General features: G+C 32.2%; 3 protein-coding genes across 5 annotated transcripts; 1 reads left to right on the forward strand and 2 right to left on the reverse strand.

The window, feature by feature from the left end:
• The first annotated feature begins 50970 nt into the window (after positions 1-50970).
• On the forward strand, positions 50971-55361 carry LOC139528355 (uncharacterized). The gene is made up of 4 exons (XM_071324300.1): positions 50971-51095; positions 51899-52411; positions 54689-54860; positions 55211-55361. The coding sequence occupies exons 1-4, from the start codon at positions 51029-51031 to the stop codon at positions 55332-55334; spliced, it is 876 nt and encodes a 291-aa protein (XP_071180401.1). The 5' UTR covers positions 50971-51028; the 3' UTR covers positions 55335-55361.
• Positions 55362-71429: 16068 nt separating this feature from the next.
• Positions 71430-120337, reverse strand: LOC139528356 (PHD finger protein 12-like). Of its 2 annotated transcripts, none has more exons than XM_071324301.1 (15): positions 119898-120337; positions 103876-104057; positions 93774-93855; positions 92530-92755; positions 92049-92163; positions 91505-91637; positions 90791-90961; positions 89890-90033; positions 88528-89299; positions 87315-87437; positions 86392-86532; positions 78839-78934; positions 77952-78034; positions 77008-77235; positions 71430-75331 (listed from the first exon to the last, which is right to left on the reverse strand). In XM_071324301.1, exons 1-15 carry the CDS (start codon positions 119943-119945, stop codon positions 75107-75109), a joined length of 2769 nt encoding a protein of 922 aa, XP_071180402.1. In that variant the 5' UTR covers positions 119946-120337; the 3' UTR covers positions 71430-75106. The 2 variants fall into 2 exon arrangements, with proteins under 2 accessions (XP_071180402.1, XP_071180403.1); XM_071324302.1 differs by having other exon boundaries at positions 73954-75331; positions 88669-89299; positions 119898-120272.
• Positions 106263-110313, reverse strand: LOC139528354 (uncharacterized). 2 transcript variants are annotated; one of them, XM_071324299.1, is made up of 4 exons: positions 108046-110313; positions 107679-107739; positions 106694-106856; positions 106263-106337 (listed from the first exon to the last, which is right to left on the reverse strand). In XM_071324299.1, exons 1-4 carry the CDS (start codon positions 110217-110219, stop codon positions 106300-106302), a joined length of 2436 nt encoding a protein of 811 aa, XP_071180400.1. In that variant the 5' UTR covers positions 110220-110313; the 3' UTR covers positions 106263-106299. The 2 variants fall into 2 exon arrangements, 1 of the variants encoding a protein (XP_071180400.1); XR_011665574.1 differs by lacking the exon at positions 107679-107739.
• Positions 120338-144179: the final 23842 nt, after the last annotated feature.

Below are 144179 nucleotides of genomic sequence, written 5' to 3' on the forward strand. Positions count from 1 at the left end.
CGCACGTCTGTCGATTTTGCTTGCTACTATCTTCCCCTAATAAGAATTTGTTGAATTGTTTTGTTCAACATATCTGGAAATAAAGCAATGAACAAATGAGTATTTCCCATCCTCTGGTTCTCCTCTACGTTTTAGGTTTTTTAATCCTTTACCATGAATATGAACTGCTCTTGAGAAGGTTATTCCTCAAGGAAAGAAAGTGAACACTGCCAGGGTAGAATTGGAAAAGTTTCTTTCTTCGACACTTTATACCGATGATCATTTTTATAAAACATGTCCCTTTGTCTTAAACATGTTATCAAAATCGGAGGGAAATATGAAATAAGTATGAGAATTACAGTTTAGTGTTACATTGCGTTGGTATACGTAAAACGAAAATTATTCATATCGCAAAAAAAGACAAAAAATTTCTTCTTTAGATATAGAAAGTACAAAGCAAGTAAATGGATAGAGAAATATCAAAACAACGTATTTAAATCATAACCTGAGTAATATTTTCAAAAGTGGCCAAAATGTCATAAAGTAACTTACATTTTGCTTTTGATATGACAATATAAAAAAAAGTTATTGACCTTTAGCATAACCGCTAAGAATCTTTGTGGAAAGATTTTGGTAATTATTCTTCATCAATAGGGAGTAACAAATCCAGAAAGGGTCGTTTATTCAAAGAGCGCAAAGCGCCATCTAACTAACAAAACTTCTGACAATCCATGGGGAGAGTAAACATTATATTATGATTTAAGCAATATAGCAGAGTTTTCCTACTGTGTAGATCTTTTTTTATTTGAGATACAGTGTGACATTTTGATTTTTAGGTTTTCTTCATCTGACACGGGAACTATTTCGTTCTAACCTTCTATTACAATTTAATAAAATCTGAACCACTTGAGTCCTTCATAACAGGCTTGATTCAAAGGATATAATCAGAACAAAATTCAGACGTTAGGTTAGACGGCTCGATTTGTTTTTTAAATTTATCTTTCTTATCACTGTAAGACTATAAGGTTAAAATATTACACCTTAATATCAACAGACAGCTGGTAGTTAGTGACGACAAAAAATATCGCATTCATCCAAGGCAAGTGCTTTTGTTCCTGCTTGATATTACGTGGACACTTATACATGAAAAGTTATAACATAAAATTAAAGGCTTATCTACTCAAACACCACCATTAATTTGTATTCCTTCTACAGGACTATACGCTAAGTTGTAATTGTGTCGTCATTGCCATTATACTACTAGTATACCTTTGACTAAATAACTTAATATCATAAATTATTTCTAAAACAAAAATTACAATTTCCTCTAAAACTATTTACCCTGTATATAAAAAGGGAAGTGGTTTGATAGCCAATGATACACTTCACATGTAAGCAAATAAAGCCACCGTACGTCCTGGATCTATGAAAAACCTTATTTACCGTATAGTTGGTATAAAAAGGCCCAACATGAAAAATATGTAACAAGCCAATGGAGAAAATTAACAACCTAATTTATTATACAATCTATTTATTTTTTATGTTTCTGTTATGGTTTCGGTTGAATAATGTGTTATGGCTATCGTTATGTTGTACAAATAGTTTAAAAATTGACTTTCTATACCATCATTGTTATATTCCCGAATATGACTGTTATACCGAGTGTGAATTTGCATTGCTATACTTGTCTGCATTTTTGTAGATCCAACCTTCTTGTATTTCTTTTTGATATTTCTATTATGGTTTCGTTTGAACAATTTGTTCTGTCTTATCGTTTGTTGTCCAAATAATTTTTTGAATTGCCTTTCGATACCATCATTGTTATTTTCCCGAATATGACTGTTATACTGAGTGTAAATTTGCATTACTGTACTATTTGTCTCGGTATTTTGGTACATCTAACATTCAAGTATTTATTTTTTATATATCTGTTATGGTTTCGGTTTGATAATCTGTTATGTATTGTAGTTTGTAGTTCAAATAATTATAAATAGTAATTTTTTAACATCATTGTCATGAAAATTCTTTGGACAATTATTGTAAAAATAATTGTATAAGGTTGAAGATATCATGTTAGTTACGTAAGCGCGTGACTGTTTTTATATCCTGTGGTGTTTGTCATTGATGCAATATGTTCGTTGTTATTCTGCGGTTTGCATGTTGTGTCGACTATTATATTATTTTTTTGTGCGTTTCTCTGTGTTTATGTTCTTGCATGTGTTTGTGAATGTACTTCTGTCACGTAGTATTGTTATTTGTTCGATATTATTTAACATTATCAGAAAACGTGCGGTTTGGCTAGCCATCAAACCAGGTTCAATCAACAATTTGTTTCTTAATATATCCTGTAGCAAGTCAGAAATATGACAAATGTTCATGTTGTTCCTCTTGATTTCCTCTTACAGTTAATGTTGTTCCCTCGGTTTTAGTTTGTAGCCCGGATTTTTATTCTCTCAGTCGATTTATGACTGTTAAACACTGGTATACTACTATTGCCTTTTTTCGATAATTCAATTCCAGTTAGCATTACAATTAATCACGTATCTCATTCTCGGACACATTTCTGAAAGTGAATGAAACATAAAAAATAATCTTGAAAAACAAAGACACACACACACAAATATACAAAACGCAAAGGAACAGCGATTGTATTGACTCTAACGGCAAGTGGTATAGGTGAGATATTGAATTCCATGAAACTTGGTGATTTTTGTATTCATATTTTTTATCAGTAGGCGTTGATTTTAACGTTTCAACTGTCTTCCTCAAACAAATAACACTTAGACCAGTCAGTCTGTTAGAGACTGATGATAAACGGTTTGTTTCTCCATTGTGAAAAATTAAAACACAAATATAAATAGTTTAAATACTAACAATAACAGCAACAATTAAAAAACAGAAATCACAATCAAACTTTTTTTTCATAAGTATTTGGAATAATACAGTACGCAAGTCGAGGGATTATTCTTGTACCACCTAAAACTGCAATGTTCTTGTAAGGAATTCGACTGGGTTCGATGATTTTGTACCTTTATCCAGCCTGATTGTTCATCAATTGTCATTTAACTACCGTGCAATATGTACACCACTGGCGTACTAAATTATAATCCTGGTACCTTTGCTAACTTTTTGCCGCTTTTGTGAAGATAAAAGTTCAGTCAGCCATGGTCGATTCATAACAGTTTCTGTCTTCGATAATTTGTTACCAATCACAGCTACAATAATTCGCGTACTTTTGCCTCGGAAATATTTCAAAAAGTGACGGAACAAGAAAATTGATAAAAACAAAAATACAGCAATGTTTTCTCGTTAGAATATGGAAAAACGTAATAATCAAAATTAATCATAGGAAAAAACATGTAAAGAAATGCTGTACTCTTTACAGACAATTTCGACAAAGCATAAAAAGGGAAAATTAAAAAATAAGCATAATTTTGTATTGAGTTCATCGCCTAGTCGATTTGTTTTATCAAACGACTTACATTTTATTTATGCTATGACGATATGAAAAATGATTTTGTGAGAAAGTTATTGTCCTTTAACAATACCACTATATAGTATGAGTGGCAATATTTTGAACTAGCTAAGACTTTTAATTATTACACAGCTATATATACTATTAAACGAGAAGACCTCATTTTGTGTGTCGTTTCTCTTCCTTCCACGATAAATTAATCATCATGCCTCTGTGTTCTATAGGTAACATGCATAGTCGCATTTGTCATCCATTCTTATGATTGTTCAGATTGAGATATATTTGGAGAAAAACGACAAAAAAGGAGTCCGGATATTGATTCCGACATCAGACTGACTTTTGTTCATAGATAAGACTTCCGGTTTGAAACATCCACAAGCACAACCAATCGTATGATAGATAACAAAAATATAATTGAAATAAGTAAAACATGTGGAAACAAGAATGTGTCCGTAGTACACGGATGTCATATCGGCACTATATTTACTGAGTTTCGAGTTGATTGGACTTCAACTTCATCAAAAACTGCCTCGACCAAAAACTTTCACCTGAAGCGGGACAGACGGATGGACGAACAAACGAACGAACGAACAAACGATCGAACGAACGCACGGATGCACAGACTAGAAAACATAAAGCCCATAAATGGGGCATACAAATTTATTGTTGAAAGTGAAAGTAGTGATTTGGCAAAAATGAAAGTAGGGTAGAGATTAGAGGGAGGCAGGACCTTTTTCGGGACCTCGGGATTTGGGGATTGATCCTTACGGGATTGAGGGATATGAGTTTCTTTAAATTCTGCATCTCGGGTCTCATGTTTTTAAGCCCGGGATTTCGGGATCAGGACCCCTCCGACCACCGCTCAAATTAGCCTTAGTCGGTCTTAATCATTTATACAAGATTCATATCCTACCATTGGCATGTTAATAAGGCTCTCAAAAGAAAATGGATTGTCTTAGAAGCATATTGTATTAGACTAATAATGGTCTTTATATAAGTAGTTACATTTATTTCATGTTTGAAGCGGTGCAAATTTTAAATTTAATTTGACTTTTACCAAAAGATGCATTGTAGCAAAGGAGAAGAATAATTGTGGTCTGAGGCCAGAAACACGAAAATAATTGAATTTAACAGAAATGAAACAAATCTCCGACTTTGGAAAAAGGGAGAGGGCTTTTGATGTCTTTTATGAAATTCTCCATACATAATATCTTTTACCAAAAATTATCCTACAACAGTTCACAAGCTGTATATGCCCGCGATTTCGCAGGTGTGTTCTAGTAATGTTTTAAGTATCATAACAATTCAGGCGTGTTATGAAACAAATATGGACAAATTTACACAAAAATGTCAACAGACAATAAGTTAATTATGGACAGGAAGTATCGTCATTAGAAACCTGACTGATGGAATGGTTCATTGTTAGGCGCGTTATCCGCAAAAACTCTTTTAATATTAAGTTCAAGAGAAACCGATCCGATAAAATAGTGATAATGAAAACAAAAAGGAATAAAAGAGGATTGCCATATGGTGTTATGTCTTCTCATTTAATATTGAAAAACGATTCGAACACCAAACCATAGGCATTGTAGTTTAATCAGTATTTATTAATGAAAAATGACAAGATATATATTACAATGTTACATTAAGTTCAAATATGGGATTCGGAAACAAGTTTGGAAGAACTTTTATAAATCCGTCTCTATGATAGCATATTCCTCGATAGCAAACCTCTATGTATATTTCTAATGAATATATACCTCACTGGAACACGCCACTACACCGATGAATATTGAAAACAAAAAATAGGTGGCATTTGCAAATACATTTCATACAAATTAATCCATGAAGTATCTGTTTGGAGTCATTTATATTGAAATATCTTAGCGCAGCATATTCATTCTTTTTACCAGTGGAATTTGTTAACACATGTTTATGGAAGATTTGTTTCCTCAGAAGTATCCACAATTCCTTTGCAATTATTAACACGACTGGCGGCGCAAATAGAACATGTTCTTCTTACCAATCCCCAGCACTTGAGATCAAACCCGGTTTAGGATGGAGTTTGTTAATCTTCACGTTTCAATGCAGTGTTATAAAGACTATTGTTTGCACTTTCGTCAAATTGTGATGCCTGTCATGCATGGCTATATCGAATGAATTAGTTGTCTGCTTCAATGTTTGGTGTTAAGATATCTCAATTAATACATTATGCTTTCGCTTTTTCTACTAAACAGAGGATAATAGGGGTGTTCCTTACACAGATATTCGCACACACCAATAGTTTATGCAGAAAATGACCTTAATAGACTCTTTATGAGTTTTATTGTCATCATTGCAAACTGGTTGCCCCATACGATCAGTAAATGTTCAAAATAATTAACGACATGTTTTCAACATAGAGAAGAGTAAACAGGCTAAATGTAGTACAAAATTGAAGAGTATTAATAAACAAAATAACCCAAAGGTTATGCCAAACACAGATAAGGTAATGTCTGATACTAACATAGTCCAACTTTCAAGCAAGGACCGAAGCTCATGGTTTCGCTTAGCATGTGATGCATTTTTAATAGGAAACGCTTATCCTGTCAACACTGCTAGGCTTGTGTATTTTATAGTCTATGCGATGTCCTATTTTTCTTTATAAGCTTGATTAGTTTCTTGGTAAACCATAAATAAGATTTGAATATCGGTAAGATATTTTTGTTTTTTACTTTTTTCGAATGATGATTTTTTAATCGTTCCTGGGTTGTCTTATACATTATTTGTTATAGAACATGCTCTATTGAATGTTAGCCTATATTGCTATCTGCTAATTCTTTCAATCAAGAATACTTTTTTGAGTTGACAATTGTCTCATTGAATGCAAACTCCGTACAGTGATCGTTTCCGTTCTGGAACTGTTTTCCTTTACTCCATATGTGTAGAGTAGTATGCGGATCGGAGCTGGAACTGCCGTGGACTTTGCCTTGAATGCACATGTCGTCCGTAACCGCAAAACATGTGGTTGCTATTTAATTATCTTAAGAAAGAAATACGTCAAGCTCTACGTATGTGGCTTTGAGATTTGATTTGATTAACTTTAAAAAGGTTGCATCTCATCGAATACAATGAAAAGGAAAGAAGACACTAGGACAAATAGAACTTTTGATAACGATTATTTTCTTACGGAGAGACTTTTGATTTTAGGTAAACAAATAAGAAACTTGTGGCTTGATGTCTTAAACATTTTCAACCATTTACTTATATCTACTAATTGTGATTTCTGAGTTCATCCAACACCAAGGTATTGTTCATACAATAGCAGTTAATTTTTCATTTAGTATCTTTTATAAGGATTTGTCGAATTGTTGTTGTTGTTGTCAAAATGTAATGATGTACCGTTATGTGCGAATGAATATTTTCCTTCTTTCTGTTCTTCTCTGCGTAATATGGATTCGATGTTTAATTCTAACAATTTTGTTTACCGTACTTTAGGAGATCCCTTTAATAACTTTCGTTGTTTTCTCTTAAAATTGATGTGTTTCCCTCGGATTTAGTTTGTAATCAGGATTTTTTTTCTCTCAATCAATTTATGACAATCGAACAGCGGTATACTACTGTTGCCTTTTATTTATAAAATATAGTACAGTCTACAAGGGTCAATTCCGAAATTAATGTTTTTGACTCTTGATACCAAAGATAAGTTGTCTTGATGAGATTTAAAAACTGGAAGAAAATGATAAGTAAGCGCAAAACGTATAGTGTTTCCGTGGATTTACTTTATTATTAAAAATTGGTCTTAGAAAAAACCCGTCTTTCTCCATTGCTTGCCAAGTAAAACAAAGGGAGAATATGGATAAAAACTTTTTTTTAATTGAACACATATTCTTAGTGCGTTTTATGAAAAAAAGATATGAAAACATTTACACTTAAATGTCAACAGACACAAACTACCTCCCTTGGACATATGACCGATTCGAATTATGTATTTTGAAAAGCATTTTAAAAGTGGTGGTTTGACACAACATCAATTTAGAACATATATTGAGTCGGACGTTATATTTATTTACTTTTTAAGATAACCTAGATCAAAATAAACATTTTAAAAACTCCTCTTTGAAAGTTTTAATCCATAGGCACGAACTATCGTGAATTTAACTCTATCAATAGGAATACACAACTTCAAAGTACTGATTGAATCAGTCAAGGATTATTGTCAGACAAGAAGTAAAACGCGAGAAAGAATTGCCTATATGAGGTCATTGATATAGATCAGATTTAAAAACTGAATGGATCTATGAATGCATATGCTACATCAACATTTAAAAACCCGAATGCTAAATAACACGTGTTCTACAGCCATGACAAATATGTTGTTGTCCCCGCAAATAAATCACAAAACAACATTGTTATTGTGTGTGCTTCACATGACAAAAACTGCTCCATGAATGAATTCGGTATGGCAACTCACTTGGAAACATACCCCTTATGACACTGTTAAAAAGGAGTAAATATCCTTGAGAATGATATATCTGTTTCTTGTTCCTTTAGAATTGCAACCAAATATAAAAAAAAAAGTAGATCTCTTTTACTGTATTGGATACCTTAATTACATTTATTTTCTTTACAAACAACGGTATATTGTTGGAACTGACAGGTGCTTCACGAAACCTCCTTCCGAATTATTTGCATCACTTTCTTTGCAACTATAGCCTCAATCTGAGTTATTGTGAAACTACCTATTCTAGAGGTGGCATTAATCAGATGGGGATACTCTGCTGCTGGTATCCCATGAGTATGGAGACGTGCACGTGTTCTTTTATTGTTTTATTGAGGATCAGTACATTGTAATAGGTTTCCTACTTCCTTTCTTCTGTGATATATATCTCAACATTAACATGAGTACCAATAATTGATAGATAAGTATGTTTTGATGAAAAAGCTTTGATACGCAATATGCGCGTTTCGTTTACATCAGACTCGTGAGTGATGGTCGAAATAGCTGAAAGGCCAAAAAAAAAGGTAAAATTTTCAAAGTTAGGTGAAAGGTCATGATGTTGGCACCAATATCGAACAACCGGAACCTATATGATCGTAGAAAACAATGCTCAAATACTGCTAGAGAATGTTCGTTTGCTTATGAAAAAACAGGACTGAAATGTCAGATACATTTTTTAAAGGCGATAATCGACCAAGTAGCCAATCAGGTAAGGAGTGTTAAATCTAACGTCAGTACACTATTATAAAAATACCCACAATCATAAATTAATTTCATTCTGTAACTGAAACTCCTCTCAAATATATCTTTACATTATTTATCTGGACACTTGAGTGTAAGTTGAAGTGAGTATAAGAAATGTATTACTTTAACGATAAATATATTTTGCAATGGTTTGGCGTCAATAACATTTTATTTCATCCACTGAAGTTTAATTTTTTGTTATATTGGAATTATCTCATCGTGCTATGTAAAGCTCCATAGTTCGGTCTTTTATTATGTTCACTTTTAAATATCATGTGTTTTAAAAGTTATTTGAATAAAATCATTTAGAATGTAATGAAATCGATTGATAACTTAATTCGTTTCATGCTTTATATTTCTAAATGTTGTTATATTAATCTATCTAATATTGTCTTGCAGCCTCAACATGGCTTGTCATATAGTTAAGATTTTACTTATTTGCGTATGTGTCTATCATATGGTACCAGCACATCCATGTGGACAGAATCCAGTATTAATGGTCATCAAATTTTCAGCGAAAAAAGGTGATTATAGTGAATTTTGGAGATTTGCGTTTCTTTTCTGTATCAATGATAATCTAAAAATCTAATATCGAAATGGCTTTTATACTTATATCCATTATTTTTATCTTATTAATTTTTTTTTTTGTGACGTAGTATTTTCTTATTATGTTTTATTTTATATTTTAGGTACAACTTTATCTGCATTTCTTGGAAAACTGAAATGAAACCATTTCCAACGTTTTGGTTTTCTACAGAAACTTTTCAGGCGTTATGCTAATTGTCTGAACATGGTGGATACAGGATATTTTAGACGCTAAAATTATTAAGCACGCATTTTTAACGAGTATAAAGATAATCATGCAATTTAATGAAATTATTTTGTTACAAAAATCATGTTTGTGTTCAGTTTTTGCCATGCTGGTCCTCTACCAACACATTTACAGACATGTTTTGTATGGTACAGCTGACACAATTACAACGTTCGAGTAAACATGTGTAACAATGACAGAAACTAATTGCAGTTGCGAAAAGGGGTGTGTTAGGTGTGAAATTTTATCCATTTGAACATATACATTCACCAATAAGACGTCGTAAAGCGTCTTATTTTATTGCTAATTACGAATTTGGGCAGATTTTTTCGCAAAAGTGTCCTATTGCATAGCGAAGTACGAATGAGTTGCAGGGATGTTATACCAGATATATACTTTGAACAAGAGTTATATCTATAGTCTATTTTAGTTAGAAACAGAAGACAATATTGTGTTACAGTGTTGAAAGTATGGAATGCCGTAACTGCCTTAAAGTGTAGATATTAAATGTGGTTTGGCGCTTGGTCTTAGTGTCCTGTAATTTCTTCTTTCTGTAATGTGTAAGTTCGTTTATCTCCTGACACTGAATCATTGTGTTATGTCAACTTACTTATTTGTTTTGTAAAAATTCTATGCTATTCTTTGTTATTAGCAATATACGTTATATTATGTTGTTACTGCTGTATATTATGTAAATACCTCTAATATGTATGATAAATCTACCTTCTTTCACATATTCATATTATATTATACAATCTAAGTTAGGATAATGCGTTTAATTATTATATCAAAACTATCAAATTGTCATGTGTACATAAACATAAAATATTTATAAGTATGCTGTTTTCGGCTCTTTTTCGTTTCTTATTGGTCCCTTCATCTCCTTGTCTGTTCTTTTCTTCAAATCATTGGCTCGAAACAATCATGAACTCAAGAAATATCTGTTTATTAACAATTTATATTTCATTAGAAGGTATTATTTGGGTTTTTTTAGTTTTCGGTTTTTTCTTTGTTTTTGGATGTTTTATTTTTACTATTTCGCTTGTATAAAGTAACACATTCAAATTGTTCATCATTATTCATATACTTACGCGGTAACTATTCTTCATTTATAAAATGGGTCACTTGTTTTGTTACGTCAAATATATCAATGGGTTGCAATTTTGCCAAATGTCAATGTGTCAGTCATTTTCAATGAAAAGTCATTGATTCCTTTTCGTTTTTTTTGTGAATGTCACAGTCGTCATTCAAATCTAACAGACGTTATATAACTATCCATGTATACATATATTTTTACCTCTATCGCGTGTATTTTTAGTCTAAGAAGTTATCACCACGTCTTTAATGGCTATTTAGCTTCGACGCCTTAATTTCTGTCATTGTGGGATAAAAGATGTGAAAATAAAAAAATACCCACATCATATAGCATGATTATCTGGACAAAAGTATTCGTTAAAGATGTTGAATCTTTTCGGACGTTGCTTCTAAACATCTCCCGATCTCAAATCATTTTGAGCCATGGTGAATTAAGTTCACTTTTATTTCTATAATGAATCCAACAATTGAATGTTGTCATTTTTTTATCTACAAAATTTTGAGCAACCTGTGCTATTATTTCATAATATATAACAATTTATAGCGAAATACATCAACGTTTGATTGGATTTAAACGATTCAAGGTGAACAAAACCTCATATTTTACTCTGAGTATCATTTTGCTCTCTGAAATGATGAGACTTCATCGTGTGACGTTACGAGTAGTTAATGTACATAACGTTTAAGCCTGTTTTTTTTTAAAATAGCAATATTATCGTCATTGCGTGTTCAAAACTATTTCAGATGTAAGAAAAAATATGGAACAAAACTTGAACTTGTCATATGATAAAAAAAATAAGATGTTAATATCGTGTTTAGTTTAAAAGCGGATATAAAAAAAAGAATATACAGTAATATCAACGCTCTTCAACATTGTAATTTATTTTGCCTTTTAATCATTACTTTATGATAGCGTCCAGTGATCGGTCTTTTATAGACGAAACGCGCATCTGGCGTAAATAAAAAAAATTGCAATCCCCGTATCTATGATGAGTTTATTTACAACCACTTGGTCGATGTTCCCAATTATAAATTAACTGTTTACAAATCTTTGAATTTTTTTAAAACTAAGGATTTTCTACCTCAGGAATAGATGATATCAGCTGTATTTGGCAAAACCTTCAGGAATTTATGGTTCTCAATGATCTTCAACTTCGAACTTTATTTTGCCTTTTTAACATATTTTAATTTGAGCTTCACTGATGAGTCTTTTGAAGACGAAACGCGCGTCTTGCGCGAATATAAAATTTCAATACTAGTTTCTATGATGAATTTGTTCTATGTGAGTTATAAAAAGTAAAGGCAGTAAAATGAAACATTCATTTTTTATGGTTTAGGAAAATATAATTATTTGTTTCACCCTCAATAAGTTATACTTCCCATGGGCGATACCCTTGCGATACCCGAACTATTATTTTCATGGGTATAAATAATTTCATATTTCCTTCAAACACGGTAAATAACTGTTTATTCTTGTTGGCACATATCTTAAGAGGTGTTTGCACATAATGTCATAGTGATTAGCACGTAGTGTAGTTGGTATTTTCACATAATGTAATACGTGTTTGTTAATAACGTATCATTAGATAAACATGCCATCCTGAATGTTATAAGACCGTATTAATTATACTCTTATAAGATATACTATGACATATTATTATTTCACTTAATTTTTAATAAAAATCAATTTCGGACAAAGATCAATCTCATAAATTACCCAGGAGTTTTTAAGAGGCCTTTAACATTTTCTGAAGACCCTCTTTAACAGCGGACAAAGATGTTGTCAATTTCTTAATAGAATATTATTTTTTTTGTTGAAATTTTCATGTAAAAGATATTCTTGATTTCATGCGAGAAACGATCGTTTGATCTACTTTGCTATTGTTACCTCATGAGTCTAACAGGATCCCTGATCAGATAAATTTCGATACTCAAGCACTTTCTGAAACATGGACATTGTGCGGGTTAGAATTAATTTGCAAGTTTTAAGATTTCGATAAATATAATAAAGCTCGACTTTATCGACCAACAGCATGAAATACAGCTGTCGTATTCCTGACTTTCCGACTGTGATGGGACATTTTGACAATGACATTTTGTGATATTTTTAACTTTTAAGTATGTTTGTTTTGCTCATAAATAGTTGTCAATATAAAGGCATAGTTATCGACTATAGTACTAGTAAGAGGTTTATAAAGGTATCAAACCAGGTTTAATCAACCATTTTCTACATAGGGAAATGCCGGTACCGATTCAGTAAGATGACAGTGGTTTCCATTAGTTTGAAGTGTTTGAGCTTTAAATTTTGGCATTTGAAAAGGGACTTCCCTTTTAAATTTCCTTTGTATTTGTTTTCTTTAACTATTTACAAACAAATGTCCAGCAGCTAAGTCTAATATTTTGGGACAATTGATCACTGTATGGTAAAAGCATGAAACTTTGCACAGTGTTAGTTATGATGCGTATAAACATTTTTCGATATGGAGCCTTAAAAAAATTTCCACAATGGCCGACAATTTCATAATGGCCGCAAACAGTCATGAGGCAGAGTCTATAAAAACTGTATGATTGATCATTTGGATATAAAAGCACAAAACTTTACATATTGCTAGTTATAATGTTAATTAACCTTTTCCGAATATAGAACAATCAAAATGATTCCATAATGGCCGACAAATTCAAAAAATGGCCGCCAAAAATCAAAAGGTAGAGTCCCAAAAAATGTTAGAATTGATCACTTTCTGGTAAAAGCATGAAACTTTGCACAGTGCTACATGCAGTTATATATGATGCTTATAAACATTTTGGGATATGGAGCCAAAAAAAAACCCACAATAGCTACCAACTTCAAAATGGCCGCCAACAGTCATGAGGCAGAGTCCAAAAAATGGTGTAATTGATCATTTGAATATCAAGGCACAAACCTTTACATATTGCTAATTATGATGCTAATTAATCTTTTCTCAATATGGAACAATCAAAATAATACCATAATGGTCGACCAATTCAAAATTGCCGCCAAATGTAAATAGAAAGAGTCCAAAACATTGTTATAATTGATTACTTTATATAGTTCAGCTGACAATATTAAGAAGTTTCAAGAATAACGACTGATGCTTGAAGGCATTGGTGTGTGCCTTGAAAACTTAGATGAGGAATCTGGAATAGCACAGTCTTTCACTGACCACAAAGTGTGTTGGCAAAAATCTTGCAACTTAAAACTCAACAAGACAAAGTTGATTAGAGCAGAAAATTAAAACTCACATGAGAGAATAGATAATAAAACCACCACATCTTAAAAGAAAACTAAACATAGCTTTTCCGTTCAGTCCATAAATAACCCGTCTGTATGCGTCTTCTGTAATGAAAATGATCAAGAAGCCCTGCATGAGACCTCAACGTTTGGACAAGATACACGTGTGAGAGAATGAGCAGTAAATTGAATGATATGTTGTTACTAGAAAAGTAAAGCGCTGGTGATATAATTGCTCATGAAGAAACGTGCCACTCTAAATATTTAGTTTCCTGATATAATCGAGCATCTCTAATTGGAACGAAAATTGATATCGTCGAATATAAGAAGGAAAGGCAAATCCATGGAATTGCATTTTCAGAACTAGTCTCTTATATAAATGAAACAAGGCCATGCGATGAGACCATAAGTGTTTACAAATTGTCAGATCTATGTAAACTTTATATGGAAAGAATAACATGTCTAACTTTAGATGCTTCACTTCGAGTTAATAGTTCTCGACTTAAAGACAAAATGCATTGTATCTAATTTCCCTGACTTAGATGCTTACAAACAAGGCCGTGAAAACATTCTTGCTTTCAGAGATGACATTGGTCCTGCATTAAAGAGACGGTTCAATCAACCATTTTCTACATTTGAGAATGCCTGTGCCAAGTTAGGAATATGACAGTTGTTGTCCATTTGTTTGATGTGTTTTACTATTTGATTTTGCCGCTTGGTTAAGGACTTTCCGTTTTGAATTTTCCGTGAAGTTAAGTATTTTTGTTATTTTACTTCTTAGAAGACTTTGATAATGAGTTTGTCAACATATCATAAGCAGCTACGTTTGTTCGTAAAGATATATTTTCGTACTAAATTCGGAATTCAAAGGAACCTTTCCAAAGGAATGTCAGGAAGTTCCTGTACTCCAGTCATCACTTTCTTTGGTCAGTATGATTTAGTTTAGACCCAACATCCAGGATCGGTCATATTTTCAGTCTACATTACCAATAGCACAGCTTCTGATGTATGGTTGTACAAAGAAACTATTCAACCGTCACTTGAAAGATCATGAACCTCCAGATTGTGTTTATTTGGGAATCATGATCCACTGTAAGACTAGTAAACGTGATCTAGTAGATACTTTCTTCAAACTTTAACCATCTGTCTCCTACAACCGATTGCTAGAAATTTCTACCTCCATGGCCAATGAGGTATTGTTTGCACTGTCAATCTACTACAAAATGTATTTGCTTCATCTGCGTTAGACAAATAAAGGCAACAGTAGTATACCGCTGTTCAAAACTCATAAATCCATGGACAAAAAACAAAATCGGGATAACAAACTAAAACCGAGGGAAACGCATTAAATATAAGAGGAGAACAACGACATAACACTAAAATGTAACACATATAGACAAAATCCCACGAGAATAACAAATATAACATATATATATAACATCAAAACCAAATACATGAATTTGGGATAGACAAGTACCGTGACACGTCTTATCGCAATGTGAATTTACACTCAAAAATAAGAGAAAACAAACGACACAACGTTATAATGTAATACACACAGAAACGAACTATAATATAACAATGACCATATTCCTGACTTGGTACAGGGCATTTTTAAAGGAAAAAATGGTGGGTTGAACCTGGTTTTGTGGCATGCCAAACCTCGCACTTTTATGGCCATGTGAAATATAACATCAAAATGTTGACAACATTGACCACCATACAAGCAGTATATCATCAAAAGATTAATTCCATTGTACAGGTATATCTTTATTCAAACATATTTCAGAGGATGTTCAAGGAGTTGTTCAAACATTTAACTAATCTGAACCTATGTTGAAATGCCAGTCAAAGAGAGTTTCTCTTCTATCAGAGAGTCATTTAAATTCTCCACCAGCTGTACTAAGATCGAGCGAACTAGATATCCCATTATTTGAAGGAGAACTTTCAATCATATGTCTTCATTCACATCTGCATTGAAAGGAGAATTCAAATGGCTGAAACATGTTGCGGAAAATTCAAGTGTTAAAGCTTAAGTAGGTACAAATATTTCCTGGTCCACCTATCATGCTGCAGTACTACCGGATGGGAAAAAATAATCAGCAGTGTCTGCCCTTTAACTCTGTTTCATGAGCAAGCAAAATTTGTTGCAATAATGAAACATTCATTGAACATTTTTCGTAGCGCTCTTACAAAGCTAAATCTAAGCTAAACGCCAGTTGTTGCTTTTGACGAACCCCTTTTCACAGAAGCAAAACTGATACAATGGAACTGACCTCAGATGTATTGTGAGGAAAACTCTTTCATGATGTTCGGTGGCCTACACATAGAAATTGCTGCATTCAAAACTCTTGATAGTTGGCATAAAGATAGTGGATGGACCTTTTTTTAAGTACATGCACAGGTTACATCACCAGGTACAGCTGATTCATTCCTAAAAACTTCTCATGTTACAAAAACACTTTGTAACATGAGGAACACACCAGGTTATAGCTTGCACATTTTATCGTCTATTGTCAAACGCTTACTGCCAGTACAAAGATGTTTTTAGGGATGATGAGGTTATCTGAGAATATACAGAGTGGTGTTTAGAACAATCTAAATATCCTCCTCATTTTACATTCTGGTATATAACCCTCCAATTTGTATTGATATTTATACGGTCTATACGTGAGGCTAACTTTTTATTATAAATTGAAGCTCACTCAAAGATCACCACTTGATGCTTTGCCTTAGATCACACCAACTATTCACGATGGCTACCAATTCATCTGCGTGATATGCTTCATTTTACCTTAAATGAATCCAGAAACCTACTGAGCAATCCTTGGCGACAACTGTGTCATCAACAGGAAAATTGTGGATTTTCTAAGATCATTACCTTTAACTGTGAAAAATAAGAACTCGCCACAGACGCCATTTGAGTTGTATCGGCCAATTTGATTTCATAGTTAATGTCACGTTGAATAATAATATATGTTTGTATATACATGTTTGTATTGGAATAAATTATCCGTTACTTTTTAAATAATTACATACCATACTTCGACAAACATCAAATGTTGAACGGCATCATTTTGAACATTGCCGTCATTTTAAAAATATAATCTATGCACCCAGGTATTAATGTTACATTGTAGGTCTTTGTCGATATCAAACAATCAGTTTTACGGAACTTTCTATCACACAATGATGGTGTATACATACTTAAACTGTCAATCTCAGACATTTTGACGCACCATTTTGAATTTAGACGCCATTTTAATGATGTCTGTATTATAATGTTTAAAAAAATAAAAATTGATATATCTTAATTATATTTTCTTAAGTAAGTGACATCTTCTGGACTCATTAAAATAGGAAGACTTCCATCAAGTGAATGATGTTATACCGATGTTGGCCATCAAATAGAAAAATCTTTAGGTTCTCTGATTTTTACAAAAACGATGGACCCGGAAAAGGGATATTTTTGGCTTTTTGTTTCCATGGCAACGGGATTTTTTAACCAAAAAATAAAAAAAATCTTGTTTTTAGAAACTTTTAATGATTTTTAAATTAGAATTTATTATTGATGAATGGGCCAAAACTGTTTATACATGTTTTATTTAGTTTTATTTGGTTATAGTCACTCGCATACATTATAATTTCAGAAGAATTGAAATACAATTTTCCCTAAAAATCGTCCAAAATCGGAATTTTGAGCTTTTTACCTGAAAAACGGGACGTGCGATGTTCATATTTCTTTTTTCATTAAATGATTGGGTACTCCTCCCTGAACAAAATGATGTATCATATTAGTATAATTATCACTAAGAAAAAATCCAGGTTTTATGCAAACCTTACCTTAAGATTGCAACTTGCAAAACATACAGGTAGGTACAAAAAAAAGTAAAATCACAAAACGACAAAAACTTGTGAGGGAACTTTTTTTTTCATATTCTTGATAAATTGTCAATGTATTGATAAGACGATGCGAAATAGTTGACAATAAGACATGCATAAATACCATTTCAAAGGCCATAATCATTATTACATGCAAAAAAAAAGGGCCAAAAGGTTAGACTTACGTCAGCAAATTGTTATAAAAATGATGATCACAAATGTATGTCTCTCTGTGACTATATATATATATTACTTTTCATTATTTTTTTATCCACTTTTGTCGTGGTATCTTTCCATTTGTGGTTAGTATTATTAGTATTACAAAATTTCTATAGTTCGCTTAATATTATTTCTATGTACATATCTTCGAAAAACTCCATTTTATCTTGATTATCTCAGAATTATGAATTTTGAAATGTATTATTTACTGTGAGATGTTTTCAAAAACGATTGTGACTGATAGGAAAAGAAGAGAAACCGAACAAACTAGACCACGAAAACAGAATATAATAGCTATAATAGTAATCTGCAATAAATTAAAAATATATATATATCTTTTAAAAAAAATTCTGACGTCAGACACACAAAGAAATGAGGGTGTTTGTAGACAGATGTTTGTGTGTTCTGTTAAATGGTACCTGTTAAAATTGGTATATGATGATGACTGATGTACCCATATTTTGACTATTTTATTTATTGTGTCTGTTTAGTTAACGCATCAATGTAAATATAACTGAATTTGATGAGACTGTCATCAAAGTGACAGGGTTAGCGCTATAGAACCAGGTTTAAGCCACCAATTTCTACATATGAAAATGCCTGTACCAAGTCAGGAATATGACAGTTCTTGTCCATTCGTTTTTTATGCCTTTTGTTATTTGATTTAGCCATTTGATTATGGTCTTTCCGAATTGATTTTCCTCTAAGTTCAGTATTTTTGTGATTTTACTTTTTATACAAATCTACCATGTTTTAATTCAATATAACAAAACACATTTAAAACCCAATGAAGAACTTTGTGCTATACTCATTTAAACGAAAAAAAAATCACAAAAGTATTGAAATGCGAGGAAATTTCAAAAAGGAAAGTCTCGATTCAATTGGAAAATCAAAATCTCAAAACTCAAAACCAGGAAGAGAAATTGTTTAGTCGTGCTCTTCTATTATTGGCCTTAATCAATGCCATGGTGAATTGTGAACTTCATTTTAATTATTGAACACGTATTCGATGCATATTGGCCTAATAATAATGTCTGTAGGTCTATAGAGTATGCAAAAACTCAAAAGTCAAATCACAAAAAAACTCCGAAGAAAATTCCAAATTAGAAAGTCCCAAATCAAATGGCAAATTCAAAAGCTCAAACACATCAAACGAAAGGAGAACAACTGTCATGTTCCTAACTAAGTACAGGCATGTCATCAGTAAAAAAGGTGACAACTGAAGGAACCATGCAAAGTTCCTTATTTAAATAATTTTTATTGTTAGAGTTAAACATTTATTATGATGCGCCTGAAAAATGATTAAATTGTAAAAAAATAAACATAATTCAATTTGGTTCATGCACAATTTCTCTGCGTTGCTGTAGAAGTTGTATATCTATTCATTCAATTGTGTGTTGTAGATACTAAACATGACTTGTCATATACTAACGAGGGTACTAGTGTGCTTATGTGTATATCAGAGGATTCCAGCACCTCCATGTGGACAGAATCCAATAATTTCCGTTATCAAACTAACGGAAAAGACAGGTAAGGAAAGATATTTTAAAAGAGTTGATTTAATGTTTTCATTAATGATTATACATTAGTTAAAATATGAGCACCACGACGGGTGCCACATGTGTCGCAGAATCTGTTTACCCTACCGGAGCACCTGAGATCACCCCTAGTTTTTGGTGGGGTTCGTGTTGCTTATTCTTTAGTTTTCTATGTTGTGTCATGAGTACTATTGTTTGTCTGTTTGTCTTTGTCATTTTTAACCATGTCGTTGTCAGTTTATTTTCGTTGTATGAGTTTGACTGTCCTTCTGGTATCTTTCGTCCCTTTAACTACTAAAGGTCTATTAAATTCATTATCAAAATTTCAATAATAAATAGTAATTTTCTTATCTTATCTTATGCTAATTAAAAATGCACTAATTATTAACATTTTACTTCACTATTTCAACAGTTTAGAAGACAGTATGTAAAACATAATGAAAATGTGAAAGAGAAGGTTTTAATTCAAAACACAAATTGCATAAAAAGTATCAATTAAATGAATTAAAAAGTTGTGGTCTACTTAATGTCAGAAGGTTCTACAAAGTAAACAAACTCATATGGTAAGGCACATATGAATGCAACAGAGTGATGAGGACATGCCGGGCAAAATAAGACAATATGCTCCACAGAATTATAAACCTGCTTTTTTGAAATGTTTTACATTGTCATTTCGGGGCCTTTTATAGCTGGCTATGCGGTTTGGGCTTTGTTCATTGTTGAAGGCCGTACGGTGACCTATAGTTGTTAATTTCTGTTGTGTCTTTTTGGTCTCTTGTGGACAGTTGTCTCATTGGCAATCATACCACATCTTCTTTTTTATATCTGACATTTATGTTCTTGTAACTAGATGTTTTGTCTTCTATTTAAGGTAGAACTCTGCCTACATTTCTTCAAGAATTGCAGAATTATGAATAACAAAGCTATAACTATCTACAGAAAATGTTCAAGCGTTATGCTGATTGTCTTAACGCAGTCGATACAGGATATTTTACAGTCATACAATAAATCATATTGATTTTGAAAATTTAGTTTTATTATTGATGCGTTTGCCATGTTGACTGCCCCGTTAAGTAAGAATTCCGCTTCGAATAAAAGCATTTCACATAATGCATACTGCTTGTGCTAGTATTAATATGGTAAACCTAATACCATTGCAAAATACAAAAATAACAATAACAATATTTCAACAAGCGTACACAATGGCAGTTGCTTGTGAAAAACAAATTAGCATCTATTTAACGGCAAGGTTATTTGAACAAAGGGATTTCAAAACAAACGCTCCAATATATCTAACAACAGAACGAACGAGAAACAACGGTCATATTCTTGACTTGGTACAGATATTTTAGGATTTTACAGATATCTAAACCTCCCACATTATCGACAGCTGTTTATAGTTTCGTTATATTGACAAAACAGGGAAAAACCAGAAATAAGAGGTATCTTTATTTTTATAATAACAAACACAACAGAAATACAAAAACAACTGCCAAAAAAATTCAAATGCATATACAAAAAAATCTGAGCCAAAGTAGTTTCAACATTATTTACATGCATACAACCAACTTTACTTACAAATACATGCAAAGATACAAATAAATCTGACAACAACGCCAACAAAAAAGCGTTTTTAGGCTGAAAGTACAAAGATTATATTCCAAGGCAAATAAAAGAGAAGATGTAATGTAAATAAAAGGACAGCTGCGGCAGCACCTCGAATTTATCATTTTTGACACTGACAAAAGGTATAAGGTACTAAGTTGCAACTGCAAACTCAACATTTAAATCATCTGTCATAAATTATGACCCGCAGTAGTAAAATTCGAGGAGTAAGTTTGAAAATATGCTGTATATAAATATAAGCTGTATCAGTCGTATTTGTAATTTATAAATCAGGATGATATATAAAAAGGGCCCAGTCAGAAAAGTTTGAATTGTTAACTGAAAATAAAAACATCATCAATATACCTGTATATAAAAATGAATTATCTATCTTATTTTATAATTCTCGTTTTTCAAAAAGTGTATCTGAAGGAATTCCGAATAGTATCAAAGAAGGCGACCAGTTGGTTTCCATAGGAATGCCGACAACCTGTTGTTAAATTCGATGTCAAAATGAAACAAAAATGTAGTATCCACCCTCGCTTTCATTTTAAACAAAATATCTTGATTTGTATTCAAATTTATACATTGATATATGTTTTATTTGGAAGTTTTTTAAATCTTGGGGATAGTTGTCTCGTTTGGGATTCATACAAAATCTACTTAGTTTTATTTTGATTTAGGACCAGCTCCAGGTCTATTTACATTTTTACCGCGTATTAGAATGTGGCTTAATATATATATATCGTTTGTCTGCTCACTACCGAACGTGACATATTCCCGAATATTACTGTTATATGTATACCGAGTGTAAATGTGCATGGCTATACTACGTATCTTGATATTTTGTACATCCCAAATTCATGTATTTTTTGTTTGTTTCTGTTATGGTTTTGATTGAATAATGTGTTAGTCTAATAACGGTATTGTCCAAATAATTACAAAATTCACCGTTTCAGAATCTAATGCATCCTGGGTAATATTTTCAAAAGTGTACACCACAACGTCCTGATTGGTTAAAAATGTCATAAACAATGGAAATTTAACCAATGACGTGACGTTATTTTCATTTTGGGGTACGAACAATGAAATTACCCATGATTCTTTAGATTCTGAAACGGCTAATTGCCTTTCAATACCATCATTGTCATATTATCAAATATGACTGTTATATCGCGTTTAAATTTGCATTTCTATATATAACACGTGTCTCGGTATTTTGTAAATGCAACATTCATGTATTCATATTGAAATTTGTTATTTATCTTATGGCGGCGATTGGAAAATCAGTTATGTCTTATTGTTTGAAGTCCAAATCATTTTGAAATTGCCTTTCCATAACATAATTGTCATCAAAATGTTTTGGACGAGTATTGTGAAAATGATTGTAAAAAGTTGAGATTGCATGATTGTTCGAAAGCGCGTCACTGGTTTAATTAAATTGTGTGGTGTTTGTCGTTGATAAAATATGTTCGTTGTTGTTCTGCAGTTTACAAGTTGTGTCTACTGTTATATTATTTGTTTGTGGGTTTTTTCTGTGATGAATGTTCATGCGTGTGTTTGTGCTTTCTTTCAAGCAGTCAGGGATAATCTTTAACATTGTCATAAAGTGTGAGGTTTTGATGATCTATTGAACCATTCATAACAGGTGCTGTACCAAGTCTGAATTAATAAGTTGTTATCAAGCAGTTTGTGTTTCTATGTATGTGTTAGCGGAGGGGGGGTATATTTTGTTGTTGCGGGTTTTTTTTTGTTTTTTGTTTTAGTTTGATGTCTTTTCTTTTGTGTTCCTGTTGTTTTCCTCTTGAACTAGTAGTTGATGTGTTTCCTTCCGTTTTATTTGTAACCCAATCGAGTTATGACCTTTAAACACCGGTATATTATTGTTGCCTTTATTTACACTAAAGTTTTAAAAATTGTTCTTAAGTAATAAGAGTATCTGCTAATTAATGTATTTACGATATCGAATATATTTCAACTGCCGCTGTTCGCGTGTCTAATAAAACATATATGATTTGATATTATAGGTATATAAACTTATGTTTGTGCGGAAAGAAAGTATTGAAGTACATTTATGAAAAACAGTTCACTCTTAGATTGATTGATTGATTGTTGGTTGCTTAACGTCCAGTGGCAAATATTTCATGCATGTTCAGAACGAGAACAAGTTAACGATAAATACAACAGGTAGGTTTTGTAAAAATCCGAGATGATGGTCGGGGAAATGTAGACTACCACAGGAAAATGAGGGTATATTGGATAGGGACAGAAATTTTGCCTTGCAACAGGCCACCTATGGACCCCTCAAAGAGGCGTTGCAAGGGTTTTAAACGTGCAAAGAGCGTGGCACTCTCTCTCTATACACGAGGCATCGGATTTAACGTCCTCGTTCTTATCGGACGTGGCTGCAAACTTGATACATCCCGCACAACCATACGGACGCCCTTCTTTGACAAGCGTTTTACTGCCTTTGAAGCAACTCCGGCGGATTTGCTTAATTGGATATTTAAAATTGTAATTACAGCAAATTCCAACGAGTAGATTCTTTGGTTAGCTTCCTTGCTAGCTCAACCATGAAATCATTATTAGACCTTATAAGGTAAGGTACAACAATCATTTGGGTGGAGTTAATAGTTAAGCAGAGAACCAATCAGAACTAGTGACAGAATTAAATAGTGTAAAACTAGTTTTACAAGTCAGTTTAAAAATAAGTGTTCAATCTAAATTTTAAATTTAGTGATAATTATAAGCTAATTCACACGCATGTTGTAGGTGTGTTTAATTTGTCAATTTTATTTCAATCAATTACTCAGTTCATTTATAAATCCAGTTATGTGTATGTATAAGGTTAAGGATCCCTTCTGTAGCCTTTGAATTACGAATGTTTCAAACTGCAATAATATAAAAACAGCAAAGATAATGAATAATAGAGATGCGCCATTTTGTACATTTACAATGAGGAAACTTCGATCAAGCATTATTATTTGTAGTTTTATTGCATTTAAAAGTTAAACGGGATTTTGTGTCAAATAAACCAAGATTTTTATAGAAAATCCACAGATATTTTTGTTATAAAATTTTAAGCATAGATTACTCAGACACTTGATTTTCTATGATGTGCTAGCGTTTATTGTTTACAAAAAGTCCTAGACAACCGTTAATGTAAATGAAAAAAAATCGTCCGAAGTCACGAAATTCGAGCACACCCTAGAAGGTGTACTTGAATTGGTCCATAAATATATTTGTTTAAACCAATATCTAAATTTATAAACTTGTTTTAATGAAATCATTGCTAGTCTTGCTTGCAAAAAAATCCTCCATATATCAAGTACTAAATTGTCAACTATGAAAGTGCAAAGGAAATGCTGTGGATTTTCTATAAAATTTCCATTTGTTTAGCATTGAATCAACACAAGGGTACATCATCCTTGAACAAAACATAAACCGTAACTCCGCTTCTACTTTATTGTAATACATAGATTATTTTAATTCAATCAAAAACTATAAGAAATGAAATTTAATTGGCAAATTTGTTTAGGGAAACCTGTTTGTTTGAAACATACATATTATAAACAGGCCATTGATATGAGTGTTTTCATTGGATGATGAATTGGTGCTATGCTCCTCCCAATTTTGAGGTAATAATCATTTCATGGTTGAGCTAACAAGGAAGCTAACCAAAGAATCTACCTGTAGCTTCATACTCGTTGGAATCTGCTGTAACTTATTTTCGCTGATACTTATTTTCGCATTTAACATTTTCTATGCCAATTCGCAGTGATTTATTTTCGCTATTTTCTTATTTCTCATCCTTTTTGATACTGCAGAAAGTGAATTATAAAGACCACACTTGTCTTCATTGATCTCTGTAAAGTTCAATCTGAATCTACCATTGGATTTTGCAAATAATCAAAGTAACACAACAAAGAAATCTCCGTTTGATGAACAAATGAAGTGGACTACCAAGAAACTAATTTAAAAAAAAATTAATTGTCCACCAAAAATTGTAAAAAGCAAAAGAGAGAGTACCTTAAGAAAAATGCTATTATTTTCGAATGATCCTAGAATGATGAACCGAATGCAGTCTGTATGCTTATTAAATTCAGCCAGCTGGATACCAAAGATTGATGAACATGAAAGAGATGATTGTAGTGGTACTTTTTTCCAAAACCAACAAATAAACATGACAGTGTGTCTCAACAAATTAAATATAAGAAGATGTGGTATGATTGGCAATGAGACAACTCTCCATCCAAGTCACAATTTAGAAAAGTAAACCATTATAGGTCAAATTACGGTTTTCAACACAGAGCCTTAGCTCACACCGAACAGCAAGTTATAAAGAGCCCTCAAAATGACTATTTATATATATCATGTATTCATGCAACAATCCAATTATTTAATCAATTTGTTTAATAAATTATTTAGGCTTCTTAAAGGTGGTACAACATTTTTCATTCTTGTTTCCCTGATACACGTTGAACAATATAAATAATGGAGTTTTCCACTAAACCCATAGAAACAATCTGCCCGTAGAAAATAGTCTTCTTTATTGCAAACTCAGGGTTCTTTATTAGTTAGGAAATCCAATTTTAGAGAACTCATACATAGAGAATCGAAAACAATTTTATCCGATTTGTTTCCCTGATCTCCGTTAAAACAATAGATTTTTTTTTTAGATAGATAGATATCGTGAGCCTGTAGAAAATACTTTAGTACAAACTCAGGGTTATATTTTGTTTGGGAAAATTTTATTCTTTAGAACTAATACATACATATAGAATAGAATATAAAAAAATACAAACTCAATGAAACCGTCTTCATGCTTGAAAAATATGTATGGCATATAATGGGTATGTAATCTTCGGAAAAACAATTTTACAGAACTAATATCAGTATTAACAATGAAACTCGGTAAATGAATTCTTAGTGTGAGGCAAAATGCTTTAGTTTGTCTACATTAGCTAATGATCTCCGTGTTGGAATAAAATGTCAAGGCAACACCTTTCGAAAGGCCATGATCAACCAATGTCAAGGAAACTGTATAGTGAGTATTTCTACGTCAGAACATCAATAACAAAACCATGATGAAAAAGTTATTTCATTCTATATTGAAAGGAAAATCAAATACTGCATACGTTAACTGTTTTAAAGGAACTAGTATTGCAGGATTTTTCACGTCGCAGTGAGTATTATTTTGACAAACATATGTTTAACTGAACAGAAAAATAGTATTAATATTATAAATATGCAACGATTTCACTTTTTGAACGCATGTGCCTTAAAATGAAATTAATCAAATAATCAAATAGATTTGTTTAATAAATTATTTGATCTGTTTCCACGCAACACGACTCCAAGTTGACATAGTAGTTTTCATTTATTAATCTTTACGATTTTGTCTTTTAGATTCAGCATGTCTAGTCGTATAATGAGGATATTGGTTATTAGCATATGTCTATTTCATATGGTCGTGGCACATCCATGTGGGAAGAATCCAGTCTCTATTATCCTTAAACTATCAGCAAAAAGAGGTAAGGCTATTATTTTTGTAAATTTAAGTTTATTTATTTCATTGCAAATCATAAAGGCTCAACTAAGAGTTTAGAAAAATATATATCAAAACGACTAAATAGATTGTTCTCAGGGGAAACGTTAGTTTTAATTACTTTTAAAAAAAACTAAAATATTGCAAGAATTTAAACCTTTTAGTTTACTATAAAAGGGAATTGAAAAGGTTTGGTTTGCTTGACCTAAAATGGAAAGTAATTTAGGCAGACGAGGGATATAGTTAATCAGTTATATTTGCCAAAGTACACTGGCACAGAGTTTATGAGAAATGAGGGCATATTGCACAGGATAAGTCATTTTTCCGTAAGAAAACTACAATCTTCCTCTGGCAATCATTGTTCTTAACCTAATGTTATCTAATTTTTTTTTTACTTTGTTTTTTAGGTACACTTCCATCAGTCTTTCTTGATAAACTGAAACATGGCGATGTTCAAAGTTATAATTATCTGCAAAAAATATATAGTCGTTATGCTGATTGCCTTAACAGGGTAGATACAGGATATTTTAGACGCTAGAAATATCCAGACACATTTGTACGTGTTATTCTATTAATCGTATTGGCTATGCTCATTCTTTACTAAAGGAGGAATTATACATTCATAGAGTGGTAACCAATCGTTTAATGCAAACAGTCTGGAATTGGTAATTGATGCACGATACTGCTGATACAACTACAAAATACAAATATACAAGTTGACTAACAAGTACAAAAAATTAGCCTTATTAAGGTGGTACCCAACACTTTAGCTAAAATTAATTTGGGTCGTTTAATTTTCTTATAATTTTGACAAAGTATTTACTTTGACCCTTTTACAAAAATATAAAAAATTCAAAAAATTTGAACCAACCATTTTATCAGAAAAATTACACTGGTTATAAAGCAGTTTGACAAACACTAATTTTGATCATTGAGAAGCTTTATATTTCTTTAACTACACAACGTAATTAAAACGTTGAGCTGATTTTACGGAGTTATCTCCCTGTAGTGTTAGGTACCACCTTAAGGTTTGCAAACAAAAAATGTTGTGGAAAATGGTATGCATTTGTTTATATAAAAGCATTTGTCCTAGTATTTTGATCAGCAATTTTAAAAATAAGTTCTGATATATCAGTGCCTTATAATAAGATGTTTTATTAGAGAATATTTATCTTTCACTTTGTTTTTGAATTAGACTCAACTACTGTACAAATGTTGAGTTTCAACATGTTCATGGATTTACCTGTATGATTAGTATGTATATATTTATTTCTTATCAGATTTGTTTAGATTATTTTTATTTTTATGATATATTTCTATTTATAAATAATACATATGTATTTTGATTTTTTTTTCAAATAATTGCAACAACCGCGACATAGACTGATGTATACTTCAATTGTTAAATACACGGGCTAACTGGTTAACCATAAAAAATTTCGTACTTTTTCGATAAACAAACACATGTTTTGCTCAACAAAGCAGTTGAAACTACAAATTCACCCACCTTAGCACTAATATACCAAATCCACCAGCGTATGGGATAAACATTTCTGAACTCATTCGACATTCAAGATCTTACAGCTGCTACTCATACTTTAAAAATCGTAAGCAAAACATTTATTCACCAAAGTGATGTATTCACCAATGTGATGTCAAAGAATGTATTGTCCCTTTTTTTTTTTAAATGATTTAAAGATATCAAAACTTTGTTAACAAAATATTCCCTACCAATTTCACAAATATTTGTGAAAATAATGGTTATAAAGTATAGATTGTATGTACAGATGTACTGACGTTGTTAAACGCCTCAATTAAGTTTATGTGCTAAAGTTTACTTTTTATTTGTCAAAGTATATTTTTAAACTTTACTTTTTGTCAGTTGTTTGTTTTCTATTCGTTTTCGGTGACCGAGTGGTCTAAGTAGTTACTACTGTTATCACTGGCAAGTCAACACTGAGGTTGTGAGTTCGAACCCCGCTCGTGCGGGTGCACTTGACTCCAATCTTAATTGTCAGTTGGTGGTTTTCTCCGGGCACTCCGGCTTCGTCCACCAATATAAACTGACCGCCACGAAAAAGCCAAAATGCGTTGCTTAAAAGTAGCGTTAACACACCAAAAATCAAATGTAATAATTTTTAGACGTTTCACATTATGTATACATCCCACTATAGTGTTATTGTGATATGGACTCTATATTATTCTTGTATTTTCATTGTTGCTGATGTTCTTTGTCTAGAGTGTGTATTAGTCATTTCGTTTCATTGTTGATTGTTTTTCGAAAAAATGTTGACGTTTTAACATTGTTTCTTGTTGTTTTGCTCACACATTTTTGTCTAAATAGAATTAAAAAGGACTGTCATAAATATGCGAAATATAGCTAGCTATAAAACCAGGTCTAATCAACCATATTTAACAGAAAAAAATGTCTGTACCTAGGCAGGAATATGACAGTTGTTTTCCATTCGTTTGGTGTGTTTGAGCTTTTGTTAAATTACTTTCCATTTGAATTTTCATTCAAGTTTAGTATTTTTATCGTTTAACTTTTTTTTAAATGAATTGGATTGATACCCAGCTATTGTCAGTACACATATCGATTGTTCTTCCTCATCCAGGTTTTCCCTTCTTATTTCGAACATTTGAGATTTAAATGAACAAATATCACAACCAAAACTTATCTACACATTTCATCTTTCAGTGTATCATTTATACTCGAATTCGGTATATAGTCTTAAAAGTTTCATATTTTGAACGGAACGTAAGAACGGACGGATAAACAGACCAATAAATATAATATTCCCTCGCTATCATAAGTTGGTCATAAACAAAAATGATCATCTGCCTTTATAATAACAAAACTTTATCAAAAAATGCTAACAAGAAATACTGTCTTTGTATGTAACTCGTAATACTGCAAGTGTCATGTAAATGAGTAACATGAAAAAGGAATAAATTCCCACTCAGGTAATCCCACATACAAAGAAAATTCGTTTGAAAAAGATGAGATTTTGGGAAATCATAAGTCTTTCTTAACTTCAATGAACATTGCATTGCACAACAAATCGAAGGACTTGCCTTGTTTGTACTAGATATGTGAGCTTTACAAAATTCCATACAAACAGCGGTACATTACCGGTTTATCTGCATGTTCGACTAAATAGTTGTTCCTTAGTTTGACCAAAATTATGTCCGCAGTGAAAGAGGGTCTTTAGTAATACTGGGAAACTGTTTAACAGTGTTGTGGTATTAACCATATAAGGATTCTAAAAATATCTAATGAACTTCAAAATAATTTTAACTTTTTCAGAAATTTCTATCCTAACTTTTGATTTTTTTAAACCTGTAAACCATCATTCCCAGCGTGAAATTGAAAAATCATCTTAAAGAAATAGTCCACAATGCTTTTAAACATAAAAACGGTAGCATACGCACTAAATTTATTGCTTTGGGATTCCATACGGAACAAAATAGTAAACAAAAAGATGAAACATTGTACACAGAGGAACAAGTGATCAGTCCGCTGAAGTTTCTTATTAACAACACATTTGTTTAATTTGGATGTAGATTGTTTTAATAAATTGTCGTCATTTCTATAGAAACGAACTGTGTGGCAACCTTTTCTTAATTTATGACAAATGAGACGATTTTAATTTTGAAATTATCAATTTCCACAACCTTAGTAGCAATGTACCAATCTCAGCTGCATATGGAATATACATTTCCAAACTTATTCGGTATTCCTGAGCGTGCAGCTCCTACTCAAACTTTGTACAACGTCACTAGTGTCTTAGTAGAAAGTTGCTGACACAGAAGTATGTCAAAGAACGTCTCGTATTTTTCTAAAAAAGTATGTTTTTTTTCTCACAATCGATGTCAATAAAACGGAATTTGATGCGACTTGTTTTATACATCTTTGTGGAGTCGTGCTTCCCCTGTATTTAAATAAAACACAAACACATTGATAGGTTTTGGGTTCTTTATTTCATCAGAATTGATGTTACTAATCTGAGTGAAAAATGACCCTGAAATAATAACAAATATAGTTCTTATACAATTCAATAAGTAGTAATTATCAATTACTATAAAATCAATATACCTATATGCATACAAGAAAACTGTACATTTCCTTTGCTCTTTAAAATAATAGTTTTACAAGCCACACAAAACGATAGTACACCATTTCGAATTCTGTATTAAATGAGTACATGATATATTTCTTTGTATTTCGTGCATTGGGAAATATGCAACGACAGACTAAGTAAACAGCTAAATACATAGCTACGCTTGTAGTATCATACCAAAAATAGTAAGATTATCATAATAAGACGGAATTGTAAGTGCAAACTCTACGTTTTGCAACAGCTACGATGGTGGACTATTCGTCCCCGAGTGTATCATCAGCTCAGTAGTAATTAACAAACTTTACTAAAATTGTTCGTTTATAAATTTTGAAATTATTAAGAAACTAAGATTTCAACTTCTTCAGGCAAAGTTGGCTTTAGATGAATTTGGCTTTTTATTTTAGGTATTTTTGACATAAAGCTCTTCAACGGTTTCGGTACTTATACATCTTCGGATTTCAAATGTTTGTATTTGAGCGTTCCTGATAATGGTGAATCCAGAAAAGCGCAAGAAATTATTAAACTCATTCTTTTCAATTTTTTACACAAAGCAGAAAATACATTTAAGCAAAGCAACATAAAAGTAACATGAACCATACAGACTGTATACATATAAACATACCTCACATGTAATACAAAGGCCTTTGTTTCACCAACTGATTGGTTTGAATCAGTTTACATTCTGTTTCACTTATGTAATACCTAAAGACAAAATATAAAAATTATAGAAACCTTATTTATACCGCAATATTAGAATAATCAGAGTTATCTCTCCTTAAATCTGGTTAATCAAATATTTTAACTTGTATTAACTTTATAGAAGTATAAAATCTTAACTCTCACTCATACAAACTGTTAATTGTAAAAGTTGACAGTGAACCTACATTTACTGATGAACCAGCTGTAGATGAAATAGAACCAGCAACAGGATGCCTTCATTCCATTAGGGAACGCCCAGCCTGAGGGAACCAAGGGCTATAAATGGAGACAGCTACAGGAAGCGCTTCCGACCTTGGTGATGATTTTATTCCACAGGAGGATACACCTATAGAACAGGAAGAACAATCCCTGGAACCAGTCACTTCACCGGTACCAACAAGTTAACGATAAATACAACAGGTAGGTTTTGTAAAAATCCGAGATGATGGTCGGGGAAATGTAGACTGCCACAGGAAAATGAGGGTATATTGGATAGGGACAGAAATTTTGCCTTGCAACAGGCCACCTATGGACCCCTCAAAGAGGCGTTGCAAGGGTTTTAAACGTGCAAAGAGCGTGGCACTCTCTCTCTATACACGAGGCATCGGATTTAACGTCCTCGTTCTTATCGGACGTGGCTGCAAACTTGATACATCCCGCACAACCATACGGACACCCTTCTTTGACAAGCGTTTTACTGCCTTTGAAGCAACTCCGGCGAATTTGCTTAATTTGATATTTAAAATTGTAATTACAGCAAATTCCAACGAGTATGAAGCTATAGGTAGATTCTTTGGTTAGCTTCCTTGCTAGCTCAACCATGAAATCATTATTAGACCTTATAAGGTAAGGTACAACAATCATTTGGGTGGAGTTAATAGTTAAGCAGAGAACCAATCAGAACTAGTGACAGAATTAAATAGTGTAAAACTAGTTTTACAAGTCAGTTTAAAAATAAGTGTTCAATCTAAATTTTAAATTTAGTGATAATTATAAGCTAATTCACACGCATGTTGTAGGTGTGTTTGATTTGTAAATTTAATTTCAATCAATTACTCAGTTCATTTATAAATCCAGTTATGTGTATGTATAAGGTTAATGATCCCTTCTGTAACCTTTGAATTACGAATGTTTCAAACTGCAATAATATAAAAACAGCAAAGATAATGAATAATAGAAATGAGCCATTTTGTACATTTACAATGAGGAAACTTCGATCAAGCATTATTATTTGTAGTTTTATTGCATTTAAAAGTTAAACGGGATTTTGTGTCAAATAAACCAAGATTTTTATAGAAAATCCACAGATATTTTTGTTATAAAATTTTAAGCATAGATTACTCAGACACTTGATTTTCTATGATGTGCTAGCGTTTATTGTTTACAAAAAGTCCTAGACAACCGTTAATGTAAATGAAAAAAAATCGTCCGAAGTCACGAAATTCGAGCACACCCTAGAAGGTGTACTTGAATTGGTCCATAAATATTTTTGTTTAAACCAATATCTAAATTTATAAACTTGTTTTAATGAAATCATTGCTAGTCTTGCTTGCAAAAAAATCCTCCATATATCAAGTACTAAATTGTCAACTATGAAAGTGCAAAGGAAATGCTGTGGATTTTCTTTAAAATTTCCATTTGTTTAGCATTGAATCAACACAAGGGTACATCATCCTTGAACAAAACATGAACCGTAACTCCGCTTCTAATTTATTGTAATACATAGAATTTTTTAATTCAATCAAAAACTATAAGAAATGAAATTTAATTGGCAAAGTTGTTTAGGGAAACCTGTTTGTATGAAACATACATATTATAAACAGGCCATTGATATGAGTGTTTTCATTGGATGATGAATTTGTGCTATGCTCCTCTGAATTGTGAGGTAATAATCATTTCATGGTTGAGCTAACAAGGAAGCTAACCAAAGAATCTACCTGTAGCTTCATACTCGTTGGAATCTGCTGTAACTTATTTTCGCTGATACTTATTTTCGCATTTAACATTTTCTATGCCAATTCGCAGTGATTTATTTTCGCTATTTTCTTATTTCTCATCCTTTTTGATACTGCAGAAAGTGAAATATAAAGAGTACACTTGTATTCATTGATCTCTGTAAAGTTCAATCTGAATCTACCATGGATTTTGCAAATAATCAAAGTAACACAACAAAGAAATCTCCGTTTGATGAACAAATGAAGTGGACTACCAAGAAACAAATTTAAAAAAAAATTAATTGTCCACCAAAAATTGTAAAAAGCAAAAGAGAGAGTACCTTAAGAAAAATGCTATTATTTTCGAATGATCCTAGAATGATGAACCGAATGCAGTCTGTATGCTTATTAAATTCAGCCAGCTGGATACCAAAGATTGATGAACATGAAAGAGATGATTGTAGTGGTACTTTTTTCCAAAACCAACAAATAAACATAACAGTGTGTCTCAACAAATTAAATATAAGAAGATGTGGTATGATTGGCAATGAGACAACTCTCCATCCAAGTCACAATTTATAAAAGTAAACCATTATAGGTCAAATTACGGTTTTCAACACAGAGCCTTAGCTCACACCGAACAGCAAGTTATAAAGAGCCCTCAAAATGACTATTTATATATATCATGTATTCGTGCAACAATCCAATTATTTAATCAATTTGTTTAATAAATTATTTAGGCTTCTTAAAGGTGGTACAACATTTTTTATTCTTGTTTTCCTGATACACGTTGAACAATATAAATAATGGAGTTTTCCACTAAACTCATCGAAACAATCTGCCCGTAGAAAATAGTCTTCTTTATTGCAAACTCAGGGTTCTTTATTAGTTAGGAAATCCAATTTTAGAGAACTCATACATAGAGAATCGAAAACAGTTTTTCTGATTTGTTTCCCTGATCTCCGTAAAAACAATAGAAATATTTTTTTTTCGACTAAACAGATAGATATCGTGAGCCTGTAGAAAATACTTAAGTACAAACTCAGAGTTATATTTTGTTTGGGAATTTTTTTTCGAACTAATACATACATATAGAATAAAATATAGAAAAATACAAACTCCATGAAATCGTCTTCATGCTTGAAAAATCTGTATGGCATATAATGAGTATGTAATCTTCGGAAAAACAATTTTACAGAACTAATATCAGTATTAACAATGAAACTCGGTAAATGAATTCTTAGTGTGAGGTAAAATGCTTTTGTTTGTCTACATTAGCTAATGATCTCCATGTTGGAATAAATGTCAAGACAACACCTTTCAAATGCCATGATCAACCAATGTCAAGGAAACTGTATAGTGAGTATTTCTACGTCAGAACATCAATAACAAAACCATGATGAAAAAGTTATTTCATTCTATATTGAAAGGAAAATCAAATACTGCATACGTTAACTGTTTTAAAGAAACTAGTATTACCGGATTTTTCACGTCGCAGTGAGTATTATTTTGACAAACATATGTTTAACTGAACAGAAAAATAGTATTAATATATTATAAATATGTAACGATTTCACTTTTTGAACGCATGTGCCTTAAAATGAAATTATTCAAATAATCAAATAGATTTGTTTAATAAATTATTTGATCTGTTTCCACGCAACACGACTCCAAATTGACATAGTAGTTTTCATTTATTAATCTTTACGATTTTGTCTTATAGATTCAGCATGTCTAGTCGTATAATGAGGATCTTGGTTATTAGCATATGTCTATTTCATATGGTCGTGGCACATCCATGTGGGAAGAATCCAGTCTCTATTATCCTTAAACTATCAGCAAAAAGAGGTAAGGCTATTATTTTTGTAAATTCAAGTTTATTTATTTCATTGCAAATCATAAAGGCTCAACTAAGAGTTTAGAAAAATATATATCAAAACGACTAAATAGATTGTTCTCAGGGGAAACGTTAGTTTTAATTACTTTTAAAAAAAACTAAAATATTGCAAGAATTTAAACCTTTTAATTTACTATAAAAGGGAATTGAAAAGGTTTGGTTTGCTTGACCTAAAATGGAAAGTAATTTTATTATTTTTCCGTAAGAAAACTACAATCTTCCTCTGGCAATCATTGTTCTTAACCTAATGTTATCTAATTTTTTTCTACTTTGTTTTTTAGGTACACTTCCATCAGTCTTTCTTGATAAACTGAAACATGGCGATGTTCAAAGTTATAATTATCTGCAAAAAATGTATAGTCGTTATGCTGATTGCCTTAACAGGGTGGATACAGGATATTTTAGACGCTAGAAATATCCAGACACATTTGTACGTGTTATTCTATTAATCGTATTGGCTATGCTCATGCTTTACTGAAGGAGGAATTCTACATTTATAGAGTGTTAGCCCATCGTTTAATGCAAACAGTCTGGAATTGGTAATTGCTGCACGATACTGCTGATACAACTACAAAATACAAGCATACAAGTTGACTAACAAGTACAAAAACTTAGCCTTATTAAGGTGGTACCCAACACTTTAGCTAAAATTAATTTTGGGCGTTTAATTTTCTTATAATTTTGACAAAGTATTTACTTTGACCCTTTTACAAAAATATAAAAAAACTCAAAAAATTTGAACCAACCATTTTATCAGAAAAATTACACTGGTTATAAAGCAGTTTGACAAACACTAATTTTGATCATTGAGAAGCTTAATATTTCCTTAACTACACAACGTAATTAAAACGTTGAGCTGATTTTACATAGTTATCTCCCTGTAGTGTTAGGTACCACCTTCAGGTTTGCAAACAAAAAATGTGGTGGAAAATGGTATGCATTTGTTCATATATAAGCATTTGTTCTAGTATTTTGATAAGCAATTTTAAAATAAGTTCTGATATGTCAGTGCCTTATAATAAGATGTTTTATTAGAGAATACATGTATTTATCTTTCACTTTGTTTTTGAATTAGACTCAACTACTGTACAAATGTTGAGTTTCAACATGTTTATGGATTTACCTGTATGATTATTATGTATTTATTTATTTGTTATCAGATTTGTTTAAATTATTTTTATTTTTATGATATATTTCTATTAATAAATAATACATATATATTTTGATTTTTTTTCTTCAAATAATTGCAACAACCGCGAATTAGACTGATGTATACTTCCATTGTTAAATACACGGGCTAACTGGATAACCATAAAAAAATTCGTACTTTTTCGATAAACAAACACATGTTTTGCTCAACAAAGCCATTGAAACTACAAATTCACCCACCTTAGCACTAATATACCAAATCCACCAGCGTATGGGATAAACATTTCTGAACTCATTCGACATTCAAGATCTTACAGCTGTTACTCATACTTTAAAAATCGTAAGCAAAACATTTATTCACCAATGTGATGTATTCACCAATGTGATGTCAAAAAATGTATTGTATCTTTTTAAAAAATTTGATTTAAAAATATCAAAACTTTGTTAACAAAATATTCCCTACCAATTTCACAAATATTTGTGAAAATAATGGTTATAAAGTATAGATTGTATGTACAGATGTACTGACGTTGTTAAACGCCTCAATTACGTTTATGTGCTAAAGTTTACTTTTTATTTGTCAAAGTATATTTTTAAACTTTACTTTTTGTCAATTTTTTGTTTTCTATTCGTTTTCGGTGACCGAGTGGTCTAAGTAGTTACTACTGTTATCACTAGCAAGTCAACACTGAGGTTGTGAGTTCGAATCCTGCTTGAGCGGGTGCACTTGACTCCAATCTTAATTGACTAGGATTGTCAGTTGGTGGTTTTCTCCGGGCACTCCGGCTTCGTCCACCAATAAAAACTGACCGCCACGAAAAAGCCTAAATGCGGTGCTTAAAAGTAGCGTTAACACACCAAAAATCAAATGTAATAATTTTTAGGCATTTCACATTATGTATACATCCCACTATAGTGTTATTGTGATATGGACTCTATATTATTCTTGTATTTTCATTGTTGCTGATGTTCTTTGTCTATAGTGTGTATTAGTCATTTCGTTTCATTGTTGACTGTTTTTCGAAAAAATGTTGACGTTTTAACATTGTTTCTTGTTGTTTTGCTCACACATTTTTGTCTAAATAGAATTAAAAAGGACTGTCATAAATATGCGAGATATAGCTAGCTATAAAACCAGGTCTAATCAACCATATTTAACAGAAGAAAATGTCTGTACCTAGGCAGGAATATGACAGTTGTTTTCCATTCGTTTGGTGTGTTTGAGATTTTATTAAATTACTTTCCATTTGAATTTTCTTCCAAGTTTAGTATTTTTATCGTTTTTAAATGAATTGGATTGATACCCAACTATTGTCAGTACACATATCGATTTGTTCTTCCTCATCTAGGTTTTCCCTCCTTATTTCGAACATTTGAGATTTAAATGAACAAATATCACAACCAAAACTTATATATATATATTAATAATCGGCAGATCATTATTACAGTAATTTCAAAATCACATACCATCATCCTGTCAAATCGATTATACTACCATAAGCTCATAGTGACAGTTTTTAATATGGAAGATACATCTACATGTACATGTAATATCTACACATTTCATCTTTCAGTGTATCATGTGTATCACTTATACTCGAATTCGGTATATAGTCTTAAAAGTTTCATATTTTGAACGGAACGTAAGAACGGACGGATAAACAGACCAGTAAATATAATATTCCCTCGCTATCATAAGTTGGTCATAAACAAAAATGATCATCTGCCTTTATAATAACAAAACATTATCAAAAAATACTTACAAGAAATTCTGTCTTGTATGTAACTCGTAATACTGCAAGTGTTTTGTAAATGAATAACATGAAAAAGGAATAAATGCTCACTCAGGTAATCCCACATACAAAGACAATTCGTTTGAAAAAGATGAGATTTTGGCAAATCATAAGTCTTTCTTAACTTCAATGGACATTGCATTGCACAACAAATCGAAGGACTTACCTTGTTTGTACTAGATATGTGAGCTTTACAAAATTCCATACAAACAACGGTACATTACCGGTTCATCTGCATGTTCGACTAAATAATTGTTCATTTGTTTGACCAAAATTATGTCCGCAGTGAAACAGGGTCTTCAGAAATACTGGGAAACTGTTTAACAGCGTTGTGGTATTAACCATATAAGGATTCTAAAAATATCTAATGAACTTCAAAATAATTTTAACTTTTTCAGAAATTTCTATCCTAATTTTTGATTTTTTAAACCTGTAAACCACCATTCCCAGCGTGAAATTGAAAAATCATCTTAAAGAAAAAGTCCACAATGCTTTTAAACATAAAAACGGTAGCATACGCGCTAAATTTATGGCTTTGGGATTCCATACGGCATATTTTGGTAATAGTGAACAAAAAGATAAATCATTGTACACAGAGGAACAAGTGATCAGTACGCTGAAGTTTCTTATTAACAACATATTTGTTTAATTTGGAGGTAGATTGTTTTAATAAATTGTCGTCATTTCTATAGAAACGAACTGTGTGGCAACCTTTCTTAATTTATGACAAATGAGACGATTTTAATTTTGAAATTATCAATTTCCGCAACCTTAGTAGCAATATACCAACCTCAGCTGCATATGGAATATACATTTCCAAACTTATTCGGTATTCCTGAGCTTGCAGCTCCTACGTAAACTTTTTACAACGTCACTAGTGTCTTAGTAGAAAGTTGCTGACACATGAGTATTTCAAAGAACGTCTCGTATTTTTCTAAAAAGATATGTTTTTTTTGCTCTCAATCGATGTCAATAAAACGGAATTTGATGCGACTTTTTTTATACATCTTTGTGGAGTCGTGCTTCCCTTGTATTTAAATAAAACACAAACACATTGATAGGTTTTGAGGTTCGTTATTTCATCAGAATTGATGTTACTAATCTGAGTGAAAAATTACCCTGAAATAATAACAAATATAGTTCTTATACAATTCAATAAGTAGTAATTATCAATTACTATAAAATCAATACCTATATGCATACAAGAAAACTGTACATTTCTTTTGCTCTTTAAAATAATAGTTTTACAAGCCACACAAAACGATAGTACACCATTTCGAATTCTGTATTAAATGAGTACATAATATATTTCTTTGTATTTCGTGCATTGGGAAATATGCAACGACAGACTAAGTTAACAGCTAAATACATAGCAACGCTTGTAGTATCATACCAAAAATAGTTAGATTAACATAATAAGACGAAATTGTAAGTGCAAACTTTACGTTTTGCAACAGCTACGATGGTGGACTATTCGTTCCCGAGTGTATCATCAGCTCAGTAGTAATTAACAAACTTTACTAAAATTGTTCGTTTGTAAATTTTGAAATTATTAAGAAACTGAGATTTCAACTTCTTCAGGCAAAGTTGGCTTTAGATAAATTTGGCTTTTTATTTTAGGTATTTTTGACATAAAGCTCTTCAACGGTTTCGGTACTTATACATCTTCGGATTTCAAATGTTTGTATTTGAGCGTTCCTGATGAAGGTGAATCCAGAAAAGCGCAAGAAATTATTAAACTCATTCTTTTCAATTTTTACACAAAGCAGACAATACATTTAAGCAAAGCAACATAAAAGTAACATGAACCATACAGACTGTATACATATAAACATACCTCACATGTAATACAAAGGCCTTTGTTTCACCAACTGATTGGTTTGAATCAGTTTACATTCTGTTTCACTTATGTAATACCTAAAGACAAAATATAAAAATTATAGAAACCTTATTTATACCGCAAGATTAGAATAATCAGAGTTATCTCTCCTTAAATCTGGTTAATCAAACATTAACTTGTATTAACTTTATAGAAGTATAAAATCTTAACTCTCACTCATACAAACTGTTAATTGTAAAAGTTGACAGTGAACCTACATTTACTGATGAACCAGATGTAGATGAAATAGAACCAGCAACAGGATGCCTTCATTCCATTAGGGAACGCCCAGCCTGAGGGGAACTAAGGGCTATAAATGGAGACAGCTACAGGAAGCGCTTCCGACATTGGTGATGATTTTATTCCACAGGAGGATACACCTGTAGAACAGGAAGAACAATCTCTGGAACCAGTCACTTCACTGGTACCAGTCAGACGATCAGGGAGAGACCGTAGACCACCAGCATGGATTTCCTCTGGTCTGTACGACATCGCAGCTATTGGAACTACCTCCCTCTGTTGGTCATTCTACTACCACGGAACATTCGAAGCCAACAGCTGAGTTGCTAGAGAAGGCTGGGTACATTACATCTCTAGCTAGAAGACCGTTGTTTTAAGGATTACAGCGAGAAACAGCCTTAGCCATTACTGATATAGTTAACTACCATTAGTTTGGGGAATGAGGGAACGTCATTTTATATGAATGAATGAATGAATATTTTAATATCAAAGTGCAATCTGAATTATAACAAACAATTACATTCATATAATTTTCAGCCAGACAAATAGGCTTACGATGCACTGTACAATTATAGCTGGGGGAATGTCTGGTAGAGCTTTATTTTTATGTTTTATGTTGATTAAGATTTTATGTTATTAGAATATATACTGGATATATTCTGTGTACAGTTGTTATAATTTGTAGTCTTCTAGTTTATTCAGGAAGAACATTTCCTATTGACTATAGCTTTTCTTTTGATCAGTATGATTTAGGCGGAAATCTTTTGTTTAACTATTCTTTGTTCTGCTGAATTGGCAAAGTATTTATATTACATCTTTAGCTAGAACACCAATAGAACTTCCAATAGAGCTAAAGAAAATGGCTACCACTTCGTATAAATACTTTTTGCCAATTCACCAGAACAAATAATAGTTAAACTAAACATTCATGCAGTCTATGTTTCCCTCCGTCATTCGTCAATGCAATAGGCCAATATACGTCCAGATAGGTTGGTTATGTCGGGTAATGACATTTCATTTAAATCAAATCAAATCAAATCAAATCAATTATTTTAGTGTCTTATAAACTTTACAGTTTGTGACCAACATATATTAACACAATAAACACAATAAACATACATATTAAACATACACAATAACAACAGCATCAAAATAATTTTTTTTACAACAAACAAGTTGTTTAGAGTCCCGTGCCCTCAATTCTAATGACTTTTTCAAGAAGGATCCTAACTTATTTGTTTGTAAAGGCGATGATGGATTTAGTAAATATTAAATTTTTCCTCTTCATTTTAATTATTAAAGTTATTATTTTCAGTACATAGATGATGAAAACAATCATTTCTTAGAGTTTTATTATACTCACAATAGAGTAAAAAATGTTTCTCATCCTCTAGTATTTTACATTTATGGCAAAGTCGTTCCTCTCTTGGTATTTTAAAATATCTCCCCTTTTCAATCAAAAGGGAGTGATCACTTATTCTAAATTTAGTGATTAATCTCCTTATCTGAAAATTAGATGTATTAAGATAAGATTCTAGTTTGTAATCTTTTTTAATTTTTTTATAAAGAAAAAATTTACTTTTATCATCAATGTTTTGAAATTTATTTTGAATTAAATCTTCATATCTATTTTTCATTTTTAACTTTTTATCGTTTTTTATTTTATTTACATCTTTTATGTCCTTACAAGTAGAAAGAATATTAAGGTCATCATTAGTCTATTTAACAATATTTTTTGCATATGTATACCATGAGTAAGTTCCTGTCAAATCTAGAGACTGTGCTAGAGAAAAAGCTTCCTTTATCAATGGATTAATATTATTATTATATAGTCTAGCTAAATATAAAAGGGTTTGTGTTTTAATAAAACATTCGATAGGCAATCTCCCTAATTCAGCTCTTGCTCCTAACATGCCTAAATTGGATGCATTTTTTCTTATTCCTAGAGTAGATTTACAAAATTTAAGATGCATATTTTCAATGGGGGTTTTGTCTATAAAATCAAGTTGATTAATTTCTTTTCCTGAAGATAAGGCTCTGTTATTGGCTCGATGAAAAGAAATATATGTATCCAAATATGTTACTTCTGAATTATAGGTCATAATTGGTTTTACTAAAGAATCAAAAAGATTATTTGCTACTTTTATAGGTAGATTATTCAATGATTTAGTATAGGATTTTATTGCAAAAAATACTTTTTTTGCCTTTTTTGTCAACTCTAAAGTACTTTGTGATAAATTTCCATTACATTTTATCAACATTCCCAAAAATGAATATTCTGTTACACTCTCTATGGCTTTATTCTCATAGTAAATATGTGATGTTTCACTATTATGTTTTGACTGACTAAAAATCATGGATTTAGTTTTGTTCGTATTCAAAGAGAGTTGCCATTTGTTACAATATAATTTAACATTATTTAAACTGTTTTGAAGACCCTCTTTTGATTCTGACAGGATTAAAAGAAAAACCCTAATGAAACGAAGATTCAACAATTATCACTATATTTTTTTTAAATCTCAGTGAACTTACATTACGTCTATACTTCTTCTGTAATACGTTCCGTCATAGAAAAAACTGCTATAATGGACTTTAGTTATGTAACTTCTTTCACACAATCATATGCGTCGTCCTCAAAGACAAATGGTGCCAATACACATATCGATTATAATAGATTAATTGAGTTAACCCTTCTTATAACTAAAAAAAACTCATCATAGATACCAGGACTATATTTTGTATATACGCCAGACGCGCGTTTCGTCTACACAGACTCATCAGTGAAGCTCGAATCCAAAAAAGTTAAAAAGGCCAAATAAATTACGAAGTTGGAGAGCATTAGGGACCAAAATTTCTTAAAGTTATGCCAAATGCAGCTAAGGTAATCTATGCCTGAGGTAAAAAAAAAAGCCTTATTTTTAGTGCAAGCTCATATATATTATTTAGGGAAATCTAATTTTATAGAAGAGGGACGAAAGATACCACAGGGACAGTCAAAATCATAAATCGAAAATAACTTATAGAACTAATACCTACATAGAGAATGAAACTATATTTAACATCTCGAAACCGTCTTCATGTATCCGAAATAGGGACATATAATGGATATAATAGTTCATATATATTTTTTAGGTGTTTAGTAGGACGTCCATTTATACTGAACTAGTACATATTCTTATATTGGGGCCAGCTGAGGACCACGTCCGGGTGCGGAATTTTCTCGCTGAGTTTTAAACTTATTGGTGGACTTCGGCTGTTGTATGCTATTTATTCGCGTTGTTGTCTCTTTCTCATATTCAATATTTTCATTCTCAATTTTATTTATTATTTAGTAAAAAAAAATTACACAACTGATATCAGTATTTTAAATGGAACTCGGTAAATATATCCTTAGTGTGTGGAAAATGCTTCAGTTTGTCGACTTTTGCTAATGATCGCCATGATGGAATCAAATGTCAAGGCAACACCTTTAGAAAGGCCATGATCAACTTATGTACAGGATATTGGTATAGTGAGTATTCATACGTCAGAACATCACTAATAAAACCATGTTGACAAAGTTATTTCATTTTATATTGAAAAGGAAATCAAATATTACATTACGTTAATTCTTCTGGAAACTTGTATTGCCGTATTTTTTACGTCGCAGTGAGTATTATTTTGACAAACATATATTTAACTGAGCAGAAAAATAGTATTATTATTATAAATATGCAAGGATTTCAATTTTTTAACACATGTGCCTTAACACTAAATTCAATCCGATTATTAAATAGATTTGTTTAATAAATTATTTGATCTGTTCCACGCAACATGACTCTGAATTGCTATAGTCGTTTATATATTTTTTTTTATGATTTTTATCTTGTAGATTTAGCATGTCAAGTCAAATAATGATGGTGTTAATAATTAGCATATGTCTGTCGCATATGGTCGTGGCACATCCATGTGGAAAGAATCCAGTCTCTTTTCTCCTTAAGCAATCAGAAAACAAAGGTAATGATACTAGTTTTGTAAATTTTAATAAATTTATTTTACTGAAAATTATTAAGTCTCAAATAAGAGTCTAAAAAAATGAATATCAAATGAGTTAATATATTGCTATCATGTTAGCTTTAATTAACTATTGAAAAAAATATATATTGCAAAAATAATTAAAAAATATAAAGGTCGAGACAGCTTCTTAGACATGTAGCAGTTAAAAGAGGCCATGCTAATTTATAAATCAATATACAAAACAATGATCTCGTTAAATCATATCTGAATTTAATAATACAAGGAATTGGAAAATTGTAAGTTTGTTTGACCTAAAATGGAAAGTATGTTATGCAGACGAGGGAGGTATTTATCAGTTTTATATGCAAAAGTACACTGGCACCGAGTTTAGTAAGGAATATAAAAGTTCAACCGAGAATAGAGGGCATGTTGGGCAGGAAAAGACATTTATATCGAAAGAAAACTACAAAATTATTCTGTTAATCTTTGTTCTTAACCTAATGATATCTAATTGTGTTCTGTTTTGTGTTTAAGGTACACTTTCATCAGTATTTCTTGATAAACTGAAACATGGCGATGTTCAAAGTTATGATTATCTGCAAAAAATGTACAGTCGATATGCTGATTGTCTTAACATGGTGGATACAGGATATTTCAGACGCTAGAAATATTCTACACACGCGTATGTGATATTTTTATAACCAAATGCCTTGTTTCACCTTTTACTACACAGGCTAAAGTAAAAATTTAACATTAATAAAATTGAGTATGGAAATAATGTTTGCCAATCATTTAGAGCAGACAGTCTGGAACTTATAATCGCTGCACGATATGTGCTGACACAACTACAAAATACAAGTAAACATTTTCGACCAACAAGTACAATCACCAAACCTAATTAAAGTTTACAAACAGAAAGTGTTGCGGAAAGCGGTATACGTTTGATTTGTACAAATAAAATCATTTGTCCAATTTGATAAGCAATTTGATTTTAATTTCCGATGTGTCAGTGCCTTATAATTATATGTTTTATTATAGAACAATTATCCTTTATTTTGGATTGGAAATAGACTCAACTACGGTACAAATGTTGAGTTTCAATATTTTCATGGATGATCTTAATAATTATAATGTATATATTTATTTGTTACATATTTGTTTAAATTATTTCTGTTTTCATGATATATTTCTATAAATAAATGGTTAATATGTATCTTGAATTTTATCAAATAAATGCAACAACCACCACTTAGACATGTTAGACTGATGTATAAAATTGAGAATGGAAATGGGGAATGTGTCAAAGAGACAACAACCCGACCATAGAAAAAACAACAGCAGAAGGTCACTAACAGGTCTTCAATGTAGCGAAACATTCCCGCACCCGGAGGCGTCCTATACTACAAATGAAAAATACTTGAACACATGCTAGCTGTGTAGTCATAAGATATTCCGATCTTTCTCGTTATAAAAAAATCTTATATGTCTTGGTGTTTGGCTCCGGAATATCGTTAGAAATAACAAATCCCCTCACCTTAGTACTAATAAACATGCATATGATATCTTTATTATAATCTATATTCAAGAGCTTGCAACTGCTACTCAGACTTTATAAAACGTCATCAATGTCTTAGCAGAAAGGGTTATGTCAAACAATGTCTTTTTAGAAAAAATTGGTTGATAAATATTCTCTATCAATTTCACAAATAAAAATACATAATGGTCTTCGGGTATAGGTTATATGTACTGACGTTGTTTGCCAGCTTTACTTCGAATTATAGTAACTAGAGTCTAAGTATATTTTAAACTTTAATGTTTTGTCAATTTCAGGTAATATACTCTTGGCGTGGCCCTATGTTTATATATCACGATATTGTGTTATTGTTTAATGGACTTTTTTTGTACTTTATCTTTAGTGTCTTTATGCAATTTCATTACAATGTTGACCAATGGAGTAAACTTATTAAACCTCTAAATAAACTCATCAAGGTTACCAATTTAACAGTGTAACTACATCTTGGAATATTGTTGTTATTGGTATAAATGTTGATTGTGTTAACAGTTAATTGAAACAATACCCAATATAATTGTTATTCACATTCACGTACTTCTATCTGTCGATATCCACATTTTGGCATTGCACAAGGTCATGTTTATTCTAACTGTAAATGACGTTTTTACACTAAATTATTTTTATTGGCTTTTAACTAGCTGTCATAGCTGTGAGTATTCTCAGATCTGTTTTTGTCTTTTTTGTATTCTAGATGTACAAATACCCTGCAACGTCTGACCTGTGTTTTGCTAGATTTTTTTCTTCTTTGTATCGATCTGATGATTTGACCCTTTTCAACTGATTTTATGGTGTATATCGTTGCAAGTTAGGTAGGGTTGAGCGCTCATAACAAGTTCAACCTGGTACATTGTGTATTTGTATGTTCCAAGTCAGAAGTCTGTAGTTCAGTGGTTGCCGTTTGTTCATTTCTGTCATATGTGTTATTGTAAAATGCTTAGTTATGTATTAGGCCTATATCATTTTAAAGTGAATTGTTGTATTTTTTATGTCGGGGTCTTGTATATCCGCCTATACGGTATGGATTTTTATTATTTCTGAAAGCCTTACAATTGTCTATTATTGCTTAAGTTTCATTTTAACTGTGGTGGATAGCTGCCTAATTGGCAATCCTTCTACATCTATTTTTTTTCTTATGTCAGTTTTTTTTCAGCTTGAATATAACAAAAATAAAGACGATGTGATATGAATGCCAATGAAACGGATTTAAAATTTAGTGAACAAAAGCATTCATAGGTCGTCGTATGGCCGTCAACACTGATAACAAATCCTACCATTTACTCGGATATATCTTCATATCGCTTTTCTAGTATACATGTATCATAAATTAAAGAGATCAATGGAATTTTCTAGATTTTTAGAAATATTAAAAAAATAAAATTTATTTGTTTTGGTAAATTTGAAAAATCTTAAACAAGTCATTAAATTGGTGTTAAAAGTCCTTTATGTGCAGCACCGCCAAAACTACAAAACTAAAGATTGAGAAATACTTGAGCCTTAACTATTCTATGGTGCATATTCATGCCTTTTCACCTGCTTTATTAAAGAAATCTTATTTTAGTCGTACATTTATAGCATAAACAAATGTTTAATTCTGTAATTTGGTCGCATTTATTTGATTTTCGGTTGTTTGTACGAAAGTATAGCTTTCAAATATTGGGACCCTCACACAAAACGTTCTTAATGAAAGACAACTGAAAGTCACTCAAGACCAATTGTTACTCCTGAAATAGTCGGAAGTAACAAAACTACCATTTTTTATGAACATTCTAAACAGGCAATCTGCAAATTCGAAAATCAAAAGCTTAAACACATCAAACGAAGGGTGTAAGGGAAGTAACTATTGATAGTCATAACCATAACAAAGATATGTTTGAATGACGGTGTGGTAAAAAAGAATAAGATTCTTTTAAATGTGTCTGGTAAATAAACTCATCATAGATACCAGGATTCAATGTTGTATTTACGCCAGACGCGCGTTTTGTCTACAACAGACTCATCAGTGACGATCGAATCCAAAAAAAAAAATTTAAAAATGTGTGCAAACTTGAAAGCTGAATCCTGTGATATGGAAAAATACATTTTCAGTGACTTCCTTTTACCGATCTTAAATAAGTCCTTTTCGTACTCGAAAACAGTTATAACCAGCTAGCATGGAAAAATCACAACAACTCCTCGCTTGTAACAAAACAATTCGTAATTATGATACATCTCTTTTTGTCGCTAACTTATGACTCTGAATGAATACTATTAGTAGATTTTGAAGAGAGGCGAGAGATACTAAAGGGATATTAAGGTAGATACATGGTATACCGCCATCTTGGATTGTACAATCACAGTCACAAATCGGTCTAGTTATTTGCCTTCATCTGCAAATTTGGAGACAGATTTGCAATTTAAAGGTTAGACTGTTTAATTATATAAAGAAAACTTGGTAATTTATTGTATAACTCAAAATATTTAAACAAATATAATTTTTTTTGCTTTTAGAATCATTTTTTTCAAATGGGCCATTTAAGGGAAGATAACTCTTTTAGTAAACAATTTATACTGGACTGATAGGGAAATTTTTTCTTTTTACTTGTAGCAAGAAAACAAGTTCGGTGACACCATTTTTTCTTTTTATTTTCTTAAAATATATTACAAAAACTATCTTTTCACAATTTATTTCAAAATTCTATCTCATAGATTTTTTTTTATGCACACAAATGTGTTTTTCCATGAACAATCTAACAATATTTAGGCAATTTTCAACGACTCATAGCAAGAAAAATAGCACGGTGACCCATACTTTTTATTATATTTTTGAAAAGAGCATAGTAAAATCTTCATTTTGTCTAAGTATAAGAAAATTCTGTCTCAAAAAATATTTACTTATGATCTACCTTAAAACTCATAAGTTGAAAGTTCTCTTACAACACAATGGCTAAAAATAAAAGGGACCAACCGACAAAAGCACACAAACCAAAACATAGAAATCTCAAACCTAAGCATTACGAACTAGGAGTGATCTCAGGTGCTCCGGAAATGTAAGCAGATATTTTTTAAATCCATTCAGTTTTATAATTTGAAATATAATTGATGTAGAACATTACATAAATCTCATGTTAGTGTGATCATTTCCACATTACTCTACAATAAACGTGAATAACATTTTGCAGCAGTGGAAACTTAATCACGTTGCTAAAAATTGAAAAGCGTGAAGACATTAATTCTAAAATTAAAACAAAAAACGAAAAAAAAACCTTTCAGTGATGTAACATTGAATTGTTTCACAAAATATGTCACCAAAACAACTTTTGATTTAAAAATATAGTACTTTCATTAAAATTAAACAAAGGAAGAGTTTAGAATGTAATATCTTAAACGGTTCATAAAAGTGTCTAAACATCTTACAGTGTTTATATTTCACCACTAGTTCGCTATGCACGTGTCTGTGTAGACGTTTTTAATTCTAACAAACGTAATCTATGTATTACTGGTAAATTATTTAGCATGGGATTTCGTTACCACAAATTACTTAAAATAAAATTAACGGTACCAATTTTCTTGCACCAGATTCGCATTTCGACAATACATGTCTCTTCAGTGATGCTCGTGGCCAAAATATTTGAAATCCAAAGCTTATATAAATGATGAAGAGCTATAATCCAAAAGGTCCAAAAAGCTTAACTAAATTCTTCAATAGATATAAAGATTTTGATTTGAAGTTTTGTTGTACCTGTAGAACACTTATTTCAAACGGGATAGCACATCCTCATTTCTACGGAAATGTTGTTTATCGTGCCCGGAAATTTAGAAACAATCCTGGTAAACTTATGGACCCTTTGATAAATTTATCCTAATCTAACTTACCAATTCAACACTGTAAGTAGATCATTGAATATTGTTTTATTGGTACTTATATTGATTTTGTTATCAGTAAATTAAAAGCAAATTGAATATCATTGTTAAATACATATACCCATTCATGGATCTACAATCTGTCGATACCTGTAGCTTGGCATTGCACAAGGTCATGTTTTTCTCTGACTGAATCCATTCGATGTTGGATGTGTACTAATTAATAATTTAGTCTTAGATGCATGATATGTTCTCTAAGGTCTTAGTAGCTTTGAACTAGCAATCAGTAACTGCAAGTTTTTGTAAACTATTTAATGGGCAATGTTTCTTAGAGTATTTTGACAAGCTGAACCTAACCGGTTGTTAATAGCGATTTCTACTTCTAGTGCCCCTTTTAAGTTCTTTTTTACATATAGCTCCTACCGTTTCTTGGTGTTTATGTATATGTAAAGTTTTCTAGTAGTAGTGTGTAAGCCTTCATGTTGAAGGTTCACATAAGGATGCGCTTCTGAGCCTCCAGTGTTATGTCCAGCCAGAAATAAATCCCGTAAAAAAAATTGAATACAATTCTAAACAGAAATTTAACGGCCTGGTTCCAGAATAAAACGAAAACAAGTATTGCATACGGAAACTGACAAAATTATAATAGATATAAAGTTCGATAATGTTGCTGCAATATATTATATATCATTGAGTGTAATGTGATTAAATTTGAAACCATAAAAGCAGTATGTCTATTATCATAAAATGCAAGGAACAGTACGTATGATGGATTAAAACAAAAATGCCAAAAAAAGCCTGGACAAATTTCAATATTTAAACTTGAAAGAGCATATAATCATGTCAGAAAAATCGTAATAAATGTAAGCATCAAACATAGACTAAATGGTTCATATTTATTCAATCTATTTGCTCTTTATTTATCAATTGTAATTAAAACTTTGATTGATTCTCAATGTTTTTAAACAATCAAAAAAGGTATTACTAAATTTTGTAAACAGAAAAGGGTATGCGTTCGTATCACTTTAATTATTTATTTAGTATAAACTTTCAATGGGTAAAACATACATTGTTTTAATTGTGAAATTGATTAATGTGAACAATTCAATTATGATTGGATACTTTTTGGTTTTACCTGATATTAGATATAAAACAGATATGCTAGCAAATAGTTGATGACATAATTTAGGTTAAATATCTAATCTATTGTAGGTTTTTGTTGCAGATTCATCAAAATGTGAAACTTTCATAGATTAAAAAGAAATCAGTACCGAAAAGATGATGACAAATACAGAAAAGGATTGGAGATTTATAGTCCTTGTGTACTCAATCTTAAAGGCTTCTGGTAAGTCAAAAACAATTAATATATATAGGAAGATGTGGTATGAGTGCCAATGAGACAACTCTCAATCCAAGTCACACTTTTTAAAAGTAAGACATAATGTGAAAAGTTCGGTTCTACGTAACTTCGTGATACTTATCGTTTTATCAGTTAGAAAATCTAAGATTGACGAAACGCAACAATGCTGGAAAAAAAGAACACGCATGTTTGAGATAATGGTCATATTTGTGTATGACGTAAGTCTTATTACGCGTCTTTTTTTAGCCGACAAAACTGCCTCGTTCAATATCAAAATTGATATTGTGTGTATTTGTCTATTCAATAGCTAATCCTATCTGCTTATGAAGTAAAAATATTCGTGCAATTTCCTATTTCAACTGAGAGGGAATTCGCATTGCGGGTTAGAGATGCATGGCTAGAGATGCTTTTTTTCTGTCGCTACAACAACTCCATTTTGCATTCATACGATTCCCTCAAGTTTATCTCTCTTTATATTTGTTCATTCTAAATGGATTTACGAAATTTGAACATCGATTAGCTTCTGTTACCAGTTTTTCATAATAATTTTGTTTACTTTTTCATTTTTTTTTTTGGAATTTGTTAATGTCTCACTGAGAAAATTTTTAAATTCATATTTATGTTTGCCTTTTATGAATTTTAACTTTCTTATATTAGAGGGATATATGATATTTTTTGGTTTTATTTCATTATTTTTTTTTATAACTTTTTTTATATTGTCTAAGTCATATTAGTTTCGTTTTGCTTTAATTATTGTTAAGGTTATAATCTGTAATTAATTCTTTTAGCTGTAGAAGTCATGATTCCTATTAGTACGCCAGACATTGGAAACGAGGATGCGTTCCATACTGCAAATATACTGGATTATATTATAGATCTAGAACCGTTCGGAGTGAAGGCTAAAGACGTAAAATCAATCAGGTTCGACGTGAAAGCATGTGAAAATACATTCCTGATTTTATCAGGTTCTAATGACCAAACACAACCTATGTATGAAGTTATCATAAGTGGCTTTGATAATTCATACGCAATCATAAGACGTCGGAATGACGACTCTTTGACATCTAATAGTCAACATTGGATTGGAGTTGTAGAGTTGTTAGATGACCAGCGACAGAGTTGTAGCAGTTACAAATCATATTGGCTCAGTTGGGAAACTGGACATTTAAAACTTGGAGGAGGAGCTATTCTTAATAGTGATGTTATTGTAGATGGGACAGATACAAATCCCTTAAATGTTAACAAAATCTTTATTTTCTCTGGTTGGGGAGATACAGCGGAATGGACCATTTATGTGAACCGTAAGATTTTGTTTATTTTCTAGTATAGATATTATATATACACAGGGCATGTGGATTATACGTGTGGATTATAAATGATTAAATGTATCATGCATTTATTTTTAATGTGATGGAAAAATTAATACGATTGTTAAATGCTTTTTAGGATTTTTATGTGTGAAACAGTGAACTTCAAAGAAAAGGGCGAAATTTGAAACAGAAAAAGAAAATATTGAAAGAACAGATGAAATATGCCTTAGAAAATGATAAAATTACATAATCAGCTGCTGCCATATGTTCCCCTGACACATCTCCATCTTATTTTACATCTTACTATTTGTTTAAGAAAAAAAAACACATTTGCTATCTTTTGTATCTGTTTTCTATACATACAAAATGTTCATAAATGTCAACATAAGAAAATGCTAATTTTAAAATAGTTAAATCATTAATTTTCTGTTTGGGGACATTCAGCAGAATGGACCATATATGTGACCCGTGAGATTTTGGTTATTTTCCTGAACAGATATCATATAAACGCTATAGCGTGTGGACGATACATGTTGAATACAAATGAATAAATGGCGCGGTATATTAAAATTCTTTAGAATGTAATAGGGAAATAAATGCAATTGTTGAATGCCGTCTGGGATGTTTATGAGTGAAACAAAAAAGGGCGTAATTGAAAGAACAGTTAAAATATGATATAGAAAATGATACAATTGCATACCAATGATAGTCAATGGCATGTTTTAGATTCATGAACTAAAAAAAATACCATTGTGAATCATATGCAGGCATGGGGTAATCGTAATCAGTAATCGGAACCAGCTGCAATCGATTACATTTTGCAATGTAATCTCATATAATCAGTAATAATGCAATTTATGATTACAAGCAATCATAATGTAATCGATTACAGTGTGAAAAACAGATGTTATTATGATTATTTTAAGATTACTTTACGATAGCATGCATATGAATGTATAGGAAAAGCAAAATGAGAATGTTGAATTTGATGTATGCCTTTTTGTGCTACTTTGTTACATTTGTTGTTTATGTAGTGATATTGAGATGATAACACAGTATTGACTGTTGTACCCCTATTTTTGACATTTTTACTCTTTGAGTATGTTTGTTTTGTTCATGCATCGTTGACAATGTAATGGAATTTGATGCGACTGTCATACAAGTGAGAGGTTTAGCTAGCTATAAAACCAGGTTCAATCCACCATTTTCTACATTAGAAAATGCCTGTACCAAGTCAGGAATATGACAGTTGTTATCCATTCGTTTGATGTGCTTGGACTTTTGATTTTGCCTTTCGATTTTTGATTTTCCTTTTTGAATTTTCCTCGGAGTTCAGTATTTTTGTGTTTTTACTTTTTATGATTACTTGTTGATTTCAAATTTTGTATATGAAAATGGTATTTGATAGACAAAATAAGAAGATGTGTAGCATGATTGAAAAATTATCAAACTAGTCTAGTCTTCACTATGATGAACCATTGTTCAATGTGATTAATCATATTATCTATAAAACATGACTGTATAACAAGTTTAGTACAACCAAGTTGGGCATGAGCAATGATAAAGAGTTAAGATGTCACATTGTGGGATGTATGTTGTAAACCGTTAACATGAGGAATTTATTTTTCTAAACGTTTCATTGTGACACAGAGTTCTTGTGATACAAGAATATGTATTGGATGCATTTTGTGTTTCTTGGTGAAACACTTCTAAAATTTTGGTATTAATTCATACAAATTCAATAGCAGAAAAAAGTTAGTTCTAATTAGACATTGATGTGATTTAGCACCAAATTTTATTTTTATTACATTTTTCTAAAAATTTTGATTTCCATAAATATTTTGATAATGTTGCATTCTGACTGTCTCAAGTACTGAAATTTTTTAAACAATTATATACATAATGAAAATAAACTACTGGTAAATTTATTGATATTGCAATTAAGACAATTAAATGTTAATACCATAAATTGTTTTCAAAAAGAATGCAAGTAGTGATTAACACCCGTAAAACCTGCATATCAATGAAAATTACAGAACGGGAAAGATGACGATAAATACATGGAAAAATTGGAGATTCATGCTGGCATATGTTCCCATGACATATTTCCGTCTTACTTTTTGTCTTAAAAAACCACACATTTGCTTTCTTTTGTATCTGTTTTCTATACATACAAAATGTTCCTTAATATCAACCTAAGAAAATGCTAATTTTAGAACAGTTTAAATTTAGTTGCCATATACTTTAAATAGTATCTTATATTTGTAGTTGACAATCGATTCAGTGGATTCTATTCAGGCTGTAGTCTTCAAGACTTTCGTGCAAACATTGATGTCTTATACTCCAATTCCTGGTCCAAAGCTAATTGTGCAGTAGCATGTGGTCGTATCGACATCTGTTTGGGATTTAATTATGATAGCACCACGACGTCCACAAACAGGTAATAATTGCATTGAATATAAATCTGAATTCGTTCGACTAGATTTTAAATCATTAATGTTTAATGTTTCCTGATAAGAAGGAAAACAATTATTCTCACTGAACTAGTTTACATTTTCATTTACGGGTTAGCTGAAACCCGCCTCCCCTCGCTGTGTTGAAGACCCATTGGTGACCTTCGACTGTATTCTGATTGTTGGTCTTGTTGTTGTCTCTTTGATACATTCCCAATTTCTAATCTCAATTTTAATGATTGATTTTCGCTTATATAAATTTAATTTCATCTATAAATTTACTTGTTGATCAACATAGAAGCTACTATGTTCTAAGCATTATTCATTTATTTTTCAGATGTGAGATATTGGGAGCCACATCGCCTGTTACTATAGACTTTCCCCAAACACACCAAGTTAATTGGATGTTCTACTCAAAGTGCTACGACGACAAAGGAATGTGTATTGGATGCTTTTTCTAAATATTATTTTTTATCAAAAGAAAATATATATATTCTTAATGATAAAACAACACGAAAAGCGTTTTTCAATTTGTTTTGTTAATGACACCCATATTTTTTTAATCGCTTAACACACCACATCTCAATGAAATCCGAAAATCGAATGACATGCTCGACACACTTATTATAAACATGCAAACTATTGGTGTTTCTTTTTGTGTGTGTTGTTTGAATGAAGGGTTTCTGAGTTTTATTCATATTTTTCTATTCAATTCCTGCTTTGGCAAACTAGAGATCGGATTTGCCGGTTCTTATCGATAAATTTGTCAAGCTTATTCTACTAATCTCCCGAAGTCCTATATTTTTTTTACGTAAGTACATCTCGAATCATTACTCCAATGACATTGTATTGCATTGGTTGTGTGAGACTGTATATAGATATTCAAATGATGAATGACGGTGTGCTTCGGCAGAAATAGCTTTTCCATCCATGCGTGTATCACATGCGATGTAATTTCACACAAAGTCAAAATGCTTGAAAAGACTAAATTTGCAAGTCAGACGACTAGTGTTTTAAGATCGAACAATACGAAAAACATATCGTTAGTGAGTTTTACAAAATTGTTAAAATGTAAACTTTTAGTTATTTATTGGAAAGAAGAATGCTTCTACTACATAAATATGGGCTTTTTTTGACAATACAATGCACATATATCGGGTACTAGCATCATTAAGTCATGCTAAATTACTGAAGTGTTCAAAATTTTAGCATTTTGTTAAATTTAAGACGGATTCCGTCTAAAATGAAAGTGGCCGCATTTGTGTTCATTCTTAGTTTTGAAATGTAAGTTGTATTTGACCATAATACATCACATGTATAAAGGTTTAAAATAAACATGGATGCGGCCACTTTTATTTTTGATAAAAACCATCTGAAAAGTAACATTTTTTACACAAACCAATTGAATTTACTGAAATAGACACTTAAGTGTTTAAAACGTGTCCAAAATCTTTCGTCAGATGAACCTGAAATTTGAGGCAAAAATCGGTCCTTATCGGACCTACTCCTTTACAGAACAAACTATTCTGGTTCCTTTAGAAACATTGCTCCTTATTCCGATAGTAGGTATCAATAGACTTAAACATACGGTAATGCGATATGTTAAGTTCCTAATGTCTATAAAATTTGTGGATAATTTAAAACAAAAACCATAAACAATGAATAAAGATCTGCTGTTTACATGCATTTCTGTTCCATTACATTTTGGGAATATTCCGAGGCAGATTCACTACATTGCATGTTTTATTGGGATGGCAGAGTCAATATAAGTGAAACATGTATGGTTATTCCCATATTTTAGCATTGTGCCAACATAATATGCATGGCAGTCAGCTGAATTAATACTTATCATAATACAAGAAGTAAAAATCGTATGATCCCGCTATCATTCACTAACATTATTATCCCCTTCTCATTTAGTTCGTTAAATTTCATCATCGAACCATCAGATTCCTACAGGAATTTAAACCAAAAAAAAACATTATTTCAAGTTAAGCTTTCCTCTAAGTATAATTTCTAGGGTCAATTTTTCATACATCCTGTCTCTGGTACTTTTTAAAATGTTGAAAATTTCATCGTGTGATGACAGTTTAAGAATATGAATTTTAGGGACTTTCCGTTTTGAATTTTCCTCGGAGTTCAGTATTTTTGTGATTTTACTTTTTTCCTAATGCACCAAAAATGAAAAACGAAAAAAACCAAAATAAATTGATCAGTCAAAAAACGGAAAAGACCAAAAGAAACACAACTACTCACAAAACAAAACATAGAAAATTAAAGACTGAGCAACACGAACTCTACTCTAACCTATGGTGATATCATGACCCCCGGAAAGGTAACTATATACTGCTCGACTTGGAAATTCAAATATGAAAGTCCCTAATCAAAATGAAAAGCTGAAACACATCAAACGAATGAATAACAACTGTCATATTTCTGACTTGGAACAGGCATTTTCGTATATAGCAAATGGTGCTTTAAACCTGGTTTTAAAGCAAGCTAAACCTCTCACTTTTATAAAAGTCGCATCAAATTCTATTATATTGACAACGATGTGTGAACAAAACAAACAGACGGAAAGGTAAAAGTGTCAAAAATAGGGATACAGCAGTTAACATTGTGTTATAATCTTAATTACTACAAAAACAAACAAAGAAGTAACAAAGAAGCATAAATTGCATATAAACCAAACAAATTAGCAAGAGAGATTCATTGTACATTTAGAAACTAGTTTTAGATACCAGGATTAAAATTGTGTACGCCAGACGTGCATGTCTACAAAATATGCGCACATCTGGAAGTTAAAAGGTCGAATAAAGTGTGAAGTCTGAGAGAACTAATCGAGGACCCAAATTCAGAAAAGATTTGCCAAATTCAGAAATATATTCCTGGATAGAAAAGTATTTTGAAATAATCAAAGTTTTAAAGGTCACCTCTAATAATTGGAAATTTATTTTGTCAGATTCCCGTTTTCATTCCAAGTTGAAGTACTACCTAAGCATTTTGGACCTATCTTATGAAATCAGGTTTCTCTGAATGTAAGGAAGACTTAATATATATATATATTTGGCTATAATTCAAATGCTTTTTATAGGGATCAACTCAACTTCCTGTGATTCAGCAGTGTAATGTTATATTTAAAACAGTGTTATACCTATAAATATACAATATTAGGTCAATGACGGAAAAGTATAAACTTATTTGTATGAGGAACTGGGGAAGAGCGAGGTTCTACCGAGCCCTTCTCCTGTTTTTGCCGCGTACAAAAAAAGTTTATATTTTTATGACATTGACCTAATATTGTTTTTATACTGCAACTTAAATTAATACATCGATAGCTTTTTAAATCGTAACACAAATTTTGTCAAACTTATTTTCATCCCTTAATCATGTTAATGAACCCCTGATTATGAAGAAAGTGTTCCATGATGAAATTGACATTATACAAAACATCGCTATGTTACTATATTTAGAAAATAAACACAGGTAGTTGCAGTTTAAATGAATTGAATATGATAAGTTACCTTGTTAAACCCAATGTACACAATTATATAACATTCGTTATCAGTGAGGTCTGCGTATACTTTGTACATTCAAAAATGATATTGCATCAATAAATTTCCTTGTCTAAATAAAATGTCACCACTTTCATATTGATTTATAATTCGGAACTTTGATCGAATAGTATGTTAGTTATAACAGATAAAAACATACAATTGTAGCTCTTCAGAAACTTTCATTTATGTGTTGAAGTTGTTTAAACGAATTATCAACCATATACACGATACTAATAGACTTATGCTCATTGTTTCATGAAAAAAAGGAATATACTGTTAAATGAAACGGAACATTGTCTTACAATCATGGATTCGTCCGCAGAAGGTTTACGTCTATCAATGGTTATGAAGGCATGTGGCTTATCACTGCCATTGATAAACTTACACCGGAGAGAGACTATGTATTCTTACAAAGTTGGAAACATTATTAAAAATCTAGAACATGAACCTAAGGTAATCATTGCTGGAAGCGCTGCTGAAGGTCTAGGAATGATATATGATCCGAAATTCAAACATTTGTCTTCAAGTGATACAGATATCATCATAATTGGTTATAGATTTAAGATATATGAGGATATAAACGAAAAAAGCCATGTTGAAGCCTTGTTTCCGAAACTAAATCATGTTCTTCGAGTGCCTGATATTACCAATCCAGGTTATTCAAAATTAGCCGTTTCACAAATAAGTAAAGATTTAGAAAAACATTGTGAATTCCAAAACAATAAAGTTTTCTTGAAAAATACTATGAAAGAAAAAATATTTGAAACCGAAGAACAGTTTCAGACAAATTTTAACATCCATGGTCCGGCAGTTAGTGTCGATCTTCATCCTCGAAACTTAGCTTCATACTTTGAACAAGAAGGTGGACTAACGCCAGTTAATATTGCAAACTTTGAAAAAGACAGTTGTTATGGTATAGATGACACTGATTTTGTTTTTTGTCTGAAAGGCGAAACATGGCCCGATGAAGCGTCAGAGTGGCAGGTGCGAGAAAGGATTTCAAAATGGCCAACGAAAGAGCTGCAACACGAGATAATCAACTCGGGTTATTTTCTCGCTGGAGTTGGAAGTAAAGAATCAAATGAGAGTGAAATTCAATGGAGAATGTCCTTTAATAAAGCAGAACTGCTACTTATCGAGTCTTTTAATGAAACGCAAACCCATTGCATTATGTTTCTTAAACTGTTGAAAAGCAGCAGGATTTCGAAACCAGCGGGTAAAAACATAACCTCTTATTCTATGAAAACTTTAATGTTTTGGTGCATGGAAGAAAAATCAGAGGAATTTTGGAAGTCATCAAACTTAGTGCATTGTGTTTGCTTTTGTATTTCGAAATTAAAAACCTTTGTCGAGAAAGGGTTCCTCCCAAATTATTTCATTACAAATCGGAATCAATTTAATTCGAACGAATTCACTCGGGAAATACAAACCAAAACAAAACAAAGTCTAGAAGCTTTTCTTGAAGACCCAGTAAGTGGCATCAGGTTACTTTTATCAACTTACCAAATGTATGAAAATACTCCACTTTCAACACTGACTATTATTAGTGAAGAAATGTTCATTGAAGAATGGCTGCGAATAAGAGTGGCAATGGCAAATCAGTTTCATGTTACTAGTGTTCACTCATTCCTGAATCTTTATGATGGACACAACATTTCAAATATTTATCTGAGATGTACAGAAGTGCTTGATAAACTTACTTCAATAAGTTATGCACAACCGTACAAGAAGCTATTGCAAAATTGCATAGTAGTTCAACAATATATCTTAATGAAAAAAAGAAAGGAGTCTTCTGGACTAATTGAAAGTTCAGACACAAAAAATGAATATTTAAGAGGTATGATATCGAGTGTTACTGACCTTACACACTCCAGCCTTCGTATTGCTACGTGTTGTTTAGATGATGGTGTAAAGGATGAATGCCTAAAAATTATACGAACTGTGACAGCCAACCAAGGCAATCATCTGTTCATGCAAAGCTATAGTCAGTACGTTAAACAAGTTCTTAACCGCACATTCGAGCGGTTTCGAAATCTCTCACGTATCGCCAAAATTCATGAAATTGCAATATCTAACAGAATTATCGAGCAAGACTTGATTATCCAAGATCCGTATAAAACAATAGAAGAATTAGAACACTTCAAGAAGGAAGGCTATGAGATAAGTGTGTGCAATGTGTTCACTCTTGTTTGGGAGAAATGTTGGTTTGATGTTACATTTATGACTGCAGAATTGCCAGTTTTACCAAAACCAGCGGCATTGGAGTTATGTATTGACTATAATTAGTTTTCATCCATTCCTTTATGGACTCCTTCTTGAATTTCTTTGGCACGAGAAGTATGGTTCCCCAAACAGTAACAAAGAATCAGTTCTAGAACAAATGGAAAACTGCGTTTCAAAGTTACCAACTGAACAAAAGTATAGCGGACTGAACTTTATTACCTATTGTTCTTCGTTACAGAAAGATTATTGCTCGGCCTCTAAATACTTGATTCAGTCATTTAATCTCAATCCTGTCAAACAAAACGTGGCATATCTGTATATTAAGTATATCATCAATCTTTTGCGGATAATTTCGTCCAACCGTGACTACGATAGGTTATTCTAAATATGGTAAAGTTGTTGTAGATAAATTATGACTGATTTTGTTTGTGTGTGTTTTTTTATCCAGAAACATCCATTTATATTAACATGATAAATCTTTATAGTCTCAATAAATCATCTTTGGTATGTCTAATAATTGTGCTCATTATAATAAGAAACCAAGCAGGGAATATAAAAGAAACTAAAGGGAACCTGATATGAATAAACAGATCACGTACGCTGTTTTTATTAAAATAAGCAAACTGAATGATGACGTGAAATCGCTTTATTGGTGTCGTTAGCAGGTGCTAAGGAAACGGACAGTCTCAAATGAAGCGTGGTCCGCCATCAAAACGAAAAACAAAACGGTTTTTGTGTGTGTACTTAAGCGCAAGCGTAGTGTTGTTGGTCTTGTTATGAAATAGCATTTTTAAACATGGCGGCTGCTCACATTTCTAATTTCTAACACAGTTCCTGAAAGAATTACAAACTTTCTTCTTGTATGAACTCCAATTTAAAAAAGGTGACTTAAAAACTGTGAATTATGTAAAAATAAAACAAATCAATACTAATTTACCCGCGTGTTACGTATAAATTGTGTTTACAGACTTAAATAGACTTTTCTAATGTAATCACGTCTGAATAAATACATTATGTCACATCGTTTGTAGTCCAAATAATTATTAAATTGCCTTACTATAACATCATTGTTATGAAAATTCTTTGGACGAGTATTGTGAAAATAATTGTATAAATTTCGAGATTGCATGTTAGTTACGTAAGCACGTCAATATTTTTATATCCCGTGGTTTTTGACGTTGATGGAATAATATGTTCGTTGTTGTTCTCTAGTTTGCATGTTGTCACGGTCGACTATCATATCATTTATGTGTGTGTGTTTCTCTGTGATAAATGTTGTACGTGTGTTTGTGCTGAATTTCGGTTACGTAGTGTTGTCATTTTAGCAATATTTTTTAGCATTGTCATAAAGCGGGGTGTTAGGCTAGCCATAAAACCAAGTTCAATTCATCAGGTTTATTTTAAATGTCCTGTACCAAGTCAGGAATATAACATTTGCTATCAGATAGTTTTTCATATCTATGTATGTTTGCGTTTGTTTTTGTTGCACTTCAGTGTTCCTGTTGTTCTTTTGTTTTCCGCTTATAGTTGATGTGTTTCCCTCGGTTTTAGTTTTTAATATGGATTTGTTTTCTCTCACATAATTTATGACTTTTGAACTAAGTTATACTACTTATTCCTTTTTCAACATGATATAATAGTGTAGCTTGCGAGGAATAAATGAGGACTTATGCTTATCAACATGATATAATATTGTAGCTTGTGTGGAATAAATAAGAGTGTTTTTTTAGTGTTGTCGGTATGATAATAATAACTGATGTACTGGCCTAGGGCTGGTGAAACTCTCGAAAACTACTAGTAAACCTACTAAAACCTTAAAGAGCTAATTAAACTATTAAGGACCAAAGATTTACCCAATTCAACTCGAATTAGGAATCAGTTTGAGTCATAAGGGAGACATGCACATTCTTAAATTTTGAAAACAAATATCAAAATTTTGTAACAGCAAATTTAAATGAAATAATATAATATAACAAAGAAGATGTGGTATGATTGCCAATGAGACAATTCTCCACAAGAGACCAAATCACACAGAAATTAACAACAATAGGTCACCGTACGGCCTTCAACAATGAACAAAGCTTATTCCGCATAGTCAGCTATAAAAGGCCCCGAAATGAGAATGTAAAACAATTCAAACAAGAAAACTAACGGCCTTATTTATGTACAAAAAAATAACGAAAAAAAAATATGTAACACAGACATGACAGATACAAACGACAACCACGGAAATACAGAATCCTGACTTTAGAAAGGCACATACATACAGAATGTAGCGGGGTTAAACATGTTAGCGCGGGATCCAAAATGTTCATCTGTGTGGTTTTTATATCTGTTAAAATTATATTTGGTCTATTCAAATGGTGAATTCCTATGTAGTTGATTATTTTGTGGAAAGAGTACTCCTATCAATTAATAAAAAAAAACATTGGTCATCAATTTTACATTTAAAGTGAAGAGTTTCTTGAAACACACCTAAACAATGTTCCACATATGGTTGTAGATTTACAGGAATCACGGCATGATCCGGAAGTACATTTTGTTATGCATTTGTTCCATTGATTATCTTCCCTTTGTACAACCTGTTTTATAGCCTGTTGATTTCTGCAGCTTGGAGGAGCCCTGAATGCAGTAGGAATGCAAGTTCCCGAACACGTGTTAACAAGTGTCGTACAGTCAGGCGATGTGCAAAGACCTAAAATACATGTATTTAAACATTTATCCCACTGAAGTTGTCGTTGTTTACGGAAGCCATTGATATCTGTGCATTCTTGGGCTAAACTGGGATTTACAAATATGACTGAAAATCAAAAGAAAATCATTGCTTTAATTAGCAGTCAGATAAATTATCATCACAAAAAAAACTTACAAGAGCGAACAGTTTTTATCATATATCAAACATTGTTTTTTTCAAGAACTGTTAAACAAATTTGGTGTATACAACAATAAGTCAATCATATGTCGAATTATATAATCAGCAATGTCAAGTTATAGCAATAATCATAGCAGCATTGCTGAACTCAAACACACATCTCTGTAATCGTGAATTGTACTCTAAATTATAATTTGAATCAGATTATTTCCTTTGTCGAGCAGTGATCTGCTTTGCGGCACGCGACAATGACGCCCAATCAAAGGGGCATTATAGCTACGATTTAAACTAAAAAAGCGAATAGGATTTTGTTTTTGTTTCGAACATTTATAAAAGCGGCGTATTGAACTTATATATCGCTGTTAATTGTGTTTGTTTCAATTTTGTTAAAACAAGCTAAAAAAAATATCGCCAAAACACCTTTGTGCAGACGCAAGAAATCTTTAAAAGGGTTATTTGCATGTGAAGTCGAAGAAATATTTCAAAAACAACACTTGATTAAATAATATGCCTTCCGTTACAGCACTATAACAGTTCTTAATATTTTTTTAATTTATACTCTATGAACAGATATGTCCCTCCTTTAAAATATTATCCCGTTCTTACACAAACACAGACAAAATCAATTGCACAATAGTTATCAAAGGTACCATAATTATATTTTAGATCCAAAATTCCAAAACGTTGTGCCAAATACGGCTAAGGTAATCTATGCCTGGGATAAGAAAAGCCTTAGTTTTTCAAAAAATTGAAAGTTTTGTAAACAGGAAATTTATAAAAATGACCACATTATTAGTATTCATGTCAACACCGAAGTGTTGACTACTGTGCTGGTGATACCATCGAGGACGCAAACGTCTACCAGCAGTGGCATCGACCCAGTGGCGTAAATATTTATCAAAGGTACCAAGATTATAATTTAGTACGCCAGACGTGAGTTTAGTCAACATAAGACTCATCAGTGACGCAAATTTTGAATAAATTAATAATGCTGACCTTATATGTATTTTACTATTTTTTAGATATTTTTTTGTTATATAGAGCTATTGAATTAATTCTTTCGATTCTTATACATTCTCGGCTTTCGAATATTCGACTCTGAGTGTTTTTCATGAAAGGAAATCCCGAAGAGCGCATCGGATACATAAAATTGTTTAATGTGTTGTTTTTATTGTTAACTCTTTTATTGTTTTTTCTTATTTACACCAAGACATGAATAACCTTATAATAACATGATAACAGGAAAGAAAAAGTTGTAATGGTAAATTCAAGACCGAAGAACTTACCTAGAAGTATCAACACAATGATGAGTTTTTCCATTTTGTCTGTAGATAGGATCCTGTTGATGAAACGTAAAGCTGGAGTGAAACTAGGTATATTTATACTCAAATGGAAAAAATCTATCATGAAGGTTGTGTCATAAATGTCGTCTGGTTTAACCCGATTAATTTACATGTTTTTTATGTTACTGAAAAAAATGCTCTTTAATATAACTACTATATAGCCAAAAGCAAAAATAAATAAATCAGAACTAAGCGACTGCATAAGGGCGTGTTATTAGAATCTATAAGTTGTAGTCTTCATTCAAACAAATCAACCTAACGTTTACCAAGGTTTCAGTCAGTTCGTTTGTATGAAGTAACATATAGAAAAGCATATCTTAATCGCCTTGTGTTCTGAGTACGGTAAAGGTGCTCTAAATTTGTGAAAATTTTTATAACCTTCTCATACCATAGTGACTATTTATATCATTTTATATAAAGCAATATAAATTGCATTAAGATAAACGGTACGTTAAAATAAGAGCGAAACTGTTTGATCAAAACATTGCGAACCGACATCTCACATACGAGGACCTGTGACCTTCACAACCATTCACAACTCTTGTATCTAAATGAAGTTTTTGAGTAAAAGTGACCTGGTGATACGATATTTTTTGCGACTAAGAGGGTATATTATTGAATCCCTATCGTATTACACAGAGCTATTTTTGTTCGGATAGATATAAGAAGATGTGATATGAGTGCCAATGAGACAACTCTCAATCCAAGTCATAGTTTGTAAAAGTAAAACATTATAGGTCAAAGTACAACAGTCCTCAATGCTCTTCAACTTCGTACTTTATTTTGGCTTTTTAAACTTTTTTGGATTCGAGCGTCACTGATTAGTCTTTTGTATACGAAACGCGCGTCTGGCGTATATACAAAATTTAGTCCTGGTATCTATGACGAGTTTATTCAATACAGAGCATAAACAGCCAGCTATAAAGGGCCACAAAAATGACTAGTATAAAACCATTTAAACGAGAAATCCAGAAAACGAGATGTCTTTTTATGTGTCAAAATTTACTTATTACTGAACTTGTAATACTATATATCTACTTAAAGATGGAGTTTATGTTTCGTTCCAGTAGGGCAACTTTTTATGGATTTAGAATCTCGTTTTGATCTTTTTGTGCCTTTGGATCTATTTACACCTGAATATCAGATTACAGTCTTAATTAGTGGTAGATACAAGGTTATAAAGAATTTTTGTATTATCCTCAGTTCGTTGACCTTAACATTTCGCTTGCAGCAGCGACGTTGTTGTTTGTCATTAAATTTTATACGGCTAGAAAGTATATGATTTGAAAGATTAAAGTATCTAATAATAAATGTTCTCATTTGTTACAGCCTTTAGGAACATTGGAAAGTGTATGTATCTTACAATAGTTATCAAAGGTACCAAGATTATAATTTGATACGCCAGACGTGCGTTTTGTCTACATAAGACTCATCACTGACGTTCTGATCAAAATAGTTATATAGCCAAACAAGTACAAAGTTGAAGAGCATAGAGGATCCAAAGTCCAAAAAGTTGTGCCATATACGGCTAAGGTAATCTATTTCTAGGATAAGAAAATCCTAAGTTATTCAAACAATTCAAAGTTTTGTAACAGGACATTTATAAAAATGACCATACATATAATTGATATTCATCTGGGCTGGTGATACCCTCGGGAACGAAACGTCCATCAGCAGTGGCATCGACCCAGTGCGGTAAATAGTTATCAAAGGTATCAGGATTATAATTGTATACGTCAGACGCGCGTTTCGTCTACATAAGACTCATCAGTGACGCTCAGATCAACATAGTTGTACAAAGTTGTAGAGCATTAAGGACCCGAAATTCCAAAAAGTGTGTGCCAAATACGGCTAAGGTAATCTATTCCTAGAAAAGCTTTCCAAAAAAATCAAAGTTTTGTAACAGGAACTTTATGAAAATGAACATACTTATAACACCTTGATGAAACTTTCCCTGAAAAAAAAATGTGAATCTGGTTTTCGTAAATTTTTATCATTTGTTATCTTATAGTTCGTTTCTGTGTGTGTTGCATTGTCTTTTGCTTTTTGTTGCACTTCAGAGTTTCTGTTGTTTCGTTGTTTTCCTCTTATAGTTGATGTGTTTCCCTCGGTTTAAGTTTGAAACCCGGATTTGTTTTCTCTCAATCGATTTATTTCTTTTGAACAGCGGTATACTACTGTTGCCTTTATTTGTTGAAGGTAAATCCAGAAAAACAATATCAAAAGCGGTCATCTAGATTTCTCTGGTGCATGTAACATCTAGAACAATAACGAGGAGGAATCTGTCTGGTTCTTCGTGCGTCTCGTCAATCATGTAACTCTTTAAGGGGCATGTAGGGGAAATCCGTACAAAAAAAAGCCCGTTTACCAGTTGAAGGCCGAATTTGTCGAATTCCATCAGTGTCCACACACTCAACAGATTTAACTATTTTAGTAAATTAATTCGACCTGCATATGCATGCTTATTTGCAATCGAACGATCAATAAGCAAACAAACATTTATTTTCTATGTGCTCTTATTTCAAATGTGCACCAATATTATGACCAAACGAAAATCGTATGTTGCGCACGATTATATTTCTAAGAAGACGGGCCAATGTATATCAATGAAAACGAGACGTGCTTATTCTTATATAACTGCATACCTGATATCGCTAACTTAAGCATAAGTGGTTCCACTTAAACTGGACTAACCATAAACGTTGACAATCGATCATGACTGATTGGACAATGACTCGAAGTCTCTAGGGAAATGAGGTTTGTCATAATTAACACAACTGCATAACAAATCTCATTTGTTTTTAAATATGTTTGGGTCGTAATAAACTGGCATAAACACAAACTTTAACAATTTTGTTAAACCAACACTGTCGCCGCTGCGATAAAAGCACGTCACAAAGTTAATGTTAGACAAAATTCAAAATTGCATACTAATTTCCCATTTGTTCATTGTATATCTAACTCTGATGAGTCACAATCTAATTAAAATAGTGATCACTGGTTACGCAATGTCCAAAACCACAAGAGCAATGTCTCATACAGTGACAGTTGTGTGAAGGGGACCCGAAAATAAAATGGAAGTGTCTCGACTGTGACTTATTGATGTGTAGTAAATGTAAAGATAAAATACATTCTAAATTTAAGTCTGAAAAGGAACATGAAATCATTGACATAAAGGACGTGGGCCGTCAAGATAAGACAGTGGACCAAAAGAGCAAGGAAATGGACGAACAAGACCAGGAATTGGTGTCAATCTCTGGTCCCCAAACAGCTTGAGTAAGTAGTTCTCCAACTAATGATAAACTAATAAATGTTAAAGAATACCAAACCGAAAAGATAAACATCCATTTTCTAGCATTATCCTTCGATGGTTCATTATGGATTGGTGATGGAGCCAAGAGAGATTTACATCATACTTTTACATCACTACAGAATGTTCAACTTTTAAGGGATAAAGTAAAGGTCATATCTTGTTTTAACATGGTGATATTAGGTATAGCTGTGACACCTACCAATGATATTCTAATGGCTACAGGGACACCTAGCTTGATGCAGATCAAGGCTGGATCAAATAACGTGTCAGTGTCTATATACTGTGAGGATATGTCGAGAGACATCTGGAGCGTTCATGTTTCAAAAGATGGTAGAGTTATAATGGGTGGAGTCAGATTTGTTGTTGTTATGGATACATATGGTAGTTATCTAACACGGTATGAAAATGATAAAAACAAAAAACCTATATTTAAGGGACAACTTGTACATTCCATAACCAGTACGTCGAATGGAAATATTTTTATCGTAGAGTACTTTAATAAAGGAGTTATTATGTTAGGTAAAGACGATGTCATTAATATCTACACAGGACATCCGGTCTACAATTATTATATCGGCAGTTTTAATCCAATTTCCGCAGTAACTACACCACTGGACAATGATCTTGTTGCTGACAATGGCAACCATACACTACACATACTGGATAGCAATTGTCAACTTCTGACCGTCTACAATATCAGGGACATTGGAATAAGAAGACCCGCCTCACTATCTATCATTATGAACAGGCCCTTTCCAGTACTATACATAGGATGTGATGTATGCGAGTCAAATTCTAAGTCGGGAAAACTTTATAAAATGAACATAATGGAATGTTAAGTCTGTTGCCATTAACAAACTTTGAAATTAAACATATAAAGTATGTAAACAAAAAATAATAATAAAAAAGAACATATATAATGAGTCTCGCTTTTATGTTATTTTGCTAGTAAAGTGTAAAAGTTGAAATTAGAGTAGTAAAACTAAACATTCATATTATGGAAAATGTATGTCAGTGAAAAAAACTAGAGGCTCTAAAGAGACTGTGTCGCTCACCTCGATCTATGTGCATTTAAACAAAGAACACACAGGGATTCATGAAAAATTGTGTTTTGGTGATGGTGATCTGTTCGTAGATCTTACTTTACTAAACATTCTTGATGCGTATAATTCTCTCGATCTATAATGAACTTTGCCCAGTATTTTCAGTGGAAAATATTTTGTAAAAATTTATGAAAATTGTTAAAAATTGACTATAAAGGGCAATAACTCCTTAAAGGGTCAATTTACCATTTTGGTCAAGTTGACTTATTTGTAGGTCTTACTTTGCATTACATTATTGCTGTTTACATTATTGCTATAATAATATTCAAGATAATAACCAAAAGCTGCGAAATTTGATAAAAATTTCCAATTCAGGGGCAGCAACCCAACAACAGGTTGCCTGAATGGTCAGAAAATTTCCAGGCAGATAAATCTTGACCTAATGAACTATTTTGACCCTGGCAGATTTGCTCGAAATGCTTTGGTTTCAGAGATATGAGCCAAAAACTGCATATTTATTTCTCTATACTATTTTCAGTCATGTCGGCCATCTTGTTTTGCAGGCAGGGTCATCGGACACAATACTAGATACCCTCATGATGATTGTGTACAACTTTGGTAAAATTCATCTAAGTAGTTTCAGAGAAGGTTTTTGACAACGGATTTTCGGATTCATCTGAAAATTTCAGGGCAGATACATTATAATCTAATAAACAATTTTACCCCTTGTCAGATTTGCTCTAAATGCTTTGGTTTCAGGGATATAAGCCAAAATCTACATTTTACCCCTATGTTCTAATTTAGCCATGGCGGCCATATTGGTTTTTTGGCCAGGTCACCGGACACATTTCTAAATCTAGATACCCCAACAATGATAGTGGCCAAGTTTGTGTAAATTTGGACCAGTAGTTTCAGCGAAGATTTTTGTAAAAGTTAACGACAACGGACGCCAACTGATGAGAAAAGCTCACTTGGCCCTATGGGCCAGGTGAGGTAAAAAGGTACAGGACCAAAAAGTCTTTGTGAGAAATAAGTGAGATGAGACAGTGCTTATACAACTGCGTACCAAAAATCGTGGATGTAAATGTTATTTCCTTTAAAACTGACTGAATAATAAACTTCATCATGTTAAATTTCCAAAAGTTGTTAAGGTCAATAGACTATGACTGGAGGGGCATGACCAAATAATCTCCATAAAAGTGAGATTTGCCAATGTTTACACATCTGCATACCAAATATCATTGACCTACCTCTAATGGTTCCCCATAAACTGAACTAATCAAAAACTACTATATGTAAACTAAGCAAAACTTTGTCTGAGGGGTGGGGCCAAATAATCTCCATGGTAATGAGATGCACCAATGCTAATACAACTGCATACCAAATATCTTTGACCTACCACTAGTGGGTCACCCTCAAGTAGACCTAATAATAATATAAGACGTTTTTGACTCGGCCACCACTGCCTCCACAAAAACACAGCATACCTATGTCTCACCTTTTGACTGTCAAGACAAGACAAAAAAAACCAGTCTCCTATGTTATCATCAATGTTTGTAAAAATATTGAAAACACGTTTTAAATTTCTTGCGTCCAAAGTGATTTTCTGGATTTACCTTCATCAGGAACGCTCAAAGCCAAACATTTGAAATCTGTTGATGTATAAGTACCGAAACCGTTGAAGAACTATAAGTAATAGGTTTGTTGTATACATAATGTGACAAAATAGCGACAAGCATAGTGCATGAAAAAACTCAGTCATCTGTAATGGCTACAAAATAGTTTGATAGTTACAACAGGAACTTATCAAAATATAACTCATATTTGAGATATTTGTTCTCAAATGGACCCTCAATGCAGACAATGCAATCTACCAATCTACCATAGCAACTTGACTTAGTTGTCGAATATTCACTAGTTTTGAAGGATTTTTGTTATTTGAATATATTTTCAAGTTCATAAACTGTGATGTTTATTGATAACAAGTGTGTGAGTTTTTTTGTATACAAGTTGCATGTATAAGTTAATCTAATTTAACAATCCATCTGTACCATATCTCAAGTCATATGTCCACAATTTACAAAAATATTTGCATGCAAAAATAAATGTGGACAGATGTAGGGAGGTGTGTACAATCATACAACATGAACACCACATTCCAAAAGTTGATAACCCATTTGGGATATGAAATAAAAACAAGCTCTGTACTGGTATCTGATTTTAATTTGTAACCATGTTACAAAGACTAAAATGATCTCATAATGTATGATAAAAATTTCATGTTTATTTTACAATGGCAACCTTTTAATGCTATACACAAAACAATAACAAAACATTGATCAAATGGCTACCCATCATGCTATAAAAAAAGCTGCAACATAAAAGTTGTTACATACAGTACTGTAGATTCATTATTATTCAAAGGATCCCAATTTTCAAAAGATTTCCAGGAGTAAAGGTGAACTATGAATTCAAATTTTTAACTATAAAAGTTAACATTTTCTATAGGCATGATTGTAGACATAGGCAAAGTCACCATATCAAATATCAACAAAATAGGTTTTTTCTCAATACAGGAAAATTGGTACTTAAAAAAATAAATGAATCTACAGTATGTACATGACTAATTCACAGATTATGTACTCCATAACTATGGTTTATAACTTGTAGTGAATCTCTCCAACACATAATCTTAGGAAATAACATAACAATCATAAGCTGCTTGTAAACAGATCAATGCTGTGGATTCATTTTCATTTGTGCCATACCAATTTTTGTGGATTTCATGGCTAGATGTCAATCTTCAAAGAAAAATTTTTTTTTTAATGTTTCCTGTATGCAGACTTTTGTAAAAACCAAGAAATCAAATATCCATGAAAATACTTCTTTCCTAATCTAAGAAAATTGGTACCCATGAAAATTAATGAATATACAGTACTTGAACTACACAGTTATCTAGTAACTTCAGTTGGTTAGGAAAGGAAAAGAATTTGTAAGTTCTGGCAAAAAATCACTACATACAAAGATTCTTTTAAAATCAATATTGGCAAGCAGCTACTTAAATGGTTGAATGCAAAATTATTTGCAATCAAACCATAAGTCTGAAACTCAAAGAAAAATCATATTTTCCAATAAAAAATAAAACATCAAAGAGATAAGATATTTTGGTATTGGTTTGAAAAAAAGACTTCAATAATTTAAAATAGGGATTTTTTTTTTTTTTTATCTATACTGGAAAGTTCATATCCTGAGAGATTATCAAAGAATAAAATGTATACATCAGTTCCCCTTTAGATGAGTCCACAAGTCATAGACTCCCCATTTTCTGAAATTATAAGTCCAATGTTGCATTTATTGAGTCCAAAGACGCATTGAGGATAAATACTTAAAGACTAGACATGCTAAGTTCTCAATGGAAACCTTCCTTAGACAACCAACAATCACTAAAATTATTAAACAAATTTTAAGCAGAGAACAAATCCAATCAACATCTATTGGTAATTATATGCTATTGGTGCACAGCAGATTTTTGTCTATGTTTCAAATTGCCATTGCAGTACATTGGGCTTTGCAATCATTAACAGCAGATTATGTTCCGTGTAGTACATGTACTGACTGCATCAGCAGTACTGATTGCCAATTTAAGAGTGTGGAGAAAGTTACAGGGTCCAAAATTCCAAAAAGTTGTGCCAAATATGGCTAAGGTAATCTATGCCTGGAATAAGTTAATTCAGTTAGAGAAGGCTTTAAACTAAAATAACACTATATATTTTGTGCGTCAGAAGTGCTTTTTTGGATTTTCCTTCATCAACCATGCTCAAACCTAAACATTTGAAGGCCAGGTATACATAAATATCTAGAAACATTAAAAGCAAGATGGGTGCCATAATAAGCAATAATACCATTTATGATTGACATAATTTAAAACATCTAATTGTTTTCTACATAATTAATTTAGTGTAAAATGGTTTATACAACAATTTACATGTATCATACAAAATAAAAATTTCTTCAATAATGATATAGGTATTTATTTACACTAACAATGTAAAATGACACACTATAATGTATGTAATGCTCAATGCCCAGTTATGAAATATGATAAGTATATAAAATGATCTTTTCCTGCAGTACATTGTATTCAAATATATATAAATGCTTCTTCGTACATGAGATTTAAACTTAAGTCAATGGTTATAGGTTATGAAGGTTAATTAACCAATCAAAAATTCTTCTTTGTATTCATCTTTTGTTTGTAGGTTATAAACATCTTACTCTTACATTCTAAATTTTGATAAACTTTCATTGTTTACACAGATCTGTGTGAAGTAATTATGTTGGTTATCAATTAATTGTACAATTTTAGAACAACATGTATTTATGAACAAAAAAGTAAGTTTGTGACAAATCAACAGTTGAATGTTTACTCTTTCATTAGTGTTAAATAAATTCAAAGGTAATACTGCTGTTCATATTCTTAAGGTTTATTTTTCACAAATGAGATTATCTCCTTTTATCAGAAAACATTTTGGGCCTAAATATTCTTAATTCTAAACATTGTGTTTCCAATTATGAATGTACTATATCCATAGAGATGTAATTCATCTCTTATTCATGAACAGTAAATTATCAAATTTAGGTATTAAAAAAAAACACTTTTAGAGTGGAACTTTTTTGCACAAGAAAGGACTGTAGAATGTGTTTCTCTTAATCTTATTTTCAATATTCCTTTTATTTAAATTCTGTGTCCTCCGTTTCTTTTCAAGACATGGTTGTCTTTTTTTCACATATCACAATTGAGAAATGTTAATGAACAAATAGGAAATATTATGTACTAATTGAATTCTAAACATTTACCATTAGACCATAACAAGTAAACAACTTAATAACTAAAAAATAAACAAGCAGTCAGATCAAGTATAATTCAACTGAAAATTAATTTGTATTGAATGAATTGACTTAACAGATTTATTAACCTTTAGTTCTACATTCTGAGGGAAGATGATATTGTACAACATTGAGCTCATTGCTTTCATACAAAAATGTAAAACAAAAACAAATTTCCGTACAACAAACATTCATTAAGTGTAGAATAACTACTGACCTTATATATACACTAACAAATTTAACAAAAAGAACTCCTTTGGCACATGTTAATAACATACATTGTTTAATTTTAGGTTATATCTACGGACTAAAGATATTTTTCATTTAACCAAATTCAGAATATTTTGCAAAGGGAAAAATATAAGAGAGCTGACCATTGGATTGAGGTTCAAAATGCATAGGTATTACTACAGCAGGATAGGACAAAAAGAAGAATAATCATATATGATCATATTCAAAGTGAATGTTTTAAAACCATTTTTGGATATCTGATTCTGAATAAACTTTGAACGATTTAAAAAATAGAAACATACATCACATTTTTGTTTACCTCAATTCACATAAGTTCAAAAATAAGGAGAATTCTTCAAAGTTCTAATCAAGAATTGAAAAACGTAAAAAAAAATGTGATAATCTTTCAAGGAAATCTTGTCACTAGCTATCTCCGAATAATTCAAAAGATATCCACAAAGCCTATCATTAACATAGTAGATGTACAACTTCATGTCATGTATTAAAAGTATCTGTGCAAGAGTTGTTGAATTTTGTCATACTAGTTTCAAAGAGTTACTGATTACCAAAGAATAACAGTGAAACAGCAGATAAGGTTTATATCTATCACTTCAACTTTGCTGTCAAAACCTGTGTTACATAAAAATATTACAACTAAAATCAATTGTAAGTCATGAAAAATTCAGCACACTTACAATCAATCTTAATCATAAGCCAGGAGAATTAATAAATTGACTATATTCTATTTAAAATTATTACAATATTTATGGTGATGATGCTTTTAAAGTTGATTTAAGTAATGACATAGGTTCTTTTCGTCTTTCTGAACATGTAGCAGAAGTAGCATGGTCTACTATGCTAAATACAAACTGTAAACATCCAACTTTTATATAACTCCCATGATGCAATAGAGCTGTGCCTTCCCATCCTGCACCACTTCCTCCTATTAAACTAGAACTACTTCCTTTACAGTTGCAAGGTTTCTTAATCTGAAACGAAAGTGATAAAACTATTATAACAAAGGGAGATAATCATTAAAAGTTAATTCAAAATAGAATCCAGCCCCAAACTGATATCAATTTTGACAATTAAACACAATTAAACATGATTTTTTTTTTTTAAATTTCAATATCAAATTACATTTTAAATTTGTGATTTATGCTGAATAAACAGTATATATCTTTCATCAAGGGAAAATGTTGATTAGTAATGTAGTAGTGAATGCTTAAGGATGCTTACAATGTTTATACATATCAACTATTTCTATTGATATTTCCGTCTTGTAGATTCCGTATCATGCCTAGCAAAAACATGCAGATATTATGTTTTGATTCAGCATTGTTCCTTTTTTCCCCCTTTTTTATACTGTTTCAACTGCCAGTTTTCTGATATCCATATGATTTTTACATTTCCAACACATAAACTAGTATCTGTCAATTTATTTTTATTGAAATGAGGATTAACAAAGAAACTCTGTATCAAACTGACTCAACACCAGCCATAACAATAAATTATGCAAAAGCTATTGAGATATCAATAAAACAGTCATGTGCAACATATTTAGTCATCCGTTGATTGGCCAGGGTATAAATAAATATGCCATTAATACATGCCACAAGGAATATTGCAAGAATAATCATCTACATGGGGCTTAAATTAAAATATTGTTTGTTTGCCCTTTACCGACCGACCCTATCAATTCGTTCCGCCTGAAAATCTTTTATTTGTATTTACCAGCAAGATTTTATTTTATTTTATTTTTTCGTTCCTACCAAAAATCTTATATTTGTATTTCCCGCTCAAAACTTTTTTACCTGGAATCCTCGGGTTTTATCTTTACGTATAAGGTCCAGTCCGTTTTGTATCACCTGAGCGTTTGACATGAACACTTGCATTTGAAGTTTCAAAGCATTTGTTTGAAATCGATGTTGAACGCTTTCTGAAATCATGATATGAAGTACGTTACTCTGTACCTTTAAACTTAAAGAGCAGGGTTCATTTACAAAAAAGTTCGTTTGATACAAAAGTATTTACGTGTGTACAAACTAATTTGTAAACGGACGTTGTATTCTATGTAGGGATGGCCTTTTGTGATCCGCATATCAGAATGATTATGTTAGATGCCGCTAAATTATTTATATCTGACATGAACCAAAAGTGACAAAACCCTGTTAAGTGGAGAATATCTGGCAGTAAAATCGCCAAGTTTTCCATACAGATCATTTATAAATGTGATGCAAAATACGTGACAATTGAGTTTTAAGTCTTATAGCATTTTTATTGGAAAAAAAGGCACACACGAAATTTGTAACACTCTAGGGACTTTTTCTACTAGTAATTTATGTCTGCCCGGACATTATCTTACCAGTACAAAGTTATCTCTTATATATTTTTTTTTCAAAACTAATAGTCCCAGCAAAAAACTTTTTTGCAAAAACAAACGGACAACAAAATGACATTATGCAGATTTTGTATCTATAAAATAAAATATTTTACCTACCTGCCTACCCATGACAAATAATATACCGAGCCAAGTTATTTTTTTGGGGAAAAAAATAAAATATTTTACCTACCTACCTACTCTGTTTCAAAACATAGGGTCGGAAAAGGGCAAACAAACAATATTTTAATTTAGGCCTGAACAAGGACCTTTGGAAAAACTTACATCATTTGCTCTTTGGCTCATTGTTATTCTGTCTTTCTCCTTTATCTCTTCTTTGGGTTCTTCTTTCACTTTTTGTTTATTTTTTCCGATTATTTTTCTGACAGCTGCCACCACTTTCGTAGGTTGTGGCGTGGTGGCAGGTTTATCAGAAAAGTCACATGAATATAAAACATTGTCAACAGTTGTTCCGTGTTCACTGTAGTTTAAAAGTTCATAATGTCTTGTTGTCTACAATTAAAATTTTTGTATATAAATGATATTCTGACTTAACATAAGATTCTCACAATATTTTGTAATGTCTCCAAATGTTATCATGAAAATGATCAAATTATTTTCTTCATGTGTGATATATTTTTAAATTGCACATCTACTATTGTGTATAAAGCATTTTTATTGATGTAGAACTCATGTTGAAGTATTGTGACCATAACAAATTACATATTTCTAACATAAGGTGTCAAGTTAAGGTCACCTGCATGTCGGCCTTTCCTAAAGATTTGAATATAACAAAGTATTTTCTGCTAAAATACAGTATATGTACCTGATATATGTTTAAGGTGGTACCTAACACTTTCACTAAAATTAATTTTCATAAAACTTTGACAAAGTATTTACTTTGACCCTATAACAAAAATATAAAAATTTCAAAAATTTTTAACCAACCATTTTATCAGAAAAATTACACTGGTTATATAGCAGTTTGACAAACACCAATTTTGATCATTGAGAAGCTTAATATTTTCTTTACAACACAATTTATTTAAACAGTTTAGCTGACATTACAGAGTTATCTCCCTGTAGTGTAAGGTACCACCTTAAGTCGAAATTAAGAAAAATAATAATTTGCAGTCAATTACAGTGAATTTTCCTAATGCATGTAGTGCAAGACTTTGGTTAGCTCTAAAAGTATTGCAAAGAAAACCTTTTACTCAGTGAATACTCACTTCATCGTAGAAAACCATTGCATGTTTTGGTGATATGAAATTACAATGTCCGTACTGTGATAAACAAACATCCATATCAGCACCTATAAACAGATCAAATTTATAACATTGCAATTAAACAAACAATAAGACAATTTTTTGTTGGTTGTTTGGCTATTGAATTGTAGAGTTCCTGTTGCTAAGTCTTTAGTTTTATATGTAGTGTTTTGTGCACTGCTTGTCTTTTTCTACTTTTTTTGTTTTGTTATTTTGATGTAAATTTATCTTTGATCTTCCCTTTGATATCTTCCTCATCTTGTTTTCTTTATTGATGCATAACACATATATGTGTATTCTTTCACTTTTAATGTCAAATTCTATTTCTTGATGAGATATAATTTATAAACGTGCTTGTATGGAGCAGATAGGTGGCTTCATTGAAGCAGGCTTACCAAACTGAATAGAAAAATACTTAATAGAAGAGTTACCCTCTCAAACCTGAATGCAGACTTAAAACGACAAGTATCAATTCATTCAAGCTTGCATACTGCTAAAGAAAAGCATCAAAATTAAGACTTTTTTAACAGGTTTTTTTTTCGATGGCTAGTTCGACCTGACCAAAGAAATAAAGACTGGAATGGACTAAATTAGACATGGCAAACTGAGAAAACTTGTTATAGCCCTGAATATGCAACTCTCACGGACAAAGAAATGAAAGTTGGTTCACTTTTTCAAATTTTTATCCCAATTCTTTTTGGGAAAGTAACAATTGAAATATGATGTTTTCATACATTCTTATCACATGGGAAAAGTGAAAAAAGTTATTGTAGAGGGGTTTATGTTTAATTTTCTGAATGAATAGGTATTGGCTTGACTTTAACTTGAAAGGGGACATAATTCTAACTTACCAGTGCCAATATTTAGGGTTCTGTAAGACATTGGTATTGGCTGGCCTTTACTTGTAAGAGGACATAAAACAGCTCTAGCTTGTACATCGGGATTATCTACAATAAAAACAATAAACATTGGTTAAAAATGCAAATAGTAAGAATGATATAATTCTAGCACATTATCTTAAAAGAATATAAGGCATAAAAGTTGACTTTACATAGACAACTGTTTATTTTATTTTTTGGGGGCACCTGTACATGTACTCTTACCATTCTATTTTTGTTTTTTGTTGTTATTTCATTTTTTTGCTTTTCAGGAAAACTTACAGAAAGACCCAGATTTTGGCTAATGCATCTGGTTAATTTCACATGCACAACAGAATTTTAGCAATCTCCAACTTTTCACTTCATTTTTGTTTATTTTATAACAAATTTACAAACAACACAAAATGCTATATAAAATATATTTCAAGAATTCTTGACCCTAAAATGTTAATGGGTTCATGGTCAAAGGAGACAAGTCATTCAAACCCCATATTTGTTACTATTGATACTTTACAGTTTCTTTAATGAAAACAATTCATTCAAAAAACTTTTCTTTTTCCTTATTGTAACAATAAACATGTCATGTATATCTGTCAGCCCAACAGAAGTTTCGATTGAAACAATGTTAAAAACTTTTCCATAATATCTGTTCTTGTTGAAATAAAGGAGTAGGTCCGGTGTCATATGGTATTTTGAACCCCCTAAAAAGTGAACCCGGGGTCAAAATACCATGCGGTAAAATGACCCCGGGGTCATTATACCGCATGGTATTTTGACCCCGGGGTCATTTTTCACATATGGTATTTTGAACCCCCCTGCGGTATATTGAACCCCCCTGTTTTTGATAAATAGTATTGCAGATAATCTAATTTACAATTTATTGGCTATCATTTTTTTTAATTTGTGGTTTTAAGTAGGGGGTTCAATATACCGCAGGGGGGTCAAAATACCATGGCTAAGCAAAATTTTCAAAATATCTTTTCCAGCATGTTTAACACATACAAACCACTTATTGGAGTATTATAACTATGTTAAGGAGTTAGAATAGCTTGAATTTTTGAAATTCAAGGTCTATAGTAGGGGGTTCAATATACCGCAGGGGGGTCAAAATACCATGGCTAAGTAAAATTTTCAAAATATCTTTTCCAGTATATTAAATACATACAAACTACTTATTGGAGTATTATAACTATAATAAGGAGTTAGAATAGCTTGAATTTTTGAAATTCAAGGTCTATAGTAGGGGGTTCAATATACCGCAGGGGGGTCAAAATACCATGGCTAAGAAAAATTTTCAAAATATCTTTTCCAGTATATTAAATACATACAAACTACTTATTGGAGTAATATAACTATGTTAAGGATTTAAAATAGCTTGAATTTTTGAAATTCAAGGTCTATAGTAGGGGGTTCAATATACCGCAGGGGGTTCAAAATACCATGGCTAAGTAAAATTTTCAAAATATCTTTTCCAGTTTATTAAATACATACAAACTACTTATTGGAGTATTATAACTATGTTAAGGAGTTAGAATAGCTTGAATTTTTGAAATTCAAGGTCTATAGTAGGGGGTTCAATATACCGCAGGGGGGTCAAAATACCATGGCTAAGTAAAATTTTCAAAATATCTTTTCCAGTATATTAAATACATACAAACTACTTATTGGAGTAATATAACTATGTAAAGGATTTAGAATAGCTTGAATTTTTGAAATTCAAGGTCTATAGTAGGGGGTTCAATATACCGCAGGGAGGTCAAAATACCATGGCTAAGTAAAATTTTCAAAATATCTTTTCCAGTATATTAAATACATACAAACTACTTATTGGAGTATTATAACTATGTAAAGGAGTTAGAATAGCTTGAATTTTTGAAATTCAAGGTCTATAGTAGGGGGTTCAATATACAGCAGGGGGGTCAAAATACCATGGCTAAGTAAAATTTTCAAAATATCTTTTCCAGTATATTAAATACATACAAACTACTTATTGGAGTATTATAACTATGTTAAGGAGTTAGAATAGCTTGAATTTTTGAAATTCAAGGTCTATAGTAGGGGGTTCAATATACAGCAGGGGGTCAAAATACCATGGCTAAGTAAAATTTTCAAAATATCTTTTCCAGTTTATTAAATACATACAAACTACTTATTGGAGTATTATAACTATGTTAAGGAGTTAGAATAGCTTGAATTTTTGAAATTCAAGGTCTATAGTAGGGGGTTCAATATACAGCAGGGGGTCAAAATACCATGGCTAAGTAAAATTTTCAAAATATCTTTTCCAGTATATTAAATACATACAAACTACTTATTGGAGTAATATAACTATGTTAAGGATTTAGAATAGCTTGAATTTTTGAAATTCAAGGTCTATAGTAGGGGGTTCAATATACCGCAGGGAGGTCAAAATACCATGGCTAAGTAAAATTTTCAAAATATCTTTTCCAGTATATTAAATACATACAAACTACTTATTGGAGTATTATAACTATGTTAAGGAGTTAGAATAGCTTGAATTTTTGAAATTCAAGGTCTATAGTAGGGGGTTCAATATACAGCAGGGGGTCAAAATACCATGGCTAAGTAAAATTTTCAAAATATCTTTTCCAGTATATTAAATACATACAAACTACTTATTGGAGTATTATAACTATGTTAAGGAGTTAGAATAGCTTGAATTTTTGAAATTCAAGGTCTATAGTAGGGGGTTCAATATACAGCAGGGGGTCAAAATACCATGGCTAAGTAAAATTTTCAAAATATCTTTTCCAGTTTATTAAATACATACAAACTACTTATTGAAGTATTATAACTATGTTAAGGAGTTAGAATAGCTTGAATTTTTGAAATTCAAGGTCTATAGTAGGGGGTTCAATATACCGCAGGGAGGTCAAAATACCATGGCTAAGTAAAATTTTCAAAATATCTTTTCCAGTATATTAAATACATACAAACTACTTATTGGAGTATTATAACTATGTTAAGGAGTTAGAATAGCTTGAATTTTTGAAATTCAAGGTCTATAGTAGGGGGTTCAATATACCGCAGGGAGGTCAAAATACCATGGCTAAGTAAAATTTTCAAAATATCTTTTCCAGTATATTAAATACATACAAACTACTTATTGGAGTATTATAACTATGTTAAGGAGTTAGAATAGCTTGAATTTTTGAAATTCAAGGTCTATAGTAGGGGGTTCAATATACAGCAGGGGGGTCAAAATACCATGGCTAAGTAAAATTTTCAAAATATCTTTTCCAGTATATTAAATACATACAAACTACTTATTGGAGTATTATAACTATGTTAAGGAGTTAGAATAGCTTGAATTTTTGAAATTCAAGGTCTATAGTAGGGGGTTCAATATACAGCAGGGGGTCAAAATACCATGGCTAAGTAAAATTTTCAAAATATCTTTTCCAGTTTATTAAATACATACAAACTACTTATTGAAGTATTATAACTATGTTAAGGAGTTAGAATAGCTTGAATTTTTGAAATTCAAGGTCTATAGTAGGGGGTTCAATATACCGCAGGGGGGTCAAAATACCATGGCTAAGTAAAATTTTCAAAATGTCTTTTCCAGTATATTAAATACATACAAACTACTTATTGGAGTAATATAACTATATTAAGGAGTTAGAATAGCTTGAATTTTTGAAATTCAAGGTCTATAGTAGGGGGTTCAATATACCGCAGGGGGGTCAAAATACCATGGCTAAGTAAAATTTTCAAAATATCTTTTTCAGTATATTAAATACATACAAACTACTTACTGGAGTATTGTTACTATGTTAAGGAGTTAGAATAGCTTGAATTTTTGAAATTCAAGGTCTATAGTAGGGGGTTCAATATACCGCAGGGGGGTCAAAATACCATGGCTAAGTAAAATTTTCAAAATATCTTTTCCAGTAAATCAAATACATACAAACTTCTTATTGGAGTATTATAACTATGTTAAGGAGTTAGAATAGCTTGAATTTTTGAAATTCAAGGTCTATAGTAGGGGGTTCAATATACCATGGTAGGGGGGTCAAAATACCATGGCAAAGTAAAATGTTCGAAACATCTTTTCCATCATGTTCAATACATACAAACTACTTATTGGAGTATTATTACTATGTTAAGGAGTTAAAATAGCTTGAATTTTTGAAATTCAAGGTCTATAGTAGGGGGTTCAATATACCACAGGGGGGTCAAAATACCATGGCGAGGTATGTATTAAACTTGTTGGAAAAGATATTTTGAAAATTTTACTTTGCCATGGTATTTTGACCCCCTGCGGTATATTGAACCCGCTACTCTAGACCTTTAATTCAAAAAATTCTGGCAATTCTAACTTTTTTATGTAGTTAGAATACACCAATAAGCAGTTTGTATGTATTAAACTTGCTGGAAAAGTTATTTTGAAAATTTTCCTTTGCCATGGTATTTGGACCCCCCCTGCGGTATATTGAATCCCCTACTCTAGGCCTTTAATTTCAGAAATTCTGGCAATTTGAACTCTTTGATGTAGTTAGAATACACCAATAAGTAGTTTGTATGTATTAAACTTGCTGGAAAAGATATTTTGAAAATTTTACTTTGCCATGGTATTTTGACCCCCCTGCGGTATATTGAACCCCCTACTCTAGGCCTTTAATTTCAGAAATTCTAGCAATTCTAACTCTTTTATGTAGTTAGAATACACCAATAAGTAGTTTGTATGTATTAAACTTGCTGGAAAAGATATTTTGAAAACTTTAGTTTGCCATGGTATTTTGACCCCCTGCGATATATTGAACCCCTTACTATAGACAATTCAAAAAAATCTGGCAATTTTAACTCTTATATGTAGTTAATATACACAAATAAGCAGTTTGTATGTATTAAACTTGCTTGAAAAGTTATTTTGAAAATTTTACTTTGCCATGGTATTTTGACCCCCTGCGGTATATTGAACCCCCTACTCTAGGCCTTTAATTTCAGAAATTCTAGCAATTCTAACTCTTTTATGTAGTTAGAATACACCAATAAGTAGTTTGTATGTATTAAACTTGCTGGAAAAGATATTTTGAAAACTTTACTTTGCCATGGTATTTTGACCCCCTGCGATATATTGAACCCCTTACTATAGACAATTCAAAAAAATCTGGCAATTTTAACTCTTATATGTAGTTAATATACACAAATAAGCAGTTTGTATGTATTAAACTTGCTTGAAAAGTTATTTTGAAAATTTTACTTTGCCATGGTATTTTGACCCCTCTGCGGTATATTGAACCCCCTACTCTAGGCCTTTAATTTCAGAAATTCTGGCAATTCGAACTCTTTTATGTAGTTAGAATACACAAATACAAAACATATTTTATTTCCAATTAAGGGCCCACAAGGGGCATACAGAGTATACATGAATAAGGCAAAGAATATTGATTTGCATAGATACATAGATACATTTACAAACAATTTTTTACATACAGTTACAATACAATTACTAACTCATATTCACTTTAATAAATTTACCAACAGCATTAAGGACCTGATTATCTTCACAGTTTAATAAATAAATAAATTTATGCTGATTATCAAGTGTAGAAAAATTTGGAATTCTTTGGCAAACAAAGTCAAAGAGAGCATCTCTATCTGATTTAAAATTTTCACAGTTAGTTAAAAAATGGATTTCATCTTCAACACAGCCAGAGGAGCATTTTTTGCAAATTCTTTCATTTCGTGGAATATTTGAAAAACGACCAACTTCAAATAAGTAGTTCAAAAAAATCTGGCAATTTTAACTCTTATATGTAGTTAATATACACAAATAAGCAGTTTGTATGTATTAAACTTGCTTGAAAAGTTATTTTGAAAATTTTACTTTGCCATGGTATTTTGACCCCCCTGCGGTATATTGAACCCCCTACTCTAGGCCTTTAATTTCAGAAATTCTGGCAATTTGAACTCTTTTATGTAGTTAGAATACACAAATAAGTAGTTTGTATGTACATGTATTTAACTTTCTGGAAAAGATATTTTGAAAATTTTACTTTGCCATGGTATTTTGACCCCCCTGCAGTATATTGTACCCCCTACTCTAGACCTTTAATTTCCAAAAATCTGGCAATTCTTACTCTTTTATGTAGTAAGAATACACCAATAAGTAGTTTGTATATATTTAACTTGCTGGAAAAGATATTTTGAAAATTTAACTTTGCCATGGTATTTTGACCCCCCTGCAGTATATTGAACTCCCTACTCTAGACCTTTAATGTCCAAAAATCTGGCAATTCTTACTCTTTTATGTAGTAAGAATTCACCAATAAGTAGTTTGTATGTATTTAACTTGCTGGAAAAGATAATTTTAAAATTTTACTTTGCCATGGTATTTTGACCCCCTCCCCCTTTTTTTACCATGGAAAATCAAAACTACCCTTATATATATATATACAAATGTTATAATTACCAATAATTAAAGCATTCAAGCTACATATGGTCTAGTTATAATGTGTCAATAAGTATTTTGAATGACATTTTGTTGGTAAAGACTTCAGAGCACTTATACCAAGCAAAGATATTTCTTTTAATTAAGCATGGAAAATGTACCTCCCCTTCTTGTATGAATGATTTTTTAATCTATGATAAGCTTTAGAATACTGTAAAATGTTCTAATATTCATCTAGGATGAAAAAAACAGGGGGGTTCAATTTACCATGGGGGTTCAATTTTCCATACAGGGGGGGGGGGGGTTCAATTTACCATGGGGGGGGTTCAATTTACCATAGCGGTATTTTGACCCCGGGGTCAATTTACCATGGGGTTCAAAATACCATATGACACTGGTAAGGACCGATTTTGGCCTCAAATTTCAGGTTCATCTGACGAAAGATTTTGACCACTTTTTAAACACTTAAGTGTCCATTTTATTTGAATTAATTAGTTTATGTGAAAGATTTTAACAGATTTAGTCATTAAAAACGATCCGATTCAAGCTCAAATATGAAAAATCTACCTAATATGCCGAAAAATGTCACTTTTCAGATGGTTTTTGGTGAAAATGAAATTGGCCGCATCCGTGTTCATCCTCAACCTTTATATATGTTATGTATTATCATAAAATACAACTTACATTTCAATATTAAGGATGAACACGAATGCGGCCATTTTCGTTTTAAACGAAAACCGTCTACAATTTAACTAAAATGCTAGAATTATGAGGATTTCAGTAATTTAGCATGACTTAATGGTGCTAGTACCGGATATATGTGCATTGTATTGTCAAAAACAGCCCATATTTATGTAGCAGAAGTATTCTACTGTCCAATGAATAACTAAAGGTTTACATTTTAACAATTTTGTAAAACTGCTATATTTTGGGGCCAAAAAGGGGTCTTACTGAACCTACTCCTTTTCTATGACCTTCAATACTGTGAGATTTGTTCAACTTGGATCTTCTTGTATGAAGGAACTTTTATATTGTGACAAATCAACCTGACAATGAAACAAATCCATTCCTGAAACCTTACTTTAAACTTTTGAGAAAACCAACTTACCCGACTGTGAAAACAATCCATTAAGAACTCCTTTCTTTGTGACTGTTGTGGTAACTGACTGTTTGTTGGGAAGGAGCTGTTGTAATCGTTGCCATGCCAATATTTGTATTAACTTTTCATCAAGTTTGCTTAGTTCTATCTCTGTAAAATAATACTTTTAAATAAGAATAATCCCACTAATTATATACCATACTTTATTGTCAAGTTTTCTGATTGTTTAAATTTTATGTATCATTTTCTGCAAGATGTTTGAATTTCATAGAGAAAGTATTCCTTGCAAAAATGTATTTTTGTCATTCATATTTTAATTTTTCAACACCATTATTCTTTTAATATCCAAATCTCAAGGATTACACTTTTGCACAATGTTATTATGACACATTTTTCTCAGAGTGTAACAGTGTATATACCTTGCTTACCATCAACAACATGAGGGTGTTGTCTAGATTTTTAAAAATAAGAGTTTTAGGCAGTTTACACACTTACTATGACATCAAGACATTGCAACAGTAATATTCATATTTAAAAGCACTAGATAAGTTCTGTAGATATAAACTTCTTTTGAGGCATGCAGTGTGTTTTCTATTACTGAATATTCATTAGTTTTCCTTGGTACCAATTTTTTCGTGGATAAGGGAAAACTTGCATGGTCGTAGATACTTAATTTTGTGGTTTTGCTGAAGTCAGCATACAAGCCTATAGAAAATTTGACATTCGTTGAAGATTTTAATTTTGTGGTTCACCTGTAACCACGAAATCCATGAAAATTGGTATCCAACAAATATTAAAAAATCCACAGTAATTACTATGCATAATATTCAAGTTGTATATGTTATAAACGGTTGGACTTTAAATCTTTACATCTTTTTTGTGGAGTTTGTGATTGGTGGTGCAATAATGGTGTAATGTGACAGTATACATACCCCCTGACCCATCAAGACATTGCTGCAGCGTGTTATTGAGAGATACTATTGCATTGGTGGAGTTTTGTGGATTAGCTGTGGACACTTTTGGCGTTGAGATCGTTATACTTCCTGATGGTTTTACTGCAAAGAGAAATCAACATTCAGAAAACTGTTTTTAAACAAAGCCAAGTAATCTAATCTTGTTTTACCCCATTCTAGAACACTAAATTTTGTTCACTAATGCACCTGGTAGACTGAATTATTAAGTATTTTTACCAACAATAACTACCATAAACTGTCTTTGTTTTTCACTGTCTTTATTTCAACTCTGCAAGGGGTAAAAAATTAACATGTGCAATTCAGAAATTTACCAAAAAAGTCTTTTGATGTAGGTTATTTGTTAACCTTTAAATGTCTTATTTTTTTTGTTTTCTGATAGCTGTCCAGTTGAAAGATACACAACTCCTTTTTTTTTCATACAAACACATTGATTTAGGGAATAACACTGGATCCAGATATCTTCTTCCAATGATTCATTCAATAATAACTTGATTTTTTTTAGGGTTAATCATTTGTTTCAACACTAAACACACATCTTTCCAGCACCTATAGAACAATAAAAACACTATTTATAAACATCAAAAATTTAAATTTTATAATTATTAAATTTCAGGAAGTTCAGTGCACTTTGAATTCAACCCAATGATTGTTTTAAAAAAAAAAAGCCATGAAAGATATGCATGATTTAATTCAGTAGCGTAAAACTTCTGATTTTATAATTTTCAAGTATAATTATTTAATCTGACATAATAATTTATCAAGACCCTGCTTGCTATACATGCTATATGACCTGTTAACACAGAGAATTGTCTCCCCATTTTTAGCTTATCACATCCATTGGCCATTATCAAGTTATATGTCTAATTCTGTCTTCAAAGGCAAAAGTCTATGGCCAGAAAAAAAAAAGCAAAGGGTACAAAAATTATACTCAAGTGAAGCAATTAAAATTAAATCAGTTGAAATCGAACTAATTAGATTTTGGTGTTCAAAAATTATTCTTTACAATAGAATTTTGTATCAGCTGCAGGCCTTCAAGTTTTATATTTGACATTTCATAATAATGATTAAAATTCCCAAGTGAACACCTATGTTAATGATGAGAAAGTAAAAGTGTGATGGAGAAAAAGTTGATGATGTTCCCACTTCAGTGATCCCTTATAATCTTACAAACCTGAAGGAGGAGCGGACACTGTGATGACTTTAGCTGTAGACGAAGGCGCCACTTTCCCCTGAACATTGCTTACTTTGACTGTTGCTGTCCCTCCTCTAGGAGAGAGAATTGACGTAGGATTGCTGCCACTTATATTTTTACCTGCCAAGTTATTGCCTGTTGCCTTGCCTGCTTGATTGGGACCAAGGACTTTAGTCACTACTGTGTTGTTGCTTTTGTTTATAGCACTAATTACAATATTTTTGCCCGAGGGCATCGTCACTGCTGATGACTTGTCAGAATTCCAATTTAAACGCACTATATTTGGTTGAGGGCTGTCCACACTATTGCTCCGTGATTTGGCTCCAACGTTTTCTAATTTCTGAGATGTGTCAACAGTTTCAGAATTATTAGCACTAGCTCCTGAGTTTGAAAAAGAGGCTCCAGGTGGATGCAACAATGACACGGCACCACCTTTACTAATATCTAAAGGTCCATTTGAGAAACAATCAGGTGAGCTTAATGATCCATTAAATGATGTCCGTTCATTTTCTAACACTGATGATTTACCATCACTCCCACATATCACATCGGAGACTAAACTGTCATTTGACGATGAATCCATACTGTCTCTATGTACAACAGGTTGTATTGCAGCAGTGGGTTTTTCTGGTTTAGATGTTAAAGATGCTGAGGATGAAGATGGTTTCGAGCCATCTGAATTTTTCTGTGACCGACTTTGTGCCAGATGACGAGCTATACTTGTTTGCAGGCATACAACAGATGACAACCACTTTATAGAAAAAATAAAATATTCAAATGATAAAACAATTAAACATTTAAGTTCTTAGATAACCACAACTTGTAAATTTTAGTATTTTTGTTTTCTAGCAACCGAATTAATTTAGAAATTACAAAGAGCATTTCTTTTTCTGTTAATATTTGCTACAAATAAATTCAATTGTTATTTAAACGTGTCCTCTTATTTCATATCCTATACAACACTTCCATCTGTATTTACTACTCAATCAACTTGCCTTTTTTTTTGTAATTCTTATTCTGAACAAACACTATGGTTCATGGAGTGTGATTTTCATGCGATATTGCATTTGCTTATTACCATGAACATGTCAGATGAGAAAGATTTCTTCTATCAAAAATATGCATATCAATATCAATCATCAGTGGTATGTATAACTTTTAAAGGTACAATAAAATGGATGGATTATAGTTATCACATTTTCAACATTCAAATTCTCACAAAGAAGTTTTTGATAAAATTAATTAATTATAATTAACACACCCTTTTTTGTGTAACAGATTATACAATTAAGTTTGAACTATTAACCCTCTGTGAATATAAAATAATCTGGCATAGCTTACATCTTCTTCCTCTTCAGGAGTGATTTCTGACACCCTTTCTTGACCAGACTGGGTTGTCTCCCCTAGATTGGTACATAAAGGTTCCATAACTCTTGGTAATAATGCTGGTGGATTGAGATAATGATCTTTTATTGCATGAGGAATCTGTAAATAAATTATTATAATTTAAATTAGAGGCTCGAAAGCAAATATACAAGCCTTGGCTGCTGGTTCAGCATGAAGACTGCACTGATGAAGATTATTTAAGCCAACATTGGATACATACTGCTGTCAATTTAGTGGTTGTTTTATGTTATATCTTATTGTATTTTTTTATTTGGAGGCTTTGGTTTTGATAGTTTCTAGTTTCAAAATCTGTTTAAATTATTCACAATTTATTATAATCCAGATAATTCAGCTTGACTGTTCAGACAACTGTCTATTATTGCTATTTGTTTTGTGTTGTTGGGTTGCTGTCACACTGACATATATCTTGTATCTTCAAACCTTTTATTCATACCTACAAATGTAAGAAACTTTATTTTACTGTTTCTAGTTCCAGTATTAAGATGGTTGAATTATTTTCAAACAATCAAATGTGCCAGTTCACAGTACAGAACCTTTTCTGTAATTGACCTTGTTTCTTACTGTTAGTTAGGAAAGGAATAGTGAGGTGAGGCCTTCCTTTATTCTCCTCTTTTAGATTCAAAGGAGCTTAATACATGGTATAGACAATGGTCTATCACAAATGCTCATATTAAATTGGTTCATGGAAATTCAGGATCTGTCAGTCTAGACTGCCAAATATCTTTAGAATTTTGAAAACAAGGAAATATCTTTAGGTCCAGCCATTTTAACATTTTGCAAGTTTTTATTTTCAGAACTCCATCATGTTCATTATTAAATATCTTATTTAATTTACCGCAGTTGTTTTACGTAGTGGATGTTTCATTTTGATTCTGAATGGAGGATTTTTTCTGTGAGCCTTCTTCAAAAAGTCCAGTTTTATTCCATCCTGGTTTATATGACCACTAAATCTGTTCCAGAGTTTGATCCTCTCTGAATAACTAACAGTCTGTAGTAGGTTCTGATCCTGAAAAGAGCAAAAGAAATGTCCCATAAAAGACAGTAATTTTAGGTGCATTCTATACAATTATATATCAAATTCACAAACATCTAATTAACTGTACATCTAGAAAAATAAATGCTTAATACATGTATTATATATATATATACATTTTTTTCCTCAATATTCTGAAGTAGATTAACATGTGAATTTGCTTTTAGATAAGTTCAGTTCATTTTTATGTTTCAAAAGTATCATGCATCTTGTTCTGTTTCACTCAGGAAAATATTTTTAACTATGAGCAAATGACATTTGCCTTGAATATTGTGTTGGTATGATAAAATACCTTATTGTGGACTGAAGGCATTTGAAATAGCACTTTCAAAATCCACAAAGAAGTCCAATTCATGTGGTGTAATTGAGATGATCTTGAATATGCTTTTTTGTAGATATATATTTGACTTTATATGTTTAACACCAATCAATCAATTGTTAGCTGGTGTTAATTTAATATCTACCCAGCCTCTGACTGTTCCATGCACTACTGTGTTTTAATAATCATTAACTTACAACAAAGTTTTCTGGATGATTTGGACATATCCATCTGACTGTTGGTAGTGATACCATTGGTGGGTCCAGACAATCCATATGATAGAGTAAAGGGCAATAGTCACATTGGACCAGTGGACCAACTCTACAGCTCCTGAAATAATCAAATTTTAAGATGTGACACCTACTTTGATAGGCAGGGCATTACAATTGAAAAATTGCAATGGCTTTGCAAATTACACTGTTGTAAAAAGCAAATAATTTCTTAACTTCTGTCCTGCCTGAGATTACTCCTGTCAGTGTAAAAGTGTAATGTTGATTGAAAAAAGATAATAGACACAAATTTGAAAATATTAATATCAATACTAACACAAAATTTTAAAAAAAATCATGCATTTTAGACATACAGCCAAAAAAGAAAAATGCAAATAAATATTTTCAAATTTGACTCGAATACTATGATATATTCACTAACAACTAAAATTCTAAAACTGCTCATTTCTCAATTAATACATGTTGGGTTTTTTCATTGAAATCATCCCATTTTTTTGTTCCAGTTTCTCACCTATCACACATGAAACATGTTTTAGCTGGTAATGGAACTATTCCATTGTCCAACTCATGTGCTAATTTCTTCTGTGTATTCCTGTCTCGTCCCCACCATTTTCTCTTACTAGAACCTATGAAATGAATTTATAAAGAACTATAAATTAAAAACATGAAAATATAGAAATCACATTATTAAATATTCATCATGCACATATTGAGGATGTGCACTGGAAACATGGATTTGGTCATGTTGGTACTAATTGTTGTGGATTAAGAAAAATTTTAATTTCTATTTGCGTGGATATTTGATTTCTGGATTTGACAAAAGTCTGCATATATAAAAGCCTACTAAAAAAAATCCTTCAATGATTATTTAATGTTGTAGTTAACCTGTAGCCAGAGAATCCAGAGTTATATATATACAATTAATTGTTTCCGGGTCAATACATGTAATGTTTAACCTTAGTAATTCTTAACAAAATAAGAGAGTTACAAACCTGGCATATTCATAGTTGGAGCAGTATCTTTAGGGAGTTCAAACTGTGTTGGATTCATGAGCTTGGCAGCTCTAGCTAAAGTGAATAATGGGTTTTTGTCTGTTGCTATTTCAACCTCCATGTCTTCCATAAGTTCCAGAGCTGTATTTTTTGACGAGCGAGATTTCTTTGGCTTGTTACTCTGAGTACTACTTCCACTGTTAACTGAAGAAGTGTCGTCATCCTTCTGCAAAAAGAATCATTAAATTATTTTTCATACAAAATTACTGCTGCTGATTGACAACCCTTTCAAACATGACAGTTGGTTTTCCCGTTTGAATGGTTTTACACTAGTAATTTTGGGGCCCTTTATAGCTTGTTGTTCGGTGTGAGCCAAGGCTCCATGTTGAAGGCCGTACATTGACCTTTAATGGTTTACTTTCTTTTAAATTGTTATTTGGATGGAAATTTGTCTCATTGGCACTCACACCACATCTTCCTATATCTATGTCGAACACCCTTGATAACTTCTGAGGTCAGATGGTTCAATGGTTTACTTTAGAAATGATCTATCTATCATTCAAACAAGAATATACACCCTGTCATGTTCAATTATCACATTTCCATGTTCGGTGAACCATGAAATCTTGGCCAAGCACTTCATGTGACAAATATATAAGACAATTTTCTATGTATAATAATCACCTTTATTGAGTTTCAATTTGATGTGACCATACACTACCTCAAACTAAAATGTAAACAATAATTTGCCAAACCAATTATGTATACTATTATATTTTCATGTTCAGTGAACTGTGAAATCAGGCTCAGATCCCTTATTAAGCATATATGTGCACACATATTAAAGATAACACTTCAAGTTCATAATAAACATGTGACATGTAATAATTTTCACTTCCACTTTAAACTATTAGTTAAATCTAACCCGAATAATTCAGTCGTTATATTCCACTTTCTAAATCATTTGTACATTAACGCCTGAATTCATAGGCCATGAAAAATCTTCAATCAACCATTCGGAATTAGCTCTGGATTTACCTATCTCGATAAAATTGAGCTAATCGCTGATTGGTCACCTCTTCTACAGGGTACCAATCAAAATCTAGGATTCGTGAAGAGTTTTTATCGTGTAAGGAATTCAGGCCCTTGCAAGTATGAGAGATCGATTACGGGGAGGGACTGAATTATTCGAGTTAAGTTAAACCATACATATATTTACATCATTGTATAATATATTGACTTACATCTTGTTGCTTAGGAGCCACCCGACATCTATAACATATCCATTCCCCAGGGGGTACATCATCTTCTTCTAAAGGAGGATTACTAAAATAAAATAAAATAAGGATCATGATCAATATACATTTTATATGTACATGTACATCAGCCATCATTAAAAGAAAATCACACCAAAAAGATATATATGTAGGTTGATATTGACAAGAGTTACAATGTTCTGTACTCTACTTCATGATACAAGCCATGAGGTAGTTCAAAGGGGATTTAAAAATGAAACCTAATGAATAATTTGTCACATCTGATTATATATATTTTACCTAGTACCTACATCAAATTTTGTTCTGAGCACTCTGATTATCCTGGCCTGTAAATTGTGGCGGACTAAAAATTATACAATTTTACACTAGTAGATATTTTAAAACTGTGTTTATATCATAAGCTAGCAATATGGATTGTGTATGCAGTTTGATAGCTATTTTGAAAATGGAGGTTGTATAATTTTTTAAACTTTGAAACAATTTGAACTTGATTATTATTAATTTTCTTGAAAATTCTTACTTAAATATTTGTTTCAAATGCTCAAATTTACCTAAGTAGACTGTCAATGACTGTAGTCATGGGCTACTGGGCCCCGAGAATTTCCATTCAAGGGGGTGAGTGGAAAAACTATATGAATTAAGTTTTTTATCCTACATTGAACTTTTGATGTCTTCCCTTAACCTCTCTTTCTTTTAATCCATAATCAGAGAAAATGAAAATGCATCATATGTATTACATTTGTAATAGATAATTCAGTTCTCAGAAAATATATATGTCTGTCTTTGTCAGTTTTTATACATGTACTACCAAGTAAAACCATGGCTTTTTTAAGTTTTTACCACTGGGTTGGAAAAAATCAATAAATTCCAGATTTTTGCTAACTATGTTAATGATGTTTTAATTATATATAATTGGCTTTCTTTATATAGATTTACAGATCAATGTCTAAACATAAGTGTTTGATCGAAGTAATCAAAACCCCATTTGTTTAGTTTAAACATATTCTATTTGCTCTATTTAGGCTCTCCATAATACAAATTGTTTTACAATAATGGAATTATAACATCATGAGTATATGCATTTGAAGAAAACAATTCATCAAATATAGTAAATATTATGACACAGGGAAATGCAGTTTCAGCAGTGATGATGAGGATCAGTTTTTATATAATGAACATATTTACACCAGTGAATTTTTCAGTAAAGGATGTTTGCTCCTCCTGTTTTTTGAATGTTTGCCAGTTATTCGGAATCCTCTGGTTCTATCCATGGAGTGTCATTAAAAATGTTTGCCCACTATACATTTAGTTATTTAAAAAGCAATATTATCTTATAAAATCCTTGTTACTTTTTCATTGTTTTTGAAAGAAAAAAAATCCAATGTTAAATGTATGAAAAGTCATGATAGAACTATTTCCCACCAATAGACCACTTTCGAGTTCATCCGTCACCGGAAAAAACTCGTCAATTATACGCGCTTTTATCACCGTCATTTGTGCGTTTTGGGGCGTCGTCACTTCCCTTCCAATGTTGAGCGAGTGGTTGGAAAACTATAATTCTATATTATACGAATTATTCGGCAAATTGAATTCTCAAAATTGACAATCAACACTGCTGTCATTAGGGAATTGTCAGTAAGTACCTACAGAGCAACCATTATTTCTAGTTTATCCTGCACAAAGACGATCACTAAGACGCTTGATGAACGTAAATAGTGCAGGGATACAGGCGACCCCCTCTATCTGGTAAATGACGTCATAAAGGCGTGCATAATTGACGAGTTTTTGCCGGTGACGGATGAACTCGAAAGTGGTCTATTTTCAATGGCTTACCATCCCGAAAAGTACACAGACCCTTCATTTTGTTTTACTTTTTTAGTTCCTTTATTTACATACTATCAACATATGACATTCATTTAAAAAAAAGATTGTTATTTTGCAACCTTCATATAAACCTAAAATCACAATGAAAATAAAATATAATAACACTAAAAAACAAATTCATTGAAATGGTCCACCTGTCATGCCTGTTTCAATTGATTAATTCAAACTGGTATGATTAGGCCTTGAACGATTCATCATTACACTTACAACAAAAATATATATATAACATTTGTAGGTTAATATATAATTCAAGCATATTCACACAATTCTTTTTCATATCACACATTCAGAATCCTCTAGTTCTATCCATGTAGTGCCAACAAAAATTTTCCCAGCTAATCCTACTTTTCTTTTCATTATTCTATAACATACTGTTTAAAAAGTTGTTTTTTTATAAATCTTTGGGTTTTTTTCATACTTACATGACTTAATTATTAGTTTAAATGAAAAAAAAAGGTGTCATTGTAAAATAAAAGAAAATCATACTCTTTTCCCATTAAATTTTCAATTGATTAAATATTAAAAATAAAGACATGGACTTGTCATTTTTTTCTACTTTCTACTTTTTAAGTTCAATTATCTATAATCTATCAATTTATAGCAATCTTTTAAAATATTTGTTATTTTGAAACAGTCAAGCAATCATCTTTAAAATTGGATTTTACTTGTATCCTTACACAATTCCACACTCTATCATATTAAACAAATTGCTATTTTATTTCCTTCTTGGATTAATTTATCAAAATCAAAATGATTAATGGTACACTAAATTGACAACAGATCATCCAGGAACTATCTTTGTCATACATGTACATGTAACCAATCAAAATTCATAAATATAGTTATGGATTTATAGCCAATTTATGAATTATTACTAATTATACATAATTTACAGACCTTGCCTTAAAATAGTGATTCTATGGGAGGATTAGCACACCTGCCACAATTAAAAATATTTTGGTTTGCCCAAACCCTACCCAAAGGTTGAGACAGTGTAGGTAGGCATTTTCTTTTTTCTTTTTTCAAAAAGAGAAATTGAAGTATCGGGTGTTTATTAGTCTTCATGCCTATCTGATTAAAAAAAAACTTCTTCAAATCAGAACAATAAAAGAATTTGAGTAGGCAGCTTTTTTCTGGGTAGGTAGCGTTTGGGCAAACAAACCACATGTAGAAAATCACCACTCATTACCTGCTTCATTCAACACTTGAGAAACAAAAGCCCTAGAAAAAAATGACCTGTTTCTGCTAATCCTACCTACCCTTATTTAAAGTGCCTAACTGCCTTCACTAATTTTTTTGTTATTTTTGAACTATCACATGCTTAAACCAGTCATAAACATTTGGAATAATTTTTTTTAGGAAAACTGCTTAAAGCCTTTTGAGTTACTTTCAGAAAATTAGAAAATTCCATAATTCAGAAATATAAAATTGAAATTTGATACAAATTGAAAAGGAGCTATATAACGTAACGGTACCCAAATTGCACAGAGTACCCAAATTGCACCTATTTAGCAAAACTAGCAGCGAAAATCTTACAAGATTTCCTAGAGACTAAACAATTTGTATTTTTATTATTTGATACTAAGCACATCTTTCAACATAGGTAAAACTATTTAGATATGCACAAAACGTTCACCTTATTTATCAACAGATGAAGTATTTACTGAAAAAGCAAAATGTACTGAAACGTCGCCATGCGACGTCATCAAAACGTCATCTTTTTAAAATGAGCAAATACAATATGTTACAAGTATCCATTTAAAAAATCATGAAGAGTAAGCAAGGACTTATATCCAATTGTTCAAAATATTTGAAGAAATTAAACAAAAGCTCTGTTATTAGACTTTTGACGATGTGAATTTAAGCATGGATGCAATTTGGGTACTCCTCATTTAAGAATCATTGATGGTTTGGAGGTCAGTTTAGACCAATTTTTCTATGATTCCATATGGAATAAAAATCAAATTGGTGTACCTTTATAATAAAGAAGGATACGGCTACAAAATAAACACAGAATGGACATTTTTGTCTTTATCATAAAACTAGAGGCTCTCAAGAGCCTGTATCGCTCACCTGATTCTACTTGGGTTTTTGAAATCATATAAAAAAATATAAAATTTGGCTAAAAGTGACAACACAACCTCATTTATAAGGAAAGGAACATGTTTAATTTCATTCAAAAGTCCCCCACTGGCGGCCATCTTGGATGACGGATCGGCTACAAAGTAACAACACTTGGTCAGCACCTCATAAGGAACATTCATGCCATGTTTGGTTTTATTCCATTCAGTGGTTCTCTAAAAGAAGTCATTTGTATGCGTTTCCCATAGGGTCCTATGTTAAACTAAGTCCCCTGCTGGCGGCCATCTTGGATGATGGATCGGCTACAAAGTAACAACACTTGGTCAGCACCTCACAAGGAACATTCATGCAATGTTTGGTTTTATTCCATTCAGTGGTTCTCTAGAAGAAGTCATTTGTATGCATTTCCCATAGGGTCCTATGTTAAACTAAGTCCCACGCTGGCGGCCATCTTGGATGATGGATCGGCTACAAAGTAACAACACTTGGTCAGCACCACATAAGGAACATTCATGCCATGTTTGGTTTCATTCCATTCAGTGGTTCACTAGAAGAAGTGATTTGTATGCATTTCCAATAGGGTCCTATGTTAAACTAAGTCCCCCGCTGGCGGCCATCTTGGATAATGGATCAGCTACAAAGTAACAACACTTGGTCAGCACTCCATAAGGAACATTCATGCTATGTTTGGTTTAATTCCATTTAGTGGTTCTCTAGAAGAAGTCATTTGTATGTATTTCCCCTAGGGTCCTATGTTAAACTAAGTCCCCCGCTGGCGGCCATCTTGGATGATGGATCGGCTACAAAGTAACAACACTTGGTCAGCACCCCATAAGGAACATTCATGCTATGTTTGGTTTTATTCCATTCAGTGGTTCTCTAAAAGAAGTCATTTGTATGCATTTCCCATAGGGTCCTATGTTAAACTAAGTCCCCGGCTGGTGGCCATCTTGGATGATGGATCAGCAACAAAGTAACAACACTTGGTCAGCACCTCATAAGGAACATTCATGCCATGTTTGGTTTCATTCCATTCAGTGGTTCTCTAAAAGAAGTCATTTGTATGCATTTCCCATATATAGGGTCCTATGTTAAACTAAGTCCCCCGCTGACGGCCATCTTGGATGATGGATCGGCTACAAAGTAACAACACTTCGTCAGCACCCCATAAGGAACATTCATGCTATGTTTGGTTTTATTCCATTCAGTGGTTCTCTAAAAGAAGTCATTTGTATGCATTTCCCATAGGGTCCTATGTTAAACTAAGTCCCCTGCTGGGGGCCATCTTTGATGATGGATCGGCTACAAAGTAACAACACTTGGTCAGCACCACATAAGGAACATTCATGCCATGTTTGGTTTCATTCCATTCAGTGGTTCACTAGAAGAAGTCATTTGTATGCATTTCCCATAGGGTCCTATGTTAAACTAAGTCCCCGGCTGGCGGCCATCTTGGATGATGGATCGGCAACAAAGTAACAACACTTGGTCAGCACCTCATAAGGAACATTCATGCCATGTTTGGTTTCATTCCATTCAGTGGTTCTCTAAAAGAAGTCATTTGTATGCATTTCCCATAGCGTCCTATGTTAAACTAAGTCCCCCGCTGGCGGCCATCTTGGATGATGGATCGGCTACAAAGTAACAACACTTGGTCAGCACCTCATAAGGAACATTCATGCCATGTTTGGTTCCATTCCATTCAGTGGTTCTCTAGAAGAAGTTCAAAATGTAAATTGTTAACGACGACGACGACGGACGACGGACGCCAGGGCCAGGTGAGCTAAAAACGTAGATGAAAAAACTGTCAAAATAGGTGCAATTTGGGTACCGTCATGTTATATGTCAATTGATATAAATAAAATATTCAATAAGAACAAATAATCAGTGTTCTCCCCAGGCCGTTTTAGCGTCGCGGTACCGCGACGCTATATGTTTTTACCGTGATGCTATAATAATTCCGGCGACGCTATAATTATTTTGAAGATGCTATTTGACTTTTGATTTTGCCTTTTGATTTTTGATTTTCCTTTTTGAATTTTCCTCAGAGTTCAGTATTTTTGTGTTTTTACTTTTTACTTGTCCTCAATTTTGAAATTTCATCTATTATCGATTATGATCATAAACATTATATCACCTTTAATTGTAATCCCTTTAAGTCGGATACTACAGGCAATTAAGAGATTAAATAGCTAGGTGTTAATTGCCCTCAGGGTGATAACTGTTTGGATGCGAATATCCCAAGCTGACACTTATGACATGACTAATACCAGGGCACGTGTCTGCAATCACCAATTTCGACATGGAAAAATGCAATCACAAAACAACTCGCAATCTACGTTTTGTATTACGAAATTTGCAAAGATTGGAACGATTTTTATTTTTTTAATAAAAGGTCGTTTATTTGTGCAACTCTCCAAAAATTACTTTCTTTCTCTTCCGTGAGCGAGAATTTTGGTTTAGAGCTAAAATAAGTTTAATACTTCTTTCAAAAGTTATCATAATTGGCTTAAATTTATGTTTAATCTAATTAATGCAATAAAAGTGTCTTATTCATTCACAATCTCTTGTCAAACAATGTTAATTCTCGGACTCATTTTTGTAAATTTTTCCACGGCCGCCATTGCACATTTTTGGGAAAACTATGGATCGGAACCGGACCAGATATGACAAAAATCCGCATTTTCACGATAATGACAACAGATCGAAAAAATAAACCAAGAGAGAAAACTACGCATTACAAACTAAGTATTTGTTAGATAACTTTGTTAAAAATACATATCATTTTGATTTTAAGATAAGAATCAACTGGGACTAATAGATTGAGAGCCATGAAACAATGAATTTCATAAACAAAACAAAAAAAGTTTTTAAATTGGATTTTTTTTTGCTACTTTTGCTACTTTATCTTTACTTAATATAATATAAAAAATAGTTAATTTTGTGTACTAGATATTTAGTTTTGTATATAAACAGGTTGCACTATAATGAACCATTCATTCATTTGACTTATTGTTGGGTAACTGAAACCACATATTTATTTTTATTTGGCACATGAGGAAAAAAATAATTCTGTAACTATAAATGAATAAAGAAAACATAAACTGAAACAACTGTTTTTGTGGTTATAGTTTAATTGTATTCTCAGTTATGAATATATAACAATATAAACTAAAACATATAAAGGAAAAAGAGCATCGACGCGACGCGACAAATGACATTAAAAAAAATACAGTTATTTTTTTTTACGCAAAATGTGATGCTATCCAAAATTTCTGGGGAGAACACTGAAATAATGAGTTAATGGAAACACAGGTTTTATTTTAAAGTCAGAACTCATACATGGAAATTGTTACTACAGATGATAATTCATGTTCACATCTTCAATATATATATGATAAATATCTTGGAATCATTGAGAAAAGTTTGAATAATGTATATAAAAAATATAATTTTTTTTGTAAACATAAAATAGTAGGTTTTGACAATATTAAAACTTGATTTATCACTTGTACTTTGACATTTCTTTAATTTATGAAGTATTTTTTTCCTGTCAGAGTTCACGAAAATGGTCGGTCCTGTCGGTCCTATCGGTCAAAATTAGGCTCGGACCAGTGTTTTGATAGCTAGTGCCGGTCCTGATGACCGATGTAAAATCGGCCGTTGCAGTGCCTTTTTTTTTATCGGTAATTAGTTGTACCGCAACTAATTCCAATATGTGTTAACATCGGTCTTCAGATGTACCTGCTGCTAATTTCCGGTACTGGTTTCCTGTTATAAACAAACTGAAACCTATGGAAACCAAAGTGCCGATCTACACGTGGCCTGCTAAATTTGTTCATGGCAAACAATTGGCGATTGAAATCTTAGATGGAGATAACAAATACTGAGAAAATGAATCAGATGATGAAATGGATAGAGAAAATGGCTTTAATTAAGAACAATCAGAAGATCAGAACTGGTCCTTCATTATTAATTTGTCCGTGGCTGTGAAAAATAAAACTAATAATAATAAAGTTACTTTTGGATAAAATATGTTATTATTTTTATTTTAGGATCAAATTGACAGATTTTTTTAGGACTGGCCAAAATTTTGTAGGACTGACAAATAATCTTGCTTTGTCGGTCCCATGACCGACGGGTCAAACAAAGTTTTCGCAAACTCTGTCCTGTTCACGAAGAAATAATGGTATAATTAACTCTGGTCTATGTATGTGTGACTGACAATGAGACAATTCTCCATCTAAGTCATAATCAGGTTGGGAACAACCCCTTAATGTTATTAATATCCATTTAGTGAGGGGTCAATTTTTTAGTACATATTTTCCCAAAATTTTTTTATATCTATCTTGTATTAAATGGTCAAAACATGTCCAAGAATTTTGTAATATTCCTGCATTTAAATCATGTAAACCATGTTAACACATTTACTTTAACAGTTTGATATTATTCAAAATAAGTGGACCTCCATAAATATATATCCAAACGGGAAAATAACAATGACCCACATCAACAAACGATAACTGCTGAACGACAGGCCCTTGAATCAATCAGGATAGGTTCATAAACATGCAGCGGCTATGGATAGTTTTGTTTTCGCCAGCATACAATATAATTGCAGTTGAAGGCAAATCCTTCAGAAGTTCTTTGTACATTTTTTGTACTTTATTCTAACAACGAACATTTTTTGATAGGAAATACAAGTAAGGGGGAAAGAAACCAATGTTTTGTTCTGTACAGGTATTTCCACTGTTATATATTTATATCGGAGCACTCCCAGGTGGAATAAATTGCTTTCATGCTGAAACATATACTGTATTCTCACAGATATTCACACAGTGTGGTGGGGTGCTTATAGGTTTCAAATCATTATATACATGTACAGGTTGGACTGTGATTTTAAAATACAAATGTTGATATCTTTTTATAATATTTACAAAAAAAATGATGCAGGAAATAGACATGATTACATTTCCGGATGCAGGAAGCTGGAATATAATTTTTTTTTTAAATCTGTTTTGAAGAAAATAGGTGCGGGCCGTTCCGTCGAACAAGGAATTAAATTGGTGTGGCCCAAGCAGTAGATAACATGCAAATCAACAAAGAAATTATAATTCAACTTTAATTATTCATAACCTTTGAACTTATTCCTGAACTTTATTCTAAATTTATATCTTAATGATAATATAGTACCAGTACACACTTATGATAAATGTTTGCCTTGTCCATATTGTATTAGGATTTAATTGCTACACTTTGATTGAAATCTTGTACTAGTTAATTTTGAGAAAAAAAAATATTAATTAGTTCTTGAGTCTGATAAAGACTACAAGTCCATGTCAACCTTTATCATTATATAATTCAATATTCAAATTTTCTGTTTGGAAGGTTGCCAAATCTCTTTTTATGTGTGCAAACAGTACACATTTTTTACTTTAACAGTTATCTTATTCAAAATTCATCGAAAAGATCAAATAAGGATGTGACTAACTTGAAATTAGCACAGATAATAAAAAAAATGATTTAGCCAGGGACAAAATAATTTCTCCATATGTTTTATTAGAGCTAATTACCACTTTGCAAATGTTGATTACTTTTAGATATCCTCCAATGAAATACAATTTCCAACTCAAGATTTGTAGTTCACTGTTGGTGTTTGATTATACATTTTAATTTTCCCAAAAAAAGCTCAAAAATAGAACTGAATATATGTAGTTATTGCAAACACTTGTATACCTGTACTAAGTTCGATTTTTCCCCCCAAAAAACTTTAATTAGTATATTTTGCGTTTTTTAAAAATACATTTTTGTACATGACAGCAGTGATGCCAAATGATTACAAATACAATATTCCATCGCTCCTTTTCAAGTTATAATAACTGGTTATATTTATAAGAGGTGCTACATTGTATATACACTGTATAGGCAGAAAATTTTGTGATTAATTCTTTTGTAAATAAAAGGAGTCTAAAACAGTCACCAAACAAAACAACAAGAAAATAAAATCAACCTTCACAGCCAGTAAATTTGGCATTGATCAGTCCAATACAATTTTCTTTTAAAATACAATATTTTCTGTTTTCTACATGATATTTGTACTTACTGACATTGAAGATGGAAAGATGCTGGACATTTGTCACAACAGAGAAGATCACCACCTTCTTTACAGCTGTCACAAGAGTCATGGTTGACTGCACGTCCTGGTCTACGATACTCTCGTTCCTCACGTCTTTGGCGTCTTAAAGTTTCTTCACTGACTGGAGGAGATACTAGCTTCTGAATCTCCTGAAAAAAAATCAATGGGTCAAGTTCAATGACACTATAGTACATGTATATAAACACTCACTAAGATCAGAATGTCACAAGGTACAATGTAAGGTAACAAAATAAATAATCTGTGTTTCCTATTGCATCTTTTGGGAAAATAGGGTATGTAGGTAGGGATTTTTTTCTTACATTGAGTCTATGGGAAGGATATTCTGACTTTAAATAGTGCTTATTTAAAAATAACAAAAAAAACACTAAGTCTTAAGGGTAGGCTATTTTTGGGCTGAAAAATAGGGAGGGTAATGTAATAATAATTGGAAACACACATCTTTTTTTATTTGGCTTTACAGTCTGTCTGGTGATATGTTGTTGACTATAGGCCGACTTGAATGCTAAATAAACATGATGAAATGATATATTTCTTGAGTTAAGAGTCGCTTTTCTCAGTTTAAAAGCTTGTTAAATAAATTTTTGAATAATACATATATACAGTACATATGGCAGATTTTTCAGTATTGTGTTTTGTCACCTACTTTCAAAATAAAAAAATAAAGTAGACATTTCATGGAAACAAATTATATTTTTTGAAAATTTATGATCAGTAGGGCTTAAATCTTCCAACACATAGTAAATAATGTACCAGATTATTGAATAATTTCCAATGAAACAGGGTTGCCCACATTTTCTCCTTTTCCACCCTTGTCCAAAATTGCATAAATTTTGGTTTAAACCCTTTTCCCTGAGTTAAAACTAAAACACATTCTGAAAGTAAATTGGTTTTGGAAGATAATTAGCATCTAACACATTACTATTTCCAATATATTAGTGGAAATAAATAATGTATAACTTGTTGGACATGTAACGGACATAAAATGTGACGTAAAGTTTTCATTTTGCTAGGAAATTGACCTCTTCTTCACAGTATTTTTTTTTTAATCAGTTAAGATTTTCATGTGTTACATATATTAACATTATACAAGTTGAATTTATGCCAGATTCTTTAAAAAAAACATGTTTTTAATTACTGCTGTTGCTAATGTGACAGAGACAAAAATTAGTAACGTTAGCAACATTTGGACATGTCACATTAGCAACAACATCTTTAAAAGTTAAAATGTATGCATACAGTAATGTTTATCTTTGCCTGTAGTTATACTATTATATATATTCTGGTTAATAGTTTCTTAATATACAGAATGTAATTGTCTTAATATCAAATGTCAAACTAGAAACCAATTCACAGTACCCCGGTTGTAACATTAGCAACACCTTCTTCAGTTATACTTTAAGAAAATTCCCGTTCTTGTTGATATCTTTTTCAGTTACCCAGATAATCATGTCAAAATGATTAGAGTACCAAAAAGAACCCTTCCTTGTAGTAGATGAACCAACCAACCAGATTTAATGGATGCATTAATATTAATTATTGCATAAATTCCATTAGAAGCCAAGTGCATATATGGACTAGAACAAGTTAAATATTATTAAACTGACCCAGACATACTATACTAACTGTTTTGCCTATATTTTTGAGCCGACCTTTGCTCTTATTAAAAGATGCTGTATGCTTGGAGGACAAGAGGCACAGTATACACATTTTAATGTCTATTGTTTTATCCGAAATTGGAGTAAACCTGAAACCAAAAGCACTAAATACTAGTTACTAAAAGGCAGGATATTGATTCTTTTTGAAGTATTAAAGCTATGTTTCCCATGTCAAGAGGCAAATACCAATTTTAAATAAACCTGCAACCAAAAACACAAAATACTAGTAGCTAAAATGCCAGATATTGATTCTTTATGAAGTATAAACTAAGTTATCCATGTCAAGAGGCAAATACCAATTTTAATTAAACCTGCAACCAAAAGCACTAAATACTAGTAGCTAAAAGGCCAGATATTGATTCTAGATGAAGTATAAACTGTTATCCATGTCAAGAGGCAAATACCAATTTTAATTAAACCTGCAACCAAAAGCACTAAATACTAGTAGCTAAAAGGCCAGATATTGATTCTAGATGAAGTATTACTGAGATTTGCCATGTCATGTCTGGCCAGAAAAATCAAACAAGAAATTAATAAACAATTTCAAATCAGTTTGCACATATATAGTGAGTACTGATATGCAATAGTGATCAATGCCTCAACACCTTGTTTTGTCAATTAAATCATGATCCGATGATAGATGCATCAGCATCTTGCATTCAAAATCTCAAATACTGCTGAAGCTTAAAATTAATTTAATGTTTTAATTTAACAGTCATTTTCTGTCTCCCGGTTTCTTCTGGAGGACTTCATCTGAAAGAAAATAAATTGAAAATATTACTGCTTATAATATATATGATTATGAAAAAAAAAATGTTTTACTATTATTTTAGGACTTTTCTTCAAATTTACATCACTCTTAATGGGATTTTTTCTGAATGCTTGAAGTATGGTTTTAAAAATTTTGTTGTCATTATTAGTTTTAGCTGAAACGGTAACCATGTTTTTTTACTGATTACCCTAGATAATGCTAAGGTACACTTGAAAATCAAATTGACAATTTCTTGGTAATTATTTCTGTGAACAATGACTTTTATGCCAACTAGATATATATATATGGTAGCTTAAATGTGATATAAAGCCCTTCAAAGAAACAGATTATAAATTACCTTTGAATATATATAAAAGTAAACGCCCCTCCATTATTATCTCTGGTGGTTTAAGTTTTTGTATAATATCATGTTCAGCTATGATGTACTTTAATGTTCCCTCCTTCCACCTTCTATTACATCTAGTAGATGCATAATAAAAAATCCATGGCCATTCAGACACCTGAAACAAGATTTAAAAATAATGACAAGTGACTTCTCAATACACAAATGATACATGTAGATGAAATCAATGAAATAACAGAACACTGTAAATATTATTTTTTAATTGTAGCTTGATTAATGTGTTTTTTTTCATGTATTCTGACATTTAACAAAGAATATCTTGTGTCATTAAGTATAAATCTAAATTTTCGTACAATGAACATATCTTTCTTAGTTTAAAGATAACACATATTTTATTAATAAATTGTTGATATAAATCAAGAAATGTATGTACATATCTTCACAAACAAAAAATTAAACATAACCTGACCTAAACTTCAAAATGATAGCTTTAAAAATAATGACCGATTTTTTTTTCTTCAAATGTACCAATCAAGCAGTCATTGAAAATTGAAAAGCATTTAAAGATTTTCCAAGTTAAGACCCTGTTTTTTCAATAAATATATCCCATTTCTATTTGTTCTTGATCTATATAGCATTTCACTGGAGAAATCTAAGTCAGGTTAGATAAAGAATGAAAAATCCAAGAAAATAAAACAAGAGGCTCTCAAGAGCCTGAATCGCTCACCTTCAATTTTTTTATGAAATGGTATATAAAACACAAACTTTATTCTAGATACCCTAGGGATCATTCAGCTTAAGTTTGGTTGGAATTAGTTCAGTAGTTTCAGAGGAGAAGATCTTTGAAATAGTTTACACCGGACAGACAGACGGACGACGGACGACGACGGACGCCAAGTGATGGTAAAAGCTCACATTTCCTTTTAGGAAAGGTGAGCTAAAAAATAACATCAACAATTTGATGAAATTGATAACTTACAACTGCTGGGTATACATTATTTCCAAATCTGACAGCCAGATAATCCCCAGTTTTAAAAGTTCTGTTTTAAATAACATTTACCTTGTTTATAAATTATTAACCATAAACTATTTGATAAATTATTGTCATATTGTATTGGCTGTTTTTTAAAATTCTTCTTCATTTAAAGCAATGTAATAATTAGAAATTACAAGTTATAAATCTATATATTTTTAAATATAGATTCTGGTGATAATAATCTTTAAGTTAAAAAAAGTATCCAAAACGTTATCATAATTATTTAAGTACAAATGTAGTAATTGTGAGGGGAAAAAACGCTTTGACTAGAAAAATTAATAATTTAACATCAAATGTAATTCACTTATACCTTGATTTCTCTGCTACAGTTGTCTCTAATGCACTATTATCCATAACATCTACATCAGACTTGACTTCATCATCTGATTTGACTTCTGACTTTTCATCACCTATGTTTGCTTGGCTACATAAAACTTCAGACTTGACTGGCACCACCTTGACTTCATCATCTGATTTGACTTCTGACTTTTCATCACCTATGTTTGCTTGGCTACTTAAAACTTCAAACTTGACTGGCACCGACTTGACTACATCATCTGATTTGACTACTGACTTTTCATCACCTATGTTTGCTTGGCTACTTAAAACTTCAAACTTGACTGGCACTGACTTGACTACATCATCTGATTTGACTTCTGACTTTTCATCACCTATGTTTGCTTGGCTACTTAAAACTTCAAACTTGACTGGCACCGACTTGACTACATCATCTGATTTGACTACTGACTTTTCATCACCTATGTTTGCTTGGCTACTTAAAACTTCAAACTTGACTGGCACCGACTTGACTACATCATCTGATTTGACTACTGACTTTTCATCACCTATGTTTGCTTGGCTACTTAAAACTTCAAACTTGACTGGCACTGACTTGACTACATCATCTGATTTGACTTCTGACTTTTCATCACCTATGTTTGCTTGGCTACTTAAAACTTCAAACTTGACTGGCACCGACTTGACTACATCATCTGATTTGACTTCTGACTTTTCATTAACTATGTTTGCTTGGCTACTTAAAACTTCAAACTTGACTGGCACTGACTTGACTACATCATCTGATTTGACTGCTGACTTTTCATCACCTATGTTTGCTTGGCTACTTAAAACTTCAAACTTGACTGGCACCGACTTGACTACATCATCTGATTTGACTTTTGACTTTTCATCACCTATGTTTGCTTGGCTACTTAAAACTTCAAACTTGACTGGCACCGACTTGACTACATCATCTGATTTGACTTCTGACTTTTCATCACCTATGTTTGCTTGGCTACTTAAAACTTCAAACTTGACTGGCACCGACTTGACTACATCATCTGATTTGACTTCTGACTTTTCATCACCTATGTTTGCTTGGCTACTTAAAACTTCAAACTTGACTACATCATCTGATTTGACTTCTGACTTTTCGTCACCTATGTTTGCTTGTCTACATACAACTTCAAACTCGATCGGCATTGACTTGACTACATCATCTGATTTGACTTCTGACTTTTCATCAACTATGTTTGCTTGGCTACTTAAAACTTCAGACATGACATCAATGTCACTATTATCAATGTTCATAAAAACATCATTTTCAAGAAAAGTTTTAATAAAACTGTCATCTTCATTTAAACTAGTATCTGAATCATCAAAGCAAATCAAGGGTTCAGTATTAACTGAGTGTGATTCTTGTCTATGAAGTGGTAAGAGCGGGACAAAATGATTGATGAATCCATCATTTCTAGTTGATGACCACATTACAGCAGCAGAGATAGAATATAAACCTTCTTGTTCTTTCAAGGGAAGAATTCGCCTGTGGAGTACAGTTCTTGGAACAACATCAGTGTGTACATCTGGATAAACAGACATTATTTCACATTTTAATACTGATGAAACTGCGAGAAGTTCCCAAATACCCATCCAGGATCCATTTTTACACGAGTTTAATACCTCTTCTTCATAAAGTCTTCTTATAACATTTCTTGTAAGTCTATCTCCAGGTGTATATTGCTCCAGAAACATTATATATGTATTTAATAGATAAGAAGCATCCTTCTTGGGGAAACTGTTTCCCTTGATAAGATTTTCATTTTTGAGGTATAATTCTGCATTTATGCACATCTCTACTGTTATTCTTGCTCTAATTTCCTTAAAATTATTTTCATTCCCAAAGACAAGAGTGCTGATGCTTCTGGGAAGACAATTCCCATCCCCGTACACCACCACTGGCAAATAGTTCACAAACTTTGTTGTCTGTAGTCTAAGTTTGGGGAATAAATTTGATGCATCACGGTCAACTACTAAATTATTTGAGACAATATTAGTATCTTCATTTATCACAATTTCAATTTGTTTGAATTCTTCATCTAACTGTGTACATAATGCCAGTAAGATATCATAGTCTGCACACCTTTGCAATTCCTGAAGTTTTAAATCAAAATATTGTTTCCTGTCTATTGCTGTACGTGTGCTCATTTGGTGGTTGTTGTTGTTCTGCTGTCCTCAATGGCACACTTTGTTTTACTACCTTTGGTTTTGAAGATACTGTTTCATTCTTTTTCCTTATTGATGTTTTCTTTTCTTGTGGAACAACAGGTACCTTTGGTTTTGATGATGCTGTTTCCTTCTTTTTCTTAATTGCTGTTTTCTTTTCTTGTGGAACAACAGGTACTTTTGGTTTTGATGATGCTGTTTCCTTCTTTTTCTTAATTGTTGTTTTCTTTTCCTTGACTTTCAATTTTGCATTTTCTTTGTTTTCACTGTTTTTATTTCCCTGTATAATTGTCTTCCTCTTTGATTCTTTAACATCTTTACCTTCATTTTGGATCTTTATTCTTTCAATATCTGTATAGTCAGAATTTATACATCTTTCATAGTCCCGTTTTAAACATTGTTCACAAAAACATGACACCTTCTTAATGTTAAGTGCACCTTGTGTTTGAGGATCATTGTTAACTTGATGTATCTGTCTTATTCCTTTAATGGGTTTAACAGTGTCTTCTTTAGAATGTTCGATAATGTTTTTATCAACTAGGAAAAAATCTCTCTTCGATCCTGGTTCATCAAAAACAATATTCTCACAGCACCAATTATACATGTCTGTAGCATTTGTTATAATTGCTCGTCTTCCTATTACAACTGAGTCCACTGCTTTATTAACAGCAGCAACCTCTCCATCAGATTCACTTTTGCCGTGTTCACTCCCAAAATAATGACGCTGTATAACAACATTTTCTTGTGCTAATTTGGCAAAAGTGTGCCTACTTTTATACTGTCCAGCACAACCATCAGAAAAAATTATCAATTCCTTGTAGGGTATAGATTTTTCATCCAAAAATTCAAGAGTTTTGTTTTGAAAATACTCGACTGCTTTTGAGTCGTGTGTAATATCATCACTCAGAAATACTAAAGAATGTCTTACAATCAGTTCTGGCACATCATTGGAGTGATAAAATAAAACTATAGGATGTATTGTAATCTGAGCTGCAGCAAAATATGCTGATTTAATTTCATCTTGATATCTCACTACTCTATTTCTTCCGAAATCCATTACCATTAAAATATTATCTTTAGGAAGATTATCTTTTATCGTGTTAAACTGGAACTGTTGCCAATCAGCAGTAAATACATGTTTAACAAGGGATGTTCCTTGTGTTGGTTTTTCAACGTCTTCCTGCAATTCCTCTAGACATTGATGAACATTTCCTTCTTTCTGTACCAAACATTTCCTTATTTTACCATCACTTCCCATTTTTCTCTCCCAATGGTTCCAGGACAGCTTACGTATTTGTTCTTGATCTGTATTTAAATCACGATAATGTTGTACAATATTACAATGTTTCTCGTGTGAACTACACATTTCACAAATGCCATAAATGCATTTACTTTGGTGAAATCTCCTTGCATCAGGTTTTCTACATAATAAAAAGTTGACTAGCTCTTTTTCATTTCTTGGACTTTTGTGATGAGAGAAAGCTCTGTTTAGGCATGTAAGTTTGTATTTAATGTTAAAACATGTAGGACAAACACACACATTCCACTGAGTTTTTGTCAATAGTCGGACACATTTTGGCTTTAATGATATAAATTTAGAAAAGCTCAATTTAATAGTAGGATTCTCATCTCTGAAGGTTTTAAATGCAACTGTTAATGTCATTTGTAGAGAATAACCAGGCCCATATTTTGTAGTATATCTCTTCTGTGGTAGAACTCTGGCTGTTCTTAGGAAAAATGACTTCACCAAGTTTTCTTTTGTTTTCGAAAATTTATCCTTCCTTGTTTTTCTAGGTTGTATCTTCAGGTTCTTCAATGCTTTTCTGACTATGTTTTTTCTATCATAACTTTTCAGATATCTGAGAGTATTTCTATCTAAAAGATCCTTAGTAAATGCCATGTTTCTACGCATAAATATGCTTGCATACTTTTTTTCTTTCTGTATCAGTTGTTCGTATATTGCATCCTTTTTCCTTGGTGTTGTGTTTTTAATGATGTGTGTTAAAAGATCTACAAACTTTCTTGGTGTAGTTGGCAACTGTTGTCTTACTGAGGACGCCTTATTCCACAAGGACTGCTTTGTTTTGTATCCTATCATGTCATGACTTTTTTCAGTTTTCTGTTTCAATTTTGGCAATTGCATCTTTTTCTCATCATCTTTTGTTGTTTTTTTACGATTTTTATCCTTTTCCTTAACCCATCTTTTTTTATAATTTGAGGTGTTTGCTCTGTATTTTGCCTTTGCCACTCTCCATTTCTCTCTCTTTGTTTGCACATTTTTTCTTGTTGATGGTTTACTTTTTGTATTTTTGTTTGATCCAATCTTAACTTTAATTGGTGTTTCAGTTTTTTCTTTCTTTCTTTGTCTTAGTTTAGCTTGCCTCATTCTCAGATTTTCTAGGATATTTTTGCATACTTGCTCTTCTTCTGGTGTTTTGTTCTTTTTCAATCTTATTGACTTCAATTTTTGTCTATTTGTTTTGGAGTGTTCTTTTTGTTTTTCTAAATATTGTTTATACTTTTGAGGATTATTCTTTTTAAGCTGTTCTCTCCAAATGGTGCTGCGATGCTTCTAGAAAAGAAAAAAAAATATAAGTGTTTGTGACAGACAGGCTGGCTGTACAACCTCATACAAAAGTTTTTTTCAGTAAAAAAATACAGAAATCCAGTTAAAAACAAGAGTATCTGTGAGCTACTGCTCACTTATGAAACCACACTAAAAGTATACAGTAAACAGGAAATTAACCATTTAGCCACTGTGGGATGGATTGATGAATAATTCTTGAAACCAAGTTTTAGAAATGCTTATATTTTAATATAATGTAGTTGTTCTGAGAAAAAAATGTAACAATTTAAAGCGGGCATATATCATGTATATCATGTATATAATATTACTTGAAATAAAATTATCAGAATGGTTTTTTTTGTATTTTTTTATTTGTCCCTGTACCTTCAAATAAAATTGAATGCTAACCCTGGTTCTTTATTATTTATCATATGATTTTAACCTTCTTGCTGCCAGATTAAATTTTTTTACCATGTTACTCACACCACAATAGTGTATGACGGTCTCAGTATTTTGTTACGTTTTAAAATTCAAAATTCTGTGTGATGTTTTTAGAATTGCAATAGATGCAATTTAGTCTCACTTGTAGCATTAGCAACTTTAACAAATGTCTTTTCGTAACATATGCAACATAGTATATCTGTTCCATCTCATAGCATCATAGATGTAAAAATCCTTCTTTAAATTTATTCAAAATTATTTGAAAATACTAAATTTACAGAAATTAGTAGTTTTTTCACCCATATTTCAACTGTTTCTACAAATATTTTTTTTGGAAAATTTATGAATTTATTGTCGTAATTTGTGTCCAACATGAAACATTAGCAACATAATTGAACATTACTTCCTTCTTTTTTGTCCATAAGTAACGTTCCCAACACCTATTCAAGTCTTCAGGGAACATTCGCAACGACTGTACTTGTCTCACTAGACTCAGATCGACATTCGCAACATTGAATTTATGTCCGAAAGTAACAATCGCTACATAAAAATGTGTCCAACTTATACCGTTCACAACAACTTATCAAGAATAATGTATATTATATGTTCCAAGATGAACGGGATGACTCAAATGTTCGTAAAATACGATCAAATCTCGATTGACGATGAAAAAACACAACAAAAGCTTCTTAATTTGATATTATCATGAAATTACTTGATTCGACTATTTGTTGCGAACTTCCTTATGATGGACGGAATATATTCAAGTTCCTCATGCAGTGAAATTACATACAACTTACCTTTTGTTTCCTCCCATCCTGTGAATCAACCGATTCAGCTTCCATTTCTACTCAGGGCGAGATCGTAACTTCTATACAGGAGAGCTACAGATCTAAATATAATGTTCCTCACGTGACCCTGATAAGGACGGAAACGTAGATCAGTAACATTCGCAAAAATAGAACAGCCAATGATATTGATTCCTCTAGTCCGTTGACCCCCTTAAGGTCATCAAAATGTAAATAATTGGTATTTTCAATGATTCATAAATCCGAAGATAAAAATAACTACAATGGACTGTCTGAGAACCAAAATAAAAGTTGCGATCGCGACATACCACACCGGACGGAAAATATGTAACATTCGCAATTTTTTATTAAAATGCACTTTTTTAACCTTTACTAATAAAAATCTGCCTTTAAATTGTGATAAACACCCAAAAGGAGACTTTTTATTAAAATATAAGCCCATGATATAATGCCCAACATATGATTTATACTTTAAAATTCAACTCAAAATAAGTTAGATTTTGGGCAAGTAGGATACCATGTCTCTGCAATGTCTAACATTTTGAAATTAAAAACTCTCTACATCTGACAGAAAACACAAATACAAATTAATTTTTATTTTTATTTACTCAGAAATACACATTTAATAGAATAACATTCTGCATTACTACATTTCACAGTCTGTTTCACAGTTTCAGCAATTCCTTTTTTGATTGATAAAAAAAATAAAATATCCTGGTTATTGTAAAATCTGCCATATATATAAAATGAGAACACCAAATCCTAAAAAGTAGTTAAAAAGTGCCATTTTTATAGTGCTTTGAATTTTCCAAATAATGCAATTGGTCAATGGGAGATAACTCTCTCAGTGAATAATCACTTGTATTTGAGAATGGTCTAGCCCTGGCATTCTACATGTGGCGGTTTTCAGAAGTTGTTTGTCACTGTCTTATTGTATTTTTTTATTCAAATGATTTGTATATAATCAGGCCATTGATTTTCTCTCTTGATTTGTTTTAAATTTTCATGTCTATGCATAATACAGAAAGTTCAATAAAATTGCATTATGGCTATTTTACCAAATTTTCCTTTGATCTTACTGACTGACATATAATTCTTTTCTTTGCACAGTAGAGTGATATGAAAAATTATTGCTACAAACTAAGGACGTACATGTCGTTGTCAATGAAATTAACAATAAGGTAAAATAGTAATAAACAGATTATCATTGGTCATCTCAACTAGATTGCTTTTTTCACTTTCTGCGTTCAAGCAGGAAAAACAATCTCAATCATATGACCAACAATCATCTACATGTATAATTATACAATTTCAAGACTGCACAAAGTTTGTTTTTTTATAAATAGCTAAATAATGTTCCAGGCAACACCAAGTCGTTTAAATGTATGATAGCAAGCACTAAGTGAGTGTTCTCCCCAGGACCTTTTAGCATCATGTTAATGTGATGCTATCTGAATTGATTTTCTTATAGATTGTGTTATGGATGTGATGCTATGATTTTAAGAAACATGATGGTATTTCAAAATTCACTTTTTTACCAGGATGCTACATGTATATGAAATACATGTATCTGGGCAGAACATGGGCTAAGTTGCAACTTTCTTTTGCTATTTCTCTGCAAGCATGCTATTGTGAGAAAGAATGTTTTGATGTTGTTGAAACCATTAAAAGTTCAACTGGATCCAAACACTAAGCAAATGATAAGCATATGGACAGCACTTCTCATACAAGACAAATAAATCTCACAGGGGAGACAATTTTTGATCAGTAATAACTAATCAAAATGATCAATCTACATTGGTATTTCCTGTGATCACATTTTCATATTCTGAACAACATGAACAATGGTGACATTACTAAACAGTCTGAATGTCTTAATTCTAAATCAAAGCATCATCAGTGCTTTGATTCAGCTATTTTTTTAGGTTCTAGGAGGCCAATATTTTATGAAAAAAAATCACGGATGAAAAGTCTGGAAGAATCATTTAAGATGTGTAATTTTAAATCATCTTACAATTAATTTAGAAAGATATTGGATATTTTTTTCAGTAAAGAAACTAGTTTGTCTCCCTAAATTTACTTTTAAATTGTTGCTTCGGGAGTTTTTCTATTTTTAAACATACAAGTAGGTAAAAGTATGCAATTTTCTGACTCATCAAGGTCACTTATTGATTTTCTTTCAAAATCATGACACTGAAAATTAATGGTTTTACCTTATTTCCATTATCTTCCTAAAAAATTGTTTTCAATTGACTAAAGGTGGAGAATTTCTAAATAATTTCCTGAAAGAGACATTATAAATGTTCTTTTTTGGCCATAACGATTTAAGATGGTTTTTTTTAAATATATAAATAGGTGTTTATTCTCCTTTAAAAAAATATAATTTCCAATATTCAAAATAAATTTTATCTAAATCAAAATACATTGTATGTCTTCAACTCTTAGTCTTCAACTTAGATTTCTGAACCAACTCGAAATCACATAGATCCAGCATGGCTGAATCGATCTACATGTATCACTGGCAAGAGGATTCTTACACAGTAAAGCACATGAAGTAAGCTTGAATACTTCTGTCATTATATATTGGTTAGCTCTGATCCTTAGCATACAATACATGTATCAATGGCTGATTGAAGTAAATTTATCAAAACAAACAGGTTTGACAAGTAAATTGACAAGGAAACAGAAGCGACATTAACTAAAGGAAATTTCCATCATATTCAAATAATAAAATTACATATATTTCATTATAATACCTTATTTTGATTGGCTAATAGCAATTTTCCATTATTTTAAATTTTAATTATCCTTCATTTCAACATGAAATGTAACATTCATGAGGACAGGATTTTTAATTTGTTGGTTTACAGAATAAAAATAAAATTCATATTTCATGCTTTTATATTCCCTTACAAAAATATTATCCTAGAAAAATAAATCAAATATTCTTTTTTATGAAGTGAAATGCATTAAACACTACTGATGATCAAACTTTGTGTTTTGAAAAAATAAATCCATACTCTGTATATTTACGTATATAATATGTACCGTATTAATTCTATTTAACGCCCCCTACCGAAAATAGTGTGTTCATAACTTTGGACTTCTAATAAACGCCCCCATTTTGTAGTTAAAAAAATAAAATTGAAAGTTACCCATTACAATATTGCAAAGACATCGACCCGGTCACTCAGAAACATGAAACGAAAAATCAATAACGCCCATGTTTTAATCCACTACGATAATACAAAATAGTGTGTACAAGTTCCAAAAATAGATCTGTCAGTTACACAGTACGCTATTTTAAAAGTTCAACGTAAACTTATAAACAGGCATGCATTTCTAAACTACGGTAATATTGAATAAATTCATTCGAAAATTTAACAAATTATTAGATGAGGTCACATTACTGATAAACGCTATTTATAGATTATGGAGACAATAAGAAACACATGTATGTTACTATAGTCTGTTTCAACAAAATTCAGGTAAAGGTCAATGAAGGTACGAAATTCGTTTCTCTAGTTGACGCCCTCCTTTCGGAAATTGTCATCACCCCCAGGGCGTTTATTAGAATAAATACGGTATATAAAAATAGACAAATCAATAATTACTGACCTTAAAATGTTGTTTACGCAAATAATTTTGTGAAACGAAACCTGTGTTTAAAACCCATTACACAAAAAGTTTGTTTCTCGTAGAAAAAATGGAAAATGGACTTGTCCAAACAAATGTCACGTTAAAGTACTTTAATGAAAACAAATTATATTTCTTGTTTCATAGATGATTAAAAAAAAATTCGTCCAATTGGATATAAAAAAAATGGGAAAGCATGACTACTGATGATCCCCGCCATGCTCGTTTTTCCAGTGGACGAGTCTATTGTGTTCTTGACACGAATGTTGAAACTTATTTTTGTACGACGTTTTTGCAATGTTTTCTTTTTCAGTTTTCGTGCCTGATTTTCAATATTCACTAAGTGTCCTGAAATTGATTAAGACCTACGCGGATACGTTATTTTTCTTGTTAAATAAATGACGATTTAATTTCGTCTTTGTCCATGGACACAATTTTAATTAACCACCCCCCCCCCTTGTTCATTGTTGTTGAAAATAATTATATGAAGTCATGTGATGTTTATGACAGCTGAGCAATAGTATTTCATTAAACTAAAATTTAGGAAATGATTACAAAATAACATACCAAACATATTGTTATAAAGGTAAAAGATATTTTTTTGCATATTTTTCTCTTGAAAGATTTTTTTCTCTATTTTTTTCAACCGACCAACCTGACTTTTACATGGGAAAAATCTGTAAACCAACAAATTGAAAAAAAACCTGGCCTGATGACACAAGCTTCCACAATAAATTAAAGTGCACAGGTAAATAAAAGAAAAAGTTGATAGAAATCATGTATGCATGATCCTGGAAATTTATGTAATTTTAAGTATAAAATTAAATGCTGCTTATTAATAATTTTATAGGGTTGTAAAAATGAGAAAATGTTCATTTTGTCCACTTAGGTCAACAATGCTACATCCCAATAAATTTACATAAAGAGGCATTCAATTCTTAAACAAGGAAAAATGTTGTTTTCAATGTGAAAAAAATCAGAATATTTTCATTTGCATGGTGTTAGTTTTAAGAAAGAAGTACTAGAAGTTAGAGAAAATACTGGATACATGTACATTTTTTTCTCTCCAATAATACATGTGTGTATATGACCATTCTACAAAGTCAATGATTTCCTAAAATTTCTAAATAAATAAATTTATTAGGTCTTTATTATATTTCTTTTTTATAATTGGATAGTTAGAGTTACACCCCTTTTTTTGACATTTTAAATTGTATTGGTATAAAAGTGTGTTCATAAAAAATATAGATAAATATAACTTATCCTTCGGATATTGGTTTCAAAATATCAAAAGATACATGTCTCTTTGACACATTCCCCATTTCCATTCTCAATTTTACATGTTACATTTGTACATTTTTTTGTAACCTGATAAAAATAGTAATAATACATTGCAAGCTAGAGATAATATCTTAGCAATTTCTATTAACCTTAAAAAAGGTCAAGTTTCTTTCCCACAACTTTAATTTAATGTCTAGCATTTGGGCAACCATATCTAACTGGAAAGCTGTGCACACAAATATGCAGTGAGTCGTTACCATAAAAAGTGTATAAAATGTTGTCGTGCATGAAAACATCTGATGTGATTTAAAGAAAGGGACATGCACACAAGATTATAAACACAAATTGCTCTCCATATTTAAAAGAAAGTTTCAAAAAGGTTGACAAAAATCACAACTTCAGCTTGCTAAGAATATGGCACATTTTTTTTTAGAACGAGTTGATGTGTACCCCTACAAATGTCACTTTTAAAATGCAGAATACTTGCCTTTTAATATATAGCAAAATGAAACAATAAAACAGAAATTAAACACATCATGCAGAGGCTATATGTATGGTCAGATCATTTGTTTTCGTGAGTCATATGAATTAGTTCTATGCATGCTTTTTCAATTGAAATTTGACATCATAATGCATATTTAATAGAGAGAAAACCCATGAAACAAGGATATAATTTTGCTTGGTGCTTGCATACATGTGTACAATATTTGTGTATACAGCCTTAACATGTTCAAGTTAACTTATGACAACAGGTCTGTATATAAAACAATGTCACTTATTGTTTAGTTTAATTGGAGATAAAAACTAATAATAATATGGAATTATTAGATTAGTGTCGGCCATGTTTGCATCTGGCAGCCATGATGAATTTCCAGCTTTTAAACTAATTTTGTAATATTTCTGATGAAATTTCTAGCAGTAACAAACCTCCATCAGTCCACCAGATGTGTCCAGATCGTATTCAACAGCTGCCATTTTACAATAATGAATGAATACTTAAACAATTATCAGTACGGTTATCTTTATGTCATCAAAAACCAATTATTTCCATTATGTCCCAAAGAAATGGGAAAAAGTTAACTTCGGTTGCCATGCGAAAAATTGAAGATTGTCATATAAAGGAGTTATGGTTTTTCATAAAAATACATTCATTATGAAGCTAAATTCCACAGCTGGTGGTTGCTACTCAGTTATATGTTGCAAACTTAAACCCTTAGCAGAAATTCGTCTTCATTTCAAATTCGCTAGCCTGTAGCCGTCTTCTTGGCGCAATATGTCGGCCATTTATAATACGCATGCGTATAAGTCTGGATTTCTTCAATGCGTTTGCGCATTTGGTAGTATCCGAACAGCGGAAGTTTATAAGGTGAAGGTCATAATTAACGCGGGTAAATTTATTATCTCCCATTTCACATTCAATTAAAATATTTCAGAGGGGGGATAGGACCTTTATCGGGACTCCGGGATCGGGTGTTTTTAAGATCGGGATTTCGGGATTGACCCTTTCGGGATCCGGGAATTTTTTTTTCGAATTTCGGGACCTCGGGATTTCGTGTTTTTAAGCTCGGGATTTCGGGATTTCGTATTTTTAAGCCCGGGAATTCGGGATCAGGACCCCTCCTACCCTCCCTCATTTCAAGGTTTTGTGTAAAACAGATATGTATTAAATACATTACACGATAAATGACTTTCCATTTCATCTGTTCGTTTATCAAATAGTAAAGCATTATAGAATAGTGTTTATTTACTATAGAGTGAAGATGTTTCGTTTTAAATGGGAAAATCTGTATAATTCCAATTAAGGTAACAGGTATACGTAAATGGCTTGTCCTGCGATTTAAAAAAACAATTGTATGAATGTAGTAGAGTGATTTTTATGATCATTTTATATATTGTAAAAATCATCTATTTAATTACTATATTTATTATAAAAGCTTTATTACATATTTTGAATATTGTATATTCAGTTTAAATTATTACTTGCAAACCTTATTTTTATGTATAGTAATATTCACGTTATTTTATGAATATTGATTAGGGATTTACTTAAATCATTGTATCTGATTGGCTGTTTATATTTCGCGGTCAAGTTTAATTTCCTTTGTTTTGTACCTGTACATTTCCACGGGACGATAGCCATGACAGTCCATTGAATTTATGTCTGTTTATCTTGACCACATAGTTTACTTGTAAACCTTATATATTTTGGACAACATTATTATAGAATACTGTAAGTTACTTCTTTATTAACATTATTTATATTTTTCACGTAAATGATATTTTAGTAAAGTTTCTATTTTGCTTTGTAACGTTCTCCTCATATCGCATGTATGTAACACAAGTACACGAGATGTACATGATAGTATTTTATTAAGCTAGAAGTATATGATTTTATAAGCTACGGTTTATTTGCCACGGTAGAATTGTATTGTTAATTTGCGTACATTACTATTTGATTATTGTCAGGAATAGTCTATATTTTATAAATGGCGGCTTATTAAGTGAAAGACGGAAAAGTGTTTCCATTTATATAAAGTTATAGTTTTGTAGTAAATAGTTTTTATCAAGTACAAATATGAATGCGTAAAGAATATTTTGTACATTGTATATTTTTATAATTAGAGTCCGAGTATTTATGTTCGTATTTTGGTTTCAGGACTCCATGTAATGTAATTATGTAGAACACATGATTGTGATGTGTACATGATGTGCCGTTAACCTTATCAGTAGTACAACTCACTCCACAAGTGGTAAGAGTATATTTATTTATAGTTTAACTTTGTTTATATTGTATTGTAAACATGAATTACCTCCCGTTAATTTGGAGCTTTTAATGAATCGATAATATTGACATCATAAGTCTTTATGATTATTATATTTGCAACTTTATGATTGTTGTATGATATTATGTAGTTAATTATTATACGTATTATATATTTTAATGAAGTCATTATTAATAAATGTAGATGTAACATTTATTATATACCGTTTGTTAGGTAAACCAGTATTTAATACAAATACACAGATACACGTAAATTACATATTACTCTCCGATTTAGTGTAAAGTCAAAGGTCAAGCGTTTGTAAAAGTACACGTGACACCCGATGATATTTTATAGAATGTAAACATTGAACAGTTTCTACTTGCAATACATTTTACTTGCTACTTAGTTAATAACAGTTAAAGGTATTATTTACTATATTTCTGTATTATAGCCTGTGATATTCGTAAAAGAATTATATTTATGTTATATGAAATAGCTTGTTATTTATATATGTTGTATTGCTATTTCAGACTTGTATTTACATACTGGTACAATAAAGAATCAGAACCCTAAGCTCTTGTTGGTGTTACTCTTTAGCATAGAAAACCACCTACTACAAATGGCGCCCACGTATCGTTGGGTTGATGGTACATACCAGTTTTTGTGGAGATCCAGATGTGATGTCAGTGACCACCATTAGATGTCTCGAGTCCATGTATACAGTGACCATGTGTGTTTGTTTACTCCCGTTATGGTACCATGTGATGAACTTTACCACGTGCTTATGTTTACTAACATTCCGACCCATGTGATCATCGTCCACGTGCGTTTGTTTACAGTTTACCGGATGACATTATAGTACCGGATGTTACTTTTAGTAACTTGACTTTTTGTTTTTCACTTTTGGAAAACTGAACTTGTATTATTCTACATTGTGAAATATTGTGATTTAATTATACTTTTGTGGAACAGTGTAATTATTGGAATAGTTTTCTAGTTTAAGGTAGGACATATTTATTTACATTATATACTGTATACCACTTTGATACATTGAAACTTAGCATACACTTGAAACATTTACACACTTAGAATTTATTTTTGAAAATTTTGCATCCACTTTTTGGACTTTAATTTTTTTTTGACGTCCTACATTTTGACCTTTTCATACTTTAACATTTATACATTTAAAAAATTTTTTTTTTTATTTTTTTTTTTCCAAGGCTTACTTGGATACGGACTTAGTCTGTCAGTGGACATGTACACTTATACTATTTAGGCATTCATTGATGGTGTACATGTATTACTGATAGTGATAAACATACTTTGTAGATTACAGTAGCATAGCTACATAGTATATAGCATACACTTTTATATTTTAAATTTATTTTTCGGTATACAGTTGTAGTGTATTGTACTTACATTGAACTATAACCCACATGGTATAGGTTAATGCTCAGTTGAACTTAGCAATTATAACACACATTATGTTTTATGTGTAGCATTGCTAGTTGGTATTAGATACACAGTATATATATCGTTTTATAAATGTACTTTGTTTAGTGACTTGGTACTTAAGTTGATATGAATTAAAATTTATTATCATATTTTTTTTTATATATTAGACATTCACTGAGTTAGATAGTATCTAGATTTTGAGATTGAAGATAGACATTGTTGATTATTTTTTAATATTGATTAAAAATTTCCATTTGATCATTTAGAGTGGTGGTGTTGACACTTATTAGATTTTTGCATTAATATTGAACTTGAATTAGGGTGAATGAATTAAATGTTTATAGGTACACTAGTCTACACCGTTAGCCATGTATAAACAACCGAATGAGCCATGTTACAACGTCATGTATGACCAACCCTACACTACTTACGACACTTATAATCCACAGTACTATCCACCACGCAGAAAACGTCGCCGTCACAGAAGACGCAACAGACAACGTCCATACTGGGACCAGATAGAAGCTGAATACCAACCTGCTCCTACTCCGACTTATGTATCTCAACCATCCAGAGAACCTGTTATATGCTACAGATGTGGACAACCAGGCCACTATGCCTTTGCCTGCTGTGTTAGATTGGATCACACCAGAAAAGCCTGCAACTTTCAGCAGATGAACACTGAAGCTAAGATGTACCAACAACGACAGTCATCAGGTGATACAGAAGGATTACTTGGTAGCCCCAATGAAGTCACAGTAGTCATCAATGGACTTCAAGCATCAGCACTACTAGATACTGGTTCTACAGTTAGTACAGTTAGTCAGTCATTCCATCGACAGTACCTTGCTGATAGTCCTATCCAGACACTCAACCAGATACTCAACATCGAGTGTGCAGATGGTCAGAATATGCCATACCTTGGTTACATCTCAGCAGATCTACAATTACCAGGTACATCTACATCAGCAGATCCTCAGCAATGCTTACTGTTAGTCGTTCCAGACAGTTCTTACAACCAGCTTGTACCACTTCTACTGGGAACCAACGTTTTGACAGCAGCAATGACTGATGTAAAGCAACGATATGGATCACGTTTTTTACAAACAGCAGATCTACATACACCTTGGTATATTACGTTTAGATGTTTGCTTCTTAGAGATAAAGAACTGCAGAAGAGATGCAACAGACTTGCCATTATTAAGAGTGCTGAAGGAAAGACAATCCGTATACCACCTAACAAAGATGTCGTTCTACAGGGATACATGGACCATGAACTACCATACCATCCAGTTTGTGGACTCCTACAGTCAACTGATAGAGCAGCAATACCATCAGACTTAGATATAGCTCCAACACTAGTATCATATCAGTATAGAAACAACAGCATCATACCAGTACACATCAGCAATGTAACTACCAGAACAGTGACCGTTTCGCCAAATGCCATCCTTTGCGAACTTCAACCTGTTTCAGTCACCGACATTGATGTACCAGACACCTACGAACAAGATGCATGGAATGAATCTACATTTCCAGATACACTTACTGATGATCAACTACGTAAAGCCAGAGAACTACTTCATCAATTCAGAGATGTATTCAGCACTTCAGATACTGATATAGGCCACATCACCGCCGTACAGCATAAGATAGAACTGATAGATGAAACACCATTCAAACAACGACACCGGCGTATTCCACCTGCCTTATTCGACGAAGTTAGAACTCACCTTCAACAACTTCTTACTGCTGGGATCATTCGTCGTTCGCATTCGCCTTGGTCATCGAATGTTGTATTGGTTAGGAAGAAAGACAACAAGCTCAGAATGTGTGTAGATTATAGACAACTGAACCAGCTGACGATTAAAGACTCATATGCTCTTCCTAGAAGCGAAGAAATCCTTGACGCCTTGGGAGGAAACAACTACTATACCGTCATGGACATGAAGAGTGGTTATCACCAAGTAGAGGTAGAAGAGACACACAAGGCTAGAACAGCATTTACAGTCGGCCCTCTTGGTTTCTATGAATTTAACAGACTTCCGTTTGGCCTCGTAAACAGTCCAGCAACTTACCAACGTCTCATGGAACAGATACTTGGAGATCTTCACCTAGATATATGCTTTATATACCTTGACGACTTGATCATCTTTTCGGAGACGTACGAAGAACATCTTGAAAGGTTACAGATGGTACTACAACGACTAAGAGAACACAACTTGAAACTTTCGCCCAAGAAATGTGCATTCTTCAAAGATAAAGTTAAGTACATCGGTCACATTGTCTCTAAAGATGGTATTTCACCCGATCTAGATAAACTAGAGAAAGTTATCAACTGGCCTCGACCCACAACGCCAGAAGAAGTACGTCGCTTCCTTGGTTTCGTCGGTTATTACCGCAAGTTTGTCAAAGACTTCTCCAAGATAGCAAGACCGCTCACAGATTTGATGCCTGCACCAAAGAAGTCTAGTAAACGAAAACTTAAGAAGCCAACAGTAACATCATGGGTTTGGGACAAGCCACAAGAAGATGCCTTCCAGAAGCTCAAAAGTCAACTAGCGATGCCACCAGTTCTTGGTTATCCACGTTACAAGGAACCTTTTGAATTACATACAGACGCATCTATGCTTGGTGTTGGAGCAATACTGTACCAAACACAAGAAGGAAAGAAAAGAGCCATAGCCTATGCCAGCAGAGGACTTAGTAAGACTGAGAGGAACTATCCAGTTCATAAGTTAGAATTCCTTGCTCTGAAATGGTCAGTCACAGAGAAATTTCATGATTACCTTTATGGCAACACATTTACCGTGGTTACAGACAACAACCCACTTACTTACGTCTTAACAACAGCAAAGCTAGACGCCACTGGTCATCGTTGGATAGCTAGTTTGTCATCTTACAACTTTAACATCGTCTATCGACCTGGTGTCAACAACGCTGATGCAGATGCACTTTCCAGACTTCCAGAACTGCTTGGTCGTACCAACACCTCCAACATTAGTACAGATTCGGTGAAAGCCATTTGTCAGTTACAGCATGCACAACCATATGTTCAGACGTTATCGATGACAACACCTAAAGCCACTGATGATCCATACTTACCATCACAACACCTAGTCAACATCAAGATGGAACAGAAGCAAGATACTTACCTGAAAGATTGGATATACTGGGTTGATGAACATCGCAAGCCACGAAAAGAACAACTAGAACGTTCACCATGGAACACTTGGTTTTTGAACAACTACGACAAATTGAAAATGGTTGATGGCGTACTCTACCGTATTATCCACGACAATGGGGAACAACATAAACAACTTGTACTACCCGAAGTCTGCGTTTCCAAAGTACTTACAGCATTACATGATGAGATGGGACATCAAGGCAGAGACAAAACAGTATCATTGGTTAGAGATCGTTTTGTTTGGTTTGGTATGAATCGAGATGTTGACAACTGGATATCAAACTGCGACAGATGTATTAGACGAAAGCAACCTGCTAGTCACAGAGCACCACTCATTAGTATCGAGACAACACAACCTCTTGAGTTAGTATGTATGGACTATCTCTCACTTGAAAGATCTACAGGTGGATTTGAGAACATACTAGTTATAACAGACCACTTCACACGATATGCCTTGGCAATACCAACAAGAAACCAGACAGCAAAAACAACTGCAGACGCATTCTTTAACAACTTTGTCGTCCACTATGGTTTGCCAGCAAGAATTCACTCCGATCAAGGTGCCAACTTTGGATCCAAAATCATTAAGGAATTATGTAACATCACTGGTATGACTAAGTCACGAACAACACCGTATCATCCAATGGGCAATGGCATCACTGAACGTTTCAATAGGACATTACTTGGTATGCTTGGAACATTAGAGAACGTCCAGAAGAAAGATTGGAAGTCGCATGTTGCTGGTCTTGTCCATGCTTACAACTGCACTCGTCAAACATCAACTGGATTCTCTCCATACTTCCTGATGTTTGGAAGACAACCAAAGCTACCTATCGACATCGCCTTTGGAATTGGAGATGAAGCTGAACCTATTACTAGAACTAAGTATGCAGAAGAAATGCAAGACAGACTTCGTAAGGCATATGACACAGCAACAAGAAACATCTTTGCTGCCCAAAAACGACAAAAGACACACTACGACCAGAAAGTAAAAGGAGCTGTGCTAAAGCCTGGAGATAGAGTTTTAGTCAAGACTCTAGCTTTTAATGGAAAGCACAAGTTAGCAGATAGGTGGGAAGATGACCCGTACTGTATAATTAGTCAGCCTAATTGTGGAATACCAGTATACGTGGTTCAGAAAGAGAATAAAGAAGGAAGAAAGAGGACTCTACATAGGAATCTGTTCTTACCTATTGGAGATCTGCCCAAAGATATTATTGATAAAGAAAAGAAACGTCCTGCGCCCAGGCAAAGAAGAAAGAAGCAGCCCGAGGAATCGACGAAATCTGAAGGGAACAGTGAGAACAGGACCACTGATGAAGTATCAGATGAGGAGTCGGAGCAGGAGTATGGATATATGATACTTGAACAGGATACACAGGACAACACTAACAGTGATGTACCAGTTGTGGACCTACAAGAAGAAGGAACTCTTTGTTTCACTGGTGACGGCCATGATGGAGCTGAGAGTAGTGATCAGCAGGGAACTGGTTTAGGAGGGGACGCTCTTCCTGTAGACATTATAAGCGCTGCAGAACCAAACCCTGTGAGTGATGAGGAACATGAAGAAGCGACTGCTCAGACTACTGAAGAAAACACTTCTATTGATCAAGATGAGAGTGCGCCAACAGACTTGTCACTAGAAGAGGCAGACGAACCCACCATAGCTCCGGAACAACAACGAAGGAGACGGATACTACCGACACCACCACGAGACCCACCAGTATCAACTAGACCTCAGAGGAACAAGAAACCACCGAAATACCTTGCGGACTATGTTGTATCTAAGCAGGCTACTACTATCCAACAGCCGGATTGGTTAATGAGGATTCACTGGTTGGAGTCTGAAGCAAGAAAAGGAAGATTCAAAGGCTTAGAGATGGAGTTGTCAAGAACCATCCTCGACATCATGCGAACTGGTTAATGGCTTGCCGAGGACGTCAACCTTCAGTGAAGGGGGAAACAGACCGGAATGACGTGGAAGTCATTTTCCTACAGCGGGGAGAATGTAGTAGAGTGATTTTTATGATCATTTTATATATTGTAAAAATCATCTATTTAATTACTATATTTATTATAAAAGCTTTATTACATATTTTGAATATTGTATATTCAGTTTAAATTATTACTTGCAAACCTTATTTTTATGTATAGTAATATTCACGTTATTTTATGAATATTGATTAGGGATTTACTTAAATCATTGTATCTGATTGGCTGTTTATATTTCGCGGTCAAGTTTAATTTCCTTTGTTTTGTACCTGTACATTTCCACGGGACGATAGCCATGACAGTCCATTGAATTTATGTCTGTTTATCTTGACCACATAGTTTACTTGTAAACCTTATATATTTTGGACAACATTATTATAGAATACTGTAAGTTACTTCTTTATTAACATTATTTATATTTTTCACGTAAATGATATTTTAGTAAAGTTTCTATTTTGCTTTGTAACGTTCTCCTCATATCGCATGTATGTAACACAAGTACACGAGATGTACATGATAGTATTTTATTAAGCTAGAAGTATATGATTTTATAAGCTACGGTTTATTTGCCACGGTAGAATTGTATTGTTAATTTGCGTACATTACTATTTGATTATTGTCAGGAATAGTCTATATTTTATAAATGGCGGCTTATTAAGTGAAAGACGGAAAAGTGTTTCCATTTATATAAAGTTATAGTTTTGTAGTAAATAGTTTTTATCAAGTACAAATATGAATGCGTAAAGAATATTTTGTACATTGTATATTTTTATAATTAGAGTCCGAGTATTTATGTTCGTATTTTGGTTTCAGGACTCCATGTAATGTAATTATGTAGAACACATGATTGTGATGTGTACATGATGTGCCGTTAACCTTATCAGTAGTACAACTCACTCCACAAGTGGTAAGAGTATATTTATTTATAGTTTAACTTTGTTTATATTGTATTGTAAACATGAATTACCTCCCGTTAATTTGGAGCTTTTAATGAATCGATAATATTGACATCATAAGTCTTTATGATTATTATATTTGCAACTTTATGATTGTTGTATGATATTATGTAGTTAATTATTATACGTATTATATATTTTAATGAAGTCATTATTAATAAATGTAGATGTAACATTTATTATATACCGTTTGTTAGGTAAACCAGTATTTAATACAAATACACAGATACACGTAAATTACATATTACTCTCCGATTTAGTGTAAAGTCAAAGGTCAAGCGTTTGTAAAAGTACACGTGACACCCGATGATATTTTATAGAATGTAAACATTGAACAGTTTCTACTTGCAATACATTTTACTTGCTACTTAGTTAATAACAGTTAAAGGTATTATTTACTATATTTCTGTATTATAGCCTGTGATATTCGTAAAAGAATTATATTTATGTTATATGAAATAGCTTGTTATTTATATATGTTGTATTGCTATTTCAGACTTGTATTTACATACTGGTACAATAAAGAATCAGAACCCTAAGCTCTTGTTGGTGTTACTCTTTAGCATAGAAAACCACCTACTACATGCACATAGAACTTACTAAAAGATAATGAAAAATCAAAAAATTTAAGTTGGTCACCGATCTAATTTCCGTGTTCCAGGCATTTGAAAATGGTAATGAAAAAACATAAAGTACATAGACATAACGTCAAATTTGAACCAAAAATAAGAAATTTCAAGCTTTATTTATTCTGCAGTTTAAACCAATCCTACGATTTTTCTATAAAAATCAAATATTTTTAAGGTATTATTTTCCTTTCTTTTGGTATATAATTTTCATGGGATTACCGAACTCCTCTTTCATATATCAGCCGTTGAAAGGGTGTTGTTGACGGGAAAAGAGAGAAAAATCATGACGTCGCCGAAAGGATTACGCAACGTCAAGGCTATTTCAGCAGAATTGTAAAGACAACGACTGCCTCATTATAATTTGTTTGGTTATTCAAATGCGCTATAGAGAATAATATCCTGCCTGGAAAAAGGATTGCTTACCTTTTGTTGTTTTTTTTCAGTGATTATACGAGGTCCTAAGTATTTATAACGTATTTCTGGAATGATTAAAAACACAATGTTTAAGGACATATGTTTATAAACTTATTGAACAGAAACAATAAAATAGATTCTTCTAATATACATATTCAATGTTCACATATTCGCGCTGCTTCACAATATTGGAGGCGAAATATACCGCGCAACGGGAATTAGAAACGTATAATCCTAAAACATACTGACAATGTCATGTGAAAAAAAAGAAAAACGGCCAAAAGACAAACAATGGTAAATAAATGGGGAAATGTGTCCATGGGACACAGATGATGCGCCCGCTTGCATATGATGTTATAAAGTGATATTACTAAAAATCTTTAAAAGATACGCCACTTAAATTGAAACTAGATCTGTGATTTGTTTTGGTAATCTGATATACAAATTTGCGGGAAAGAGTATGCTCCTTTATAATGTTTTAGGAAAAATCCCCTCCCCCAAATAACAACAACTGAAAACATGAAAGTTTTCTGCCAGGTTTTTCACTACCATAGGGGTTATATCTAGACCCAGATTGATCCTTCTTCTAAGCTGGTTCTCGGCTGACTACTACACTTTGTTTGAGTGAAGCGAAACGGAATACAAGCGGATTCCAGTTTACCCTTCTACAGTCGTCTAATCGGGAACATTTAAATATTATCTTTCAAGAATTTTGGAATATGCCCCTAATATACAAATGTTTTATTTATGGGAATCTATAAGATGCACGAAACACGTCAATGACACTGCCACCCAAAAAAACGCAAAATAAAGAAAGAAATCTAGTGTGCAGCACAATATTAATTGTCTGAATTTCTACTATCAAAGTTTTAGGGTAAAATTATCTGAAAATGTAATATTGGCTATACTGGATTTGGCAAACAATAATTTTATTAATTTTGTGGAATAGTTTTATAGCCTAAATGGTTTCAAATTCAATTTTAATGTCTACTACGTGTACCCCATGATTTATTGACATTTGAAAACACTTTGTTTACAAAGCAAGAGGTCAAAAAGGACTGGTGTATAAGAATCGAAAACATTTTTCGGTATATATTGTTGGTCTTAGAACCCTCAAGTATTAATGGTTTCAAACCACTTAAATCCCCCCAAAATTGAGAGTATTGAAATGAATGACCACGCAACCTTACGACTTGTAATAAATCATTAAGATATATAAGGTCATCGTTTAAGATAAGTTTCTACAAAAACACCAGTTTTTCAACTAATAATGCATTTACCTGCTATGTGAAATATACTATGTCGCCGATGAAGCACAAACTACAGGTTAGGAGATATATAACATGTATGGAACGCCGTAACTGCCTTATGTGTACTTGTTTCTAGATACGCTTATACTTTTCAATATATGCACATAGTTTTTCTATATATGCACATACTTTTTCTCTATATGCACATAGTTTACTTTATATGCACATAGTTTTTCTATATATGCACATAGTTTACTTTATATGCACATAGTTTTTCTATATATGCACATAGTTTACTTTATATGCACATAGTTTTTCTATATATGCACATAGTTTTTCTATATATGCACATAGTTTTTCTATATATGCACATAGTTTACTTTATATGCACATAGTTTTTCTATATATGCACATAGTTTACTTTATATGCACATAGTTTACTTTATATGCACATAGTTTTTCTATATATGCACATAGTTTACTTTATATGCACATAGTTTTTCTATATATGCACATAGTTTACTTTATATGCACATAGTTTTTCTATATATGCACATAGTTTACTTTATATGCACATAGTTTTTCTATATATGCACATACTTTTTTTCTATACGAACATACTTTTTCTCTATATGCACATACTTTTTCTCTATATGCACATACTTTTTGCAAGTGCCAAATATGTCTTATTTCCATATTTATTAAGTTCACAGAAGACTTAACCCGTACATGTATTATTATGCTAAGCTCAAAGTGTAAATGCTTTATGCATTACAATTTACATCTACTTGTTCATAAAATGCAATCTTTTTGAATGAAATAGCTTTTGAACACTTTGCAACACTAGTCCATCATTATATATAAAAGAACTGATAGGGGATAAAAAAAAACACATGATATATCATCCCACCACAGAACAGCACAAAGACATACACAAAACAACAGCCAAAGGTCACTGTAGTGGTCTTCAACAATGGCATCACCTACACTACCAAGTGAGTTCAAGCAGGCTCCTTACAAAAAGTGCAAGCAACTAGACATAAACAACCTGGAAGACACAGCGACAAAATGACTCCACGAAAACAAAACAACAAATAAAAAAAGACAGCCACTGAACACTGGATCCTGGCTTGGGACAGGCACATAAAGTATGTCAAGGTCACAAACTCTTGTAACTGGGGGTACCTTATACGGAATAATTTACTATTTATGTTGATGGGTACGTGGGGTAACCCTGTGTGAGCATTGCATAAAATACCTCTAGTTTTACTTTTATAACTACTACATGTCAATATGTTCTGTAATCAGAACCTGGTTTGAGACGAGCTATGTAATGCTAGATTGCCTATATTTTGTGGTTGCTGGTGAATAATAGAGAAAAGTTTAGGTACTAAGTTATCTTAACTGTTGATAAAGGTGCAGAATCAATACAAAATCTTCCTAGTACCAAAAACAATATTATGTCTTTAATCATGCTAAAACAACAACAACAACAATTTTTTACTTTAAATCACATGTAATTTTAATGATTTTGTTAATGTTAATTATTTGCCGAAATGATCTCCAAAGACTTTAAATAGTCATCAATACCAAAGTTCTCGCCTGTTCGATTCAATTCATTATTTAGGATCTCCCTACATTGTTCACTTATAAGATTTAAGGGTTGAAATATTGGCCTTTCTCCATCTCTGGTAGCTTCATTGTTCTGTTCTCCAACTCCTAATTCTGGTAATTCCGTCTCATTCATTTGCATGCCAACTGGGTTCTGAACTTGCCCTGAGCCCCAAAGCTGCAGGGGAGTAGCCTTAACGGTCCTTATTCTGTGACAACCCCATGCTGTAGACCATACATTCAGTCTTCTGTTAATTTCATCCTTGTAATTATAGTGCAGCGCTGCCAAATGTAGATCATTTAAGGGGTCAAGGATATCATGATCCTCCATGTAGTAGAAAAGATTATAAAAATAGCACAAGACGCCTTCAAAAATGTCCCTCCAGAGTCTTTCGATCCGTTGATTATGTGTACTGGGACCTGTGATCATGCCGCTTTCACCTCGTTCCGTCAGCATAAAATCTGCTACAGAAACATTTTCCCGTCCCTTGTCGGATCTTACTTTTAATGGTATGCCATAATTATCAACACCGGTGAGGAAGCTTTCCAAAACAGTTTTAGAAGTGTTATTGTCATTACACGAAAGAAACATAATCATCCTACTAACCCGTCAATGCCACCAATTATTACAAACCTCCATCGAATTAGTTTATGGTTGGTGTCTATGTGCCACAAATGGTTAGGGGCCATTACGTTATAAGTTCTCCGATGGAGACGACCAGCTTTCCTTGCTCGAACTCCAGACGAATCTATTTCATGAATGCAGTCCCTTAGTCGCCATCGTTGTATTTTTAAACCCTTCGTTCTTAACAGTTGTCGAAGCATTTGCTCGCCACACATTGGGAAATCTTTAATGGTTTCCGAAACTACTCTTTCCAGATCACCATCGTCTATTTCTGAAAAGCCTTGTTTTGACAATCCAAACTGAGCCATTCGGCGATATATTGTGCGCTCTGATACTAATAAAAGTTTTTGCAATATCGGATATTTGGAATCCACAATCTAACAAACTGTCTAATGTTAATTTATCAATATCAAATTTTGGTGCTCCAGAGTATCCTCCTATTTTCTGTGGTTTGGATTTTCCATATTTTACACATTCTGCCCGCAATCTCATCATGTCGGTTGCGTTTGGAATACCTAAAAACTGCAAATTTTGTTTTGAAAGCAGACTTATTATATCAGGAGTTATAGCTTCCCGTTCAAAACTTTCGTAAACTTCTTGCAATTCCACTTTCCTTAAAACAGTCAGCATCAGTGGCTCTGCCATTTTATTTACCATTACGGTACCCAGGATTCCTTCAATCAGGAAATAGTAAAGTATATTGAATACAAGTATATCCTTGAAGAACTATCAAGAAAATAAGGGAAAAGTATACACACGGAGAACGATGTGTATACATAGTAAACTATGCGCATATATAGAAAAACTATGTGCATATAGAGAAAAACTATGTGCATATAAAGTAAACTATGTGCATATAGAGAACAAGTATGTGCGTATAGAGAAAAAGTATGTGCATATATAGAAAAACTATGTGCATATATAGAAAAACTATGTGCATATAAAGTAAACTATGTGCATATAAAGTAAACTATGTGCATATAGAGAAAAAGTATGTGCATATATAGAAAAACTATGTGCATATATTGAAAAGTATAAGCGTATCTAAAAACAAGTACACATAAGGCAGCTACGGCGTTCCATAAACATGTATAACCTTTATAACTACGGTTATGGTGACATTTCGAAAGTAGCATCACTTGTAGGTGGTAAATATACGATCGACCAATTGCAACATTACCTGTAGGTGCATGGTAAAGAAACACACGTCGAATTGCAACATACCTTGTAGGTTGCAAAGAAGTAGACGAGCAATGGCAACATAACCTGTAGGTGGTAAAGAAACAAATGTGTTATGGCAACATTACATGTAGGTGGTAAAGAAACAAATGTATAATGGCAACATTACATATAGGTGGTAAAGAAACAAACGTGCAATGACAACATTACCTGTAGGTGGCAAAGACATAAACGTGCAATGGCAACATAATCTGTAGGTGGTAAAGAAACAAATGTGTTATGGCAACGTTACATGTAGGTGGTAAAGAAACAAATGTATAATGGCAAAATTACATATAGGTGGTAAAGAAACAAACGTGCTATGGCAACATTACCTGTAGGTGGCAAAGACATAAACGTGCAATGGCAACATTACCTGTAGATGGTAAAGAAACAAACGTGCAATGGCAACATTACCTGTAGGTGGCAAAGACATAAACGTACAATGGCAACATTACCTGTAGGTGGTAAAGAAACACATGTGCAATGGCAACATTACCTGTAGGTGATAAAGAAACAAATGTGCAATGGCAACATTACATGTAGGTGGCAAAGATATAAACGTGCAATGACAACATTACCTGTAGGTGGTAAAGAAACAAATGTACAATGGAAACATTACCTGTAGGTGGCAAAGACATAAACGTGCAATGGCAACATTATCTATAGGTGGTAAAAAAAAATGTGCAATGGCAACATTATTTGTAGGTTGTAAAAAACCAAACGTGCTTTGGCAACATGTCCTGTAGGTTGTAAAAAAACAGCAATGGCAACATTACCTGTAGGGGGTAAAGAAACAAATGTACAATGGCAACATTACCTGTAGGTTGCAAAGACATAAATGTGCAATGGCAACATTACATGAAGGTGGTAAAGAAACAAATGTGCAATGGTAACATTACCTGTAGGTGGCAAGACATAAACGTGCAATGGCAACATTACCTGTAGGTGGTAAAAAAACAAACGTGCAATGGCAACATTAACTGTAGGTTGTAAAAAAACAAATGTGCAATGGCAACATTACCTGTAGGTGGTAAAGACATAAACGTGCAATGGAACTTAACCTGTAGGTGGTAAAGAAACAAATGTGCAACTGAACATAACCTGTAGGTGGTAAAGAAAAAAATGTAGAATTGCAACATTACCTGTAGGTGGCAAAGACATAAACGTGCAATGGCAACATTACCTGCAGGTGGTAAAAAACAAATGTGCAATGGCAACATTCCTGTAGGTGGCAAAGACATAAACGTGCAAGGGCAAAATTGCCTGTAAGTGGTTAATAAACAAACGTGCAATGGTAACATTATCTGTAAGTGATGAAGAAACAAACGTGCAATGGCAACATTTCCTATAGATGATAAAGAAACAAATGTGCAATGGCAACATAACCTGTATATGGTAAAGAAACAAATGTACAATGGCAAAATTTTCTGTAGGTAGTAAAGAAATAGACGTGCAATGGAAACATTACTTGTAGGTTGTTAAGAAATAGACGTGTGTAATGGCAACATTTCCTGTAGGTGGTAAAGAAACAAACGTGCAATGGCAACACTTCATGAAGTTGGTAAAAAAACAAACGTGCAATGGCAACATTACCTGTAGGTGGTAAAGAAACAAACGTGCAATGGCAACTTTCATGAAGTTGGTAGAAAAACAAATGCAATTGCAACATTGCAAGTAAGTATTTAAGAAAAACGTGCAGTGGTAACATTATCTGTGAGTAGTATCGAAATAGACGTGCTATAGCAGCATTTTTTGTAGGTTGTAAAGAAACACATGTGTTATGGCAACATTACAAGAAGATGGTAAAAAAACAAATGTGCAATGGCAAAATCACTTCAAGGTAGTAAAGAAACAAATATTCAATGGCAACATTTCCTGTAGGTGGTTACGAAACAAATGTCCAATGGCAACATTACTTGTAGGTGGTAGAGAAACAAATGTACAATGGCAACATTTCCTGTAGGTGGTTACGAAACAAATGTCCAATGGCAACATTACTTGTAGGTGGTAGAGAAACAAATGTACAATGGCAACGTTATCTGTAGCTGGTAGAGAAACAAATGTGCAATGGCAACATGACATCAAGGTGGTAAAGAAACAAATATGCAATGGCAATATTTCCTGTAGGTGGTTACGAAACAAATGTCCAATGGCAACATTACCTGTAGGTGGTAGAGAAACAAACGTGCAATAGTAACATTACTTTAGGTAGTAAAGAAACAAACTTCAAATGGCACTATTTTCTGTAGGTAGTAATTTCATATTCTGAATATGAACAGTTGCAATTTTGAATCATTCAAATCATGCACAAATCGTTTCGATCATGTATCCTGGCCACGAGAGACTGTGTTCCGTGTGTTGTTAGCTGAACGATGGATATTTCATAAACGCTTATCGTGAGTAAAACAACCGTTTCAAGTAACCAGCCCTTTATACTAGCATGTTTGAAAATTAATCAGAGCTAGGTAGTCCTTGTGCAGTTTATACAAGACGAAAGGCGTTATAGGATGGGTTTTAGATATAATGTGTTTTTATAATTCAGCTTACGACACTAATACCCTGCGGCAGTCGCTTGATTTTTTCACTACACGTATATATTTTATATAAAAATACGTGTTACTTAAACAGATATTTTTGGATCCTTTCTGGTCAGTCGAATTTTCCTCCTCATGGTACCGATATAACTGTCACAGGTTAGTTTATTTATTTTGGTTGTATTGTTGTAGCACGGTGAGCGTTTTCAGTTAATGTATTAGGTAATTTTGCTAAAAAAAATGGCTATAAATTTCAACCAAATTAAATTCTTAAAAAAATACTATACTTATTCATATCCCGAGAAAACCAAATAAATATAATCTTCAACATTATTTAAAAAAAACATTTATATAATTATGAAAATGTGAAATATATGCAAATATAAAAGTAGATAATAGACACTTTTGGACATGGGAAAAAAATGAAAACAAATATGCAGTTCCCACCAGTCATTATTTTTACTCTCTGTAATCAACTCAATACAGAGATTATTATTTGGAAGTGTATACGCACATAATTCACACCAATATGTAATTTAATCATTCACTTTTAAAAATAAGCAGTAACGTGGCCAATGACACTACTATCCGATGGCTCATACATTTTTGCTTTCAGGAAACTTTATTTGTAATAATAATTTTAAAAAATCGAATCCAGTTATATTATTGCACATTGTTGCATACGAAGAGCGAATGAGAGAGGAAACGAGAGGAACATATTAAAAGAGTCATTGGAAAGATGAAAGATGGATTACATTAAAGGAAAACATTCCTTTCAGCGCTTTACTGATAAATCAGTAAGCTAAATTTAATTCTGCAAAATCCCTACGACTGAGGGCGAGAAATTTAGTATGTCACTAAAATAATGAATACTATTAATGTTAGGAAGGGAAGGCATTTTGCAATTATGTATCTTATCATCTACATTATTACAAGAAGGCCTTGCTGTCGTAAAATCTTTCTTAGATTCACAATCAATTCCAATCAAAATATTCTGTATTTTGTGTTTCGAGCACAAATTTTGTACTCTAAATACTGAGTTAAGATCAGTTAAGTTTTATGACCGTGAGCCCTGATGTTGTGTACATAGATATTCAAAATCCCAAGTCCGCCAACTACTCTTCTTCGTCATATATGATCTTTAAGTCGCCTGGTAGAAATCCAGATGAATACATTTCGACACTCGACTTATTTCATATTTTTGTATGATGTAGATTTTGGAATAAGGGCACTTACGGGAAAACTTTCAAATTACAAAACAGGACTGACGATGATTAATTACTCGCTTTAGCTTTGTTACTGGACGGGGTATTGTTGAGAGGCGCTAGTTAAAACATTTTGTTAAATAACTTGATCAAATAGAGTTATTGCTCTTAGAATACTTAAATAATGCATTGCTGTTTCCCGACGAACGAATTAAAATCTTTCATGCTTGCTGAGTATCTAAAAAAAAATCACCGTACTAATTAAAACCACTAAACCCAAATAAAAAACTAAATAAATAACAGTATTGTTGGTTTAGTTTATTTTGGTGGAAAATAATGAAAATACATAGTTGTTTCCTTTTTTTTTTTTTGTATATCATGCAGCTCTACCAATTTTATTTTTTTCGTTTGTTTTATTATGTTTCTTCATAAGTTTTTTATTTAATGTTGCGAAAATGCTTTATATAATTATCGATTGGAGAATATAAAAGGTAGCTACATCAAATAGAAAATATGAGAATTCTATGAGTTATCGTATTTTTTTTCAATTGGTCATGTATATATATGTAAAAAAAGGAGAGAAAGATACCAGAGATTACAGTCATACTCATAGATCGACAATAAACTGACAACGCCATAGCTAGAAAGAAAAAGACAGACAAATAATATTACACAAGACACAACATACAAAAAACTAAAGACTAAGCAACACGAACCCCACCAAAAACTGAGGGTGGTCTCAGGTGCTAAGGAAGGATACTAAGCAGTACTGCTCCACATATGGCACCCTTCATGTTGCTCAAATTTGTACAAACCCGGTAAATAGTCTAATTCGGTAGGTCACATTCACGAAAAGGGAACAGGATTGTAGTTACGACAGAAGGAACATATCCTATATCATCTGTGGATCGCGTAGATATTCCATAACGGACAACTCGTGATGGCGTCCGTAAAATTTACGAAGGGATGATTTCAACTTCACCATTTGGAACTCTTGGTGTAATAGCTTTCTTTTGAGCAGCAACCATCTATCAAGGAAATCATCGTAGGGAATACTATAGCCCGGAATTTTTTTTATTAATTGGGAGATATATACTATTAGCATGTTGCTGCATAGAAATGGAAAGTTCACAATTGGTAAGCTGAAATCATCTTTGTCGTAAAGTTTTGTTTTTCAACCAAATTTCGGAACCCTGTATCCCTGTGAACATGTTAATTTGCTAATAAAAGCACAAACATAAAGGTCATTCCTAAAATCTAGTTAAAATATACATAGATGTTTCTTAAATACTATTGTCTTCCTCGGTAAGTTCTGTTTAAATGATATAAAATAATTTACGAGCCATCGATTCAGAGAATTTCAAAGATGAACTCCCAACAAAATATCTATAAAAACGACAACACAACAATGTAAATAAAGACCGATTGAAGCGGTTCCCGGAAAGGGACAGGTGTATTATTGGTTTAGGAAAACTAATTAATGACAAATTTTAATAGCACTAGCGTATTAATGGTTTTTGACAGTCGTATTAATGCCGTAGGACAGATATTTCAATAACTTGGGACAGGCGTGTTAACGGCTTATGATAGGTAGGACTTGTATATTAATCGGAAGGATTGCATTTTTATCTCTATCAATAAAAAATTAAAAAAAAAAACACAATTAATTCATTGAAAAGATCGATTTAGTTAAAAAAAAACCTGAACTCTATAAAATCGCGTTTACAAACGAGTGATTAATTGATTGTTGGTTACTTAAAGTTGAGCGTTCAGTGGCAAATATTTTTATGCATTTTCAGAACGAAAACAAACGAGTGAAAAAATTCCACAGGTATACAAGTAATGAGAACACTTAAAATTATTAATAATAACTTAAACTAGAATACCAGCAGCTATTGTAGGCAGGCTCAACGTACTTTAAATCTTACGCTTTATTATCGGCAAATTTACTTGCGAATATTTGTTATGAGGCAACCTTTAGAAAACTAATGACCTTCTTTATAACAATGCAATTTACGAAAAGCAAATATGACAAACACGAACTAACAATAACCACGAATTACAAGCTGTTGATTTATGGGACACTTATATCCTGCTACAGTCATGGTTTATGTGACGAGCTCAAACATGTTTTAGAAAGCTCACCTCTAATCATAACCTGGCACAGTGGTGAAACAGCAACTTATAAGAACAAACGAACAAAATTAGTTGCCAATGGTTTAACTCACTAGATCGGTACGAGGCACAAACAAAACATAAATCGACAGACACAAAGCACAGATATAACAGTACTCGCAGTTACTCGAAGATAGCTCAAATTCAATAACAGCTAATAGGATTATTTATGTTCTCCCAAACTGAGATATAAATCAGTACACATCCAACGGATTTAGTTTAAAAACCTCATAAACATTTTGAGAAAAGCATATCCTTCTTGTGCAATGCCACAATACAAGTAGACAATATACGGTAAGATCATGTAAACTCATAACTGTTAACAAAGCAATATATAGTAAAACCAAAATCAATGTTAGTACCGATAAAAACAGCATTGAAATATTTTACGCCGCTCTCAGTGAATATAAAATTTCTTAAAGTCAATAAAATCGCATGTTTCCGTCATAAAAAAAAGAAAGTATACTTTTTCATTGTATAACGTGTTGGTAGGAGTCGGGGAGGAAATATATATTTATATTATGTACCAGTCATTTATTTATAGTATTATAAAATATTTCGTGACTATTTCTGTAAAACAAAAATTAACATTACTTTTGCCGATATTTTACTGGTCTCATTATCTAAATATACCTAAAACGTACACCATTTCTGATCAGCTAAAAATATTGCATAGTGACTAAATCAACGATTTATATCTTTTCCCTTACAGTTTGATACACTGCTCGGAACTATTTTCCCCATGTGGGTGCAATTTCATATATTGCGCATATCCGTAGCCAGGGGGAGGTTCGAGGGATTCGGACGACCCCCCTTTGAAAACAAATAAGCACTGTTAAAGTCAACGTTCTGTTCGAATTGTTACTGTTAAAGTCTAGTTCGCGGGTCCAAATACCCCCCCCCCCCCCCTTTTTTGAGAATTCCTGGCTACAGGCCTGCTGCGAAGGACATTATTCCTCGTGTAAGTACAATAACTCAAAGGTATAATGCATCGATCGTATAGATAGATACATATCGAAAATGTATTGGTATAAATTGTATAGTGAATATATATAAATCGATATACGAATCGGGAATAATGTTTATCGACATACATTTATATATATTTCAATGATGAAGTATCGGTAGTAATCGAGAAATATGCGTTTGTCATGAGTTTTTTTCATGTATATTGCAAATTAATGATAGAAAATAATTATTAAACATTATCAGTGAAAATAAATCGCAAGCTCTTCACTATTTACCAAATAGCTTTTGGAATCTGTCATGAAATATTTCTTATTTAAATCGGCGTCTGTGAGATTTAATAAATTACTTCTTAACAATAAGAGATCATCTGCTTGGAGAAAATCCATATTGTGTTAGAACAAATCTACAATAAAACTAGACGTTTATGTGTGAATTCTGATTTCTAAATTAGACGAGTTATTTTCTAAGAGGCAGTTCGCAACAAAACATCTCGCACTAAATAGTCAATATAGTCGACATATTGTCACAAAAAGCAAGATCATTTATGGGTTTTACGTATTTTCCCGCCATTAATAACCGCCTTGGGGATAAATGAAGTTCGTTTGAATTATCCGATTCCGTTTAGGTTCCTTGGTTAGGTGTAAAGAAGAGTCAATAATCTGTTTAAGGTGACGGAGTGATTCTAAACGTCTGAAATCCTAGTCCCATTGGATATATAAATCATAGCTAAAGTATTCACATTCACCCCTTACAATACATATTTTGGAAAAGCGTCAAATGGTGATTTCTTTTAACACGCAACACATCAAACAGGCATTAGGAACTAAAAATCAGCTTAGATTTTTTACAATTATTTTCAGCTCCTTATATCCGTCTTCGGACGGGTTTGTCCGATCTCATTTGTCACTTTAAATCTACAAATTTTGACTTTTCGATAGCACGACAATCTCTTGACCATGGCATGAGTACATTTCAAATGTTAGATGTTCCCAAAGCAGACGAAAAGGGGGTTTTACGAACTATTTTGAGTCATCCAAATTCATGTAAATCAACATCACTTTTCACAATGAAGCGAAAACTGCAGGACAAAAAATGTAAAGATACATTAAAATTGTAATATTATCTAATTATTTAGATTTGAAGCCTACGAAAATATGCTCCAGTTATGAATGTGGCTTATATAATATACCGAATTAGACTTATCATCGGGTTTGTACTTACATGGGCAATATGACGGGTTCAATATGTATGTCGGAGCACCTGTAACCCAAGTTTTTTGTGGGGTTTGTGTTGTTAATTTTTTTAGCTTTTTATGCCCCACCTACGATAGTAGAGGGGCTTTATGTTTTCTTGTCTGTGGGTCCGTTCGTCCGTCTGTCCCGCTCCAGGTTAAAATTTAAAAAAAACCACGCAGCACACCTAACAGGCATTATAGGAACTAAAAATCAGCTTAGATTTTTTACAATTATTTTCAGCTCTCTACAGCCGTCCTCAGACGGATTTGGTCGATCTGTTTTGTCGCTATGATTTTTATTTTCTTTAGCATGCTAATCTCTTGAGCATGAGTACATTTCAAATGTTAGATTTTCCTAAAGGAGAGTAAAAAGGGTTTTATTAACATTTTTTTGTCTTCCATATTCGTGTAAATCTGCGTAATTTTTCATCATGAAGAGAATACTGCTGTACAAAACATGTATAGATACCTTAAAGTTGTAATATTATCACATTATTAAAATTTGAAGCTTACGAAACTATGCTCCAGTTATGAATGTGACCTACCGAATTGGTCTTATATAAGCAAAACGACGGGTACAACACAGTCAACATGTATTGCCGGATCTATTCACTATTCCAGAGCGCATAAGACCCCGCGGTTTTTACAGGGTTCGTGTTGCTCAGTCTTTTGTGTTAAATTTTTTATCTTTTGCAGTATTTTATGACGCTTTGTCATATTTTGTAATGTTGTAATGTAATGCTTGCCATCTTGTGATTGCAATTAGGATAGCGACTCCGATTCTTAGAAATGACCATAAATGGGGGTTTTTTTTTGTAGAAAACTAAGTTATTATATGATTTCGAGAATGTTATTTTTTTACCTTTGTACATTTGTTAAATTGCTATATTTAGTAACATGCAGCCATAACTCTTTGTGTGAGGGCTTTTACATTGAACAACACCATTCAATTTTAAGAATTATTAGACTGCGTTTCGTCTATTACGG

Source organism: Mytilus edulis, chromosome 6 (genome assembly GCF_963676685.1).
Source record: "Mytilus edulis chromosome 6, xbMytEdul2.2, whole genome shotgun sequence".
Taxonomy (NCBI): Eukaryota; Metazoa; Mollusca; class Bivalvia; order Mytilida; family Mytilidae; genus Mytilus; species Mytilus edulis.

Coding starts and splice junctions, on each gene's coding strand:
- LOC139528354 (XM_071324299.1), bottom strand. CDS start 110,219: ATGAGCACACGTACAGCAATAGACAGGAAACAATATTTTGATTTAAAA. Junction 106,857..107,678: donor ATAATGTATACCCAGCAGTT/GTAAGTTATCAA, acceptor ATCTTGTTTCAG/GTGTCTGAATGGCCATGGAT. Junction 106,338..106,693: donor ACTTTTATATATATTCAAAG/GTAATTTATAAT, acceptor ATTTTCTTTCAG/ATGAAGTCCTCCAGAAGAAA.
- LOC139528355 (XM_071324300.1), top strand. CDS start 51,029: ATGATGACAAATACAGAAAAGGATTGGAGATTTATAGTCCTTGTGTAC. Junction 52,412..54,688: donor ATGGACCATTTATGTGAACC/GTAAGATTTTGT, acceptor TTATATTTGTAG/TTGACAATCGATTCAGTGGA. Junction 54,861..55,210: donor ACCACGACGTCCACAAACAG/GTAATAATTGCA, acceptor TTTATTTTTCAG/ATGTGAGATATTGGGAGCCA.
- LOC139528356 (XM_071324301.1), bottom strand. CDS start 119,945: ATGGCAGCTGTTGAATACGATCTGGACACATCTGGTGGACTGATGGAG. Junction 90,962..91,504: donor ATCATCCAGAAAACTTTGTT/GTAAGTTAATGA, acceptor TGCTCTTTTCAG/GATCAGAACCTACTACAGAC. Junction 78,935..86,391: donor TGGATTGTTTTCACAGTCGG/GTAAGTTGGTTT, acceptor TTTTTATTGTAG/ATAATCCCGATGTACAAGCT.